The sequence below is a fragment of the Aplidium turbinatum genome, chromosome 2 (genome assembly GCF_918807975.1).
Source record: "Aplidium turbinatum chromosome 2, kaAplTurb1.1, whole genome shotgun sequence".
Taxonomy (NCBI): domain Eukaryota; kingdom Metazoa; phylum Chordata; class Ascidiacea; order Aplousobranchia; family Polyclinidae; genus Aplidium; species Aplidium turbinatum.
In genome coordinates, this window is record NC_137473.1 from 37,545,636 (window position 1) to 37,683,508 (window position 137,873).

The following is a 137,873-nucleotide window of genomic DNA, read 5'->3' on the forward strand; positions in this document are numbered from 1 at the left end:
AATATGATTCGGATATGCATTGTAGTTATCAAAACATGTTTGTTTTTAGAAGGTTGGAACGCAGAATGATACAAAAATAAGAAAAACATCTCATAAAGTTACAGAATTCTCATAAAGTTGCAAAAGTGCTTGTAATTAACTAAGTGTACAGTAGGGAGGGCCGTCGGAAACAGATCGCTTAGCAACTCGAGTTTCTTAGGAGGTTTGTCGAGTAAATGGCGAAATCGAAAACCATTTTTTAATTAAACGCCAGGAAGACGGTGCACAACATGGACCTAATCGGTAAATCACCCCATTCCAGGGATATTGCCAAGGTTGCCATATACCGTCCTTATTTTGAAGAACTCTATCTTAGAAAATATTACTGTCCTTATTGCTAGGAAATGTCCTTTTTTTTGATTTGAGTCCTTATTTTGTCTTATTTTCAACAATTAGTGAATAAACTTAGTAAAATGACAGCCAAATCTATACTACAGTAAAAGTAAACCTAGATCTGAGTTGTCGTGAGATGCACAAAGTATTTTTTTACGAACAATGAGTTGCTGGAACACATTGTTTCTAGCAAACAATACGGCATGTGATATATAATGGCTCTCGTATAAATGCTGAGATTTGTTCAAAAACGTTTGTTTTATTTTGTATGAAAATTTAATTTTTCTGCTGTCCTTATTTTGGGGTCCATGTCGATGGCAACCCTGGATATTGCAGTGGCGTATATTCAGAGTGTGTGCTCCGCACACCCATCAAACATGGTTGATTCATCAATCATCATACAGTTAAACATGCAAGTAGGCTACTTGGTAGCCTATATAAATGGTTAAGGCATGGTATGCAAGTAGCCTATAAGTACTTGGTAGCCTACATAAAAGGTGATGGCAGGGTATGCAAGTTTCTCTACCCAACAAAAGTGCAGAGACAAATTTTTGAAATGGCAGAAAATGTTAAGGAGACTGTTGTGAAGGAAATTAAAGAATCTGGCTTGTTCAGCATTGCAGTGGATGAGTCCACTGGAGTTCGATCTTGTGCACAGATGCTAGTTTACGTCCATTACAAAATAAAAGATGACATTAAAGAAGAGTTTTTATTTAATGTCATCAAAAGGCAAATGCTTTGAATCAAAAGGCAATGCTTTGAATCGATTATTTCAGCTAAGAAGAGAAGTAAAGGCATTTATGCAGAATAAAATTGATAGTGAAATGCAAAAGAAGCAAACTGCCAAACAAATCCAAAAACAAAATGGCATGATTGAAAAAAAATTGATTGATGTGATGAATGCTGATAATTTTAAAGAAAATCTTGCTTATTTAACTGACATGTTTACGGAGTTAAATCATCTCAATTTATTATTACAAGGAAGAGACAGCACAATCATAGACTTCAAGGACATTATTAAAGGATTATAGCTACAAAAACTGCTCTGTCTCCCTCTCTGCCTGTCACCACAAGTCGATACCTTGTCATGCAATGTGTTCGAAAAGCCTGTTTACTTATTTGCTTTTATAGCCACAGCAACGTTAAATCAAGCCTAAAATGTATCAAACTTGGTAATATGCACCTTCTTACCCTCACATCAACACAACACTGCACTCCCATCCCACCCATATCAGCTGTACGCGCGTTACGCAAAGCGTGCTAAAGCTTGAAGCAATCACTGCGAGCGTGTTGCTAGGACCCAGTTGTAGCGCCACCGAGTGGATCGCACAACCCCATTGGGATGGGAAGATGCATGATGAGCACCTTACGTGGTCCCTCCTGTGAGTAGCCGAGTTCAATTACAAATGCAAAGGCGAAACGAAGCTCATTAACCTGTCACAGAAAAAGACTAGGCTACATTCACGACGTTTCACAGCGAAAACAGCGCTTTTCAGAGTATGCGATCGTCCCAGCTGGGACAAAGACCGGAGAGAGGAGGATGCGGCAGGGGTCTTTGCGAATCTTCCAGCTGAACGTCAAAGGGGCTCACGACCAGCAAGCTCGGCATAGTCGAGCGGCTGGCTCACGAGTAGGCTACAATGCAACCACTGTCCTCCTCCAGGAAACCCACTGCACAACAGTGGGAAAGCTAGCGATCAACAACTTTTCACTAGCAGGATACACTCTTAGCAAGAAACATGGCCTCGCACCTTTTGTCAGAAGAAACATGTCTTAGAAAACATCAGATTCCTCTCCCAAGAATTCCGAGATAGAGTGGCACTGCATCAATGTAGAGGGGCACAACATCGTTAACATTTACACTGTATTACACATAGTAGCCTACATGTTTTAAAATATGCAAGTAACAAACACATCACACAATGCAAAAGTTTCACATGTTCCATAAATAACAGGGAGACGAGACGACCATAGACATAGACGATACGGTCTACTCAATTGCCACCCTATAGAATTTGATTTTGCCATTAAAAAAATATGTTACAGAAAGACACAACGTCCCAGCGTTTTAAAATACTTATTAAATAAACATAATAAAATAACATACATAAAATACTTAAAAATACATAGGTATTTAAAAAAACTCTGTAACTTCAAAATGATTGAGGGAGGGCACTGTTACGGACAATTTTTAAATCAATCGTCACATAAAACCGTTCGGGTCTACTGAATCTTGGCGTCTGACGTAATGGACTATTGCTAGAAATTAGCAAAGATTGCATCACTGGTCACACCTGTTGAAACATTACATCATCGTTAAATCTTGAATTACGAGATATGGTGTAAGCCAAAGCCAACAGGTGCTGGAATAGCTTCATAATGCTTATCATTATTACGTCACACAAGATGTTTACGTGCGTTTGGAAGATTGCAATCTATTCTCGTCATTGTATAAATTGTTGCTTGAAAAGTTGGTCGCATATTTAACTGTTTTGCTTAGTGCTTACCAGCTGGACGAAATTTCCGTCTTTATCTTAGTAATTTGTATTGTAGTGACAAGTTTTAGTGGCGTATCGTGTTGCGTCCCAATTTCGACAGCCTTGAGGCTAATTTTACAGAAATACAATTCTTGAATAGACGTTTTCAGAAGAGTGTTTCTTTCGGTCATTAGCCTACATACAGACTAGGGATAGTAGATTACCTGGATTGTTAACTACATCCGCTTTTTCGTTCATCCGCAACATTAGAAGGGTAATTTTTTTTTTATTTACAAAATAATGTATTTTTTATGGGTTATATAAAAAGAGTGAAGTTGGTTAGTTGAAAGCAAGCCAGCAGCAAAGCGTGAAAAAAATGTCAAATTGGCAATTTACCCTTCTAATGTTGGCGGAACAACGGAGTTGCTCGTCCCGCTAATCTACTGTTCCTAATACAGACGTACGAATCCGGGAACTTTATGTTACAATTTTCCCACGAAGAGATTATGGTTTACCGCTGTGACCATAAATAATAAAGACGGTTTGTTGCTGGTTGGTAGTCTACAGAAGCAAAAATAATAAAGACATGGTTTGTTAGTTGGTAGGCCAAGAAGAACTTAAAGCACATTAATAATAAAGACGGTTTGTTGCTGGTTGGTAGTCTACAGAAGCAAAATAATAAAGACGTAGTTTGTCAGTCGGTAGGCCAAGAAGAACTTAAAGCACAAAGAAAAATAAAGGCGTTTCTTCTCAGTTGGTACTGAAGAACTTCAAGCTGAAAATTAAAGACGTTTCTTTGTTGGTTATCAAGAAAAACAACATTGGCAAGAAAAAAGATTAAAGAAAATCGATCTGTGCTTGAAGATTCAAGTGGACGATTCCAAGCAAGTTTTGTGGAACTTTCAATGGCCTAGATTGGAAGTCTCCGGAAGTGGTAGGACTTCATATACCTCTACAACTACGGCATTGTGCATTTAAATTCTTTTTTGTATTTTTACGGTCTTTGCAGGTTTTTTATAATTACTGTCATATTTTGTGTGTTTATGTAACTTAATTTTTTAATTGTTAAATTTAGCCCCAACATTTAATATGTCTACACTCGGTGGCGACAGGGACTCGACCGCCGTCGACTCGACTTAATTTAAGCCTGATGATGTTCTTTGCGGTCGGGCAGGCCATTCTGGGGAGGGACCCAGTAACGATGAGGCTAAGTCAGTAACGATGAGGCTAAGTCAGTCAGTTTGAGGCCCGGCATCTTAGAAGGGATATTTTGACTCAAATTGGGGAACTTTCTGTAGCCCTAGGTTTTTTGAGTGATAAGCAAGAATTGTTAATTTTTCGATTTTTCGACTCTGCAATTTTGGCAGAACTTCGTCATAGGGTAGATCCCGAATTTAACTCGTTAAAAAATAACTTCAAACAAAAAGTAAGTGAGTTCTCAGATAGGTTGGATGCTGACATACATCCTGAGGATAACGTCTCTAATGTAAGCACTAGGATGTCTAGGAGCTTGTCACAGATAGTTGCACAAATTAACCTGCAGCTAAGACGAGAGGAGCTCCAGATACAAGCCGAGGCCGAAGCGAGAGCTACTGAGGCCACACGAGCTGAGGCCGTACAAGTAGAGGCCGTCGCGAGAGCTGAGGCTGAAGCGAGAGCTGCTGAGGCCACCGCGACAGCTGAGGCCATACGAGCAGAGGCCGTCGCGAGAGCTGAGACCGAAGCAAGAGCTACGCCGCGAGAGCTGCTGAGTTCGCACTCAAAGACGCCCAGTTGAGGGCTGAACAACGTAAGGAGGTAGCTTTAGCTGAATATCGATCAGAGGTGGGCTCCCGGCGTGGCTCTAAGAAGGGATCTTCTAGGCATTCCAGAAGTGAACATCAATCGCGGTTAAATTTACATAACCTTTTCCAGACGCTTGTTCAATCTGTAAGTGGACCAGTGCAATCCACATGTTTTTAAGCTGTTTCAGGAGGTCTCTGGGCCGCGACTAAAGGTCTTCGGAAGGATCTAGAGCCAAGGCCTGCGAATTTTAGCCGAACTCCTCCCCCAGAGCGTACAGGTCACGGGTCCGCTATCAGAAGTAATGTTTTGCCCCCTTCACAGTTTTCTGCGCCGCTAGTTTTTGATCGCCCAGCTACACGTAATTTGAGTGGTTGTGAGAGGCGTGTCGCGTCTACTGATTTTAACGTGTGTGAGGATCGTGATGGTGCTGTGCACGTGATTGAGCCCCCTCAGCCCCTTAAGGGATATAGCTTGTCTTCTCCGCTAAATCGAGTTCTCAGCAGCAGGATTGCTTTTTTGAATACCAAAATAGTAGGACGTTTTTCGATAAGGCGGCCTTGATTGGTTACGATGGTAATAATATGCCATTTGTCTTCTTTAAAAATTGTGTTATGGCCTTAATGGCAGCTTCGCCCTTTAAAGGAACTCCTTTGACTTTGTTACAAGCAGCTTGTGTTAGGACAGCTGCGCAAACGATTGCTAATTCGGTTTCTGACACTCCTGGCTTGTCAGAGGAAGACAGGATAGAAATGTCGTTAGCTCGCTTGTCCCAACGTTTTGGAGTTCGTGGAGGTCTTTTCGCCGAACCGAAAATTAGAAAGTATCGCTATGGTAGCAAATTGACTTCGATCTCTTCTAGTGATTTGAAAGAGTTTAAAGATGAATTGTCGCAGTGTCTGCTTTACGCGCAAGCTTATGGTCAGCGTGATAAATTGGAAGGACGTTTTGTTTTGGTTTGGATTTGGCTAAGCGACTCCCGTTTGATGCTAAAGCAGCGTTATCTTGACTTTTTAGGTGATCAGTATGGTAGCACTAATGAGCCTACTTTTCAGAGTTTGTTCGATTTTGTAGCACGGGAGGAAACGCGCAAGTCGACTGATTTTAGCATTATGCTAATGGGCGATTCTGGTGAGTCGCAGCATTTTAAAAAGTTTGGCAAAGGAAAATTGCCTTCATGTCCGGTTAGGCAGACGTCGGTAAAATCCCATGATAATATGATGTCAGGGAGTTCGCAGTACTCAACTGCTGTTGGCGCACCGTGCGGTGGTGAGGCCAGACGAAGAGACTTACCGGCATGTATTTATTGTTCGTCACGTGGTCAAGTTGAATATCATTTTTGTCTAATTGTAAAGATTTTTTGCGCTTGACACCTAAAGATCGGAGAGATGTTATTGTGAAAGCTGGCAAATGCTTGAATTGTTTGCGCCAGCATATGGTTAGGGACTGTAATCATGCAAACAACTGTCGTCAATGTGGGCCTAACAACGATAGGAAACACTTTTTTCTTCTGCATGATTTTTATGTGACGTCACGTGATTCTCTGGATTCGGTCGGCAAAGATGATGCTTGTGCCAGAGTTCCTGTGCGTAATGTTAAGATTGGAAATGTTAAAGCAGCCTTTAACCGCGTTACTGCTGCTCGTGTTTTGAATCCAATAACTGGCAAATCGAAGTTGGTGTATTGTCAGCATGATCCTGGTTCGCAGTTGACCTTTGTTTCGAGTGATTTGGTGTGCAAACTTGGCCTTAAACCGTATGATAAAGCGTCGTTTAAAATGGATAGCCTACTCTGGCTGGTCAGAAACCCACTTGTGCTAACCTTGTTAAACTCAACATTCAGTCGTTAGAGACGGATGAACTGTTTTGTGATGTTGGTCACAGCGGTAAACCATAATTTCTTCGTGGGAAAATTGTAACTTAAAGTTCCCGGATCCTTTCGTCTGCATATAATGACCGAAGAAACACACACTTGAACTTCTTTTCAAACAGTGTATTTCTGTAAAAATTAGCCCACGGCTACCAAAAACGAGGGGGTGCAACGCGTACACCACTTAAACTGTCACTACACAACAGATTACTTGGATAAAAGACGGAACTTTTGTCCAGCTAGCAAGCACTAAGCCAACAGTTAAATGTGCGGCCAACTTTCAAACAATCATTTTACGAATGACCAGAATAGATATCAATATCTCAAATTCACGTAGAAAGTAACTGTGACGCAATAAATGAAAGACAATTATGAAGTCATTCCAACAGGTGTTTAAGCTGATGTAATATTTCCTGTTTAAACAGGCCCAAACAGGTCCAAACAGGTCTTATGAACGATGGTGCAATTTTGGCACATGCTTTAGGAATTTCCATGACGTAATATTCAGTAGACTTGAACGGTTTTTATATGACGTTTGATTTGGTGAAAATTGTCGGGAACATAGCGGCCCCTAGTTATGACAGTCTGACATGGCATAACTAAAAAGAAATGACGACAATTGTGAGCCAATGAATAAAAACACATGATACACAAATTGTTTGAATCACTCACGTTTAAGTTAATACGCAAATACAAAGGGCATGCAAAGAATGAACAGCAATAAGAATAAACACGACGGTACATGAAATTGGTACCATAGGTACACGCTAAATGACGCTATATACAATGGTTGCGCTAATAACCGACTGTTCCGGGCTCAGACAAGGGTCGGCCACCGCAGACAAAACCAGGCTCAAACCCTAACACTTAGGTGTTCTTTACGGGGGCGAGGCACGAAATATCCCTCAACACGTAGTCTACTTTCACTTTCCCCGTACTCTCATCATAGTTGCAGACGGCAACTTTGGCTCTACGAACCACAGGCTTCCCTTTCCTAATTTGTGGAACTACCTCATGCACCCTCCCAAGTTGATACTTCCCACGTTTACCAATGTCTTGGAGAGAACCTACCACTACAAGTTGACCAGGCTCCAAATTCTCGGCCATTTTTAGCCATTTTTTCCGGCCCTGAAGACCTGGCAAGTAAAAATCGATCCATTTATTCCAAAACTGCTGAGAAAGTGACAAATTGAACCGATAATCCCTTCTTAATTGGTCACGATCATGTGGTTGCCCAACAGCACAGTATGGGTCTAAGTATGGGGTCAAAAGTGAGGCAGGGGTGATGACAGTAAAATCCCTAGGGTCGTCACTCAAAGGTACCAAAGGGCGTTCGTTCACGATCCGAACGGCACTACCTGTGTACGTAAGCAGTTCAATAAAACTGGGCTTACGTATTGAAGAGTCCAAAATGTGAAAAAAGTATTTGGTCACATCAGCCATGAAACCAAATCTTTCAAGCCGAAATCTAGCCAAGACATCTGCCAGAGGGTTTAACAAGTCAGACAATTCAGGACAAGAAGACATTACATCATTTACACAAGTTCCTCGGAATTCAGATTGTTTTAAAGCCTTCTTTCTTAAAGCAGCAGCTCTATCTGACGCCAACACAAAATTGTTAGGTAGATCAATATCTTCCTTCAACGGAACAGGTATCTCAAATCGACCATCTTTCAACTCAATATTCGGTTCGACAAGTTCTCTAGCCAAAATATCATTGCGAGACAATTCACAGGTTTCATTTTGCAAAGTCAAATCCTGAATGACTTTATTCAGGTCTGCTATTTCCATATCACGAGACTCAATTATACACTGAAAGCCAGAGATGACATCCGACTCTGAAGACGTCTGCACTCTGCACACTTTAGCAACGCTTTCAACTAAGGGTGACTTACCACCACAAGCCAACCAACCGAGAGGAGTGAGTAAAGCATGCGGTTCACTGCGATTTTCACCAACACGTTCTTCTTTTGCCCACATCAAATAAGCGTTGTCATTGCCAATCAGTACATCTACAGTACTACAATCATTCAAATGAAACATATTCACGTCATGAAAATGACGGAAACCACTTAAATCTTGTTTATGAGGTAAAGTTTTAACATCGTCAGCCCAAGCTGGGTTAACCACCGAGGTTATATCACAAAACAGTTCATCAGTCTCTAACGACTGGATGTTGAGTTTAACAAGGTCAGCACAAGTAGGTTTCTGACCAGCCAGAGTATCTATTTTAAACGACGCTTTATCATACGGTTTAAGACCAAGTTCGCACACCAAGTCACTCGAAACAAAGGTCAACTGCGAACCAGGATCATGCTGACAATACACCAACTTCGATTTGCCAGTCATTGGATTTAAAACACGAGCAGCAGTAACGCGGTTAAAGGCTGCTTTAACATTTCCAATCTTAACATTACGCACAGGAACTCTGGCACCAGCCTCATCTTTACCGACCAAATCCAGAGAATCACGTGACGTCACATAAAAATCATGCAGAAGAAAATAGTGTTTCCTATCGTTGGTAGGTCCACACTTACGACAGTTATTTGCATGATTACAGTCTCTAACCATATGCTGGCGCAAACAATTCAAGCATTTGCCAGCTTTCACAATGACATCTCTCCGATCTTTAGGTGTCAAGCGCAAAAATTCTTTACAATTAGACAAAAAATGATATTCAACTTGACCACGTGACGAACAACAAAAACACGCCGGTATGTCACTATGTCTGGCCACACCGCCGCGCGGTGCGCCAACAGCAGTCGAGTACTGCGAACTCCCTGAAATCACATTATCATGGGGTTTTACCGACGTCTGCCTAACCGGACATGAAGGCAATTTTCCTTTGCCAAACTTTTTAAAATGCTGCGACTCACCAGAATCGCCCATTAGCATAATGCTAAAATCAGTCGACTTGCGCGTTTTCTCCCGTACTACAAATTCAAACAAACTCTGAAAAGTAGGTTCCTCAGTGCTACCATACTGATCACCTAAAAAGTCAAGATAACGCTGCTTAGCGTCAAACGGGAGTCGCTTAGCCAAATCCAAAACAAAACGTCCTTCTAATTTATCACGCTGACCATAAGCTTTCGCGTAAAGCAAACACTGCGACAATTCATCTTTAAACTCTTTCAAATCACTGTAAGAGATAGAAGTCAATTTGCTACCATAGCGATACTTTCTAATTTCTGGTTCTGCGAAAAGACCTCCACGAACTCCAAAACGTTGGGACAAGCGAGATAACGACATTTCTATCCTGTCTTCCTCTGACAAGCCAGGAGTGTCGGAAACCAAATTAGCAATCGTTTGTGCAGCTGTTCTAACACAAGCTGCTTGCAACAAAGTCAAACGAGTTCCCTTAAAGGGCGAAGCTGCCATCAAGGCCATAACACGATTTTTAAAGAAGACAAATGGCATATTATTACCATCGTAACCAATCAAGGCCGCCTTATCGAAGAACGTCCTACTATTTTGGTATTCAAAAAAGCAATCCTGCTGTTGAGAACTCGATTTAGCGGGAGAAGACAAGCTATATCCCTTAATGGGCTGAGTGGGCTCAGTCACATGCACAGCCCGATCACGATCCTCACATACGTTAAAATCAGGAGACACGATACGCCTCTCATAACCACCCAAATTACGTGTAGCTGGGCGATCAAAAACTAGCGGCGCTGAAAACTGTGAAGGGGGCAAAGCATTACTGCTAATGGCGGCCCCGTGACCTGTACGCTCTGGGGGAGGAGTTCGGTTGTAATTTGCAGACCTTGGCTCTACAGCCTTCGGAAGATCCTTAGCCGCGGCCCCGAGACCTCCTGAAACAGCTGGAAAACATGTGGATTGTACAGGTCCACTTACGGATTGAACAGGCGTGTGGAAAAGGTTAGGTAAATTAAACTGTGATTGATGTTCACTTCTGGAATGCCTAGAAGAGCCCTTCCTAGAGCTACGCCGGGAGCCCAACTCAGAACGATATTCAGCTAAAACTACCTCTTTACGTTGTTCGGCCCTCAACTGAGCGTCTTTGAGTGCGAACTCAGCAGCTCTAGCTTCGGCTCTCGCGGCGGCCTCAGCAGCTCTCGCTTCGGCCTCAGCAGCTCTCGCGTCGGCCTCAGCTCTCGCGGCAGCTTCAGCTCGTATGGCCTCAGCTCGTATGGCCTCAGCTCGTATGGCCTCAGCTCTTGCGGCAGCCTCTGCTCGTGCGGCAGCCTCAGCTCGTATGGCTTCAGCTCTTGCGATGGCCTCAGCAGCTCTTGCTTCGGCCTCAGCTTGGATCTGGAGCTCCTCTCGTCTTAACTGTAGGTTAATTTGTGCAACTATCCGTGACGAGCTCTCAGACATCCTAGTGCTTACATTTGAGGCGCTATCCTCAGGATGTATGTCAGCATCCAACCTATCTGACAACTCACTTTCTTTTTGTTCGAAGTTATTTTTTAACGAGTTAAATTCGGGATCTACCCTATCACGAAGTTCTGCCAAGATTGCAGAGTTAACAATTTTACTCAAAAGAGCATGGAAATGCCGTAATTCCTCTTCTAAAGTAGATAACTTAGATCTAAAAATTAACAGTTCCTGCTTATCACTCAAAGAACCTAGGGCTACAGAAAGTTTCCCAATTTGAGTCAAAATATCCCGTCTAATATTAAGATGCCGGGCCTCTCGAACTGACTTAGCCTCATCGTTAATGGGTCCCTCCCCAGAATGGCCTGCCCGACCGCAAAGAACATCATCAGGCTTAAACTCAGTCGAGTCGACGGCGGTCGAGTCCCTGTCGCCACCGAGTGTAGACATATTAAATGTTAGGGCTAAATTTAACAATTAAAAAATTAAGTTACACAAACACACAAATTACAGTAGTTATAAAAAACTTAACTGCAAAGACCGTAAAAAATACAAAAAAGAATTTAAATGCACGATACCGTAGCTGTACGAGTATGTGAAGTCCAAACGTCCACAAAACTTGCTTGGATTCTTCCACTTGAATCTTCAAGCACAGATGGATTGCCTTTAATCTTCTTTCTTGCCAATGAATGTCAAAGTTATTTTTTCTTCTGTACCAAACTGAGAAGAAATGTCTTTACTTTTTAGCTTAAAGTTCTTCAGTTGCCTACCGAGAAGAAATGTCTTTAATTTTCTTTGCTTCTTTAGACTACCAACCAACAAGATCTTCTTTTATTATTTCTTTGCTTTTGTAGCCTACCAACCAACAACTTCGTCTTTTATTTTTTGCTTCTAAGTGCTTCTGTGCCAAACACTAGACAGAGAATCGTCTTTTATTTTTTTATGGTCACAGCGGTAAACCATAATTTCTTCGTGGGAAAATTGTAACTTAAAGTTCCCGGATCCTTTCGTCTGCATATAATGACCGAAGAAACACACACTTGAACTTCTTTTCAAACAGTGTATTTCTGTAAAAATTAGCCCACGGCTACCAAAAACGAGGGGGTGCAACGCGTACACCACTTAAACTGTCACTACACAACAGATTACTTGGATAAAAGACGGAACTTTTGTCCAGCTAGCAAGCACTAAGCCAACAGTTAAATGTGCGGCCAACTTTCAAACAATCATTTTACGAATGACCAGAATAGATATCAATATCTCAAATTCACGTAGAAAGTAACTGTGACGCAATAAATGAAAGACAATTATGAAGTCATTCCAACAGGTGTTTAAGCTGATGTAATATTTCCTGTTTAAACAGGCCCAAACAGGTCTTATGAACGATGGTGCAATTTTGGCACATGCTTTAGGAATTTCCATGACGTAATATTCAGTAGACTTGAACGGTTTTTATATGACGTTTGATTTGGTGAAAATTGTCGGGAACAGATGTATCCTCGGTTGTTCACCCAGCTTGGGCTGAAGATTTTAAAACTTTACCGCATAAGCAGGATTTAAGTGGTTTCCGTCATTTTCATGACGTGAATATGTTTCATTTGAATGATTGTAGTACCGTAGATGTACTGATTGGAAACGACAACGCTTATTTGATGTGGGCTAAAAAAGAGCGTGTTGGTGAAAATCGTAGTGAGCCACATGCTTTACTCACTCCTCTCGGTTGGTTGGTTTGTGGTGGTAAGTCACCCTTATATGAAAGCGTTGCTAACGTGTGCAGAGTGCAGACGTCTTCAGAGTCGGGTGTCATATCTGGCTTTCAGCGTAAAATTGAGTCTCGTGATATGGAAATAGCAGACCTGAACAAAGTCATTCAGGATTTGACATTACAAAATGAAACCTGTGAACAGAATATTGAGTTGAAAGATGGTCGATTTGAGATACCTGTACCGTTGAAGGAAGATATTGATCTATCTAACAATTTTGTGTTGGCGTCAGATACTGTAGAGCTGCTGCTTTAAGAAAGAAGGCTTTAAAACAACCTGAACTTCGTGATTTCTTTACTGACACCATGAAAGATCTTAAATCTAATGGTTATATTGAGCGTGCTGGTGAAGCAGAAAATGTAAAGGGATTTGAGTGGTATTTACCATACTTTGTGACGTCACAATTAAAAAAGCGCATTGTTTACGATGGCAAGTCTGAATTTCGAGGAACTTGTGTTAATGACGTAATGTTTTCGGGTCCTGAGTTGTTAAACCCTCTGGCAGATCTCTTGGCTAGATTTCGGCTTAGTAGATTTGGTTTCGTGGCCGATATGACCAAGTACTTTTTTCACATTTTGGACTCTTCAATTCGTAAGCCCCATTTTATAGAATTGCTTACGTACACAGGCAGTGCCGTTCGGATCGTGAACGAACGCCCTTTGGTACCTTTGAGTGACGACCTTAGGGATTAAGCTGTCATCACCCCTGCCTCACTTTTGACCCCATACTTAGACCCATACTGTGCTGATGGGCAATCACATAATTGTGACCAACTAAGAAAGGATTATCGGTTCAATTTGTCACTTTCTCAGCAGTTTAGGAGTAAATGGATCGATTTTTACTTGCCAGGGCTTCAGGGCCGAAAAAAAAATGGTTAAAAATGGCCGAGAATTTGGAGCCTGGTCAACTTGTAGTGGTGGGTTCTCTCCAAGACATTGGTAAACGTGGAAAGTATCAACTTGGGAGGGTGCATGAGGTAGTCCCACAAATTAGGAAAGGGAAGCCTGTGGTTCGGAGAGCTAAAGTTGCCGTTTGCAACTATGATGAGAGTACGGGGAAAGTAAAAGTAGACTACGTGTTGAGGGATATTTCGTGCCTCGCCCCCGTAAAGAACACTTAAGTGTTAGGGTTTGAGCTTGGTTCTGTCTGCGGTGGTCGACCCTTGTCTGAGCCCAGAACAGTCGGTTAATGTCGCAACCATTTTATATAGCGTCATTTTAGCGTGTACCTATGGTACCAATTTCATGTATCGTCGCGTATTATTCTTATTGTTGTTCATTCTTTGCATGCCCTTTGTATTTGCGTATTAACTTAAACGTGAGTGATTCAAACAATTTGTGTATCGTGTGTTCTTATTTATTGGCTCAAAATTGTCCTTAAATTCTTTTTTAGTTATGCCATGTTAGACTGTCACAACTAGGGGTCGCTATGTTACGGACAATTTTTAAATCAATCGTCACATAAAACGGTTCAGGTCTACTGAATCTTGGCGTCTAACGTAATAGACTATTGCTAGAAATTAGCAAAGATTGCATCACTGGTCACACCTGTTGAAACATTACATCATCGTTAAGTCTAGAATTACGAGATATGGTGTAAGACAAAGTCAACAGGTGCTGGAATAGCTTCATAATGCTTATCATTATTACGTCACACAAGATGTTTACGTGCGTTTGGAAGATTGCAATCTATTCTCGTCATTGTAAAAATTGTTGCTTGAAAAGTTGGTCGCATATTTAACTGTTTTGCTTAGTGCTTACCAGCTGGACGAAATTTCCGTCTTTATCTCAGTAATTTGTATTGTAGTGACAAGTTTTAGTGGCGTATCGTGTTGCGTCCCAATTTCGACAGCCTTGAGACTAATTTTACAGAAATACAATTCTTGAATAGACGTTTTCAAAAGAGTGTTTCTTTCGGTCATTAGCCTACATACAGACGTACGGATCCGGGAACTTTTTGTTACAATTTTCCCACGAAGAGATAATGGTTTACCGCTGTGACCAGGCACGTACTCCCACGTGCTCCTTAGATGCTACGCCAGTGGTTGGTAAGCCTACTATTACTAAAACAGATAGCCTAGTAATGGCAATCGCCTACTTGTCATTGTGAAACAAGTCTATGGATATAGCCTAGGGTCAAGTTAGTCAATCAACTTCCATAGCTGGCTGAGCTATATAGGGTCATGCTGGCTGGGCTTCCGCTGGTGTACACCTGTGGTGCCAAATTAAGCTCTCCATATTTGGCTTGTGAGTCAAAAACAATTGAGGAAACATGCTAAGTTTCGAGAAAAAAAAAAAAAACAGTTTATTTGGTAATGTTGCTTTTTCTTACCTGGAGGCAGTGGCGGATTTAGGGCAAAATTTTAGGAGGCGCCAAAGAAGTATGAAACAACCTCGCTGCAAATGGCTTGGGAAAATTTTTGGCATTTTTATCAATAAAATTGCCTATCTAAGTCAGGTAGGCTACCAATCATTTCCACGTCACAAATCAACACCACAAGTGACAATCAGCTGCAATTGTAAAGTTGAAGCAATGCCTTAATGCCGCTCGTGGCAATTAAAAGCAATAACGAACGTGAAATGATAATTTGGGTATTTTCCACTAAAACTTTAGGCTATACACAGTGCAGTGGCGTAGCTAGGGAATGTGCCGCCCGGGGCGGATTCAGATTTTGCCGCCCCTTCAAGAAAAAGCATGTGAAAATGAAATGCGTTTTTTTATCAGATTATAATCAAAATTAAAAATCGTAATCTGAAAGTGCCGCCCCCCCCCCCGCCCCCTAGCTATGCCACTGCAACAGTGATTGCGCTTGCGCCAAGTGAATGAAAAGGGGTAACTACCAAAATCCATTTCAATAAATCACCAACCTATAGTGCCTGAAGCTCACAGGTGCATAGCTCAAAAAGATGCATTAGGCTATAAAAAACATTCAAACGGTGAGGCCTAGGTGTAGGTTAATACAAGTGAGTGGTACTCAGTTAAGATATTGCAAATAAAAAAATAATTCAAATATGAACAAAGCGCTTGCAGCAATAAGAGTCTACTATTTCTATTTTGTAGAATAAGCGAAATCGGGCCTATGCCCTAGCCTATCAGCAAAGCAAAATATTGTGAACTGACAATGATGCAATTGAGCAAAAAACAATACGATTGAACTACTCATGCTGAAAATGTTGCAAAAACGTCTCAATACGTAATTGCAATTTGCAACAACTTTTAAAAATGACATTAGATTTCCTCAATCAATAATTCGATCACAAACATGTTTTGAATAAAATACGTAATAGATTTAGCAGAGATGTGTTCAAGATAAGATCCAGCTTTACTGTCCAAAAGGTTTCGTATTTGTATGGCATTCCATCCTATCTCTCTGCCTAAACTGCCATAAAATCTGGATTGCTACCATGCATTATATTATTTAAACTTGAGTAAAAAAAGTTTCTTTATTAGTTATTAGTATTTTATATAATGTCCATATTGTCTCTTGTACCGTTATCAGCGGTTGTTAGCGGTCAGTAGGTCTACTTGCCGAGACTAAATATCACGCATTGTTTTACGTTAGTAAAATGGAAATTTACAAGTTAAAGTAGGCTATAGCATAAAAAGGAAATTTGCATGTGAACATAAAAAAATAAATTGGAATTTTAGGGGGCGCCCCGGCGCCATAAGTAAATCCGCCCCTGCCTGGAGTGCAATGCTGTGCATTGTAAAAGAATTTAAGAAAATATCAGCGCAATGTCCTTTTGATAGAGCTTTCTCAGCAACCACTTCGCGTCGACAAACACCCATTACAACAACTTGCTGTTGAGAAGCATCTTGAGCAGCAGTTGTCAGACTGAAGTTTTTGATTGGTTGTAGGCTATTGCAGCAGAAGCATAGGCTACCAAAGGCAGGTCAATCTACGTGATTAAACTGAAATCAGCAGATAAAATAGACAGGTAGATAGAGAGGGGCTGAGCGGAGAATCTCAAAATGAGGTTAATTGAATCGAAAATGCAAAGAGAGTTTCTACAAACAAAAGCCAAAGCCGCTTTATCAACTATTATAATAAAACAAATTAAAATTGACTTAAAAAAAAAAAAGTTTTTGGAGATAGGTTTTGGTCAATTTACGGCGGTTCAACCAGACAGTGGCTCTGGTTCAACCACAACCAGCTTCATACAAGCTGTTCGCATTAATGTGACGCTTCTGCGCATAGTCATGCGCACAAATCGAAGTGACCACTTTCCTGTGTTTTACCTTTACCAACCATAGAGGCTACAATAAGAGAGCGACCTTTGAACCGACCTTTGAACAGAGACCTTTGAACCGACAACAGACAAAACCTTTGATTTTGTCTGTTGCGAGAATAGTATATGGTACAAAACAAATATAAATAATGCAAATAAAACAACACCGTAACAATATGCTATATAATATTTACGGCTATCTTGCAACATATTTAATGTATTGTAATACCAGGCTCTGGTAATACAGTAGCAAATAATATTTGAACTTTAAATGCCATAAACAAAAAGTGACGTCCGTACAACAGGCAATTAATGGCGAAAAGTAATTTTCAGGGTACGCGGGGAAATGTCAAATTTGTTTAAGGGGTCTTAGGTCTTAGCAGATCACATTCTATACCACTGCCCGACGTTTACTCCTCCAAGGGCAGTTGGCCTGTCAACGCTGGAGGACTCTACAATCAAGTGGCTGCTCGAAGAATGCCCGGACATTTGACCCCAGCCCAATGAAATGTAGTCCAAAAACAACCTCTCATACGAAAGAAGAAGAAGAATATCATGTTGCATTCTAAAACCAGGGCTAAAGTTGGATTTGAAAAAAAAAAGGTTAATCCCTTCCCTACTTTAGGCTTGTATCAACTTGTAGTGGTTGGGCTTTTTTCAGAATTTTCAATCGGGCATAAAATCTAAAAATATCAGGCAAGTGGCAACCCACCTCAGAAAGTCAAGTAGATCGGAAAAACCTAGAACATCACACAGCTCAGGCGAAAGAGAAATTGAAAAAAGAAAACTAATCGGGGAAAAATGATGGTTTGCGAAAATGAGAGAATTGAAAGTACTGTAGTCTGTAGTTGCTTTTAGTGCTAAAAAACTCTCTTTCGCAAACCATCATGTTTTCCCGATTAGTTTTCTTTTTTCAATTTTCTCTTTCACCTAAGTTGTGTGATGTTCTAGTTGTTACCAAGTAGATCAGGGGTCACCAAACTACGGCCCGCAGGCCGGAACCCGCCCGAGAACTTATTTCATCCGGCCCGCCACGTGCTGCGGAAATAACAGCTGCACTACAACTCGTTTCTAGCACTAGTTGCTACGTTCATCTGATGAAATTGAAAGTAAAATTAACAACAAACAAGATGGTTTATTGCTTCACTGACATTTCGCGCACCATGACAATGCGCATCCTCAGAGCGAATAACATACAAAATAAAATTTGATATGTTATTCGCTCTGAGGATGCGCATTGTCATGGTGCGCGAAACGTCAGTGAAGCAATAAACCATCTTGTTTGTTGTTAATTTTACTTTCAATTTCATCAAATGAACGTAGCAACTAGTGCTAGAAACGATAATTGTCCTGATGAACAGCCAAACTTTTCAGTATTCTGCACTACAACTGTTGAGGAAAAAAGTTACCAAATTTTTTGTAAAGAACTGACGTTGCTGTTTATCATTAGGCCACCACAAATGGGGATAGCCTAGGCCGAATTTGGAAAGATGTAATGTTTTTTCAAGAGCACGATGCCCTGTAGTGTATCATAGCAGGGGATAACTTTTCCTGCAACCTTTCGATTTTCATCACAACTTTGCTATTCCACCACTGACTTTGTTATTTATTGTGCTCAATTCAAGTCAATGGAGATGCTAAGTAGTTGTATACCTTTTCGCAATTTACATCCGGCCCGCAGCTGTTAATATCGCAGCAATCCGGCCCTCAGAGAAAAAAGTTTGGTGACCCCTAAAGTAGATCATGTGGAGATTTTAAGAACTTGCAGAAGCTTTTTCAAGGTTTGCGGCATTTGAAATTGAAAATGCACGTTCAAATCTTAGAAAGCAAATTTGTAGAGCTGCAATAAGGTTATTATTGAGATTGGTGATCTAGCTAGTTATGTGCAAAGGTTGTATTGGCATTTCACATTTGCTACTACCGGTACCAGTTTTAAACTAAGTTTTTTGTTTCAAATCAGTAATTCTATTGAAGTATGGACACAGAAAACAGCACTAATTTATACTTGCAAGTATGTCAAACATTTCTGATGTGTAATTATGAGGACCCAACAAGTTTTGAAGATTTATACAAGTTACTACCATGGTTACGACAATCCCTGACTTGTTGCATATGTTCTCTTGTTCTTACTGATCCAATGGCCTCTACACAATCCCAATGTCAGCATTTTATTTGTAAGTATATGTTGTATTTCCAGACGTTTAATTTAAAATAAGCAATAATAACAGTAGTAGCCAACCAAGTGAGAAAACCATTTACCTCTTGTTACTTACTGATTCAGTGTATAAAAGCAACACAATATATATTAAGAAACGCAAAACAATCAACTGAGGAACGTGATACAGAACGCTTAATTGATTACGCGCGTTGTGCGGTGGTAATCAATTCCAGCGTCTGTACCAGAAAACGCTGAATGTTATTATGTAGTGAGGCAGGTCACAAGTTACACAAAATCAACGTAAATAAAATGACGACTATAACAGTATATTAAGTTGATTTTAGCACAGTCAGCACTAGATAAAACGTTATGCAGTTCTGAATATAGCCACTACTTCCGCTAACTGTGTTATTGTGATTATTATAATACTTTTTTTTAATGTTTATGTATATTGTTTTTGCATGTTTAATTGTAAATATGGACCTAATAACAGGGTATGAGATGAAATGGAAAACATTTTTTCCATCTTCTATCCTGAAATTTCCTTCCATCATACATATCTTCAATTCCATTTGAAACTTTTGTGATTTTTGCATTGTATGCCTATAGAAATTTGGATTGCTACATGCTTCAAGCCCATCAACTATAGTATGAATTTGAGCTAAAAATTTAATTGCAGTATTTTTATCATACTTAATTAAGACCACTGTCTGATGTTTGAAGTTAGAACTAGAAGAGCTATATATATCTGTGGTTTTGAAAGTGGTCTTGCTTTGGTGCAACTTCAACACTTGGTGTGCAGAGAGCGAAGCGAGATGGAATGCGTAAATATGGCTGTTTTCTGTGTTTTGTCAGTTCATATAAAACATCAGGGCATCTCACTTGTAAGATATATAACTATTTTTTTATGTCTCCAAGTATAGCCTATCATCAATCGTTTTTTGCGGGTTGGTGGAGTGTAGAAGTGGCTGCGTTTATGTGTTCTGTTTTTGCGGTAATTTCTGTCTAATGTGTGTTTGAAATTTCTGGGAGGGCAAGCTTACTCTCTCTTTTCACGCTTCAAAGGCCTAAGTTTTATTTATGTGCTTAAGGGCACCATATTTTGCAAAAAAACTTATGTTTGATTGATTGCTTGTAACGTTTTCACACAAATAGAATGATTCAAGAGCAATGTAGTACATTCAAATGACTAATGTGAAACTATGCTGCTGATGAGAATGATTGTTCACTGTGGATGTTGTCCACTTCTCATTCTTGAGCAACCGTCTGGACGACAATGCTTTGGTTTAATACAAATCGAAAATCCAATTATTTCAGTTTAAGAAACATAATGAAATGGCAACCTTCACTCAAAATTGTTTTCTGCCTTGATACTGTGTTAGAAAGTAAATGATGGAATTATGGAAGACTGTCTTCCATCCCATCATCCAAGTTTTCCATCCCTTTTTATCCTTTTCTATCTTCCATTACTAAATCTGTCTTCCAATCCATCTTCCATCCCAATCCCGGGCCTATTGGTGTGATGCAAATAAAATAATGGCAGGCTACAGCTTCGGTAGAGAGTTTGTCTTGTTGAACCATAGGCATACGAAGCCGAGCAACGTTATCAAGTTTAACATATTAAAGATTATTATATTTACAAAAAACACAAAGCTACGCAACAATTATATAAATATCGAACATTTTCGACATCACACGATGTCCTCTTCAGGAATAACATATATACAATTTTTACTACATTTGAATAAAATACAATGGTTATTATAACTATAAACAGGAAAAAACAAAAACTGCACAGTACTTTTGACTAGCTCAAACTTAACGATATAGGCTCTGCGAGAATCAAAGGTAACTGCATCAAAAAACGTTGAACAGATCACATGATGTGGTAGAAAGGCAAGGTGCGAAAAAACTAATTTTAAAATACAGAGAGCAAGAAAGATGAGCCGCAAGCATACAATTGTCTGTTCAAAGGTGGATTGTTACGTTTTATGTAATGGTATATATATCAATATCATAATGGTATATCATATGGAAAAATTGATTGTTTTATTTGTAACTGGGTCTGTTCTAATTATTTGTTTACAAGTGCTTGGTTTAGCCCATATATATTTCCACACTATTCTGGTTGGACGTTTTCTTGTTAAATTATTAGTAATTTTTATTTGTACTCTTATATTTGGTATATTTAATTACTCTGATAAATCTGGTTACAAAGCAGCATTAATAAAACATTATGGATGCAAAATTCCACAGCATTGAACAGAACAAGAAACCAGCCCTGGCAGACTGCTTTGTCATTACTTTTGTCAAAAAACCCAACAAACAATATTTAGAGATCGCTGAAGATAAATAGGGTCCACGTCTTTTAGGCGCTGACAGTTAGGCGCTGGTCTAATAGGCGCGCACACTGTGGCGTCTGGATATTTAGGTGCGGAGTGCTGTGGCGCCCGGTCATTTAGGTGCTCGAAATATTATATTGAACAGGAAAATATATTGTTTTGTTAATGCGTTTGCGTTGTTGGTCATGGCTTCAGTGAGTGAAGTTGCTTAAACCGGCAATGCTTTTTCACACAAAATGTTATATTACACAGAAAAATATATGGGTGAAGCTGCTTGAACCGGCAATGCTTTTTCACACAAAATGTTATATTCAACAGAAAAAATATATGGGTGAAGCTGCTTAAACCGGGAATGCTTTTTCACACAAAATGTTATATTCAACAGAAAAAATATATGAGTGAAGCTGCTTAAACCGGGAATGCTTTTTCACACAAAATGTTATATTCAACAGAAAAAATATATGAGTGAAGCTGCTTAAACCGGGAATGCTTTTCCCACAAAATGTTATATTGACCAGGAAAATATGTCATGGCTTCCGTGAGTGAAGCTGCTTAAACCGGCAATGATTTTCACATAAAATGTTATATTGAACAGAAAAATATGTTGTTTTTTTAATGCGCGCGTGTTCAGCATTTATTTGTTGTTAGTCCAGGTTTGCGTCAGCGAAAACTTTATCAATAAACTATTCAAGATTCCGAAAATGTATGAGTTCACTTTTAGTTAGGTCAAATAATAACTACACTAAACATCAGTAAAAAATGTACCGTAGTCTGTATTCAAGCGGGCGGTAGGCTTGAGTGAAAAGTAACTTAGTTTTCCGTCAAAACCCCAATTAGGTTTAATAACGAGCGAAGTCTCACCATTATGCTTGCAACTTGTAGCCAAGGTGTAGCTTATATGCCCTGTAGAAATGTATTCATGTGAACAGTAGTACAGCGTCTTACGCGTTCTCGTCACATGGCCAATCCATCCCGAACAGAAGTAATTGCGAAAGATAATAGATTAAGTAAAGTTCCATCTGGCTGCAACTTGTGTTCAGGATGCATTGCAAATGTCCTGTAGAGATGTGCTAATATCAAGAGTAGTAGAGCGTTTTCCCGCACCTCATCTCCACACGATCTTTCCGTCTCAAGTAGAAGTAATTATTAAAGGTAACAGATTGCACAAAGCTGCGCCTTTAAACCGGCAACTTCTACTCCAGAAGTACGTGTCCTGTGGAGATCAGGTGGTCTACTGCTCTAATTGCCCTGCATATAAGCCGATGTTGGATCTGAGCAATAATTTATTGATAAAGCTTTCACCAACGCAAACCTAGACTAACAACAAATAAAACAATAATAAATCAATAAAACAACAATATATTTTTCTGTTCAATATAACATTTTGTGTGAAAAGCATTGCCGGTTTAAGCAGCTTCACTCACGGAAGCCATGATATAATTTTCATTGCCCTACCTGCCAAGCTGATACAATCTACAGACTTTACTAGGAATAGCACCTAAATGACCGGGCGCCACAGTGCTCCGCACCTAAATATCCAGACGCCACAGTGTGCGCGCCTATTAGACCAGCGCCTAACGGTCAGCGCCTAAAAGACTTGCTCCCGATAAATAGCTGCGTAAAATCATGGCCATCATTAACATACAGAAATTGATTCGACTAACCACTTAGTGTGTTTTGTTACTTCCATGTCATCAGTAACCTCCGACCCTTGTATTGTAGATTCTTCAACTGTGCCAATTCACGGGTCCACGTCTATTAGGCGCAGACAGTTAGGCGCTGGTCAAATAGGCGCGCACACTGTGGCGTCAGGATATTTAGGTGCGGAGCACTGTGGCGCCCGTTCACTTTGGTGCTATTCGTAGTAACGTCTGCAGATTGTATCAGCTCAGCTTTGGCAAAACGTATTCAGAGTTTTGATGAAATACTAAGTTACTCTTCACTCAAGCCTACCACCCGTTTGAATATAGGCTACGGTATATTTTTTACTGATGTTTGACTGTTTTGAATCAAGTCAAACAAACAAAGAATTTACTAAAAAATGTCAAAGAAAATCAACTTCAATTTTTAGGAAACGTGCTGCGAAAAGGAAAGTTAGAACATCTCTCTCTTACAGGCAAAATTGAAGGAAAGCCTGCCCAAGGCAGACCAAGATTAATCTACTTAAACCAACAAACCGACAAAACTAACACCAATATATATATATTTTATTTATTTGTATCAGACAAGGTTGTCCATATTAAAACCAAAACACAAAAAGACAAGACGTAAGGAGTCACTTGGATGACATGTGCATATTGAACAGAAAAATATGTTGTTTTATTAATGCGCGTGTATTTATTTGTTGTTAGTCATGGCTTCAGTGAGTGAAGCTGCTTAACCGGCAATGCTTTTCACACAAAATCTTATATTGAACAGAAAAATATATTGTTTTTTTAATTGGCATGTTCGGCATTTATTTGAACTGTTAGTCCAGGTTTGCGTCGGCGAAAGCTTTATTAATAAATTATTCAAGTTTCCGAACATGACTGAGTTCAATTTTAGTTATATTAATATAAGTCAAATAATAACTACACTTCTTCTTTTATTGTCGCACTTGATTTCAAGCATTGACTGCCTCTTGCATGAAAAGTTTCCAAGATTCTCTGTTGTTTGCTTTGTGTATTAAGAGTATAATATAACATTTTGTGTGAAAAGCATTGCCCTACCTGCCAAGCTGATACAATCTGCAGACTACTATGAATAGCACCTAAATGAACGGGCACCACGGTGCTCTGCACCTAACTATCCAGACGCCACAGTGTGCGCGCCTATTTGACCGGCGCCTAACTGTCTGCGCCTAAAAGACTTGCTCCCCAATTCACACTTGATTCCTTTTGACATTGTGTCAATGTAAACTTATTGCAGTGTACTGCAAACTATATTGCTTAAATTTCTTTGTACATACTCGTCTTATTGAGCTGTTGTATTTACTTGATGGATGTTCATGTATTTCTTCAATTTTGTATCAGTACCAGCATTGGCGTAATTTTTTAAAAAAATTTGACGAACTTAGGGGTGCTCTAAGTTATCTTATGAAAATTGTCAATATAGGCTAATCAATTGAAAACCTGACCGATGGAAAATGTTAAAACAAATGAGTGAAATGACTCAATCTAATAGTAAATTCAACCATGTTTGGCCTACGTCATGAAACGTCGAATCAACATAAAAGAAGATAATTTTGTCGTATGTGGAATCGAATAGACTGCAGCGGTATGTCAAATGATCAGATAGAAATGAAAACAAGTATTAGGCTACATGCGAGGCGAAAGTGATCTTACATTGAATATTGAAATATATTCGACTTTAATTGCTTTAATTTGTTCACGTCTGCCTTATAATGCGGCTTGCTATAAATTAATCACATCCAAATTTGTTTCTGCGGGTCGTTGTCTTGGAAACAAACTCCGTGACAAGTTCTTCCATGTTTAATTTCTCTGCCAATTCGCGATGACTACCTATAACGGCCAAATTGTTCAGTCGTTGTTGCGTTTGAGTGCTGTGAAGGTAGGTGTTCAAGCATCGTAATAACGAAAAGGAACGTTCGGCTTCACAGGAAGAAGTCGGCATAACAATGTAAGTTACCAAAGCTCAGGGTTGATCTCTAAGTGGTCTAAACTGGTTTTGACCACTAAGCGGTTTAAACCTGGTTTTAACCGGTGAAAACTAGGTTTAAAGGTGCACTGCAACGAAAATTCATAGCTTTTGTATTTGTAGATCTTCCTGAAATAAAACGTTTTTCAACAATTTTTTTATTTTTTGTGTTACCATTAATTAAAAAACCTAAAAAAACCTTTTTTGAATTGAATGATTCTGATTGGTCAAAAATTTTGATGACGTCATTGGCTGGCAAAGCGGCATCCAAGGTCTATTGTTTTGCGTACAAACACAAGGAACAACTCGCGTAGGCTACCGAAACAGCGAACAATTTTGTGCTAAGGGAGTTTTTACACCCTTAAAATGGTGGCTACTTGTATGGCTCCCGGTTGTACTAACCGGGAAATCGTCAAATCTTTCATCGTTTACCTCTGAATAATGACGACAAGCTGAAGAAATGGATCTCAGCAATGAAACTCAAAAACCCACCTGTAAACAAGCACTGCCGTGTGTGCAGCAATCATTTTCTGGCCAGCGATTATTAACGCGATCTACAGGCAGAGCTACAAGGCACCAAGTCCAAACACCTGCTCATCCCTGAAGCTGTTTCTTCTGTCTTTGATTTTTCAAGATATGTGAAAGCCACTGTCAAAACAGTAGCCTACCCACAAAACTCGATCGACCTAGGTACAGGTCTGTGAGTACGATCGGGCGTTTGGATCGAATAGCAAAGCGAGAAAACAACAAGACTTTGAAACAGGTCAGTAAGACAGTAAAACATTGGCAGGGTAGGCAAAGGCATATTAGTCAACTCTGAATACATAGGCTACTTTTAGTTGATATAAACTTGGTTCAAGCAAATTATTTTCCTGCAATTTTTTCAATGCAAATTTTCCATCCGACTGCTGTCTGAACTGGTGTTGTCAGAGCACGAATCAGAATGATGTTCTTCGCTGTCAAGTCGCCGTCTTTTTGGTTCAAAGAGAAATCCTTGTCTTGTTTCAGACATCTTGTTTATGCTCAATACACAATGACCTATGCGACGTTTCTAAGGCAAATGCATGAAGCTGTTTACTTGGTTGCCAGCCGATGACGTCACAAGACACATAGCGCCATCAGGTGGCCGATTTTCATTTGGTTATATCTCCCAAACAAAAAGGCATATCAAAAAATTTTTTCGAAAAATATAATACTTAAACACTAAAAAATCACCAAAAAAATTTTAATTTTTCATTTCAGGTCCCCTTTAAACCGGTCAAAACCAAGAAAAACATTTTTATTATATGTAGTGAATGGTCGGCTGCCTGGGTTATGGGCTATTTAGGAAATATATATAAAAGCAGTTGTGAGTTGTGACCATTTTGATATGCAGGCCTCGAAATAGCTTGCGGCCATGGCCGCCTGAACTTTCATTAATGGCTGCCAATACCGACCTGTCAGGCAGCCACAGATGGCTGCCTGTAAAGTTCGTACGAAAGATTATATTTATCTTGAATTTTTCTCTTGTTTCAGCGCCACCAAAAACAAGACATCAAACAGCGCTAAGACTACTACCTTAATTACATGTCGTGCTACGTCTTATTATGTGCTACGCAACGGGAGGGCAAATGTTGCGCAAATTTTATGGCAAATGTTTTTCATAAAAAAAAATTTGTTGGAATAAATTCTTGTACTTCAGTTGGCTGTGCAAATGGTTCATCGTTCTACCAAGCATTTTTTGGTTTATCAGAAACCTATCTTTAGAATTTGAATTTTCTCATTAATTAAAATAACCAACTGATTGAAATATCAAAAATAAACTGAGAAATTGAATGTTTTTTGTTTTTGTTCCAAATCCAGCATTTAGGTTATTGTTGATCAAAACAAAATATAGTTGAACATCATTACTATTACCATTCATTAACATGGAGGGTAATATTTTTAATTCAATTGAAAAGCAACTTGATTCATACACTAAAGGGGTTTTGACCAGTAATAGGTGGTCAAAACTGCCCGGTTTAAACCAGGTTTTAACCGGTTTTAACCGGGCGGTTTAAACCGCCCCAATTTAAACCGATCAACCCGGCCAAAGCTGCATATATATTTGGCATTATATCGACCATTGACGGCTGTGCAATGAATTTCTGACGTAGCTTATTCACTGCCACAACATCACCGTCACGTTTGCAACAAGCGAACCACTGTTTGTGTTCACGCAGCAAATCCTTGCGTTCTCAGTCACCATCATAAAATTTGCTTACTTTCGTAACATCGGCTTCTTTCATTGTGGGATTCTCTAGCAGCTCTCGTAGCAAGTCTGCCATTCGGTATGATGAAGAAGGGAAACGGCTAACGATTGCATCTGGCGCCGTTTGCAGAATGTTTTTTTAGACGTTTGAGTAGAAAACAGCAATTTCGTCTTCAAGCCAGACAAATTGTTTTCTCTCGAACGGCACTTCTTGACGCAGTGCGCGTGTTTGTGCTTAATTGTTACGCAATAGTACATTCATGTCTGCCTTTGATATGTGTGGCGCTACGTGCCACACATAAATGTAAAACACTGAAAATATTGCGCTTTGGTGAAACGACTTTCAAGAAAGAAAAAAAAACGTTATTTAGCAATGCAAATTTCCATTTGAATCGGTGTATTTTGTATGCAAACCAGGGCCCAGGGGTGCTCTCTCATTTATGTTGTTACCTCAGATTTTTATTTTGGGGTGCTTAAGCACCCTTCGCACCCCTGAAATGACGCCTATGAGTACCAGGGTTGTCAGGTGCTGATGGAAAAAACATGCCAAACTGACTCTAAACAAATGTCAAACAGTTAAAAAAGTCCAAACTTTAAGTTTCAGCCACATTTAACGTCGCAACTATATTTGCTTGCACGTAAGGTTAATACATGCAGCGTTAACATCAATCGGGGCTATGTTGATCAGTTTTGGGCCATTTGCATGTATATATATTCTGTCCCAGAAAAACCCTAGGAAGTGAAATTCTATCATCCCATCATAGCTGTAAACAAGAAAAAAAGTTATATTATATAAAACTTAAAGCACTGCAAGATACATTACAGAAAAAGAGAAAATACATAAAACCTTTACAAACACATGATAGAAAATGATGAATTTTACAGTAAAGTGCTCACTGCTCGATGGCTGCACCAGAACTTTATCACAAAGTTGAGTTACAAGTTCAGTTTATTAATATTAGTGTAGAAGATAGCCCACAACAGCTGACATAGGCGCCGACTCTAGGGAGGCGAGGGGGCGGCGCCCCCCCGTGAATTTAGCTCGGGGTGGCTGCCCCCCCGCAAATTATTTAAAAGAAATTCTAAATCAAATGTTTCTAAGTTCAGATTTGCGTTAGTTTGACCTTCATTGTGGATCGATCTCAATTAAAAGATCTACTTGTTGCAACAAGAGCGCTACTCCTAAGATAACAAAAGAAACAGAAGTACGGTAGCTGATAAACGCCAGCATGGTGCCGTTGAAGCATTGTAACAATGATTGAAAAACGTTTTTCTTGATTTCTTCCGCTTTGTTTTTTCTTGGGAGTGTCAATAACGAGGTGCAGTTTGCTCAGTTTAGTATCTACGCGTATTAAGAGTTAAAGTTCAAAATGACTAGCATATAATTCGAAGTAGCCTACAGGCCTCGAAATTCGTTTTTGTTGACGGCGGACAAACGTGTCCGGTCTGAGCAGCTATCTCGACGGACAAATCAAATCTCACGGCGGACACAACAGTTTTAGCCGTCGATCGTCATGCTTAATCACTTTATCTTGATAATAATTCTTTGCCATTTCAGAACTATAACTACGGTTTTAGAAGGCTTTTTAAAAAATCAGTAAAGTCACTCTGAAAGGCTTTCATCAGACCAACGACTTGCGCTTGAAGAGTCAAAGTGCCGTGTAGCTGGTCAATACGTCACACAACTGATTAACTTCCACCGAACGAGGTCGTGTGGCTTATTGTGTCACAATGCTCTGGGCAGGAGTCGGAAAATTTCTACACTAACGCTACTAAATTTCCACACTATAGAATTCACCTTTGTTACGCTGATTCAATGTCATCAATCGTTGAAGCAATGTAAAAATCGAAAGTTTTCCTCCTTGAATGGAAGCTAAGGGATACAGTATTCACATTTTCTAGATGCGCACTAGAATGCGCTGGCAATTATATTATCGCAACAATTGTTTGTGCTATGCAATGACGATTTGTATCGCTAGTTCCTGTGTTATTTCTCGGGGGACAAATATGACCGATTGAGATGGTACTTCCCGCGGACATCACATACTGTGACGGCGGGCATGTCCGATGTCCGCCGTGAATTTCGAGGCTCGAGCCTACATTATAAAGCTTGGCGATATACAATGGCATATAGACGCAAAAAAATATCAATGCTGACAAACAAACATCAGCATTTTGAATGTAAGCAATCAGTCGGCTAGAAAGTTTGCCCCCCCGACGATTTTCAAAATCCGGCGCCTATGACAACTAATATAAGTTTTCCAACAAAGTAGGCTACTTTGTTGGAAAACTTGTTGTGGAAATCGTAGAAGAACATCAATTTAAAATTTAGGCTTGCAACTTTTCAACCATCTATTCAGAATAAAATTTTTATGCATGTTGAATTGTTGATCATAGTTTGTGTTATTTGTTCGTTTCACGTATTTTTTAAATTTTAATTTTTAATTTTATGTGTACTAACTGAAGATGCTATTACTACATAGCGTAATTGATTCTAAATAAATTAAACTAAGAGATTAGATTGTTGTGCAAATGCCAGCATTTGATGAATGCAAATGCTAATAGCAGTACCATATTTGTACTTCATTTTGAAATACCTATAAGCTATGTTAGTGATTCAGCCAAACTTTGAGATAATTTAACATAGTCTGTTGCTGGTCTAATTCAGCCAGACGTATGGGTAATTCCACATTATAGGTACAGTCAACCCCGCTTAATCGGACCACATCGGGACCAAGCCAAATTGGTCCGATTAAGCGGGTGGTCCCATTAAACGGGGAGAACAAATTTCGTTATTTTTTACATCGTTTTTGAAAATAGTTTAAGCATTTTACAATTGCGGCTATAAACACAACCAAAACACCATCAACAATCAAAACAAAATACAATCTCGGCTAACTTCCTCTCTGACGTTTCCTAAGGCTGGTTTTTGATTTTGTTAAGAATCTCTATTTTTTCTTTAAGTGTTTGATCTACGCGAGTTATTGCTGCCATTTTTATTCAAGCACTAAAAGCATTCATTCATTCTTCTGTACAGTACAGTATTCGGTGCTGCATCACAATTACTGCAATTCTGATAGATGACAATTGACCTTATGACGTGACAATAAGCGTTTGTTTATCTGTAGCCTACTTCACTTTAAAATGGCTTAGCGAGAACCAGGGTTGAGAAAAACCCGGGTTTTTTTAAAAAAGCCCAACCCGCCCGGGTTTTTTTGGGTTTTATTGGGTTTTTTCAAAAAAGATGCAAAAAAAGGTAGATTCATGCTTATTTCACCTCAAAACTACTTTTTACGAATGAAGTGCCTTTCACTCACAGTACATGCTTGCATAACTCAATAAAATAATGCACTAGGGCTGTTGTTGCTTGAATGTTGCATCCTCCATTAATTTCAAGATCAAGTTGGATGTTGCATCATCCACTGATTTTTATACCAAGTTGATGCTACTGTGGTAGAAATCACATTATTGCATCATTTGCTTTAGATTTGAAGGCAAGGAGCATTTATGCCATCATGTTTAAATATTTTTTATCATTTATATATATACATTATATATAGTAATGGATGAGCCATTGAGCAATTGCGTGGCCAATGGCCATTTAGGCAAATGCTCTGAAACAGCCATGCGTTAGAATCTAGAATCTGTAATTGGTAAATAGCCTCCAAAATTGCAATTCACATCATATATATTATACAGACTACAGTAGCTAAAACCTCAATTGCTAAGGTAACAGGGATCAGTTGTCAGTAGATGTTACAGAAAATATATTTCGCACTTATTCAGTGCATCGTCAGTTCTGATAAAGGGCAGTTAAAACCTACAAGTAATGTTTTAAACAACATTACAGTGACGCAATAATGTCAAAACATGAGCGTAAAAAATTGAAAAAGCATAAGCGTAAATATTGAAAAAATGCTGAATGAAAACTAAACTAAGCCGGCAGTAAAGTAAATTACGTATCAAATATAAATATAAACTAGAATTGATGAAAGAGCGATGAGCAAAGCCTGCAAATGTAGCGTTGTGACAAATTACGGCAAAGAAAATAAAGTATATGCGGAACACGGCAGTCAAAGGCAGTGATAAACAATTTTTTTTTTTTACTTTATTTTCTTTGCCGTAATTTGTCACAACGCTACATTTGCAGGCTTTGCTCATCGCTCTTTCATCAATTCTAGTTTATATTTATATTTGATACGTAATTTACTTTACTGCCGGCTTAGTTTAGTTTTCATTCAGCATTTTTTCAATATTTACGCTTATGCTTTTTCAATTTTTTACGCTCATGTTTTGACATTATTGCGTCACTGTAATGTTGTTTAAAATATTACTTGTAGGTTTTAACTGCCCTTTATCAGAACTGACGATGCACTGAATAAGTGCGAAATATATTTTCTGTAACATCTACTGACAACTGATCCCTGTTACCTTAGCAATTGAGGTTTTAGCTTTCTAGATATGGAACAGGGATCGTTTCAGAATAAGACTAGGTCAGAAAGCGAGGCAGACTCCGACGCAGCTCAGCATCAGCCTAGAGCAGTTAGCTACAGACTACAGTAGAGTAGTACTTTCACCAGTTTAACTATAATGCCTTCTTGCATTAAATGAGTTTTAGTGTAGTATACACAAAGTGACATTACTTGATTTTTGTGCACTGTACAATATCCACTGCGTTTTCAGTTTATTCTTGGAAATTTACTTCACAATCACATCCTTAAGTCCTAATTTAAAGTTTGTTTTAAGTGCCTTGTAACGTTTTTGTTCATTTTTTTAATTTTCCAATAAAAACTGGACAAATATGATGCTCTGGGTTTTTTTATGGGTTTTTTTATGGGTTTTTTTGGTTTTTTTTAAGTGGGTTTTATTAAAAAAACCCACCTGGGTTTTTTTGGGTCGGGTAAAATACCAACAACCCTGGCGAGAACGTAGCACGTTGCCCATCAACAACTCTTGACGCGTCACCTCGCAGAAAAACGTACAAAAAGTAAAAAACGTTAACCATAAAGGCCTATTTTAGGGCGGAGGGTGGTCCGTTTAAGCGGGGTGGTGGTCCGTTTAAGCGGGGAAATTGTACAGAAAAATGGATTTGGATTCGGGACCAGTGCAAAATGGTCCGAATAAGCGGGCGGTCTTATTAAACGTGGGCCGATTAAGCGGGGTTGACTGTATTTTGGCCAGAATTCTGGTAATTTGTTGTCTCATTTATAATTCAACAGGACTAGGAAAACTTTGATGACTTATGAGTAATTGAAAAACCGAGGTAAAATGTGTTAATCCACAGCTACACTAATAGTCTGCCATGCCAAATATGATTTGGTCCACTAGGTGCATTTTGTAAAAATTAACCTATAATCATGTTATAAAATTAATCATGTAATAAACCTATTATCTGGCATCTGGCAATGATGTAGTTCTCAATCATGGCTTGTATAATACACATGGTATGTCAATGAAATGTAAAAAACATTTTGTTTTGAGGCTGCATTTTTTTATAAAATCAATGTCTTTCCAACACTGTTGCAAAGTTGTGAGTTATTTTATGACTTTGCACTAGATGCAGGTTTGTAGGGAGTAGCTGCCCGGGTTCTCAGGTAAGCTGGATTTATTATACAAAATCTGGGTTTTTCTAAAAAGACGTAGCTGTATCTACAAAAATAGTGTTGCCAAATGAGGAACTCTGCTCTATTTTGAGAAAACTTCAAAGCTGTTAAAAAAAAACTTGTGGCAACACCTGTGACGAAATAAAACCTTTTTTCAAAATTTTCAAAAGTATATATTATTTTTAACTACTATATAATTCATTAAATATTGCAAAGTTTCGGGTTCATCGAGATGGTTATCTTTTCTAGCATTAGTTTTATTGCAACTATTGCTAGAAAATTAAAACACTAATCAAATTTTTGTTACATTTAGCAGGCTTAGCAACCAGCAACTCACTGTCTAGGAGCATGATTTTTCACATGAATGCATATTGTGAAAATAATGGTCAACTTATTCTTAAAACAACAAACAAATTTGTAAGAAAAATCGTCAATTTTTACATGATAAAACCCATGTTTTGCACATAAAACTTGGATTTTTTACCAAAAAGCCCATTTTTTTTCCAGAAAAACCTGGGCCGGGCTGGGTTTTATTAAAAAATCAGGTATTTCATAACCCTGAGTAGAAGCCGATTGATGAGGATGTTTATCAATTACTATTTGATACATAGTTGGGATTGTAAATTTAGTTATAAAGAGCTCTACATTTTTTACATTTCAGGTAAAAAATGTCGAGGTGGGAAAATGGTTCTTCGACCGTCTTGCAGCTGGTGCAAAGATCAGGATGCGTTTGATGTCAACCAGCAACTTGTTGTTCTTATTTGTTGTTTTAAGAAAATTTGCGAACTAATTTACCACTCACCTGTTATAACACATATAAAAGCCTATGACAATGCAAAAAGAGGTATGTCTTAACTTAATTCTATCTAAGTGATACTTAACCGTGTTCTTCAACCATTTTTCCTGTGGCCCTCGTCGATGCAGCTAAAATATTGCTTTGAGCTAGAAGAACTGCCCCAAATGGCGAGAATACATGGTTGTTAAATAATTTAAATTGAACTTGCTACTGTAGCAAAGATATTTCCTGATAACGTTTCTCCACACTTACAGACACAGGGCAATCAGCTGTGTTTATCAGGGGAGTTACGCCAGACTTCAACATTGCAAGCCATTTTTGACTTTAGGTTCTACTGGGTGAACAGAAAGTCCTTGTGGGGTCATTCCATGTCAACTCAACAGGGTGTGCAAGCTCGACCCGCTTAAATTTTCTTGAAATTCACTCTAAAGTTTCATATAGATGTACAATGAACACAAAACAAAAATTCAGCTCATTATTTCAAGACGTTTAGAAGTTACAGCTCTTCAAAGTCACCAAAGTCCCTCAAAATGCTTTCGCATGTAAATTTTCCTCCATGTTTGGGTCTTCACAACTTTTAATCTAAAGCATTTAGAAAGCTGAAATTTGGTATTCTGAGTAAGAAGCCGCCCTAGTTTTCATATCTGCCATCAAATTTGCCAATTTCAAATTAGTTTTAGAGATAGATCCTTTCAAAATTTGAAATCTTGAAGCAATGAAACTCTGAAGCAATCACTCCTGCAGGAGTGGGCCAAAATACCCCAGGATGAGTGACGTGGCTCATTCGAAAACTTCTGACAAAAAATTGAGAGAGTTATCCAAGTAAGGGCCGCCACCTTGAAAATAAATAAACAAATTTATTTCTAGTAGTAAGCTGTCATTGTGATACCTTTTTAATGAAACTTTAATTATTTTCTACTAATAAATCTTTTATAAGTTGGTCTAAGGACTTTCTGTTCACCCTGTATTCATGGGTCTGCTACTATTCGGCGAGTCCGATTCGGCAAGTCCAATTCGGCTAGTCCGATTCGGCGATTTTTTGAATTTTTTAAAAAAAATTATCGGGTACCATCACAGCCTAATTATCATTGCCGCTTTTACATCGTTTTAACGTCACTAAACGTTGAAATAAGACTCTAACTCCTAACCCTAAAACGGCAATGATAATTAGGCTACGGTACCCAATAATTTAAAAAAAAAAAATTCAAAAAAATTGCCGAATAGGGAACTCGCCGAAAAGGGCTCTCGCCGAATAGGGCACTAGCCGAATTGGACTCGCCGAAACGGGCCATTCCGGTATTCATGGCACAGAGATAGGTTATATATGTTTCGTGAATGTCGTTTTAGTGTTCTAGAAGCACATTTGGACCTGGCAAAACTATGTTCAGTTGCAACAGATGAGTGCCCTTCCAGTTTCAATGTTAAGGAAGAATCAAGGTCTTCATGGACTCGTTAACAGATGCCGTCAAGAAAATCTTACCCGTTAATCATTACCCCTCCCTGTAATGTGGCACCACTACATTTTACCCCAAGAAAATATCGTTGCTAAGTCACTGAAGATGTGTAATGTGATAGAAGTTGTAACATCAACACTCAACAGTAAATTAGATTCATGCGAATGTGTTTGCTCACCCAAAGTTCAAGCATTTTCTGGCAGATATTGCTGCTATGAAGACGTGCTCAACTGCTCATGTTCACTGCCGTTTGTGGTTAAGCCAGAGCACCAAGTCAACAGATCATTCAAAAGTTTACCAGACTTAATTAGCGACATGATTGATGAATTAGCAAGTATTAATGGTATTAATTCTTTCTTGTCCCTGTGGCAATAGACGCAGCCACCCCTCCCCCTCAATGATTAGCAGTCAGATATGAAGCTGACACAAGTATTCAAAGGTGATCATCTACATCAAGTCCAGAGGAAAAGTATTTTAACTTGATAGCCAATGCACTAAAAAAGGCCTCTGTGTTTGGTTCAACATACATGTGTGAAGCACTTGTATGTTGCAGCAAAATAGTTGAAATTAAATCCAAATACAACAACCGATCGACCGGTCTGCTACTATTTGGAGAATCCATTTCGAAGAAACCGATTTAGGTAGCCTAAATAATTCCTACAAAATTCTCTGAAAAAGGCTGTCTCCGAAATGGGATTTCTCCGAATCGGCTTCTCTGAATTGGATTCGCCGAAACGGGCCATTCCACCATCGACAAACCATCATTTTAACCAGCTTTTGAGTAGGCCTAACTGCATCTTTCAATAGTAGGCTACTCCTCAATTTGGGAAACTTATTACAAGTCTTAGCCAACATCAAGTTTCGCATTAAATTCTTTTGTTGCGGCTCTTTACAAAATTTAGGTTTTGAATTTGGACCACATAGGCCTACGGAAAAAGATTTAGAATCACTGTTCTAAATGTAACTTTTCTGTTTGCTTGGTTTGTAAATTTGTCTTTTTTAATCGCAGTGACTTGAATGTGAAATTAATTTTAGTTTTTAAAAGATATATGTTTTACCGTATACGGTATATGCAGTATACTAGGTGTACTTTTATAGTTTTGTGTTTATTTTTAGATGTAATAAAAACAAAGAAAAACAGTCCAGATAAGAAAGATCATTTGATTGGAAAACATAAGAAAAAAATAAAAACGTGAGTGGATATTTAATAGTTATCTAGTGAAAATTAGTGAAGAGTTGAATCCAAACAATATTATACTTTTGACCATAATATTAGGGTGGTCCTGAAATTTGTTTTAGAAATCCGTTATGACCACGTTAGTTTCTTTTCTATTGTCTAACTCTAAAATATGTTAGTGCGTAAAATTTTGCAAAGATTGAACAGTGTTTAGAGGTGCCACATAACCATTCGAGTTTTCCCTTAAAACCAGACCAGCTCCAATAAATTTCATGAGATGCTGTGGCTATTGGCTGATTTCACATAATTTAACAGCAACCCATTACAAAATTGATACTTGTTGGATGGTATTGTTAATTGTCGTGCGTCTGCTATTTTTTAAGACTTTAAATTTGGGGTGATTAGACTGATTACTGATCGAGGGTGCCTATTACTAAAGTCATATATTATTCGAGAAAATATGGTAATGGAGCTGGAGCAGTGGTATGAAAGAGCTCTGGAGCTGGAGCAGTTTCATTTTTATGCCGGCTCTGCTTAAAACGCAATGTAAACAATGTAGCTTATTAACTGGTAGGGTTGGTCTGAAAAACGCTTTTATTTGAATTTGAAAAAAAGGTTTTCAAAACCTGCCACATGGACCAAGAAATCATTTACCAAAATTTTATGGGGCTGGCCCCTTCCAACGGCCGTGCCACCCAGCTCAAAAGGTAAAAGCCTTCTCAAAAACTACTTAAGCTGGAAGGGTCGAACAAAATTCAAAAGAAGCAGAAACACAAAGTTTCTATCTGTCCTTAGAACTCTTTTTATCTCAGTTGCACTACAAGTTAAGTTACCGGTATAATATAAGGACGCTTTTTTGCCAAATTGAGAGGTCAAAACGACGCAAATGAAAATTAGGCAATAAAGTTGGACTCCACCATTAGTACCAACAACAGACTGAAAACAGCAACTGAATAATATCAAATCCGTAGTATTAATCACAAAAGCAGCCGTGGAGCTACACCATAGCAATATCAATGAAGGAACGTAACCTAAACGTTACTTATATCAGCCACGTGTCAATACCATCCTAGTAGTTGTATCACCACCACAACAGTATCATCGCAATATGAATACCATCTCAGCATCGTTGCCATCACATCACCAATATCAACACATGATTGAAATAATCAGTTCACTTATATCAAAACTGACGGACTAATATCAAAATCGACTGAAGAATATCAAAACCGACTGACTAATAACAAAACCGACTGACTAATATCAAAACCGACTGAATAATATCAAATTCGACTGAAGAATATCAAAACCGACTGACTAATAACAAAATCGACTGACTAATATCAAAATCGACTGAATAATATCAAAATCGACTGCCTAATATCAAAATCGACTGAATAATGTCAAAATCGACTGAATAAAATCAAAACCGACTGAATAATATCAAAACCGACTGCTTAATATCAAAACCGACTGACTAATATCAAAACCGACTGCTTAATATCAAAACCGACTGACTAATATCAAAATCGACTGACCAATATCAAAACCGACTGCCTAATATCAAAATCGACTGACTAATATCAAAACCGACCGACTAATATCAAAACTGACTGCCTAATATCAAAACTGACTGCATAATATCAAAATCAACTGAGTAATATCAAAACCGACTGCCTAATATCAAAACCAACAGAATAATATCAAAATCGACTGACTAATATCAAAACCGACCGACTAATATCAAAACCGACTGCCTAATATCAAAACCGACTGCATAATATCAAAATCAAATTAGCAGATATAAAACAAAAGTAGGCTACATTTAATCTCTTGTTATTCGCAGGGTTTTGTCGCCATATGATAGGCCCTAGCCCTACTAATTAGGCCAGTGGTTCCCAACCGGGGGTGAATTCCCCACTAGGGGGGGGGGAATTTTGCAATTTTTAGGGGGGAATTTGGTTTTAGGAAATGTAAACCTTTTTAAGCCTCGTAAGTTGGCCTACACTAGAGTGTTAAAGAGGAAATTATTATTAGATTAACTTCCGATTATTTAAGCAACTGTGCACTGACATGGATGCAGGCCATCACGTAGGCCTACTTCTTTTTCATTCAAATACTCGATGGCTTTCAAGAGGAAACGTAACCAAACGAGTGTTTGAGCTCATAGACGAGCTTAAATTATTTTTTGACCTTTAAATAAAATTGGAATTTGTTGCATTGCTGAATGATGACAAATGGATTAGGTTACTTGCTTATTTGTTTGGTCCATTGAATTAACTAAATCTGAAAATGCAAGGGAAAAACACCAATATACGGTATATATCCAATCGCCATCTCCGTTCAAAGCAGATTGCGCATCAACAATTCAACATGGGTTATCTGTATCTTTGAGTCATTGAGATATTGGTAGGCTACCATGTGAATTTACAAGCTGTAGGCCTACTGCTTAAATGCTGGCTCAAGGCAGGTTGGAAGTGAGTGATTGATTAATGTCACTGTTATTAGGAGTTGTCTTAAGATACTAGAAGGCTCTGCTGTCCTGGTCGAGGGGGACTACGTTTTGTCTGGCCTCTACCTTTCGACCATCCTGGCTTGGGTGGCCCTTCAAGAAGCAGATGCCAGTACCGCTCAGCACTTAAAGATGCTTTGGTAGTTTTCACCAGCAAGCTTGATAATTGAAAGAGAAAAGTTAGAATGAACAATTCTTTAAAGTCGATGATGATTCTTTAAACATTGTAACATGTTCAAGTTAGAATGAACAATTGAACATGTTACCATGTTTAAAGAATTGTCATCGGTGCTGCTTGTTGACGGCAAAGAACAAGTTCTTCCAGAGTTGGAAAAAGAATTGATTTGCAACATCTCACAGCATTAGAACTGGAATTCATTCGATATTTTCCTGAAGTTTATGACGATGAGCTTGATTTAATAGGAAATTCATTCACATTGTTGATGAAAAACCTTCCAGATAAATTGCAGGATGAAATTTTACAACTCAAAACGATTTCTTGCGCAAAAGACTTATTCAGAGAAAAATTAATCACTAGATTTTGGCCATTAATGTGTAATTTCTATCCCAAAGTGGCAGAGAAAGCTATTCGAAATATCCTCCCGTTTGCTTTCACTTATCTATGCGAATCAGGTTTTTCAACTCTTGGAAATGAAAACAAAAGAGCGAAACAGATTAGACGTGGAGAATGATATTCGTTGTGCTCTTTCCACTATTCTTCCACCACATTCATGAGTTGTCAAAACAACAAATCACAAACTTCACACAGACTGTTAAATGCACTGACTCTTATACTGTATTTTGATGGAGTGTATTCTTTGAATAAAATACTTTTTAGCACCGTTCTTCATTAATTAAATTATTTTAGTATGAAAAGGAATATTAGGCGTACAGGCTAAAAAGCTTATTACTAGCGAAAGTTTAGTTTATTTTCCAAGACTTAGATTAAAATATTAATGTAAACGAGTTTTTAACAAACTAAATTAATAGGGGGGGAATTTAGATTTGAATAACGACTGAAAGGGTCCACCGGTTAAAAAAGGTTGGGAACCACTGAATTAAGCGATTAGTTTTCGTCAATTATTGTAGTAAGAAAACAACAGTGGAGTTGTTACAAACACATCGTCGGTTCGGGAAGGTTGTAATGCTTTCTCTCTGATTTTAATGTTACATAGATATTGCGTGAATATTTGTCTTGGCAACGTCATGTTTAGGTCTCCTACATTTGTCGCCAGAGTGGCGCTGTTTTAAACTTTCGATACGAATCCTGTGGAATCATGGGACAGCGACTTTCTTGCCCTCTCGCTATGATGTCTGTGTTTTGTTGTTCAACGTAACTTTTATGTATTTAGTAAAGATATGGGCCACTGCTTTCTAAGCGCAGTCGAAAGTGAACGGCGCAAACGGCGCTTTCCATCCATCCTTCAATTTATTTGATCAGTTTAGTAGCTTGATGTGAGCATTGCCATAGCATGTATTCGCACTTTTAGTGCAGCTTCATTTATGGCATGAATATAAACAGTAATAGTTTAGTTCTATCTTTCAGATTTAAGCTCGTTGTAGGTGTTTGCCACAACTATTCGAAATCTCTCTTTTTCTTTGTCTTTAAATACCAATCTCAATTTGATATGGTTTATTTCGAATTTGTCTATTGCAAGGGTACTGTCTTTTTGAGTGGAAACGTTGGAAATTAATAGAAATTATTTGAGAGCATTTCGTTTTGGCACCTACAGACTAAACTGCAGTGATTCTTCATGTATTACGAATCAAGGATTTGGTAAGAGCTGCGAATTTCAGACGAATGTCTGGATAAATTCGTTATTCGAACAGCGTTTTTTGCAACTATCCGCCTAACCTAACCCTATATCAGCAGCATGCAGATACGACCGCTCGACCAGTAACCACGAAAAAAAGCAGACTTAGGCTAGATCACTCTAATTTTGGTTGTCGTATTTTAGGTGTGTCGGAAAATATTGTACGAAACGTTCAGCTTCAATCGATTTGCTTGTTTCAACTGTTATTGCTTGTTTCAGATTAGTTTTGAAAGTATTTTTTGCTTGCTATTATAATCGTGTGCTTTACTGATAATGAGTGTTAAAATTGAAGAAGGCCAAAGGCGTGGTTCCAATATTTACGTACACGAAGGCTTTCGATATTTGTTAAATTACAGTCGAAATGGAAAGATGTACGTGCGATGTACTTTGTACAAATCAAATAACTGCAAAGGTGCGGGTACTTTTGATGCATCGTCATTGAGTATATTGGTTACGAAACCTCATAACCATGATGAGACATTGTATCAAGCTGAAGTTGTTGCTTTGAAAAGCGCTCTCAAAAGGAAAGCTGAGAATGAAACAGGAAGTTTGCGTGAACTTTTCGATAACGAAACGAGAAGTAACCCCTTTGGTGCAAGTATTTCATTCAAGGAAATGGAAAGCTCGATGTCAAAAAGAAGAGCTTCTACAGTGCCCAAAGTCTCTAAAACGATAGAAGACTTTATTGATTCCTTGATGCAAAGCGGGTTTAACACCTACTATCAACGGAATGTTGAGTGCGAAGGAAGTGTGTGTGCCATCCTTCTCTCCAGCGATACCATGAAGAGTGAACTTGAGAATTCGCACACCATACAATTTGATGGAGCCTTTTTTACAGTTCCAAAGCTTTTCTTTCAGATGTTTACCATATTTGTCTTCAAAAACAACCATACGCTACCAGCCGTGATATGTTTTATGGTGTCAAAAACGAAGAAACATTATAAGGCAGTATTTTTAGAAATTAAAACAATGGTGCCTTCATTTCAGCCGACAAGGGCCATCTCTGATTTTGAGGCAGCATCACGAGGCGCTATTAAGGAAGTATTTCCCAACATCAACCTTGTAGGTTGTATGTTTCATTACAAACAAGCACTTTGGCGCCAATTGCAACACCATGGTCTAGTCAGTAGTTACTTTTCAAACAGCTCCTTGAAAAATTGGATAAAATGTGCAATGGCACTTCCGTTCGCACCCGCCTCAGATATAAATGCTGCATATGATGCATTGAATGAGCACATCGACATCACTTTACAACCATCAGTATTGCTGAAATTAGAAAAGTTCAAAAAGTATGTTAAATCATACTGGTTAGATAGGGTGCAAGCGATGGAACTCTCTGTATTTGATGTTGACATCGCCACAAACAACGGTGCAGAGTCCTTTCACGCCAAACTAAAGCAGCGTGTGAAAGTAAACAAGCCCAATGTATGGGTCTTTATGAAGAACATTAACAATGTTATAGCTGATTTCGACAACGAATATCAGCGGTTAGCAAATGGGCTGGAAATTTCGCGGCCACGCAGACAAGCTACTCAAGATCTGTTCGATTTGAGAACTGATCTGAAGGAGAAGTTTAGAAGTAATCAGATTACCCTTCTGGAATATATCCAGTCCATATCAGCCAATGAAGCAGATCTAGAAGCAGTTCATCTTGCTTCGAATATTGGAACGGATGTTGTGACAAGTCAGCCATCACAAGAAAAGTGTGTCGTTTGCCTTCAGCCTCGTTCAGCCACATTTTGCTTCGATCCCTGTGGCCACGCTAATGCATGTGAAAGTTGCGCGTCACAGATCGTAGACTTGGGATATCATTGTCCGACATGTCGTGTAACTGTGGCCAAAATAATTAAAATATTTTCATAGTTTTAACGTTGTTTGTGTTTTGTTTTGCATGTTAGATTAGTTTAATGAATGTACCGGGTCAGTAGACCAGCGTCACTTACGATCTATCAATTTTGAAATTGGTTTCGCCCAATTCTAGGCTTCAGCAAAAGGCCGAATTCGTGAAGTCGGATCGAATCTTGGATCGAACCCACAATTTCCTGTTCACAAACTCGGATTTAATCTTTGATTATTGATTCTACTTGTCTTTCATCTCAGATTTAAACAATCTTTCATTAATGAAAGAAGTGGCGAATCAGTGATTAACTTCTAATTTCTGAATAAGCCTACAAAATTGTGGGCTCAATCCGAGGTCGACTTTGTGAATTCGACTTTAAAACAATGATGATGTTCAGGTTGGTCTTATTCGCTATCTCTCGTCGCTGTTTTTTGTGTTGCTCCAATGTTTCTACTTTGTTGTATAGGCTACTTGTGTCTTACCTTATTGTTTTGTGTTTCGTTAAGAACTAATTTTTCATGTTGCTACTAGCAGACACGTACTATCCGAAAAAGAAACGTAATTTTTTCATTATTTACTTTATTTCATTTTTATTAAACCTGCAACTGTATCCGATCATTTTGTACACCCTGTAAATGTTTGGTTTTGCACGTGAAATTCCTTTAATCGTGGCTTGACACTTTGAAGGTTGGGACATAGGCGTAACCGGGGGGGGGGGAGGCAAAGGGGCCATGCCCTCCCAAATTTCTAAGATTTGCCTATCAATGGTTACATTATAATAAGAAAGTAATGGCTGATGTACCCCGACTTTTGTTCCAGCTTCTCGGTGTTATGGAGAGTTACACATTATACAAGGATCGATAGACTAGGAAGCGACCCGAACGATAGAATGTACAAAGTAAACAAAATCATCCAGTTTCGGTAACTTTTTCAGTATCTGGAAAGCACACGTAAATAAATAACGCGAAATTGTAAGAATATTATACAGAAAAATTGACGAGTAATTCAAGCTAAAAACACTTTTTAGACAATTTAAAAAGTACAATTTGTAAACATTGAAAATCTGCGAAATATTTGTTGCAAAAGTTATTGTAAAACTGTTCAGAAATTAGACGTAATTAAATATTGAGAAACAATGTAGGCTACTCAGATCAATCAGGAAATTAGAGTCAGCATAAGTTTGCCTCCATTGTTTCTCAGTATTTAATTACGTCTGATTTATAAACAGTTTTACAATAACTTTTGCAACAAATGTTTGGCAGTTTTTAATGTTTCACAAATTTTACGTTTTATAATGTCTAAACAGCGTTTTTAGTCTTATTTACCAGTCACTTTTTCCCTATAATTATATTCAAGGCCGTATTAAGGGTTTATGGGGCCCTGGGCTGAGCTGAAAGTGGGGGCCCTTATCAAGTGACATTTTTTGCTAAAAAAGGTTATCGATCAATGACACTAAAAGCATTTCTCAGCAGCTGGGGGCTCTGCCTTCAAACCCAGAGTTGTGTGTATCGTGTAGTTGGTACTGTGCTTTTGCTGCGATTGGGATCGAAAAAAGCGATTAAACAAGAACATTATTTTTAGAACAACAAAATGACATAATTTGTTCAATGCTGACTTCATTAGAGGGGTGCAAACTCTCAAACTTACCCGAGCGACCCGAGCGCAATACTCTCAAACTTACCCGAACTTACCCGATTCTCTAGGTAGGCTACGCCACTGTTCTCTAGTTGTCTTTTTGAAAGCAAAACCAATCATTTTAGAGCAGATCAACAAATGTTTCCATTTGTGAGATAGGTTATTACTGTTCAAAGTGAACTTGATTCTTTCTCCACAATTTTTAGTGGCAACATTTTCAATACAAATTGCTAATAGGCGATTGTTGATAGATAGCCTACTGTACGATAACATGTTCATTTTGTGCAATATACTGTTCAAAACAAACAATATTGTCCCAAGAAAATTGTGAGGAAAAACCTAGTTAATTTTCAACAGTACAGTATTTCTTCGGAAAAGATTCATTTTCTGGTTGAAAAGCAAATTTTGGAATGACAATAAACTTTTAGTGCCTGGTGTGAATGGTGTCGAATACTTAAACACAAAACTGTTGAGATACAGAGCGATCAAAGTAAGCTTAATCGTTTCACAAAAACACTAAACGTTTTGTTTTTGGCGCAACTTTACGTATGAACTGTGAATTGTTTGTCAGCTTCACACGATAAAAACAAAATCATATTCATAGGAGTAGGCTATAGGCAGGGCCGGATTAACCATTAGGCTAATAAGGCTATAGCCTTAGGCCCTGGAAAAATTCGGCCCTCAATTATTTTTTTAAGGTTAAATTTTTGTAAAGCTGGTAGTGATACAGATCCAGTACAGTAGGCCTACAGTTTTTGCTTAAAAACGAATGACTGAGTTGAGTCAATACATATGAAGAGCCCATTTCCAATACCACGTAGGCGCCACTTTTATCGAAATTGAGTTTAGAGCAGGGCTTTTCAACCGGGAGCCGTTTGTCGGAGGGTTGCGAGGCGCTTGAAATTCCAGTGTATTGTTTTCAATTCTTTTTTGCCAGAAAAGATTAAAAACTGCGTTTTTTCGCAATTGAGCGTTCCTCTACTTGAGGTTATTATATCGTTTAACAACGCTATGGTAAAAAAGCAAAATTATGTAGAATCCTATGCAAAATATAGATTTCTCAGTATCGTTTTCAACGGCATTAAAAAAATTAGTGTCGGCTATTTTGGAAGTTCTTTTAGCAACATGTGCACGCATTGACAAACTTGATAGCCTAGTTATACAGTATGTCTCACTGAAATTGATTTAAATAAATCCATAAAAGATTGCAATAAACTCAACCGGTGAAAGTGCGAAAACGTAGATTATTCTCATTATTTTTTCCCTATAATCTATCTATCCAAGCTTGATAGAAAATGGAAATAACAATCGGAGGAAATATAATAAAAGCCGTAGGCCTAACAACATCGCAAAAAAACGTTTTTCGTTTCGGAAGTATACGTTGGAACAGCAAAACTAAACATAACGGGATGTCGGCATGAATCGAATTTGGTAAATTTTGCATTAAATATGCTTTTGTTGAATACTTTTAAGGGGGGTCGCAAGACTCCATTGATTGCACTGAGGGGGTCGCGGTGGAAAAAAGGTTGCAAACTCCTGGTTCAAAGTGTCATTAGGTAGAGTATTGCCATAGGTAGCCTACCTACTATCGAGTTGTCACGAGCTTAGTTGGCGGAAAGCGACGAATGGAGGTTTGATCATAGTGCTGTTTGCTTATGGCGTCATAAACATTTGTCATGTTTTAGATCAAAAAAAATTGTTTGGAAAAGTGGATTTTATGTTGCTGAAATTTATAGCGACTTAGCTTAATTATTACGGTAACTTGGTTTGCCAACTAAGCATTTTTTGTCGTGATGTGCTTGGATGGGCGATGCCTTAAACAAAGTATTGTTAATCGCTTAAAGTCAAAACATTTGGCCCCCCAAAAATTTTGGGCTGGCTACGCTATGGGGTTGGGGGGATGTCAATTCAACTTTTTTTGTATCAACAGTTGTATCTTTGAAATCACTGAAGCTACGACTACGAGATTTCTTGACTTTTCCTAAATATTATTCAGCTACAGCATATTAAAATAATTTCAATAATTTTGATCAAATACATTATCTTTTAATATAATACGGTATTTTCAGCACCTACCTCAACCTCAACATTAAATAATAATCACAGCTGGACTAGTTTTCCAAAGTTGGAACGAAAACAAACAATAGCGAGAAAGTAGATTAAGTCTATTGTTATCAGACAGTTTTCTAGGAAAACTGTAGGCCTACTAATCCGCTATACAAGTGCAATTCTTCCATTGTCTGCAGGGAGGAGCAAGGGATAATTGCTTTATCGCATTAGCCTAACGCGAGCAAAAGCTTGGGCTGGACTTTCTATTGTACACCAATTGGGACTTTGATCTTTTAAGCAACTAGTCGATTTTGATATTGTTCAGTCGATTTTTGATATTAATCCGTCGGTTTTGATATTAAGCGATCGATTTTGATATTAGGCAGTCGATTTTGATATTATTCAGTCGGTTTTGATATGAAGCAGTCGGTTTTGATATTATTCAGTCGATTTTGATATTAGGCAGTCGATTTTGATATTATTCAGTCGATTTTGATATTAGTCAGTCGATTTTGATATTAATCAGTCGGTTTTGATATTAGGCAGTCGATTTTGATATTAGGCAGTTGGTTTTGATATTATTCAGTCGGTTTTGATATTATTCAGTCGATTTTGACATTATTCAGTCGATTTTGATATTATTCAGTCGGTTTTGATATTAGGCAGTCGATTTTGATATTAGTCAGTCGATTTTGATATTAGTCAGTCGGTTTTGATATTAGGCAGTCGATTTTGATATTAGGCAGTTGGTTTTGATATTATTCAGTCGGTTTTGATATTATTCAGTCGATTTTGATATTAGGCAGTCGATTTTGATATGATTCAGTCGATTTTGATATTAGTCAGTCGGTTTTGATATTAGTCAGTCGGTTTTGATATTAGTCAGTCGATTTTGATATTAAGCAATCGATTTTGATATTAAGCAGTCGATTTTGATATTAAGCAGTCGATTTTGATATTAGGCGGTCGGTTTTGATATTAGTCAGTCGATTTTGATACTGTTCAGTTAATGATGTAGTTGTATTAGATAAGGTCTTGTGCAGTCAATGTGTAGTTTCTGTTGCTGTGATAATAAGTTGTATGTTCTTAAAGTATTTGATGATATATGTCATTGTGCGATGTAGATGCGTTGTTGGTACTATTGCGGGTGATGATCTTATGATACTGATTTTGTTCTTAAGCCGAGGTTGAGTTCCTTCCAGTGGCGATATTGCTACGATTGTGTGATCGTTCCAACAATGAAGTAAATCAAAGCAAATGATATAAATGCGACACTGATCTATTTCTCTTGTTGATTTTCTGGCGCGTTCCCATAAAGTTCTACAGAACAGTGTGTTGTATTATTTTATGCTTCTCAGCCGTCTGTGACTGACCCATTTCGGGTCTGCTACTATTCGGCGAGTCCGATTCGACTAGTCCGATTCGGCGAGTTCCCTATTCGGCGAGTTCCCTATTCGGCGAGAGCCCTTTTCGGCGAGTGCCCTATTCGGCGAGTTTTTGAAATTTTTGAAAGAAATTATCGGGTACCGTAGCCTAATTATAATTGCCGTTTTTACATCGTTTTAACGTCGCTAAACGTTGAAATCGTGCAGAAAGGAATAAAAATAAAATGTTTGAACTATTAAATTAAAATTTGTCATGTCAGTTCAGTTGTTTTTCTTTCTGATCATGATATCAAAAACAATACACGTCAACATAGCAAAGGTGTAGAAAAAGGTAGAAGCGACAAAACGCGAACGTTAAAACGTGCTTGTGACCGAAGTAAGTTATTGAGTTGAAAGAAATTTGGCACGGTCGCAACACTTTCAGAAAAATTTAAGATATGAAGGAAAATAAAACAAAGAAAATGTTACAAAAAAAAATTCATGTTTATGTCTATAAGTTAGTACTTTTGAATAGTTAAAATGATTAGTCTGGATCAACAAATGTGTGGCCTACAGCTTGGATTGAAAGGAAATTATCGGGTACCGTAGCCTAGTTATTCCGACCTGCAAAAATTTGTTCCAAAAACACAGTTCATTTTTACATTGTAGTAACAGAATGAAAAGGCTAAACAAATGTGTGGCTTATCGTTTTAACGTCGCTAAACGTTGAAATCGTGTAGAAAAGGGAGCTTTTGCTGACTAGGATACTTTGAAACTGAGAAACATTCACAGAAGCCCTACGATTTGTTCCAAGAACCCATTTAACATAACATTTCATTTGTACATTGATTCAACGTCTGAATACATTATCTTAAAAATGCAACGTATCGTAGGGCTTGTGTGAATGTTTCTCAGTTTCAACGTATCCTAGTCAGCAAAAGCACCCTTTTCTACACGATTTCAACGTTTAGCGACGTTAAAACGATAGGCCACACATTTGGTTAGACTTTTCATTCTGTTACTACAATGTAAAAATGAACTGTTAGGCTAACTGGGTTCTTGGAACAAATTTTTACTGGTCGGGATAACTAGGCTACGGTACCCGATAATTTCCTTTCAATCTAAGCTGTAGGTCACACATTTGTTGATCCAAACTAATCATTTTAATCATAGGCGCCTAAGCCGTGGGGGCCAGGCCCCCACGCATATTTCCGCGTGGGAGCAACTTTTTATGCTGCATTGATACATAAAACAATAGATGAACTAGCGATCGGCAGCAGGAAAACATTTTTAAATGCAAACCGCAACAGCTTCGCGATAAATAATCACTTGAACGAGTAGCGATGCTACAATCCCACCCCAGACAAAAAAATCTGTCATTTTTACGTTGATTTAACGTCTGCAGACGTTGAATCAATGTAAACATGACTGATTTTGCTGCCTGTGACATAGCAAAAATCTACCATTTTGCTTCGATTCAATGTCATCAGATGTTGAATGCACCCAAAAATAACATAATTTGCTACGTTAACGCAGCGTGCGTTTAGCTTAATGCGCTTACAAACAGACTCGCTGTCGCTTTCGAAAGTCGAAACCTCTGCAGAGAATTGTCGCGGCAGTGAATCGCTTGCTGTGAAAATGAACTTGAAGTCTCGGCCCGAGGTTACCATTAACCAACGTAACAAGGGCTGGTACAAACCGCATTGCGCACAGTCTCACAAGCGGCATAATCAACACAACAACGGACTCGCGCAAACTGCATGGCGCACACACGTCCGTTGCCAATTGCCATAGAAACCCGATCAAAGGCGGGGAATATGCGCATCTTTTGTTTCATCTGCCACACGAAAACGGGCGTATTACAGCGAATTGAAACTTGAAAGCTGGTCAGTGGTCAGCCATAAGTTGCGATATTGTAGTGAAAAGGGAGCAATGTCAAGTCGAAAACTTAATCAAACGTCTCTCTGTAACTATTTTTCAAGGGCTGTTTAGGGATGTCAGCAACTTTTAAATTTATTTACACTAATACACGTCAACATAGCAAAGGTAGAAGCGACAAAACGCGAACGTTAAAACGTTCGCGTTTTGTCGCTTCTACCTTTGCTATGTTGACGTGTATTGTTTTTGATATGATGGTCAAAAATAAAAATAACTGAACTGACATGACGAATTTTAATTTAATAGTTCAAACATTTTATTTTTACTCCTTTCTGCACGATTTCAACGTTTAGCGACGTTAAAACGATGTAAAAAGGGCAATTGTAATTAGGCTACGGTACCCGATAATTTCTTTCAAAAATTTCAAAAACTCGTCGAATAGGGCACTCGCCGAAAAAGGCTCTCGCCGAATAGGGAACTCGCCGAATCGGACTAGTCGAATCGGACTCGCTGAAACGGGCCATTCTGCTCATTTCAAAGGTTAAAGATTTTATATGTAAAATGGCAAAACAATTGATCCAGCATGTGACGAGGCCAGGCAACCTGACAGAGGTATTTCACTTTTTCTCCAACTCTCAACCAAAACTTTTCGTTTTCGTGTTTTTATTGACGATCTCAATGCAAATCAAAAAGTTCTGCGCTCACAAAATTTGTTTGGCAGTCCCAACCTGTTGACAGACTTAAAGCTTATGGAGATTCGTTCAATTGTGCACTAACGGTGGATAAACCCTGGCTGCATTCTTAAATACTACACCAATCACTAGGTCAAATCTATGGTGCCGTCCCGTCAAGTAAAAGTTCCTTTTTAACTGTACCTCCTGCAGGTGACATCTTCCCTTCCTTTGTTCTGCGTTGACTGTTGGAGAAATTTGAGACCGTTTCAGTCCCTACCGTTTCATACCTTTAAAAAACACTGGACATACCAGCTAATTATAACGTTTTTTTCCCGATTTGCAGCTCAGTTTGGCACCTTTAATTATTTTAACCTACTTTTTATTGTTACCTTTTAGCCAATGTAAAAAAGTGGTAGGGTGGTCAGAATTTTTTTGGTAAAAATTCAATGTCGAGTGTCTAAGTTGCATAATTTCAGTTATTTTTTTGAGGTGTCTTTGAAGCGCTTACTGGGGGCACCAACATTGCGGTGGTCTGTGGAAAGCTCTCCGATTAAGCTGGCAATTACAGACGCTCCAAGATCATCGTATTCGGAGAGCTTTCCACAGACCACCGCAATGTTGGTGCCCTCAGGAAGAGCTTCAAAGACACCCTAAAAAAATCGCTGAAATTTTGCAACATAGACACTCGACATTGGATTAACTTTGCAGAAGATAGAGATGCGTGGAGGCTCACTGTGCATGAGACCTTCTCCAAGTAGGCTATGAAGAAACGCGTATCACCAACCAAGAGGAAAACCGTCGCAATAGACAAAACTGACCGGATTTTCCATCATCACCGGTGGTAGGCTTTCACGTTATCGTTGCGGTCGCGCCTGCCAGTCACGCATTGGACTTTTTAGCCATGGGAGGGCTTGCAAATGACGTGATTTTTAAACTGCTATTTTCATTCCGAAGTACTGCCATATTATCAAAATTACATATTTTCAAAATTGTGGATTTACATTAATTGTCAGTGGATGGGCATATTAAGCTACTTTGAAAGTAACGCGTTACCGCTACCCTACACTTTGCCAAAAGAGCGGCGCTACTCGTTGCCAGTCGATGAAAAGTAATGTGCTACTGCTAACGTCCATAACGAAATTTACCAAACAAAACCAGTCGCAAAGTCGATTTGCAAGCATTTAATGTGCGCTTTAATGTGCTTAACCAATAATCATATGGATATTCCAATTACATGATTTTACGGTTTGGGTATCACATGCAATAAAACGGTTTCTTTGATTAACCGATTTCCTCTACACATCAGGTCGTAAATGCTTGTATTTTCTAGCAATTCCGCATTCACCTAAAAAGCATTTAGAGATGACCAGTGCTCCTGCTACAAGATGATATTTTTTTATAAACAATAAACATAGTCAAATTGCATGCGCGCATCAACTTGATGGTTGTCTCTTTCAACCCTATCCATACATAAGCATGCATGGTCAATCAGAGAGGTTGCCAATTTTAATTGGAAGCACGCACAAAGTTGGTAACTGTAGTTGTGCAGGGTTTTCGAAGTCTGAGAAAGACAATGATTATGTAATGTTCTTTCACAGCTGCGCAACAAGGCACTAGAACATCACAGCGTTACATTTACGGTAGAAACATCTGGTCTTCTGTTTTTACAAGTTGTTATTTACAATTACATGTGGTTTAGGGTGTCCCATTTTTAGGCGACTTTTCAGGAAAATTAGGTTCGGGTCAAATTCTGAATGGATTTTCGTCACTGATTTCAAAAATGACGTTATTTTTTCATTATGTCGTCATCTTGATGTGCCAGCTAGCGGATTTTTGTTATTTTGGCCTTATCACGAATATGGCAAGAGCTAGAGACTTGGAACTTGCGCCAAAATGACCGGAAGGGACGATTTCCTATTTGCTGTCAATACAATATGAAACGCTAACTGCCACAGAAAAGGAGTTATTTTGAAAAAACATGTTTTGCTCATTTTTGGACAAAAAAATGAGAAACACGGCAATTTTGCTACTGTGACGCTTTTATTTTGGTTAAGTTGCTGTGCTGCGCCACATTGTTTAACACTTAAGTACAGTGGTAGTTAGTCTAGCATATTGTATTTACAATTGATTATATACCTCAGCATTGATTTTTACATGCATATTGCAATTACTAATACTGTACTAGCTAACTTTAAACCCTTAATCATTTCGTTCAAAGATCTATCAAACAAAACCACTATTCAACAACACAACACAGTTCAATGGGATTATTTATCACACCATACTGTGCAAAGCAGCACAAATGCGCAAGTCTGTTTTGGCCAAATCATCTTGGTCATCTCGAATCAAGCCGTTCACAACGAACGCGTTTCAGTCTGCCAATAAAGCGCTCTGTTCCTCCATTGTTGTTGTTGATCATACGCAAAAACACTGATGGAGATGAAAAACATGCAATGCGTGGAGCCATCTTACTTTCTTCGGAGAAAAAAATCACTTAAGTTGTCACGCTTCAAAAGCGTCTGCTCGATATCAACGTTTCTTGGACAACTTTTCTATCTTGCCGCATCAGCAGCAAAAGGCGGAGCTTCAGCGTGGAGAACTTAAAGCAACGTTTTCAGGGCTCAACCATTGGGATGAATGCTTAACGAAATGTTTCAGAACAGCGTTGAATACTGGTTCATCCACAGATTTATATGCAAGTAATAAATCTCTTGTAAGCAGTACCAATTGAGGGACCTTCAGCAGCGGAAGGTTTAAGATGGATGACTAAAAATGCTGGCAAAGAAACACAAACAATAAAAGAAACCATACGTTGAAGTTTTGGGATATTCTGAGGCCAAACACAATGCCCAAAAATCAGCAATCTTAAGTAACCACTCGCTGTTGTTATTCAACGCGCATGGGACAACCTTTCTTGACGATAAAAAAGTAGGGGTTTCAAATTTCCTGGAACATTTATCACTAAATGAACTGCCATAGCAAGAAGACACATATGGTCGCTCCGAAAAGATGAATCTTAGCTTCTTTCTTGTGCTCAGAAAACCATGAGATCTTGGCTTTTAAATGATTTGCGGCTATAGCTGTGATGAAACTTTACAATATTGTCGGATTTTCAGATGTTGGGGCTTAAGTTTTAATATTTTCTTAATTATGTTCATCAAACCACCATCTTTGTATGCATTAGGGCCTTTCACTTTGCCTTCCAAAAAGCTTTTTGCGTGTGTAAAATAAATCTTATTTACATGGAAGAGACATTCAAGAGTGTGTACCGCTACTACTACCAGTCTACTACTGTACTTAATTGCTAAACAAGGTGGAGCAACTTAACTATCGAAATAAAAGCATCACTGTAGCAAAATTGCCGTGTTTCTCATTTTTTTGTCCAAAAATGAGCAAAACATGTTTTTTCAAAATAACTCCTTTTCTGTGGCAGTTAGCGTTTCATATTGTATTGACAACAAATAGGAAATCGTCCCTTCCGATCATTTTGGCACAAGTTCCAAGTCTCTAGCTTTTACCATATTCGTGATAAGGCCAAAATAGCAAAAATCCGCTAGCTGGCACATCAAGATGACGTCATAATAAAAAATAACGTTATTTTTTAAATCAGTGACGAAAATCCATTCAGAATTTGACCCGAACCTAATTTTCCTGAAAAGTCGCCTAAAAGTGGGACACCCTAATTGTGGTTGCTGCATAGTATTAAATTCCACTTTGGTTTTGTAATGTTTCACGAAATCTTTGACGTCTAACTATCTCTGACTAACTGTCATACCCAAACAGATAGCTTTATTTGAATCTCAACAGGTACTCAGATTGCAGCATTTTTTTTTGTAAACGTTTAAACATTTTCTGAAAATAATACTGGGTTTCTGACCATCGAAAGAATTTTTTTGCGAGGTCGCATAATCGCCAATAATTGTGTCGCTTGCAAATAGAGACATTTCGCCGAAATTAAGATTGTAAATTAATTTTCAACGTATCGAGTCTATGCGATAAAATGGCATATTATGTTATAGTAGTTTTCGTAAAAAATGATTGCCTACTTTCGAGTTTTATTTGATTAAATTTTTCTTTTGTTCTAGGCATTCGAGAAGCAAAATTTCAAACAATGTGTTAAGTATTTCGGTGGGCCAAGTTCTGGAAGATGGAATGAAAGTTGACCAAGTTGTTGACCCGTGACATGTTCGGCGTCTTGAATTTGCCACAAAGGGACGAGAGTGGAGTACGAACAAACAAATGTGCTGAGAAAGGAAACATTTTTCTCCAGAACCGAAATCTTGCTGAGACTAACCGAACTTCTGTTAAAGAGCCGAATTTTGAAAAATCCACGTTCAGCAAGCTTCGACGAATGTTTTCCTCGGGTGTTAATTTGGAGAATTTTCTTTTTTTGTTTCATCACTGGAGTAAATTATTTGTGTTTAAAATCCAACGATGGCATACAGTGGGTTGTTTTCTATGCGTTAACGTTTTTATCGTACCTACAGTTGTGACAATGCTGATATAAGTGTCCTGGTAAGTGCAGGAAACTAAGTCCACATGAAATGGCATTGTTTGGTGGTATGCTGAAACAATTTTATATTTCAAATAAACTACCATTCTTTGTTGGATGAAGCTTTATTTTATGCAAGGCGGTTTAAAACTGGGCAAAGTCACCTTGGAAACATTTTTGCTTTGCGAATCGTAACGCTGCATGATTGATGAATCTTCTAAACTCTGGCCCATTTTTGTTTCAAATATGTTGATCAAGTGTTATTCTGTGTCTGCTGATAAGCAGATTCTATGACATGTCGCCCACTACTTTCCAGCGCCAATCCTTGATCAAGTTAGCAATCCAGGGTGCTCATGCCTAATGAAAAATGATTTTCTCGTGTAATCTACTTCACATATTGAATGATATATTTGCGAACTGTGATTGTTTTCTTTATTATTGCTATATCCGTTAGTGATGTCATGGGTTGAAAAAATCTGCCTGTGCTGCACTACAAATGTATGCTCTCACACCGTAAAGTTTGAAAAAGTGTCAGACTGCGGCCGCACCACAAAGAAATCTGAAAGCATCACAATGTACTTGCACAAGTGCAAATAAGTGACATGTTTATTCTTGCAACTAACCTATCATACCCTAAATTGTTTAAGCAACGTTAATGCCTGCGTAAAATAATGATAGTTTATGATGACATAGGCCTAATGTTGAATAGGAGCTAAATACCTTGCACTCACACCACTTTACATCAGGCATGTGCAACTTTTTTTGCTAGCGGTCAAATACGAAACTTTGAATGGTAACTCTGGCCGCGTCATGTCCGACGAGATTCTGATGCTTTTCCTGAACATAGTTTTTGTGAAAGTTCACTAGATCGTTTGCATCAAAGGCTCTTCTTGTGTCTTGAGTGAAGTTTACAATTGTTGAAGTGTTATTGCGGGGTATTATTTCATCCATTAGGTGCCGCTAAATGGAGAACAGTCCTTAGAATTCGTTGCTCAAGCGCATAGCCCCAGATTCGAACCAGCGCCGCTTAATCTTGAAGCTTCTTCGTTTACGAAGTCACGCGCTAACCAACTGAGCTATCGGGGCGGACTACTCATGGTGTAGCATATACAATCAGCCGATAAACGTAGTTCAGCAATAAACAAACCCTCAGAACTCAGCAGACAATCAAGACTCAAGGCAGCCGGGCAATAGGTCAGCACAGATTACGGACAAGCATACAGATTAGGATTACGGACAAACAGTTTTATAAATGCAGCACAACAATAAATATACTTCATTACAACAAAGTAGCACATACTTTCAAAATTACACCAAATCTCTGATGGTGTACAAGAAAATTTTTCTACACCAAGTCCTTTTAAATTACACAATTTTTTCAAAATTGGTGTCGTCTGGAACACCATCTGGCAATGCTGACTGTGATTATAACGAATTAATATTGATTACAAATGAAAAAAGGGAAGAATTCTTTCTAACGCCGCAAAAATTCTATTCATTTTCGATGAAATTTATAGAAAAACATTAAATCAGCATGACTCAGATCTTGGTGGGGGGAGGGGGCAATTTCAGTGGTGCCCTTTTAAGGTCATGTAAGCTACTGCATATTTTGCAATAAGCTTATAACAATTTCTGCTACCGGTATTCGCTTTTAGCCTAATTATAATCTTTCATTTTTGCCTTGAAAGAATATTTAGAACACAAAATTCTGTATCACAGTAGGTTACATCATTATAACATTGTTTGATGCCCTTCTGTGCCATTGTTGTTTGTATAACGGACACTTGTATCATCACTCTATAATGAGCTGATAGATGAGCATTATAGCTATATCTTATTTAAAAAAAGCCTTTCAGCAATAAAAGTGCTCTTTTTTCATAAACCTGCCCCCCCCCCCCCAGTCAAAATTCGTTCCGGCGCCCCTGGTCATCAGATCCGTAGCCTACCCGATCTGGTAAAGATTTGCTGGTCTACTGGTTCAGCAAATTCAAATAAAAGTCTCGCTTCGAAGCTTTTGAAACATTTGATTCCATTAGGAGACGCAATATTATAGGCTACCAAAATTTCAGATAAATTTTTCAAGGGGTCCACAACTGCTTCAAAGGGGTCCGCCAAGACAAAAACTTGAGAACCACTGATCTAGCCTACTATTTTGAGCAGGGTTGTCAGATTAGTTGTAGCCTTCCCTTCCAGATTGCATGCCAGTTTCATTCTAAATTATTCCAAATATATTCTAGACATTTCATTTTAAGTCTAAAACAAAATACCATTAAATATGCAGTGTATGTTGTAGATATACAATAAGTAGTGGTAAGAATCTTTATGTTGAAATGGGCCTCCAAGAATTTACTACTACGAATTAGAGTTCACTACAACGAATAGCATTGACTGTGCTGCTGTGCAATGAAATACCAACTAATATGATTAAAATTACATAATCCGTATAAAAGTCTTCGATATCAAAACACAGTATGTTCATCCACAGCTACACAATATTAATATGGACATTAAATCTCAAGTCCCTCTGCCACTCAGGTCTATATTTTTGAGAGTACACTTTCTTTGGACAGTAGCGTAGAGCCATATTCTTCCTACAATAAACTTCACGTACGGTAGGCTACCCTTGGATTTTTGAACTAATTTTTATCTAACTTCTTCAATGCAACAAAATATGAAAATCAATAAATACTCAACAATAGCTACTGTAACAACCTAAAAACATAACAGACTAAAAGTAAACTTAACATACTGTAGGCTACATGGAAATATAGCCCAGTGCTAGTGTGCTGAAAGTCCTGTCAGCCAACCGACTTACGTGACAGGCAGGCTTTCGCGCCAGAGAGCGTGCAATTTAGCAACAAAGTTTCAAACAAAGAGACGGAACTAGGGCAGAAAGTTACGCGCACGCGCTACAGCTACTAAATGCAATGAAAAATATACAATTATCAAAACAATCTAGACTTGTCTAGACCATCCCAATTTGCTTCTAAAAATTATTCCAGATTCCAGACATTTTTTTTCCCTACTAGACAGTTCGTTTTGATTCCAGATCTGGAATCAATTATTCCAATCTGACATCCCTGATTTTGAGTTGCGCACCGTGCAAGCTTGATTCAAACTGGTTTACAACAATTGGATCTTCAAGTCATTTATTGTGACGGAATAACAGGACAACTTACTTGTTACGTCATAATCAAGTTTGTGTTTTGTCTCTACTAAGTACTAAGCTGCATGTAAGCAGTTTATGTTGACTTTGATTTACAAATAGCGTAGAGTTGCCAGGTTAGACGCTTTGGCTTGGCTTTCAATCTTCATCCTCGGACGGACAAAGCCTTTGGTAGCCTACGTTATTCCTGGCAGTTTTGCATACTATTTGTAGAGGTTTTAAACCACTGATGCAGCGCCGCTTTTTCGCCCACTTGGGTTACTTTTGATTGTTCTATGGTGCCAAAAATTCGTATTGGCGCTGTTTTTTTGGCTGTTGCCCAATTGAACTCCTTGTCTGCAAATGCAGCTGTTAGCGATAGGTAGCCTATTAAAATGAAGCACTGAGAAATTATGATTTGAAGTTATTTTGTTGCAAGTGCAGCCTTTTAGTTTGGTAGCCTACCCCTCAGGTTTCCATACTGTCAAGCAGCAAAGTAAACAAATGTAAATCCAAAAGAAGATGTAAGGTAACAAAATTTTAATAGTGCCAGTTAGACATATCTGGTTTTCCTCAGGTAGCCAAAGCATTCACTACAGTAGGCTAATTTTTGGAATTATTTTGAGCACCGAAAATATTTGGACTAGGCTACAGTACTGTTTGCATGAACTTAGGATCTTTTTAAATGAACCTGTGGCAACCCCACCTACAAAGACTGCTTCAGTATAACGAAAACTAAATAGAGTGTTAGCTGGGCAATTTATTGCATTTTAGGTTAGTTTAAGTTGATTTCAGGCAGAGCTGGCATAGATATTGGATTGCTTGCATCGGTAACCTTGAGCAAGTACAATGGGGAGTTTTTACATTTTTCTACTATTCTGTATTTTTGAAGGTTGGTGAGTGTTTTGCACGTAGCCATAGCATGATAGCAATCTATATGGATAGGTCCAATAGCGTTGAAAAGGGGTCTAGACTCTAGTCTAGGGAATACTTTTAGACCTGGAATAAATTTCGAAGCCCGGTGTAGCAGTCCAAGAGTTACTGCATGCCAAGAGTTGCCAAATATTTCATTTAAATTTTATTTAATTTTGTTTTGAAAAATAATTAAATTTTTAACCTCTCAAAAGATCAGATTAATAATTATAAGTATTTTGTAATGTTAACTGAAAAGCTTGCATTAGTTTGAGAGCAATGAATTCATTACACTTAGTTGAAACAATTTTCGCTTTTCTATCGATTGTGAAAACGCCGGGCACCGCTGGTAACTTTTGGACTGACAGTAACTTCCAGACTGCAACGCCGCAGAAGCAGTCCAAAAGTTACTGCTATTGTAAGTGGGTGTGCTTTTTCAAAATTCTTTTGGGAAAACTTGTAAATGGACTGAAACTTCACTTGGTTAGTAGATTAAACCCTCTGCAAGTATGCGAAAGATGAATCCCAAGGATAAATATTCTCACCACGAAACCATAATTCTAGACTTTAAGTTTCGTGCCACGTGTTTTCGATGGGAGTCCAACGGAAATTCATTGGAATCTCAAAGTGTTCAACACTTTCGTAAAAGCTAAAGCCTTCCCCTCGTGTGAGACTGTGATAGCCCACTCACTGAAGGTTGATGGCGTTTTGACTACCGGTTGGCCTACATGTAGCCAAAGTTACTTTATATTTCTTCAAAACGGTAGTTATGAGAAACCAGACCAAAAATGGGCTCAGTGCTTCATTCACTGGAAAACTTTGGTTTTAACTTTCATGAAATAGGTCTACATAAAATATAGTCAAAGACTATGTTTGTCAACTACAACTCAAGACCAGCGGCTAACAAGTCAGCCTTCAAATGCAAACTTTGCACGATATATTAAGGCCTGTAGGCTATAGCTTATTAAATACCACCGATTCACGTTCAGTTTAGTTCAGTTGTTTTTTTATTTCTGACCATCATATCAAAACAATACACATCAACATAGCAAAGGTCAAGAAAAAGGTAGAAGCGACAAAACGCGAACGTTAAAACGTGCTTGTGATCGAAGTAAGTTATTGAGTTGAAAAAAATTTGGCACGGTCGCAACACCTTCAGAAACATTTAAGATATAAAGGGAAAATAAAAAATGTTACAAAACAAATAAAAATTTATAGGCTATAACTTTATTAGCCTAGGGGAAGGTGGGGCAAGATGGGACGTGGGGCAGGACGGGACACCGTGGATATTTTTAAAAGTATTAGCTTTAGCGTCCTCTACCCATTTAGATGTTAAAGGACACCATGATTCTCGATGACTTGCAAAAAAAAGAGTGTGGGGCAAGGTGTGGGGTGGGGTTGTGGGGCAGCCCCAGGTCAAGGTGTGGGGTGTGGGGCAGCCCCAGGTGTGGGGCAAGATGGGACAGATTAATTTTTTTTGTTTTTGTTAATTATAAGGTCATGCGATACTAACTGAGTCTTTGTATCTTGCTGGTTGGTAGTAGTGTGCAATAGAAATAACATGATACCAAAGTTACCGATATTGATAAAAAGGAATTCTGCAAAACATCGATTAAAGTTAAGTGTCCCGTCCTGCCCCACCTTCCCCTACATAACTTTAGCTGATATATTGAAGATTTGTATGGACAGTTGCTATGAAGATCGGCCATGGCCAACGTATAGCCACGATTTAAACTTTGAAATGTTTGGAGCGATAATCAATTAAAACTATTTGTTTCAACAGAGCCATATAGCCTGCAACCAGTCAATAAAACACTCATAACACTTGTGAATGGTAGGTTGCATCATAGCACAATCAGGATGACAGCAAAAGACTATATAGGCTAAGTGGTCATTTAGTCAATCACTTCCCCATGCAAATTTATTTGCCAACGCACGTAAGGCACGGATACAACTTCAAATGGTATAATACAAACAAATCAGGTTAAAATGATAGCCTACGTAAATTGTTAGGTTACAAATTCAAATTTCATTCCAAAACAGCAACAACTTCTGGTACAAAACTCATCTTTTAACTTTCATCTTATTTTCGCTTCATTCCCAGTTACGTTTTTGCTGTAAATCATGTTGTTAAGATGCAATGGTGGATAAGTCTTAATTCAAGTTCAACATGTTTCCAATGTTGAAATCATTTATACAAATCTGCTGCAAGCGTCAAATCTGAAAACCCTGTTTAAGTAACTTCTGGACTGGCAGTAACTTTCAGACTGCGTATACGCGGTCCAGAAGTTACGGTAACTTTCAGACCGCAGTAACTCCTGGACCGTTACACCTGAACTTTTCCAAGAGGCCCGTAAACTTGAAGAAACTACCGCGTATTATTTTGATATATTGCGTTTTTCTGAGAAATGTCTTGATTTGCAACTCGAGGGTCTCACTGGTACATGGCCCGAATTACCCTCTCAACGGCCCTGCATAGGCCTTGCCAACGTGCGAACCTATAATAATGACTGGAGGCCGATGCTGTTTTGATTTTGAACTCGACTGACTACATTTTCTTCATATTTTTTTGAAAAGATAGTTTTGAGAATCCAAATTGCCAAAATCTGATCATTGAATCTCAAATCAATCACTGCAATGCGTTTACATTACGGTTTGCGAATTTGTAAATTGTTGGTGGCTAGACACAAAATCGAGAGAATTTGATACAACAGAAAAATAGCCTTTTAAAGAGCAAGTTTTCTTCTCCCGCTTTCTCTTGTATATTACGTTCGTTCACCTTTAAACTATCTTTTGCAAATATTATTTGATATCGTTGCAACGTCTTGCGTTGTTTAAACGATGTTAAAATGGAGTTTAGCAACTTAATCAGTGCTTTAAACAGGGCAACACTAAAATATCATGGAAAGATATTGTTTAGAAGCAATTGTGAGGTCATTAAATACTTTGACTGTTTTAACTCCACAGTTATTGGAGTAAATTTCGAAAATTGAAAGAAATTTATTTAAACAGGAAAAATGAGGAAATGCGATTTTTAACAACAACTCACCACCGAACCTACTTTTATGTTGAAATATCATTGAAAGATATTGTTTAAAAGCAGTTGTGAGGTCATTAAATACTTTGACTGTTTTAATTCCACAGTTATTGGAGTAAATTTTGAAATTTAATGGAATTTATTGAAATAAGAAAAAGGCGGAAATGCGATTTTTAGCCACAACTCAATACCGAACATTTTCTTATGTTGAAATATCATTGAAAGATATTATTTAGGCTATTATTTAGAAGCAATTGTGAGATCACTAAATACTATGACTGTTTTACTTCTAAAGTTATTTCCGCGTTTCCGCATTTCCACATTTTAGTGTTGCCCCTTTAAAGTGCCCCTGATAGGTTGGATCCAAGTATAGTAACTTTTCTAAGCCATTCCTAGCGCAGAATTATGCTTAGCGAACTTTTTAATCTTAACCTCAAAACTCGACTGGTTAGGGCGAAATTTATACAAAACGACAGCTCCGCAGAGCCACCACAGGCGAAACTCCATATTTTACTGCTCTGGGACGACTTTGGTGGTGTTACGTCATCCTGGGTGGGCGTCGTTAGCGACGGATGAAACAAATGCTTCCTAGATATAATTGGTGGATCACAGTTTGGTCAGAGTTGGTACAAGCGGTTGCTTTTTTCAAAGATTTATTGTTTTTCGCAGTTTAATAAAACTGTACTGGATACGTTCCTACAAAACCTAAAATGTACTTGAAGTGAAAAATGAAGAAATCGTACGAATCATCATTCATATTCACTATTCATAAATAAATAAAAGTTCTCTCTCTCTCTCATAATGTGCCTTCAGTTGGCCATTGAAATCCGGTGTAACGGCCATTTGGACTTGGTAAGTTGTTTCGGATTCACCAAACAATGCATGACGGCAGCACAATCCGATTATTGCTCCGAGAGCATCACCTTGTAGTATCCACTCCAACAGCCTACATGCCTGTAGGGGACTAATTACCGATACTGCCTGCAAGGAAATAAAATCACTTCTTGTAAGGTGCATTCTTTAGCGTTTAGGGTATTTTTAGCCTAGTGTAGCATCCTTACTCTTTTGAAAGGTCTCCGTTTTCTCCTTTCGGTTTATTGCTTTTTCTCCAGTTCTTCCTGCTCCTCATAAAAAAGTCCTCAGAACTGCAGGATGTAAGTGTGCCTCAAAGTCAGACAAATTTGTAACACAACTATATGCGTATTTCTTCAAAAGTTCTTTCGTCTGTGGCACTTCATGGCAACATACACATTCATTGGGCGGGGTCATAGACTCGCACTTGTGGCAAACGCACAACCTAGAGTTCCCAGCACGCAGGCGCGGATTTATGGGGGGGGGGGGCAGGGGGCCCGGGCCCCCCCGAAATTTTGTGAAAAATTGTAGAAATTGTATGTTTCCGCATCAAATGGTTTGATAAGCTTCTAAACAGCTGATATTAGTCCCTCGGCATCACAATTGATGAAAATGGTTCTTTTAATGTCTATTTTATAGCATATCGTATATATCGTAGTATCATTGTTCATATCTGTTTAGCCTTTTCTTTCTTTTTAATTGATTTTCAAATTTTCTGGCCCCCCCCGAAAAAACTCTTAGATTCGCGCCTGCCAGCACGCCACTCATTGCTGGGAAGATCCAAATTGGGTTGGTGGTGTTAGCATCATCTCCAGTGAAGTGAACATATACGACTAGTTTTGTATGGCCCATCCCACTTTCGAACACTTGAAGAAAACTTTGACCATTTTCTTCTCAGCACCTTGTTTTGTAGGAAAGCGTGAAAAGATATAGCACACGGTCTTTGTCACTGACACATGAACAGCAATTTGCAGGCATTACCTCAACCATAAATTAAGGATACTGTTTGTGAGATACTGTTGTTACAGTGCAAATGGCTGTAGCCAGATTGGGACAAATAAAAAATTATCAAAATTGTAGCCCTACAGGAGTTTAGAAAAACTGCAATTTCAATTGAATTGAGATGCTGTTTGATAAAAATAAACTCAACCTATTTGATCTAAACCTGATAGTAATAATAAGTTGACTTTTTTATTTCGGTAATTCTCATTTTGCACATGCTGTAGACCAACAGAGCCCCACACATTCACGTTTTGCAGTAGTTGTACCATACCTTACCAAGTCACCACAGAGAAAGAATGTATCCTTCCCACCCATGGTGACGTCATTGACTGATTGCCAGATTCGCCAAAAGTCAACTAAAGTTTGCAAGCGTCTTAGTAGCCTGTTGATATTTTTTACGATTTGCTGGTCAGGGAAGTTTGTTAGTGTCATCTCTTTGGTATCTGAGGTGAATTTAGCGAATTTATTTTCCTGTCAGAGGCACTTTAAACATCTCTATTGCTTTCATCATAAATTAGGTAACAAAGCAATATTTTTTGTTTGTTTGTTTATCTTTATCCTGCATTGCGGGAAAGCGGACTTGAGCGCTATGCATCGGTGTACGCCTTCCGACATAACTTACACCTGACCCACGCTGCAGCCGACGGCAATGTCTGTTTCCGGTTGTCTACTTTACTTATGACTTAAATTTGGTAAGTTACTACCCATTACTCGAAATCGATCACTAGGTAGAGGCAATTATCGTTAAGTTTCTTGCCCAGAGAAACAACAGCAAGTGCGGGTGGCTGGAGTCGAACATGCAGGCTCTCGACTGCGAGCCCAATATCAATTAAGTTTAGTGGCTGTGCAAATTTAAAATAGGCTATTAATTTTCCAAAACTGTTTTATCAATGCATATTTTAAACCTTTTGGTTCAGCCATCTTTTCCTTTTGTTGGTGCCAAAGTCGTGTACGTTTGCTTATCGTATCAGGTCATGTTAGGCTACACAGCTACACTATGTCACGTTCAGTTGTTTACTTAACATTGTTTTTCAAACGTCTCTTCTAAATTCTGTTTATAAACTTTTAAGTGAGAAGCAACATGGCCAACAAATTAATTTTGAACGAATTGATTTTCTGACCCATAAACATTAAATTTTGGTGATTTTTGATTAGTGTTGCCAGACGCTATGCAATTTCCATGCTATTTCTACGCTATGCTATTACATTTCTATTTTTTAATCTTGCTTATTTGAAACCAGTTGAACCAACGTCTGTTAATTTATGTTACTTTTATTTATTATTTGCTCAAAATTAAAGTAGTTTCAAAATTTTCAAATAAAATTACCTTAAAACTGGCAACTTTAATATCAACCCTTCTTTATGACTGCTCAGTGCTCATCCACATCAATATTGGAACTGGCAAATTCAATCCACAACACTTTTCATTAGGCTGTCATTCAATACTACATGTGTGCTTCTCTGTTTTTGTTTTATTTTTTGCTATTTGTTTTTTGGGGTTTTGTGGCCGTGCTAACTAATATATAGCCTACTACATAATTTTTCATTCAGGCACGTTTTAAACCTTTCAAGGTTTTGCCATCTTTTCCCGTTCGTTATCGTGCTGGTAGGTTTATATCGATTTTTGTAGTTAGTATCTTTTTCGTCCCGGACGAAATTTAATGACGAAAAATAAAATGATTGATTGAGCGAAGCTATAAAGAACTGATTTAGTTTTGATCTGTGGTTTTGCCACTGAAAACGAGAGCGTGAGAAGAAGATTCTCAAAGAAAAATAGAGAATTGTTGCTCAAAATTTCTCTCGCCGTTTCAATTCACCTGTAATTTACAAATTTACTTACGGTTTACGTTAAAAAAAGACAAATCCTTCCAATGTTGCCAGATGCTCTTTGAATTTCTAGCACAGATGTTAAAATTTAGTCTATTATTTGTATGGTAAAAATAGCAGAAAAAGTAGATCAAACTCACACAAAATATACACAAAAACTATATTTATCAACTCCTATTTAAACTACCGACTTGAAGCCTACTAGCGATTTTGACTGAGCTATCAAGCATGGCAGATCGGCCTCTACAAACGTTTCTGCAAAATACGACCAACTTCTTGCTATATTTCAATGAAATTGATTTTATAGGCTACCAATCAAACCAGCTACAAAATGGTCAAAATTCTAGGACTTGACAGGAAAAACGACAACCTAAGTTGTGTTAAATTATATTTGGCGCTACGACGAGCAACACCACAGCACTTTTAAAAATGGTAAAAGTCTTCAACTTGTTTTGAATATGTTTTTGCCAGTCTATGCAATTTTAGAAAAAGAAAGCCCTCGCCCTTTTCAAGCCGAAATTTTCTGGTTTCCAGTCCAGACCGTTCTCTCTTTTCGTAATTCCTAAACTCACAAAATATTTAATTAGCCTACAATCGTTGAACTCAACGACTTTAAAGTTTCCCAAAATTTGAGACAAACTTCCTCATCTGGCAGCAGTGAATTAAAGTTTCTGCCTTTTTTTCTACTTTTACTTATTCTCTAATCTCTATGTTTCTGTTGTTCCAGGATATCGATTGTGTGCTTCTGAAGTGATGGTGGTATCACAACCACGAGTATCAACTGTCAATCCATTGGCATTTATATGGAACAACAGCGGTTTTGCTCCTACCACAGATCGCGTTCCTACTACCTCTGCGTTTTCACCAGGCTAGTGATTAAAGTCGCTTTAACTTTGAATGCCCAGTGTTTTTTCATTGATATAACTTATTAATTATTGAGTACTAATGAGTAAACCTAATTATTTTGTTGAGTGATCTTTGACAGAGAGTCTACCTACATTGTTGTAGGCCTACCAGAAGAAGGATATATCAGTGCTCTCAGGGGCGTATCCTCAATGGAAGCAAGGGAAGCATTGCTTCCCCTGTCAAAATTGAAAAAAGAGAAGCTGATATTTTTCCGTAAAACAATTTCGTAATTTCTTTACCTAAATGCGATTTAGAACGGTTTTTAACTCATGCCCCCCGTATGATTTTGAACTCGGTTTTAATTTTAAAAAAGTTGGAAGCCAACGGAAGCGAAGATTCGTATTGCATCCGTTGCTCTCGTTTTTGCAATAAGAAGAAACAAGTTTGAAAGAAAGGAAAAAAGCAGCGCAAAGTTTTCGCAATTTACGTTTCTTTTAACTAATCGCTGGAAGCGATTTAAAAATTGCTTCCAGTCGCGGGTTTGCCAGATTAGCCAAATTCCGCGAATTAGTTTTTTTTTAAATAACTTTTCAAAATGCATGATAATCAATATTTTTCTAATATTGTAACCTTACCAGATGAAACCATATTCAACATTGTTCAATACATGTTCTATACTTGTTTAATACTCGTAATGTGGCGGATCAAAACTCATCCGCTACTTTTATAGGCTAACTTGCTATTTTTTGGGCTACTTTCAGAATTATTTTTGCTACAATTTATTAAAATCCACTATAAGTTATAAAATATATATGTAAATTTTATTATTTTTGATAGAAACAGGTAAATATATCCATTTGGCCTTTTTTGTCTAATATTTTTCTTGTTTTGGCCTTTTCTTTGTATTATTTTGGCTTTAAGACTTTTTCATAGTCTGGCAACTCTGCTCTGTTGGATGTTGTGCCAGTGAGCTGTGTAATGAGAAAATCTAGGGCACTGTTATGGTTATAATATCGGCCTTGTAAGCAAAAGTTTGAGCCAAATGTTGGCTTTACACTGTTATCCTGGCTGGATAGACTTTGGAATAAGACAGGATATGTGAGGTCTAAGCTAGACTTGACTTTGTAGCTGAGTTTTTGGTGTTCTCTAATTATAGTCGCATTTTTGCCCTTTGCCCGTTCGTGTGTAAGAGCTACCTTTAATAAGTTAATAGCTGTTTATCTGCTAATAAATTTCATACAAAAATTACCCTAAAAGTGTTTCCAGAAAGCAGTATAATTCATTATTTGAGTGTAATTTTGCAAAAATTTTCCGGGGGAGCATGCCCCCGGACCCCCTAGAAAACACGTGCCTTCGGCACGCTCTATTCCCTCACGAGTTTTATTGCTTCCCTTGCTCAACCAACCAGGATACGCCACTGAGTGCTCTTCAAAAGGGGCTCTGCTGAACTTTTAGCGCGGTTCCGTGAGTTTAAGGAGTTCTGTGAAAGTTTCTCGTTTTTTATGGAAATTGAACTCTTGCTTCAGTATTGATGCGTCATTCTAAATTTTAGATCACCGTGCCGCACTCACACTCCACGTAGGCCAGTTAGACAAGAGGCTAAGTCTAGTCAATAGCCGAAAAAGAAACAGTGATAGTTGTTGCGTTAGAACGTTATTGTTTTAATCAACATTTTTTTAATGGAGGTTCCGCGACAAGCGCGAAAGCTAATCAGGGGTTCCAGCGGTAACAAAAAGGTTGAAGAATGCTAGTAGATGCTACTTTAAAACGCCTGATTTTGTTTGTGCTTAATCGATTGTAGAACACAGTTGGCATCCATTCCTTGCATTTTATCTTAACTTTCAAAGAAAACTTTAATTTTCAGTGAAAAAGGAAAAATATGTTTTCAGGTTTCTCGTTTTCCTTGAACGAGAGTTTGAACGAATTCCGCGAGTCAAGTCATATTATTCGCGGTTTAATTGCGGATTGGTATTCGTACTCATACGACGCTGATGCAGATGCAGTGCCGAGCCAAATCAAAGACGGAGGGCGAGATATGTATGATAAAGGAAACATAGTGAGAAACATGTTATTTTATGGTCTTTGTATGTTAAATCAACCTCTAAGTTACGACCAATCAAAGCTGGAGCTAAACGAAAAATTATAATCTCTAAACTGGAACCCAGACTAGAGAACGTCGATTGACTTCGAATGAAAAAATAACTCCTAAGAGTGATTCTCAACTGATTGCACTTGATCGTTACCTTTTACGATGTATATCAAAAATTCCATCTCTTTTTTATACAATAGCCTATGTTACCGATGGAAAGGCTGCGAAGAACTTCCATTTGCAAGAAATTAAAATTAAGGAAATCTGGCTTGAAGAATTGGAAACTGATAGCTTGATCTTGCAAATATTTTATGAACTCAAATATGAATTCGAATATACATCCACCGAGTTTGCATCCTTGATTGCAATAGTCGCTTAATTGCGTGGGGTCAATCGCTAATTGAATTGTCAAAATCACAACAAAATCATATTTTCTGGTCATTCAGTATGGAGTTAGTAATAATTCTTTTAGCAACGAATGCATTTTTGAACTGCTTGGTGCTGAATTAAAAATACTTGCCGCCATTTTGCTTTAGTAGTCCTAAGGGGCTTATACTGTTTGTTAATGCGGTGACTATAACTCATGCAGCCTAGCGACTATTGTAGGCTGCTATCGTTTGCGTCGACGAATAAAAAAGACTTTCAGCGAGAACTGTAATAAAACTCTTTTTTCTTTGTGACATGTTTTTGAAAGAACGACATAACTTGGCTTAATTTTTAATTTAATTTTTGTGTTTTGTTTGTTAAAGCTTCACATTAGTGATAACCACAAGCAAAACATCGATGTTTTCTACAATAAATACTACAAGTGAGTTTCTTTTCAAGATATATTGAACTATTTTTAATACTACTGTTTTATTTTACTTTAATCACAATTTTAGTAAATAAGTGTCAAAGTTTTCTTAAAATTTGTGAATATCTTTTTTTGATAAAATGACTGGTAAGCAAGGGTCTTGGAAGCCATGTTGTTGTCTGACCCGGCCAAGATTGCATGTTTTTCGTGAGGAAATTGAAACGACGTGTTTTCGAGGATTTGTTGAACGATTAGCCACTCGCGGTGACGTATCGGCATAAGTTGTATCAAGAAACATTAATTACTGCAATACATAAGTTCCCAACGAGATTCGCGGACCCCTTGGGGGTCCGTGAGATAGTGAAAAGGGGTCTGTGAGTGTCTTGGTATTGGCTACATATAAACTACTTTAAATCTCAGTTGTTTGAGCAACGAAAAAAGAGAATCATAAAAACTCAAAATTGAATCACAACAAACTAGCATCATAGTTAGCAGACTATCATCATTGTTTTCAATCGTTTTTGTTGTTTTCGTATTTCGTTCATTTTTATATGCTACAACCGTTTTCTTGGACGTTGAATTCTGACATGTTTCGTTTGAGACTCTATTTCATTAAAATTTCCGTCAGCTGTGATGCATATCCAGTAGCGGATGCAGGGGAATGCACTTGGTCACGTGCCCCTCTCCACCCCCCAAAAAACGTGTAGTTATCCCCATTATTGCCCAAAATTTTCGCTCGTTTAGCTGATGATATTCTATACTAGTAAGTATAGCCTCCAGTAGGTTATGCATTAAATTGGGTTCGTGACTACAAAAAAGGTTGGGAACCACTGGTGTAATGTAAGACCAACTTTTTTCGATTTGATATTTTGATCTATAATTTGATTATGATAATTAGATTTTATAATTTGATTTGATCTGTAATATATGTCGGCCAAGTAAGATCTATGATCCCGATTAATATTGCTTATTTTAAAAAGTTAAAACATTCTTCCAGCTCCAAAAATCGCATTTTTTATATCGATTCAACGTTTGCAGAGGTAAAAAAGAAGGAACTTTAAGTAAATTTTTATAAACATTTACAACCTAATTTTATTTTCCTAAATTTTATTTACCAACACAATATTAATTTTTGTATGAAATGCTCCGTAGATTGGAAGGCTTTGAGTTTGTTTCACTTGCCGGCCATCCATTTGTTGCTCTTCTCAAAATTAACAACTTTCAAGCCAAAAAGCACGAATACACTATTTGGGTAAGATATCGTATTTTGATGTATGGTTCTAAAAACATCATTGTCAACAATTAATCCATCTTGATAAGCTACACACGCATTTAGACAGGGTGCTAGGTCAAATTGGACTTATCTAGCTTAATTTGTAAAACATTTTGACATGTCAAAATGTATGTATGTATACATTATTACGTTACAGTTGAATATGAAGTTGCCCCTTTTAGTTCTATCCAATTGACGGTCCTTAAATGAATCGAACTGACCTTATAAAGAATAATAGACCATCTGCCTTTTTTTGATCAACTTTTGTAGATTCTATAATATTTCTATAAAATTCGTTTTACTTGCTTTAATTGTAGTGACAATGATGTTTGAATTTTTTTAAAGTCATTATCACGAAGTTATTGAGGTGCATATATTTTTCATCAGCATGAATACATAATCAGAAAAACGCATAGACTTTTCTCAGTGGCGCAGCTTAATGTTTGTAGCTGATTAGCAAGGGAAGCTGACTGAGGTCAAGTTAGAATACCTCTAATAAAACAATGCATTTTTGATATAAAATATGTTTTTTGTTTATTTTTTGAGGGGAGTACGACCCCCTGTGACATCTCTGGCCTTATCTAGGTGGAGAGCAATGCAGGAGCTGACGGAGATGGAGGAATGACGTCATTCAGTGGGACAGCAACGGAGGAAAACTTCACAATTGATTATCGCGTCTTTCAAGTCAGCAACGCTTCAGATCCAACAATCTGTGAAGTCTACTTTGTCTTCCACAGTGTGCAGGTGCGCTTTGTTTATTTCTTTCCGCTGGCTAATTCATCCTGGTTTGTTTTTTTTAATATAACTTTCTTGTAAACAAATTTTTCAAATAAAATCAATATCTAGTCAGTGTTCATGAAGGTATGAGGTGAAATGGGCTTAACAAAATAGGGGAAAGTGGAGACATCTCGGACGGATTTTCGCAGTTCCACTCAGAGACTAGCCTACAACACTATATGAGAACATAGAAAACTTCGTCAAAAAAAAAAAATAAATTATTGAAATCCTATTTTTGGTTATGAAAACTTTACAGAAATCTAATTTTAATATGATTCATTTTGTCAAACACACAAAGTGAGCGTTTTAAAAAACATTATTTCCCACAAAATACGCAAAAAACACCAAAATTAGGTAAAGTTAAAAAAAGTCTGGTATCAAGCTCTCTACGAACTTTAACTTCTATGAACCTCAGTAGTTGCAGGGTCCATTTTTTCTCGGAATGGTTTGCTTTGTTGAAGCTCTGGTGCCCTCCCAAAAATGTTATTTTTAGATTCATCACTGATCATGTTATACCAGTTTTGACCCAAGCCTGGAGCAAAATGGTCACCCAGAATAAAATAGTTTATTTTTGTAAATAAAAAAAAAACAAAGTCATTAGATTTTATGCTATGGGCAGGTGTTGTCTGGCAATATATTAATTCAACCAATGTATTAAATCGATAATATCATATTTGTCTGTTCAAATGGACCCTTTTAAAGTTGGTAGGCTATGTTTTTCGTTTTGCTCCGTTTTTTTTTACATGCGAAGAGTACTTGAAGATACCATTTAGAGGTAATCTAATTGTGCGCACCTTTGCGGCATGATAACAAACAGCTTTGATAACACAGAAATGGCTGTCAGTCCCACCAGTCAACTTCACACTTACATCGACTGGGCGAACCACAAATGACTTGAACACCATTGTCAAGATATCCGGCAATCCGAGTCATTTGATATTTGGCTATACTCTTCTTTCACGGTAAATGAAATGCTTTGCAAATTTTGTCGCAAAAAACGCGACGATTGATTGGCATAGTTTTCAATTGTTAGTCGCAGGTTTTTTTAATTTTGTAAGATATTTTTGTGAATTCATAGGCTCCAAACCAAGCTATGAGTTTTTGAAGAGATACTACGCTAAAAAAAATGATTAGCATGTTAGTACAGAATACTAGCACCATAAGAAAACAACCGTTGAAATTTTGCTTTGAAAGGTATCCTTCCTCCACATTCACGAGGAGCGAGGTGATGGGAGTGATGATTGTATACATGAATATACTGGGAAAAAGTGAGTTTGAGAACCACATGAGTTACTTGAGTTTTTTTTACACTGTTTTGAACATTTTATTTGCTTTACCTTACGTTTTTTTAGTGCAAACAAATTGCATTATACAAATCTGAATGGAAATAACTTGCAAAAGTTCGGTTGGATCAAGCGATAAAGATTTCTATGTCTCATTACATTTAGATTAACGTGAAATCAAAATTTCTACAGCAAACAAGTAACCACAAGCATTGAAGTGTTTTTTTTATTAAACATGACTTGCCTAGTTTATGACAGTTGTATGTTTTAGTGCAAGGGGCGTGCCAGATACACAATTGTCACAAGAATGCCGTTTGTCGCAATGTTTTCATCGATTTCACTTGTGCTTGCGCCAAAGGATTTGTTGGGGACGGAGTCCACAACTGCACTGGTGAGTTTTAACCATTCAACTTTTACTGTTTGAACTATTTTAGTTGGGGATTTATAAAATTGTTCTTTGGTTTTTACAAATTTGTTATGAACCAGTAGATTACAGTTGTTTAGTTTTGGCAAAAAAACAAAACAATTATTTAATGGTCAAATTGATATCCTAATTGTTATCTTCACGTTATTCTCAAGTTACCTACAAGTTTTCAATGTGCCACAAGTTTGCACATTCTCCAGGGAAAAAAAGTTGTATAGGCCTACAATGAAATGGCCCACTTGCTTTAATGGGTGGTAATTTGAGATCACACAACAAGAAAATGCCCATTGTTTAAGGCCTATTGCCCCAGATGAATGTATTTGGGCCCGTTTTGTATCCGCGCTTCACTATTGTAGGATTGGTATTACTTTCATTCTTAAACACATCACCCCTATAGCAATCAAAATTGCAATGCAATAAACTAAACGAGCTATCTTTGATCCTTGTAGCCTTTATCATACCTGCTTGGTTGGCGCCAGGAAGGGCTGTAAAATACTTCCGCATAAAACTTGAATAGGGCAGTGTTCTTTGAAGTGAAGTGGAAAGAGAGAGGGAGGGCTATTTTCATAGTATTGTCTGTCAGAATTAATAGTTATCCAAAAGTTGTACGTTTGAAATTAAGTACTAGGTATGAAAAGTATTTGCATTCTTGCAGACATCAACGAGTGTACAAGTACAACCGTTTCTCACAACTGTCCCAAACACAGTTTTTGTATCAACACTGTCGGAAGTTACGAATGCTCTTGCGATCAAGGATACAAGAAAGAGGCCACCAGCTGTGTTGATATTAACGAATGTTCCTTGACTGGTTACTGCGATGTTCATGCCCAATGCACCAATACAGACGGAAGTCATTCTTGTGCATGCAGAGCTGGCTACCACGGAAATGGAACTTACTGTAGAGGCGAGCATTTTCATACACCTTGAAGTATTGACGTAGAAAATTAAGTTGCCGTCTTGATAAATGGTTTAAGTTAACCAGGACTTCAACGCCTTAAATAGCTTTTAAGTAGGCTATTATGCCTTTTCTTGGCGCGAAGCAGTCTTGTCGTATTTGCAAGCCACCCTACGCGTAAGAAATTTTATGATTTATAAATTTTATTTTTTTCCTTATGTTTATATGTAGGAATTTCTCAAACTTAATATTCGGGTAGCTATAAATAACGGCAGCAATGGCCAAGTGGTTAGCGCGTTGGGCTCGCAGTCGAGAGCCTGCATGTTCGACTCCAGCCACCCGCACTTGCTGTTGTTTCTCTGGGCAAGAAACTTTACGATAATTGCCTCTACCCAGTGATCGATTTCGAGTAATGGATAGTACCAAATTTAAGTCATAAATAGAGTAGACAACCGGAAACAGACATTGCCGTCGGCTGCAGCGTGGGTCAGGTGTATGTCGGAAGGCGTACACCGATGCATAGCGCTCAAGTCCACTTTCCCGCAATGCAGGATAAAGATAATAAAACAAAACAAACCACTGGATGGAGTAGCCTACTAGCAGTTTTTATTTGTGCCATTCATTTTTATCTGTCTCACTCGAGGAATGCTCCCCCTGTATTTTCCCGAGCAACTGTTTCAGAGAATTTTAATGGGTTTCATGGAATCATCACATTAGCTTCGTATGAAGCAAACCTTGATTGGACTCATGAAAACTTTAAAGAATGTCTAAAAGTAATCTCGCTGTAAATTAATATTTGATTCTTTAAAACAAATCAATCTAGCTAGTTACACTAAAAACAGTTTCTTATGGCTTACGTCTATTTCTAAAAGCTTTAGGCTATACACTTAACGACTCTGGTAATTTGTTGCTGGGATGCAAATGGAAATTATTTCGTTGTTTTGCAGAATCGATTAGCTTCTTTGATGTGCTGTGTTATCCTTCATCTATGGCCATCCGAGCACTATCCAGCTACTACTTAGATCGGAATATTCACTTGGATGAGCTACATTTCAGTAACACGTCATGCAAAGGAGAGGAAGACCCCTCTGACCCAGGGTTTTGGATATTTGTTGTCCCTTCATTTTCTGAGTGCGCAACTCTTTTCACAGTAAGCTTACAATGGTACACGTTGATGTTGTATGACAGGCTTGCGTGTGGTTTATTTAATTTTTCCTCCATAAAAGTTGTGTTTATAATTTACATAATTTGTATTTGAGGTTTTAAAAGTTAGAATTATTTTAGTACTGCTTGAACTAGTACCGCTAGGGTATGACGCTAAAAACTTGCTTGCTTTTTAGAGTAACATCTCGCATATAATGTACAGCAACAACCTATCCAACACATTTCCCGGCGACCAAGTTTACACTGGTCCTGGAACATTTACGGAGTTCTCCTGCGTTTACCAAAAGTACCTCAACGGGCTATCACTATACACAACTCAGTACAGCGTCGTCCGAAAGTATGTATTGTATAGCCTGCATTGAGAAGTGTGTTGACTACTAAATCTTAATATCTAAATAAAAAGCGGCCCTTCTTACTTAACGTTAAAAAACAATAAATCAAAATAAACGGTACTAAGAAACTGGTTATAATCTGGATACTCGTATGTTATTTCTGAGCAGATCTCATATACATATAGCATTCAGTCACTAAATTAATAACTTTTACTTTTCGATAATAAGAAGAAAAACAAAGCTCATTATCTTTAGTTTTTATTCATAATTATATTTCATAAACTTTTATTCTTTAGTGACTGGGCAAGGCTGCCAGAAAGAGTTTTGTGTTTATTTTATACATGGAAATGACCACTCTAACTGAAAAAACAAAAAAATGAAATCACCATCGTATGGTAGCCTAACTTAGGCTCTTCAGTAGCCAGAAGAACCCTAGCAGTTTGAAATGAAGTGCCTCCTAAAAAAAGTTGTTTTTGATTAAAGCTTGCTGCTGTCTTTAGTATCGCAAATATATCTGTCCCTTCAAAGTCGGGACAGTTTCTTGCTGAACTCAATCATTACACGGACAGAACTCATGCATCCCGACAAACCAGGTCTGAGTTTGAAACTACGGACACTCTTTTCTTTATGGTAAGCTAAGTATAACAATAGAAATAAATAAGAAGTGACAGAATTGTTTTGCCATTTTAGTTTATAATATTTTCTGTGCAACATCAAAAGAAAAAGTAATCGTTTATTAATTGGCATCTGATGTATCTTCACTACGATATGTTTGAATTGTAAAACATATTTTAGTGTTGGTACAACATACAATTTTGTTTACGTAAGGTGGCGCTGCATACAGAAGACTCAAATGTCAGGCTTGTGCTGGAAAGGTGTTGGGTGACTTCAACCCCTCAGCTGTCTGACACCAATCAATACGTTATCATTGAAGACGGGTGAGAAATAAAATTTTGCCAGACACTATATTACCGATATACAAACGTAATTTGTCGCATGCTTTACACTACGATATATGCAGAAAATATTTTATAGGGTTTAGGCTAGGTAATTAGGTATAGAATGTTCTAGTGTTCCTTAAGAACATCAAAAAAATGAAATATCTTCTGACAGGTGTCAAACCCACAACAATGATTTTTAAATTAATTTCTATTTGAATAAGCTTAACTGAAGATCATCTAACTGCTAGCTGATCGAAATCGATTTTTAGCTGTTTATTGTTGGACTGATTCGTGAGAAAATAAATTCGTTTGTCCTTTTAACTAAAGAACATGTTTCCATTTAACTAAAGTTATCTAAAGCTATTCGCTTTCTTTATCCCAATACATTGGAACAAATGATTTGAACATGCGCGTTTACAGTAAGAAATGAAAGAAGAAAAAAAAGATACAAACGAAACATAGTCAGTTCCTTTAATCGGTTTCGCATTAATTCAGACACTTCATTTGAAAACAATCCTTCATAAGTTATTAGTGAACGATTAGAAAAATAAATTTATGGGTTATGGTGTCTATTGGAGTTGCTTGGTCAATCTCATTTAAGACCACTTTTTATTTTTGCAACTTTAACTTTGAAGACTTTTCTTGGTTTTCTACTTTCGCTTGAAAAACACGGAGAGTTATGTGTAAACGTTTATGATTACTTTATTAAGCAAATTTCCTAGCTGATCATAATTCTCAGCAGTTGCAGTAAACCATTTTTTCTTTCCAAAATCTTAGAATTCGATCAATGTTTTTGAGTTTAGGACTTTCCTTTTTTTTAAATACCTTGTAATAAGATCTTCCACTTCAGTTCAAGTGTTATTGTAAACATATTATGAACATTGTTGTTGTTTCCTTTGTATAAGTTAGTTTCCTATATTCAATTGCAGGTGTCCAACGGGGGAGAACGACGATAGGGTTAAGGTTGGTATGTGCAACAAGTTAAAACTCAGCTACTGTAGCTTGTGTAGCCTACTGGGTTAAATGTTAAAATTAAAATTTTAACAAGCTTGCTCATTTGAGGGAAGGTTTAAATGAGTTACCATTACCACTGCCTGTTTTCGTTTAGACATCTTTAATTTGAAGCAAAGCGCATGATCTATCCCGTTCTTCTGGTTTATTGTGGGTTTTTAAATGCTTTTTACTACATTGTTTGTGGCGTGCAGATCACGAACAGCGGGGAAGGGGCGACTGCTGCGTTTGAGACCCAAGTATTTGGGTTCGTTGACTATGACACAACTTACATCCATTGTGGCGTGAGGCTATGTCTATCTAATAACGCGTCAAGCTGTATTCCTGTGAGTACCAAAATAACTGACTTGGTGCATTTGTGTCTTACAATTTTATTCTCGTAAATAACTAATTATATACCATAAAACAGAGGTAGGCATCAGCTTAGGGATGTTAAAAAAACGTTTGTTTTTTTAGTTTTCGTACATTTTTTATTATTTTTAATCGTTTCATACATTATTTCAAGTAACAACTGTTTTCATTATTTGCAATAAAAAATTGCAAAAGACTGTGATAGTCGTCCTTTACTGGTAAACATGTTTCGTTTGAAGCGAATAAATATTGCTTTTATTTTATCGCTATTTTGTGCTTTATTGTCAACAGTCTTGCTTGAAGAGCAGTTTGATCAAGCAAAGATTTTACGACGTAGTGAAAAAGCTGTCCAAGAGAAGAGCTCCTGTAAACAACCAAAACAATGACGAAATTTTATCGATCGGACCACTTCATGTTCAACGAGGTATCAACTGCAACTATCCAAATAGCAAATAAGGTTTGCTGGTTAGTGATTGGCAAGTGGCCGTTACCTGCAAATTTGGTCTCACAAGGATGAAAAAAGTGATCACGTACTTAATGTTCTTGTATTATAAATAGTCTTCGAAAGAAAAAGTTTAATGCACAAATTTTAAAATGAACGATTTTCGTAAGCTATAAAATTATCTCCGTTGTGCTATATCTGTGTCTTGTAAGGTAAAATACATAGGTTTGAAAAATGCAAACATATACTGTATGGTGTATGTATAGGCTAGAAGTGAAGTATTGCTGTCATATCTACTGTCGGTTATCTTCGACGTCATTTTTTCGTTACTAATGTTCTATTTTTTCAGATCACAATGAAGCCGCCGAACAACTCATTTCTCTCTCGTTTCTTGTCTCAATATTTCTACTTGCATTGCTTTGCGTCTTCTTTTGTGCCATGGCCTACTTGGCTGTGCAAAGACACGATTTTTAGTACAAACAATTTATTGGAATTATGTGGCATGAATTAGTGGTGCGATACTGACGAGCCCAGCCTCATGGGCGAAACACGGTGTCTATCGCTGTCAATTCTTGCTATATTTGACTGCCGAGAAACACAGTTTATTGGAATATTCTTGCTAGATTTTTCGTTGATTTACCATTAACTAGCGTCTTATTAATGAAACGAACACAGGTTTTTATTACTTCCATTATTTGGACGACCATACTTAATACTTATGTAATATTCCATGGTCGTTTCCGCTTACATTTCTGGCGTGATATTTAATCAAGTATTTCAAGCGTCAACTGAACGTTTAAAGCTTTTGTAATTTTGCCCTTCACAACTGATATTTCACTTGCAATTAAGTTGTTACCTTGGAAAGTTATAGCCAACTGGCCTACATCACGGTTATTAATTTGTTTGTTGTTGATTGTTTAAATGTTTGATACAAGGTTTTAAACGTTATCGTGTTAAAATAATTTTTGCCACTTTCAAATAAAGTAAAGGCATTGTGTGCAGGCAGTCTACGTTTATCGAACGTCTCGTATCAATTTTGTTATTTTTAAACAAATCATTTTTATTGGAATCAGGACGCACTATTTTGAATCATCTGCAGACGTAGAATCAACATCAAAATGACAAGTCTCGCTACCTGGAGAAGGAAGCTTCTATTTTTAATTCTCAAATCCTTCTAGTATGACTCCACTTTTCTGCTCTTCCTAATCCCCCTTGTGATGCTAAATAATAGTCCTTCAGTAACCCCCTCCAATTAACCGGCGGTTCTCAAAGTAAGGCCCGCGAGAACATTATTTGCAGCCCCGTCTGGGCTCTAGAATATATAATCTTAAAGCTTAGGCCAAGTTTTTAAAAAAAAAGTAAGAACAAATTTTAATGCGGTCGCCAAGACTCGCCAAATGCGGCATGTGGCTAAAAAAAACTTTAGGCACCCTTGATCTAAAGTGTTATTGATCAACATGGAATTCTGTTAATTAGACCTTGGAGTGGTGGACCACGGCCAAATATGTTGCTATTTGAGGAAATTTCTAAGAGTCTGAATTGTTACAATCATAGCTATGACAAACCTGTCATCTTCCCATTTCCAAAAGTAAGTAAAATGAGCAATATTTGCATCTAGACATATTTTTGGCTTGTTTTACTGGAGATTAGATATGTATGTTAAGCACAACTTATGCAATAATAATGTAAAATATGTAAGATTTTCCAACTGCATCCTGGAGGTAGTCTCATCATATAGTCGTTAGGTTTTTTGTATAGGATCTTTTGTCAATAGCCACATTTTACTTGCAAAATTAAACTTGGTGAAAAACAAAACGAACTAAAATTTAAATTGGCACATCAAATGAACCGCTTACAACATAGAATTCACAAAAAATCCTTGATATCTTAAATGGAACATGCAATTGCACCAATAGCGATACAACAAACGATACTACCTCCAGGATGCAGTTGGAAAATCTTACATATTTTACATTGTTATTGCATAAGTTGTGCTTAACATAAAAACCTAATCTCCGGTTAAACAAGCCAAACATATGTCCAGGTACAAATATTGCTCATTCTACTTACTTCTGGAAATGGGAAGATGACAGGTTTATCATAGCTATGATTGTAACAATTCAGACTCTTAGAAATTTTCTCAAATAGCAACATATTTGGCCGTGGGTGGACACTAGGCACCTGGATTAAATTATGTCAGCGATGTCCTAATGAGGTAACTTGGTGGCTTAAAAGGTTTGTGGGAGATAAAGGTGCCAACATAACATAAACACCATTTCATTGCTGATGCATTCTTGCAATCAAGCGAATGACAACAAATCGAGACAGCAATTCTCATAAGCAAGAAGAAGATTGCTGATGCAAACACCACTATTTTGAGATAAAATATTGACAAAAAGATTTGCAATAAATGTTGAATTTCATTATTCACAGCTGGAAAGGTTTTTAGTCACAAAGTCATAATATTCGTTTCGTGATCCATTTCATTTCTGCTGAAAATATGCTTCGCTTAAAACCATTAGAAAACATGGACTAGTAGAAGTTTTTGTTACAAGTGTTCCTGACGCCATGAAGTCAATAACTAGTTTTGCATACTTTGATTTGCACCTGCTGCTGCAATGAGTTTTGCTATCCAATTGCTCTTGTATTACTTTGAAAAATTCACTTTTTATTAAGTTATTGGTGACAAAGGACGTTTTGAACAAGTCATTGAAACTTTCGTTTGGTTTGGAAATTGCAATATTTCCTTATTCAACTTCCCTTTCAGTGTTTGTTCTCATTTTTGAAAGAAGTCAGAGGAAGTTGTAGCCTACTTCCAAGGCATTTCAGTCAATAGCTTAGTAGTCAATACAAGCAGGCTGCATTCAAGTTTCTATATTAGAATTTGCATGTTAATGCTGCTAGTTTTTTATTTCTGATTGAACTTAACAGACTTAGTTTTTTCTGACAGACTTAAAAAATTGAAATCATGACTTTACGACTTATGTTCTTTGGTGGTTATTTGGTCACAACAATCGGTTTAGCTGCATCAGGCAAAGCCCAACAAGTAAATGAGGTGTGTTTTCCTGTCCAAAGAGGTCCTGCTGGACCGCAGGGAATCCAAGGACTTGCCGGGGAATGCAATTGCAACGAAAGTGACGTGGAATCACTGAAAAAAGAAATCAATGCTCAGTCCGGTTTGTGAACAGATGTGTTACAACTGAATCATTAACCCTAGTCAATGGTGTTTCAGCATAAACGAGTGGCATATTTCACAACACATGCACGCCAGAGGTGGGGGGTGGCGCGCTACTTTTGCGATAGCGGAGCTAATTTTTATGTAGTCACAGTTTAATATAGCCACATTTCTTTTAGTTGCACTCCTGCAACTTCCCAATTTAGTGAAAAAATGACTCGTTTTTGGAGATTTTTTATGGAAACAATGCGTAAAAGACCAAAGCAGAAATTATTTGACCATTGCGGGAAACATCAAGTCACGTTGATATCGGCAAGAGTGACACCAACACGACTCCGAGGATTAATTTCTTGGTGTGATAGTGCCATCGCATAAGCGTCGGTACAGAAAGAAAAGTCAATTACGAAGACATTTTTTTCAGACAGAAACAAGTTTTCAAGCTTTCTTAGTGCATTTGTCTATTCTGCATTTGTCTATTCAGATTTATAATGTCTATTCGAATACAACATTTCCATTCCTTCCAGTGTTGCAATGGAGAACATTTTTTCGTTGAAAAAGACGTGCTGAAGCCAAAGCGCACCGGACTCAGCGACTTGCATTTTGAAATGCTCGTGTTTTTGAAAGATGCGTAACAATAAATTTCACCCGGAACGTGTTTTTCTAGCCTGACGACGTTGAAATGGCAGTGTAAACGAATGAGAGCGTTCGTTGTCAAGGTCATTTTGATGTCACAACAAACTGCTTCCTGCGTCAGTTTAAGTTAAGACAATAGTAGCGGTAGCGCGCTACTTAACCAGAGTAGCAAATAGCGCGTTACTTTTGAAGTAGTGGGTAGCGCTACTTTGAAAGGAGCGGATGCCCACCTCTGATAAACGCTTAGCCTATTATAAAGTAATTTAGTAGATTTGTAAGTCTAACACCATGCTGAAGTGTAGCCTAAAACATGGTTTTCCAAACTGTGTACCGCAGGAGAGTTGCAAGTGTACGGCGAAACTCTGGTAATTTGAATGTTGCAATCCTAGACCAAAATTAACTGCGTCAATCTGCTATTGTTTGAAGAAAAATAAATTGTCCACCGAGGACACCCAAAAATGCTCAAACGTCCTCTTTTTTACATTTTTAGTTTTCTTGCTCATATTTTCAACAGGATTTCATTGTTATATGACTTTTTTGCAATTTCCAACCATTTCTGTACCAATGCAACATGGTTGGTTGGTTTTGAATCTTTATCTTCGGACTAACAAAGCCTTGATAGGTTACTCCTGGTAGTTTTGCATATTTGTAGAGACCCTTGACGCAGGGCCGGTTACTGATATTGGCAGAGTGAAGTTTTCCGATTGTTGAAGTGTTGTTGCTGGGAATTATTCCATTCACTAGGTGCCGCTGAATGGAGAGCAGTCCTGAAGTGCGTTGCTCAAGCGCACACCCCGAGAGTCGAACCAGCGCCGCCTGATCTTATCTGGGCACGTAACCACTGAGCTAACGGGGCAGATGATTTATACGATGTTATGTAGTTGATGTTGATTTATAGATTGTCGGAAAAACATTGGCGTATACTAAGTTATTTGATCTGTTGTTCTAAACAACCTTAGACGTTCATTGAAACAAACTACATTGCTTTGGGATTGTCGTAGGTAGCCAAATGGCGGTCAGTGATGAGTGCGAGCGAACTGCAAATCCACTTGTGAGGGAATTGCTTCATTTGAGGAGATCTGATCAACAAATTTATGGAAAAGAAAAATTGGGGACTAACTAAAAAAAAATTGAGAAAATCAAAAAAGAATGATTAAATTACAAAGAAATAAAAAACGCAAAAACTTGCAAAAGAGTTTGACAAAGTCATGTTTACATTTTAAGGTTTTCACGCTCACACTTTTACAATAAATTATTGTTTTACCCAGATCTATTTTATATTGATTCAGCGCTTGTAGACGTTGCTGATTAGCCTACCAACTTAATAGCCTAGTTTGACTATTTGTCAAGTGAAGCAAATCGAAAAAATAATTCAATGTGTACTATGCATAACATATAACCTATTTCAAACTAAATCATAGCATGGATAGTTGGATACTTACAACTTATGTGGGTGCAAATCTAGAATAAATTTTATCTGTGATGCAGCTACTATAATGCAAGGAATTAATCAGCCTTTTAGCTGAGTCTGTTCTTAGCATCCTATCAACAGCTGTATACAACTTCAATTATATTTATTGCAAGTAATTTTATGATTTCGTTAACCCATATCTTCCTCTGACGCTAGGAAGATATGGGTTAAAGCTGGTCCTTTTTTTCCTAAAAAAGTTAAGGCATGACTACCTACAGATACTGCCTGCCTCACATTTTTATTACATTATCACATCACATTTTTATGTTTTGTCACACAAATCTAACAAATCGGCTTGCGAAAACAAATTTGTCAGCTTTTTTGCAGTAACTTTTGCTCCATACGTCTATAATTATCCAAAAAGATGTACAAAATTCTTCATACGTAACATTCTACTCGTATTTTACTCGCACGACGCAACTTGTCCTCTTTTTAGGCGATGAAAATATGGTAGGCCTGTTTTAATTGCAAATTACAAGTTAGATGTTGCATGGTAGATGTTTTAGTAGATCTACAACCCCATCTATTCTACAAGAAAGCGAAATCTTTATCATATTATTTAACAACATTTTTTTCTTGCAAACAAAAACATACTATGAAAGTGCCTTAGTTTTAAAATTTCATATTTTGTTGATTAATCAAAAAAAAAATACTTTACTTTTCTGATTTTTTTTTAAGACTTGGTATGGTAACTTATTATAAGGTAGATCGTTGATCACCAACATATACAGTTGATAACATTTAGAGTGTCACCTCTTATTTTCTTCGTCATTGAATAAGCCTAGCGGTGCATGCCGATGAACGAGCTGCAAGTTAAAGCATAGGCCTACTAACTTTTTCTAGTTTTACCAACGGTTTTACGTAGCTTATTGCTTTGCAGAAAAACTTCAAACATTATCGCGGAGAATTCAAGAACTTGAGAAAAATCCAGGTAGAAGTCCGCAGTGCTTCAAATAATTTAAAGTTTAAATTGAAAGGTTCTAAAGTTTGTTCCTACTGTAGTGTATATCTTTATGTGCTATAAGTTCTCTTTTCTGTGAAACTGTAGACTTACAGTAGCCTATGATGTCACGTAAATTTATCGTCATAATATTAAAACGTTAGATGTTGTTCGTCATGATTATTATGTTTTCTAATAATAGTGGCAAATTGCAACGGTCATCTGATGAATGCAAAAGTGAAAACAGAAACATAAGAATTGTTTTCTTTCTTCACTGACGTTTTGCCTACATGACAACGCCCATCCTCAGAGTGAATAACGTACAAAATAAAGTTTTCGAATCTATAGTGTTCTACAGTTCTACCGCATTGGGATTATGGCAAGAGAAATAAAGGAAAATACTTGTTTTTTTCCAAGTAGTGACTAAGAGCTTCAACTTTCGCTTTCATCAGATGAACTTTGAAACTATTGCTAGGAAATACTGAATATTTTTGTAAGTCGTCACCTACTAATTCGGTCGAAATCTAAACTGAGAAAAAAGTGCGAAAGGTTTGAATTGAATATTAAGAATCTTGTTGGTGAAATAATTGTCTAAAAAAATCCTTTAAGAGAGAATTTCAAATCATAGACAGACAATCGATAACAACTTAATAACATTGAATTGCATAATTCAAAATTAATACAGAAATGAAATAGATACATAATTTCGAACGTTTTCGGCAAAACTTTCTGCCCTCTTCAGGAAAATATCTTAATTTAAAAATTAATCTTAATCTTAATCTTAATCTTAATCTTAATCTTAAAAATTAATCTATTAAATTAATCTTAATTTAAAATATCTAATTTCAAATCGTTTGCTATTTCAAATTGGCTATGTTGGCAGTTACTTTCAATTAACAGCTATAAGCGACACAATAGTAGTATTGTAGGTTGATAAAAGTCGATAAGTCAATTGGTCAAACACCAATGCAGTCTAAGCCTATTCGTTTTGTAACACCTTTTCTTAATTAAATAATAACTCAATCATAATTTGTTCTTATAAAAGGTGCAGTGAAAATTCCCGAAGGAGAAAAGAATTCAAGCTCGATGGTCTTGAATTACCACAGAGTTGAGGAAATCGTCAAACAGGAATTGCGAAAACGTATGAAAGCAAATCCTCAATTGCATTTTGTCTCCGAGTTCCTTTTGCGTATAGTTTTATGCCTGGTGCCGATAGTTTTAAGTTTTCAAACGTATCATAAGTGGGTGGTAAGCCAATTAAGCAAATATTCATGCCCACTTTCAAGCGTGTTATTTAATGTCTGACATGCCAGGACACAGTCACGTACCGCAAAGCGTTCAGCCTTTTGAAGGGTATGTGAAACCTTCTCACCACTTTGTGGATGATGCTAACCTAGAAAGTTTTAAAATCAACTTAAAAAACTTTAACTTAGCCTACATCATTTTGTCTTTTTAAGTTGATATTTTGCTAGTATTTTTAACAAATTCACATTGGGATATTGATAGACACCATACCTTATGTGTTTCAACGTAAAAACATTGGTAAATAGGCTACACTACTCTGTTTCATAAGTCTTGTGAGATACAGTAAACTTAAACATCAAGGAAATTAGCCTATATGAGTGAGGCCTATACGAAAAATAAATAAACGTTACAATAATAAACTTCGACTAACTTAAAATTCCAGTATGTATCCCATACTATAGAACAAAATGAACATGGTATGAGCAGTGCCGGTCTTTGGGGTGTGCAAACCGTGCGATCGCACAGGGCGTGCAAATTAGGGGCTCGCAATTTACTCAGGAAATGCAGTAATTTTTGTCATTTCCAATGGAAAAATTTAGTTCGATTCACAAGCAAGTAGCCTACCGTTATCCTTGAAGTCGGTTGCGGCTTTAGGAATTAGCAACAAGAAAACATGGAGACTCAGCTTCATTTCCAAAAAATGCCAGAGAAAACATGATCTAATCCTTTTGCTGTTCCACCGGACAGCACCATTTTACAGTTAATATTCATACCCAAATTTTTGTTGAACATGCGCTCAGAATGCACCAAACTTAAAGGAAATTTTCAAATATTTTCTGAGGGAGGCCCTCCAGACCCCACACTGCTGAGTGTCGCCTTTGGCGAACACGCCATCAGGGTTTGCCAGCCGGCTGTCAAACCCTTCCTCCCCTTTTAAAATACTTAGCTACGCTACTGAATTGGATCATTGTCATTGGGGCCCGCAAAGCACATTCCGCACAGGGCCCGAAATATCCTAAGACCGGCACTGGTATGAGATTCTCACCAGCACAAATATCAACAATAAAACTTGTAAAACATTTCCAGGCAACAACTGTCCGATAGGATTGCGCGATGGGCGGATTGTGGATGCTGATATCACCGCGTCAAGCACATACAGTGCAACAGGGATTGGGGAATATCAGGCTCCGTTTCTCGCAAGATTGGATAACCAACCTACTGGTCAAACGATTGGGGCCTGGCGCTCAAATGACAGTAAATAACGTCGAAAAATCGAGATTATATTTGTTACAATACCACAATGTTAGGTTATTATACGAGAAAGTTGCAAGTCAAGTTGCATTGCTAGGCCTACATTTAATAGACTTTCTTTATTGACATGTGAAACTCTATGTAGGCCTTCGTAGCTGCAACTGATTGCTTGAAAGTCGGTTCACAGAGGAGAAGCCGAAAACATTGATCAATTTGAAGTTTATTGAAAATCGTGATTCTTTGAAGATGAAATTAATGTTTATGTATTGAGCCATGCCCTACTTTAGTATTGGCATGTTTTCGCAATTCCGCACACGACTTCCATCTGCGTTCGCAATGCAGATCATTCCCATCAGCATTAATTTCAATAGGAACACACTCCAACCACTAGGTAGAGATGTAGGCCTAACCGAAAAAGACGACATCAACGCTTATATAGAAAAGCTGTATTAAAGTTTGTAAAAAAAAAATAGTTTTATATATTTCTGGAATGCTGAGGGTGCAAACTTAGCATAATTGCTAAAAGAACAAAAAAAGTAGTGCAATAATAAAAAAACTTAAAAACTTCAATTTTTTTCTCTTATCGACCATCATTAACATATTTGGTAACGCACCACAGCTTGTTTGTCGTATCCAGGCTTACGCCCGGTGATTGAAGATTTAGATTAAGCGGACGGGAAAGCAAAAAAGCCAATCTTCGTGACCACCTTCAGGCATACCTTTAGGTGTCTTGCTAAAGACACAGCCACATGCTCTTGAGCGGTGTCAAACCGGCGCCCTTTCGAACGTCGTTCCAGGGTTCTCACCACTCGGCAATACAGCTGGCACCACAGCTAAATAGACTACACGTAGGCTACCGCTATTTTGTTTTTCTTGAACACAAACTATTTTCCTATGTTTTTAATTAAAAGTTTTGCAACGGTACCAATATTGTCTTTACTCAGCCTATTATAAATTGGTATCGTTTCAGTCTTACATGCCTTGAAGTTCTTGCTTTGTCACTTTCATATTTTCTTAGACTTCTGCTATGTTTGGCTTGTAGGCTAGGCTTTATCTTTTCGTTGTGATGGTAAGAAGTAAAAGTAAACTAAGTTCACATTCATTTAGGTTATATTTTCAGTAGTCTGTCTCCTTCAAGCAGCGATGTAGCTAGAAAGAAAATTTTAGGAGGGCAAAAACTATTCTTTAACAAACAAATGTTTTAATATTTGAAATAAAGAGTTTGTTAAACATACAGTTAGGCTACTGAATGCAGCCAAAAAAATTTAAAACGTTCCTCAATTTGTAATACAACGTCATTAAAACGTTGTAATAGTATTAACCCTATTTCCTGTGACGTATTTTGGCCAGCTGACTTGCGGAGGGGGGGTCTGTTCGACACTATCACTTTCAGCTCGTGTAACTCAAAAACTACGCAAAATAGATCAATCAAATTTTCACATGATGCAGATAATTTATCTGACAACATAGTATCGAAAATCTTTTGCAATTTGTTCAACAGCGTAACTTGAAAAATCAAATAATTTGATGGTTGGTCATATTTTTTTATTTGACTTGAGAAATCGTTTCTTAATTACTTTATAATTGAGTGTGACGGGATAATTCCATTGTGTTGGATTTTAATCTCTTACGCGTGGACGTCGTCCACGCTTCAATGAAATCGTAATTGGCGTCTGACTTGCGTTTGCTTGTTGTTTTGCCCGAGGCATTGCAAAAATCTTTCGCTTTGTCTCAACGTTTGCAGAGAATGAGACAAAATCACGGCAAAATAAACTGTTTCAAGTCATTTTTGAGCCATATGTTATAGTCTACACATTTTCAAATGTACTGTCATCGCTTGATATTAAAACTAAATCAAGCAATGAGCTTTAGTAAACATTTTATTTGTAACAATTGTGTTCAGTTCAGTTTTCTTTTCACACTCATACTGTCCAATTTGGTTATACATGATCAAGAAACACTTTGCAGTTTACAGCACATCCCAGGAAGCTATTTATTTGTTTTTAACATTGTTTTAACGTCTAGAGACGTTGAATCGATGTAAAAAGTATCTGATTTGCTTTCTAGCTAGCGGTTGATACAGAAAAGTAAGGTAGCCTATTGGTGTCACATGGTGTTTGAACCACAACCTATCCAAAGGTAGTTACTTGCTTCGATAGGAGCTCGTTCCAACTTGGACCTCCATGCACTTCAAAAACAAAAAGTGTCTAGAACTCCTGACTGATAAACTATGTCACGATGCATTACAAAACTGATTTGTTTCCATACCTACCAACAATGATCACTTTGAATGAAATAATTTTGCAACAATTTTGATAAAGTGAAGTGACAATAATCGTTTAATCACATCGTATTGGTAGGCTATAGAAAAGGTCGTTTGTACATTGCCAAAGGGAACTCCCGTTCTGCATGACAAACTCAAAGTCGTGGCATAACGATAGGAAAAATAAATACATTTAGCAAGATATCAAATCTTGCAAAAAAAATCTTTTTTAGGCTGATTGTTATTATCATACAAAAAAATCACTAAAATTTTGACTTTTTTCTTCGGCAAAATTGAAGGTTTTTGATATTTTGATAATGCACGTTTGTGTCTAAGCGATTGAAACGGCTTTTTTATGTTGTCAACTAGATTTGCAAGATAAGGTTTTCTACATGTTTTACTAATTTGTTGGACATGCATTTTGTGTCAAGCTATTTCTTACGCATTAGAAGATTTTTTTCTCTTCACATTTTGAAATAACATTTTAGATGCAGTTTGCGGTTGACGGCATTACTGCAAAAGCCATCTTTTGTAATTGATACATAACCAAAAACAAAAGGCGCATAAACTACTGCTGGCTGATAGACCACGTAACAATACATCATAATGATGTTTTTCCGAACCAAAGACCCAGAAAACCAATTTTGTTGTATATTAGTTCAGACGTTGAACCAATGACAAAAAGTGATTTGCTGATTTGAAACAAAGTGATTGCTGTTCCCAATGTGCAAACCTTTTGATAAAAGTAATCAAGTTTTGGCCACAGCTTTCTGGTCCACTGAGGCTACTCTGGTCAATCGACTCACGTTGCAAATAACTTATCGACATTATTGGGTAGGCTCACACTGAAGTTGTTTTGTGTAAAGTCTTGCTTGTGAAAAAGTCGAAGTAAAAACACAAAAATGAAGTAAGTTATATTTACAAAGTATTATATTCTTGAATCAACCACAGTTTTAAAAAAAAAATAATTTGAACAGGTTTCATGTAATAGAAACTACAATTGATATCATCGCGAAGGATCAAATAGCTGTGAAAATCATTTCGAGCAATTGTTTTTTATGATTTTCATTTTTCATCATGCAAACCAAGGTGAACCTCAATATCATATTTTTATGCCAAACGATAAAAATCGTTTTTATTTTTTTTAGTTACTTTTAGGAGACAAGGAAAACAATCCGTATAAAAAATAATTCAATTCAACATATTTCCCTTATTTTGTCAGATAGGTATTTCGTGCAACAATTTTTTAGAAAAATTGCTGAGTATGGTATCGCGTTTTAGATGCAGTCAGAGAATGCAACTTCGCGGTTGATGGCGTTATTACAAAAGCCAATCTTTTGTCACGGAAATGTATTCGAAAACAAAAAGGCTCAAAAGCGGCTGACTGATAGGTTACGTTGCGATACGTTACAAAAACAAGGCATTGATTTCAGATTCTTTCAACCAAGCAAACAACTTTGCTCCACATGACATAAACATCTAAATTTATTGAGAAAATGATATATGCCTACACCTTTTTGAGGTAAGCTTTTGTGAAAATAAGCTTTTGAAGATCAACATTTGAAAACAAAGTTTGAAATTATTGAGTTGGACCTAATAGTGTTTTTGCTGAGATATATCAAAACTTTTCAATCCTCGTAGAGAAAAAATAATTTTGTAATCTCTCAAGCAACTGCAAAATTACCATTTAGGTAAAGATTCATTGCTGACAATACAGTATGTGCAATGTTTGTCAAAGCACAACAATTTCGCTGCGCGTGTTTTTCCACAAAAGCAGAGCAGTTTAGATAGACGATGTCAAGTTCTTTTCAGAATCCTTCAATCTCTCGTTTTTATAAAAACGTTTTAACAACATCCATAAATATTTATGTGAATATAAGTGTACCGGTACATGCAGAAGTTTATTGGCGGGTCAAAAACTCACTCCTTGTTGCTTTCCGACAAGAAATCAACAAAAAACTTCCCACATCAGTTTGTTTGTTTTGTGAGATAGACTGAGTTTTGTCAAGAAATTTTCGTACGGCTTCTTGTTATAAGTTAGAAACAAAATGTATTGGCCATAGAAAACTATGTAAAATTACATCTTTTTCAGCATGGCTTATCGTATACTTACTCTCTGATATAATTTCAAAGAAACCCAGATGTAATTAAAAGATTAATCAAAGCAACTCAAAACTCGAGTTTGCAAACAAAAGGCGGAATCATTACGGTCGAATGCTTTACAACAAAGCCAACTCACGAGATATCTGCGTCGCAGTTCCACGCACGACGGCGCTCAGTATCCTATTAATTCGTATAATTAGAAAACAAAAGGACTAGCTAGTAGCAGGCTAAAATATCCGAGTATGTTATGAAAATCATGTTATATCTCTAAAACTATAGACAATAGCAATGCCATTTAAAGCGGAATAAATACTTGAATAATTTTTAGGAAAAGTCAAAAAATTTCAAAGGTGTGGATTGCGTAGTTCTTTTGTGATATTGCTTTGAAAAGCGCCAAATCCCACCCGACCCCCCCCCACAGGACAAAGGGTTAAAACCCCATTTTTTGGGAGGCAAGGTAAACTTTTGGGAAGCAATAGCTTTCTCAAGCCTTCCCACCTGTGGCGTCCCCGCATTCAACAACTGGTATTTCGGTTACTGTAGCCTACCCTATACTCAAATTATTATATGATTCGTGGACATGTGTGTATGTATTAAATTGTTCGAGTTTTAGAGCCTTGGACTAGCCTAACCTAGGTGCTTTAACTAAACTTGAGTTTCAGGGTGCTTGTTTTTTATTACCTCTTTCAACTTTTGCAGTGAATCCCATTCAACAGATCAGCTGCAATAACGTCGCTTCAAGCTATTCACAGATGAAATTCATAGTTAACTGTCCTGAAAACTGCCAACGAGGCAATGGATATAGACAATATATCTACGGATCAGGAACTTACACAAGCAATTCCCATATATGTCGGGCCGCAATTCATGATGGAAAGATAACAAGTATACATATATTAACATAGAAGTTAAAGAAAACGTGGCGATTTTCTTTCAGTTGTGTCGAGTGCAATGATAAACCGAATTAGTTCAAGCCCATTGGCTGGTTTAGTGCATGGCGGCATTTCATCACACGCAACTAGTCTACCCATTACCCAATAATCATAGCCTAATCTACATTAGATTAAAATCGCCTACTTCAGTAATACAAAGATAAAATGTGTGTGATTGGATTATAATTAGTTTGAAATCACGTTTATTTTCTTTGTTCTTTTTTTTTAAATAAATCAGTCAACAAACCGTTTGGTTAATAAAATTTAATCACAAAAGCTTTTTTTTTTTTTTTTTATTATTTTTATCCTGCATTGCGGGAAAGCGGACTTGAGCGCTATACGCCTTCCCACGTGCACCTGACCCACGCTGCAGCCGACGGCAATGTCTGTTTCCGGTTGTCTACTATACTTATGACTTAAATTTGGTACTACCCATTACTCGAATTGGATCACTGAGTAGAGGCAATTATCGTAAAGTTTCTTGCCCAGAGAAACAACAGCAAGTGCGGGTGGCTGGAGTCGAACATGCAGGCTCTCGACTGCGAGCCCAACGCGCTAACCACTCGGCCACTGCTGCCGGCAGTTGTTATTGTTTTAATATACTGCCTGCTATTGTTTTAATAACGTAAACTTTAAGCACAACTTTCAAATTCACAGACTCAAGTCTACTAAGGCTACTATTGTTCTCATTTAAAAGAGTTAGGACAAATAAACGAAACAAAGTAAGAATATTCTAGGTCGTAACTAATGATGCAAATAATCTGATGATTGTCTTTCCCCAAATCGCTACCAGATAGAAGATACAATTCTATAACCACCACTTTTTCTTACAGTAATGTTCCAATGATACCCAACAATTGAGTAGGCAACCAGATTGAGATATTTTGATGACTTTTAGCTACGGTCATCAATTCCTTTTTCTGCATGCAGATGATGGTGGAATCGTTACAGTCCAAAAATAGCCAAAGAGAGTCTTTCACTCGTCCTCACGACACAACATCCTAAGCCAGTCATACACTGCCCAACGAGGATCATTTAACTTTGTACCAAGTATGCCTACGATCAAATATGATAAGTTTAAACAACAAGTTGGTTTCATTAGTTTTTAAAAAATTTGTGACAGAAAGTCAATTTGTAGCCTGCAAAAGCAAATGTTTTCTTTTAGAAAGTCTGTCCTGCACTGACTAAGGCTACGTCTGCTTTTTGTTTTAGAATACCGTACTAGTTTTATTCTAGCTAGAATGAAGTCATCAAACATCAAAATGTTAAACAAAGTAACGTCGATCTAATCAGCTTAACCAGGATTACGCTCATATAGGTCTATTTTTTCCCCTGAACCAGTTACAATCTTTTAGATGATGGGCTTCAATGGATTGAAGTGGACTTTCACACTCCAACTTTGCTCACTGGCGTGATCACTCAAGGTCGGCCTACAGCAAGAGAGGAATGGATCACATCTTTCATGATATCTTATGGGAACTCAAAGGATAACATGACCATTATGACTTCTGATGATGGACCTAACATTGTTAGTAACGAGTTAAGCATACCGCTGTTATTAAATTCCTTTGTTAGAATGGCTAAACCGTATGAAACAGTAACGTGTTGTTAATAATCAATAAGCTGAGCAAGTATTAAATTAAGTAAAAAAACTTCACACTGTAGGCTACCATCAATTTAAGTTACAAAAGCAGTTTAGACAATACTTTGGGTCTGCATTAATCATGTCTTGGGCCCTTAAAACACGCTAAAGCCATATCCTAGGCTATATCTCTAAAAATATAACAAATATTTTAATGAAACAATGAGTAATAAAGTAGGCGCAGATGTTGATTTACAGTAATTTTCACCTCTAATCTGTTTTTTGGATGTTATTGAGAATTAAAGGTTACACAAGAATTCTGCATTAGGCAGAAAACAATGTGTTTGAAAAAGCTGCGAGTTCAGCATTATCTTTCCAAAAAAGGCAGGTGTTGTCTCTGAAAAAAAAAATGGTTTGGTTGCAAGCGTATTATAAACTAGTAAAAGTACACGAAGAACTATCTTTAAGTTTCCGCTCAACTCCAAAGATCCCGACGCTGGTCCAAAAGTGCCTCTTGGACTTCCTTGTCAAACGTTTCTGTCAGTTACCAAAGCTGCATCAGTCATCACATGAAATTCATTAAATGATCGAATAGTTTATAGTTCACAGGCAATATTGTTTCAAACACTTTATTTTATTTTTAGGTGTTTCAAGCCAACACCGACATGACAAGTCATGTGAACAACATGTTCTTGAATCCGATAACAGCGAGATATGTTCGTCTCATTGTCTTGACATGGCATAACCACATATCATTGCGGCTGGAATATCTTACTTGTTAGATCACAGCCTACCAGCCAAAATACTGGAAAGTAAACTTTAACAATATAATGGTATTTTACAAGTGGAAGTTATTGTGCTTTTCTTGTTTCCTTATTAACCTCATATTAATCATCTCGGAGTCTTAAAGGTTAGAGTATATGCTTCTGAAAGCATGTATTTGACACTCTGTCGGGTCGTAATAAAGACTATGTAAAAATATGTCAAATCTTATTCTTGTTTCAACCTCAGGAAAAGATTAGATTCTGGATGATAATGTAGGCCTATCTCAGCTGTACTTCCATACGGCTGCGACTCGATCCGGCTGCCCTAACGCTGTTTGCTTTATAAAGCGCAGAGACCAACGCATATCTGCAGTGCATAGGCTACCGCACAGGCTACCGCACAGGCTACCGCTATATAAAAACATGCATTATCATTATTTGTGTTATTGCGTGTGAAAGATAAGGAAATTGACTTAAAGAGATAGTAGCCTAGTTTAATTAGAAAGCTCAAATCAAAACAAACTACAGCATATGTGTTTTTCTATTTTCTTTATGGGACATTATTTAGTGCAGGGGTGTGCAACCTTTTTTACAGGAGGGCCAAGTATAAATAACTGGGTGAAACTGCGGGCCGCATGTTTATTTAACATATTATGATTCTAGTAGTTGCAGGCACAAAAAAGTATTTTTTTGTTATTCAATATTCATATGGTATTATTAGGGGATCTCCTTGCAGAAATAATAAGTTAAGACGTAGCCTATAAATTTCTGAAGAAAACTGCTGTTTAAATCTATTGTCACACAGTCTTTAAACGAGTTCAGTGAGATTCGATAGGGAGATTTTATGACGCCCATTTTAGAAAAAAATTGTTCGCACAAATATGTTGAGCCAAAAAGAGCCATTTTTGAAGCCATAAATTTTTTCAAATGTGGAAAGTCATCTTGGTTGAGATGTTTTCGGTAAAAAACGCCAAGATTCATTTCTAAGTAGCCTACTTTGCTTTCAAATCTGTTTTCTCTTGAAGATCATTCAGTTCAAGTTGGATATCACCTGGTGCTTTGTCAATGTCTGTGTTGAATGGCGAAGAAAATATATCAAACAAATGTTCATGAGATTTAAAGTCCTTGAAATGAGCTAAAAATTCATACAACAATTTTTCAAGTTGGTCTGCAAATTCAGTTTTCTTTTGAGGATGCATTCCATGGTCTCTCAAAGTTGGAAAGTGGAAAAGATTTCCTGTCTGTATGTGGCTTTCCAAAGTCGTAATTTGTTCATAAAGCCTTTTATATGACCATACATCTCATTCGCATACTGTTTTTTGCTGCAGTCTTGTATTGAGTTCATTCAATTGTTTTTTTTGCCCTTTTCAATTGCCATTTTTTCAATTTTTTTTCTTCCAATACCTCTACTTCTTTACTTCTAATTTTAACAAATTTGCTATTTTGACTGGTTCAACAAATTTGGCAAGGAATGGGCCGCTAGGGTGAAGTTGTTCTGATCCAACTGCTTGTATAGGCTAGGCCTACATTAGGCAACTGCTAAATTTGACGCAAACCGGCTCGACAAAAGGTCTAAAGCAAGAGATCAAATAAAAAAATGAATAAAGCCAGAGACAAGAGCAGGGTTACGCCTCTGATCTTCTGACGTTCCAAATAATTAAACACAACGGATTAGCGGTGGCCGGTGGAAAATTTCTAAAATGGTTAACAGAAGGTGCGAAATTACAATAATCCACTCCACAATGAATTGTTCACATGTACCAGACTAAACTAAATTATAAACACGTTTCGCGGGCCGCACACAATTCAAAATTGCCACATCTTCGCGGGCCGTTAGTGTATCCGGACAACTGCCTTCTGGACAATCACCCCCAGGCCAATTTCCCCCGGACAATTGCCCCCCGGACAGTTACCCCCCGAAAAATTGCCCCGTAGGAAAACTTCCTCCCGGACAACTGCACCCAGATAATGAATACCAAGAGAATAATAAAATGTAAGCATGACTTAGCGAAGTTTATTCATAGCGCGAAGACGTTTGGTGGCAACATCGTTACTCGCTACACAGAACAAAGGAAAGGCAGGCGGAAGGATTGCAAGGCCAATATCAGGCAGATGCTGACTTTGCTCTGAAAATTCGTATGCTTCCAGCTATGGCTTTCATTCGACCAAATGACGTAGATAGTGCGTTTGAAACACTTCAGTTAGCCTACCATGCCAACAGAAGCTGACTCGATTGTAGATAACTTTGGAGATGTCTTCATCGGAAGAAGGCTACGCGTCAACAGACGATCATCCCGTTTTCCGATCAGCACATGGAGCATGCATGATCGTGTAGTGGAAGATCTTCCCCACACAAACAATTCGTTGGAAAGATGGCATATCCACCTTCAAGCTAACATTAGGCTACTGCATGTCATCCAAACGTTTGGAAGTTTATGGACGCATTAGAGCGAGCAGGCTTTAGAAACGGTAACAATCAACCAAATGGTTGCAGGATTTCCTACACCACCGCCCAAAAAACGCTATTCAGACTGTTCAGTTCGCATTACAACCATTGTAGAAGACAATGAAAATCGCAATGTAGCCTACTTGAGTTTTTAAGAGGAATCGCTCATAATTTACATTTCTAGTGGCGATGTTTATATAAGTTTATCTTTCTGTTGCAAATAAGAATCAGACCATTAGCGCTAATTAAGAAAAAACTTTACTGAAATTTTTGATGGAATTGTCCGGGGCAATTGTCAGAGGAGCAATTGTCCAGGGGGGGGGGGCAATTGTCCGAAGGGCAATTGTCCTAGAACCATTATTTAGGCATTTAGACGTTTTCGACATTTGATGTTTTAAATGTTCAGGTGTTTGGTTGTTCTACCACAGATACAAATTTTTGATCTACAGACATTAGCGCCGACAGGGGGTTCGGAGGATACTTTGGACTTGGAGTGATTTTAGGAGTGAACCTTTCCAAGAGGCCTTGGAACGAAAAAGAAACAAGGCGTATTCTTTGGATATTGTGTGATTTTATTACAATTATCTTGAATTGTGACCCAAGAATCCAGGGATTCATAGAAATACAAGATGACCAACTAGGCTGCAATATTTGACAAGTGGAGGTAAAAGTGCTGCCAGATCTTTTTAAATTTTCTAAAACAATGTATTTTGGCACTTTTTAATGTAGTGGTCGCCCAAAAATTTTCCGTTTAAAACTAACTTGATTGTTTAAAGTTGCACGAGATTGAGTGAAAGCAATTTGTAATTGTGTTATTTTGCAATAAACATGTAAATTTATGTACACAACTAATACAAGTTGCACAAAATTGAGTTAAAGCAATTTGTAATTGTCTTATTTTGCAATGAGAATGTGAATTTATGTACACAACTTAAATTCAATATTCATTCCATGTCAATTCAACCAGGCCAGTTAACCCAAAGTCTCAGATTAGACTAAAATTAAGCTTAAAAGAAAAACTATGTAATTCTGAGCAAAATAAAGTTTGTTTTAGCAAAATCGGAATAGAGGTCGCGGAGTTATAGCATTTAAAAAAGCAACACTTTTTGTGCTCATTCAACCATGACATGTATTGATTTTGACACCAGTGACATTGAAACAGTCATAACTTTGCTTAGGTGGGAAAATAAGACTTGAAACCAAGTTCTATAGACAGATTATTGATTGATCTTCGTGTTAAGCTAAACTTTTATTTATTTATTTTGGAGGTCAAAGGTCAAATATGGCAACATAAATCATCAAGTTTTTGAAATCAGTCAAGCGTAACAGAAGTTTGAAGTCGAATAACTCAAATCTAGTTGAACGAATTTTTTTAAGTAAGGTATCATATGAAAGCTCTGTTCATGTAGAATCTATTTAAACTATTGTCATAAGTGATATTAACTGATATCATATTCATAAGAGGGTAACAACAGAAACAAACAAAATTGTTGAAATAATCATGGTTTTGCATTTGTTCAGTGTGCTACTATTTTTAAGCAACACAAGTAAGTGTTTGTAATGTGTTAATGTTTGTGTGTTTTAGTATCACAGCTTGTTAAAATACCACTATTTTCAGGAGTAGGTATGTTGTTAAGTATTTTGACATTATGAGTATGATTGAAGAAATCCAGTTTTGTAGCATTGGAATCCTTAAGAATAAAGAAACACAGTGTCACAAACTTACAGTAGTTAGGTCCAAAGCACTAATATCATTTGCATCACTTACAGAAGAAGATAAAAAGAAACTTTTATACAGAACTGATTTAGTTGAAGAAAAAGATGAAGTTCTAACTGTCTGTGCACACCACAAAGCCCTGATAATTGACAGATATGAAGTCCTGCAAAAGAATTGTTGTAACCCTTTTAAAATTCACAAAAAAGACATCAAAAAAAATTTACAAGTAATTAGTTTAAAATTTGCTTTAGAATTGCAAGAAAAACAATTTGTAGTAATTCCTGGAAAAAAAGTTTGTGGAAACTGTAAAACAAGATTGAACAAACTTTGTGAGGGAACATTAAGTTCAACTTCAGATACTGACGTAACAGGACAGAGTACTGACAGTGAAGAAAGTACTACTGCTGCTGATTTATTGAATAGTCAGCTAAATACAAGTTTATCTGAAATTGGGCAGTCTCCAATGAAGTTGCACAGTGTCCCTTCGAGGAGCCGATCTCGTTATGGAAAGCGTAAACTTGTTTCAATTAACAACGAAATGACAAAAAGAGTAGCAATTGCCCTGAAAGTGCCCCTGCATGAAGTTACAAGAGAGAAGAAATCGGTAGACTATGAAAGCAAACGTAAGGCTAGAGACCTTGACATTTTAATGGAAAAGATAAAAGAAAAAATAAGCAAAAAAGAAACAACACGTTCAGAAAAGATACAGTTATTAACACTTGTTCCAGACTCATGGTCACGGAATACTGTTGTGGAATACTTCCATGTAACTCATTATATGGTCAGGGCTGCTAGATCATTAGCAACAACACATGGAATTTGCAGCAAGCCAACAGCAAGAAAAGGGAAAACTTTGAGTACTGAAATAAAAAAGATTACGATTGATTTTTATTGTGATAATGAAAATACAAGAATCATGCCTGGTGCTCGTGACAAAGTCAGCATTGCTCCTAATGTTTATGAACAAAAAAGGCTGATCTTGTGTACATTGAAGGAACTTTACCTATCGTTTAAAGAGAAATATCCAGATATTAAGGTTGGATTTTCTACATTTGCAACATTAAGGCCAAAATGGTGTGTCCTTGCTGGATCTAATGGTACTCATTCTGTGTGTGTCTGCACAATTCACCAGAATGTAAATTTGCTCTTGCATGCAGCACAGCTAGAGGAGACTTACAAGGATATAATAGAGATGATGGTATGTTCTTCTGAGAATCAAGACTGTATGCTTCAGAGATGCAGCAACTGTCCTAATATTGCCACAGTGGAAAACCTCTTGCAAGCAAAATTTGAAGATTTGGATGAAACCATTGAAATTAAGCAGTGGGTATCTGTAGACAGGACTGATTTGATAACACAACAGATGCCTATCCGAGAGTATATTTCCTTCCTGATTGAAAAGATGCAAAAGCTTGTGCCTCATCACTTCATTTCGAAATTACAATCCCAATACCTGAAGAAGAGGAAAGAGGAAATAAATGGAAAATCTGCAATAATTCTTATGGATTTCAGTGAAAACTACTCCTTTCACATACAGGATGAAGCACAGGGTTATCACTGGACACACAGAGGTTGCACTGTACATCCTGTGGTCTGTTATTTTAACCGTGCTGGTGATGCATTGTCCCATCAAAGCATTTGCTTTCTTTCAGAAGATCTTGAACATGATGTATCAATGGTTTATAGTATTCAGCAAGAAACTATAAAGTTTTTGAAAAATTATGTTCCTGACTTAGAGGAAGTAGAGTATTTCACTGATGGATGCGCAGCCCAATACAAAAACTGCAAGAGCTTCTACAATCTTTGCCATCATGAAGTGGACTTTGGCATCAAGGCATCTTGGTCATTTTTTGCCACCAGCCATGGCAAGTCACCTTGTGATGGGATTGGTGGCACTGTCAAGCGTTCAACTGCCCTGGAAAGTTTACGCCGCCCCTATGCAAACCAGATTTTAACAGTAAAAGATATGATGACTCACTGCATAACCAAGATTCCAGCCATCCATTTTGTTGAACTTTCATGTCAAACTCTCTCAAAACTTAGGACGGAATTGCAGACACGATTTAATCATGCCTCTACCATCAAAGGCACAAGAAGTTTCCACTATTTCAAGCCTATTTCTCCAAATAAAATTGGAATGAAACGATTTAGTCTTGCTTCGGCTTATTCTTTAATTTCAACAACAACTTTGGCACCAACTTCTTCACCAGCAATTTCCAGCGGCTCTTTCATTGCAGCTATTTATGATAGGAAGTGGTACATTGGTATAGTGCAGAGCATTGATCAAGAGCAAGAAGATTGTTTTATAAAGTTTATGCATCCAAATGGCCCATCTTCGTCATTTTTCTGGCCTGAAAAAGATGATTTCTGTTGGATACCATTCCAGCATATTATCTGCATCACCGAGGTGCCTTCATTAGCAACAACAAGAGGATTTTATCGCATCGATGCAGCATCCATGAAGAAAATACAGAATGGTTTGGAAAAAGCTTCATCCTGGAATGTTTTAGCAGAGAATGTACACCAATAATCTTTTTGACTTTTGTATGGATCCAGTTTCATTTCCCTTTTCACACAACACTGACACATTTGATGTGAAAGGGCTTCCTTTCTGGGATATGAAATAAGTAAACCTGGATAATGGGTACACCTTGACGTTGGACGTTGGTGTCCAAGCTTTTCACTAAGTTACCCAGAATGTGAACCTCAACTATTTGTGTTTTCTTAAAAGCTCTTAATGTGATTAACCTTAACATTTTGTAAAACCAAATAGTTTTAAAGTTTCATGTTTTATTTAAGAGACTAACATAAAGACCAAGATAGATTCCCTCAGCAAGACATGTGAATTTTCATATTTTCACCAAAATTTTGAATCTTGTTATTTTTGCATCTCTAAAAACCAATACCATTGATAGGTGTATGTAATCAGTAATCTCCTCATCAAGAAATTTCGATCAAAAAAAAAAATTTTGAAATCCAAGTTATCCATTTTGAGTTATAGACATTTGAAATGTTGTCACGCATGACTGCACATAAAAAAGTGAGATAACTTTGGCCGCAATTTTCAAGGTTTAAAGGTCAAACTTCATGATTACTACTTATAAATCTCATTCAGCACATTTACTTATAAATGTGACCTTGCAAAATATTAGAAAAAAATGTTGACAGGTTTGCAAGTTACAAGAGTTTGAGTAATTAAGAAATGTTATATGCAAAAAATACTATGCAAAATTCAATGAAAACACTAGAAATTTCAAATTGCGATAACTTTGCCAATACTGGTCCGAACCCAAATATCTAAGATCCCACTCTGTAGTGATCTATGTATATATTATAGCGTACATCAAACTGAGTATTGATAAGTTCAGTTATGGTATCAAGCTGTACTGCTATGGGTGCTTCTTCCAGTTTAACTCACTTGTTATTAGATTCCCATGTTTATGCTTTGTGATTCATTTGCTTTGTGTCATTTTGTTATTGTTCAGTGGTTCATTTCTTTTGCCTTGGTACTATGCATGTCCTATGCCATGCTCAGTACTGTATTATTCTAATGCCAATGATAAACTTGCAGCAAGTATGGATATGATGCTTATAACTTTGAAGCCGGCAGTCATAACAAGCTAAAAGGGAGGCTAAAAGTATAACTGACCCGGCCCTCCCCCGTCAATGTTTTGCATGAAACTAGTGTTTTCATCTCTAAAATGGCCCAAACCTGCTTTAGCCCACCCCTACTAAAATGAATGGCCTACGCTTGTTAGCATGACCGATGTGGACCAGGGCAGTTACAGTCTAGAGGGGGTAGGCCTACCTAACTGTGCAAAGTATAAAATCACGGGAGTAGTGGTACATCATATTGCAATCTAAGTATCTTCCAAACGCAGCTGGTCCTATCGGTGCCTTGACTTCATTCACAGGAGTGATTCTTTTATAGAGTTTTGCATGGAGCGAGTGATTGTACGAGCAGACGAGCTGGGAGTATAATGGCTTCCTTTCGGTGAAGCTGTATATAGATGTGTCAACTGTCCACGGTCAGAGGGTTAGTGAACTGTCCCCAACTGTCTACTGTCATGACCACGGTCTGTACTAGGATTTTCGTCGTCAACTGTCAGCCACCTGTCATTTGCAAGGATGCCAGCGCTAGGTTTTTTCACCTAGGTCTTGGTTTTTTTGACCACTTCTGGGTTTTGAATTTTTTTTCAAATTTGGATAAATCTAGGTTTTTCGGTTTGTAACTTTGTACAGAGCTTGCTCGGTATTAGGGCAGAGCATGATCAAATGTGAAATGCACGATTTGACCCACTGGAGTGGTGGCTCTCTTATCGTAACAGATATCCAAATGTGGCTCGTGCAGCGCGGAAATGGCTATCGGTTTCTTGGACATCTACTCCAGTGAGCAAGTATATTTGTGAAAAACTAAATACTGGTCACAGCGGTAAACCATAATCTCTTCGTGGGAAAATTGTAACATAAAGTTCCCGGATCCGTTTGTCTGCATATAGTGACCGAAAAAGAAACACTTCTTGAAACGTCTATTCAATAAGTGTATTCCTGTAAAATTAGCCCGCGGCTATCGAAATGGAGATGCAATGCCTACACCTCTAAAACTGTCACTACGATACAGATTACTTGGATAAAAGACGGAGAATTTGTCCAGCTAGCAAGCACCAAATAAACCAGTTAAATGTGCGACCGACTTCCAACAAACAACTTCGAGAATGAATCAGAAAAATTTGTGATAACTCAAAGGCACGCCAGCAGTAGCGCGACGCAACATTTCATGTCCAAACAGGTTTCAAACTGAAACAGGTTTAAACCGGTTTGACACGGGTCTTACGGACGATGGTGCAATTTTGGCTCATGTTTTAGGAATTTCCATGACGTAATATTCAGTAGACCCGAACGGTTTCTACATGACGTTTGACCAGGCGAACAACCGTCTGGAACATAGCGGCCCCTAGTTATGACAGTCTGACATGGCATAACTAAAAAAGAATTGACGACAAATGTGAGCCAATGAATAAAAACACATGATACGGTACACAAATTGTTTGAATCACTCACGTTTAAGTTAATACGCAAATACAAAGGGCATGCAAAGAATGAACAGCAATAAGAATAAACACGACGATACATGAAATTGGTACCATAGGTAGTAGGTACACGCAAAAAATGACGCTATCTACAATGGTTGCGATAATAACCGACTGTTCTGGGCTCAGACAAGTGTCGGCCACCGCAGACAAAACCAGGCTCAAACCCTAACACTTAGGTGTTCTTTACGGGGGCGAGGCACGAAATATCCCTCAACACATAGTCTACTTTCACTTTCCCCGTACTCTCATCATAGTTGCAGACGGCAACTTTAGCTCTACGAACCACAGGCTTCCCTTTCCTAATTTGTGGAACTACCTCATGCACCCTCCCAAGTTGATACTTCCCACGTTTACCAGTGTCCTGGAGAGAACCTACAACTACAAGTTGACCAGGCTCCAAATTCTCGGCCATTTTTAGCCATTTTTTCCGGCCCTGAAGACCTGGCAAGTAAAAATCGATCCATTTACTCCAAAACTGCTGAGAAAGTGACAAATTGAACCGATAATCCCTTCTTAATTGGTCACGATCATGTGGTTGCCCAACAGCACAGTATGGGTCTAAGTATGGGGTCAAAAGTGAGGCAGGGGTGATGACAGTAAAATCCCTAGGGTCGTCACTCAAAGGTACCAAAGGGCGTTCGTTCACGATCCGAACGGCACTGCCTGTGTACGTAAGCAGTTCAATAAAATTGGGCTTACGACTTGAAGAGTCCAAAATGTGAAAAAATGCAATTTTAAATTGTTTAACCATTGCCTCCCAGGCGCCACCTTGCGCCGGAGCATACGGAGGTATAAATTCCCAGTTTATCTCTCTCTGTCTCAGGGCGTTGTGAAATTCAGCTGATTCTATCAACTCGGGTAACTTCTTAGATGCTGCCTGAAAGGTACTTCCATTGTCGGAATAGATAGCATTAACCTGCCCACGTAAATCTGTAAACCTTGTAAAGGCAAGTAAGAAATCACTCAGCGACAATGACGTAACCAGCTCAACATGAATAGCGTGAGATGCCATACATGTGAACAAGAGTCCCCAAGCTTTTTTGTGACTTCTACCTTCAACAAAGGTTAAAGGTCCAAGATAGTCTAAGCCGCAATCAAAAAAGGGTTTCCTATGCGCAGTTGTGCGAGACAAAGGTAAATCAGACATGAGCTGCCTTATAGGCCGTGCTTTCTCAATCGCACATACACCACAATCATTAAGATACCTCTTCACGGAGGCATTACCATTAGCGATCCAAAACTTCTGTCGCGTAGACAACAACGTGTGCTGTACTCCACAGTGCGCATTTCCATTATGATGCGACAGTACAACAAGCCTAGTGAAGGGGTGTTTCGAAGGCAAAACAATCGGATGCTTTGCTTCAAGAGAGATCTCGGGAGAATTACTTAAGCGCCCTTCAATGCGGATTACACCAGCGTCATCTACACAAGGTCTGTACTTTTTAAGTGAACGTAATTCTTTCAAGCGTTCCTTCTCACGTTGCGAAGCGCCAACACTACCTCGCTTTATCACTTCCTCAAGGGCATCCGGCGATCGTTTGGTCATTAAATGTACCACATCGCCATACACGCTCTTCTGAACAAACTTCACAGCCAACTCTGAAGCACTGTTAAGATAAGATGCATCCAGTTTTGGCTTCACAAAGCTACGCTTTCTCGTTTTACAGCACAAAAATTCAACAAAAGCAACCAAATAAGCGATTCTCTTTTTCATAACATACAAAGAAGGTGCGGCCTCGATCAATCTGTGAAGACCACCCTGTCCAACGTCAAGCGACCCCTCTTCGTCACGAAGGTATAGGCTATGGACAGGTACTGGAGTGGCGTTTTCTACAGATGGAATTTCTTCACACTGATAGAGAAGACTAGAACCATTCAACCACAACTCTCGAAATTCCTTCTTTGTAATAAGATTTGGCCGTGTGCCAACATCAGCTGGGTTCATATCGGTAGGGCAAAAACGCCAATCCTGGGCTCCAGACAACAATAAAATATGCTCAACTCGACGCGTAATAAACTTAATCAAACGTAAATCAGGGTTTTTAACCCACTGCAACACAGTACGAGAATCACACCAAAAATACTTAAGGCAGTCGGGCATCTTCAATGCCTCGTAGGCCTGCTTCACGAGCCTTGCTGTATTCAAAGCGGCAACAAGCTCTTTCCTAGCTATCGGCCAAGAAAACTGATTTTTTACAACAATGGTAGATTTACCCAGAACGAAAGACACACTCGGAACTCCGTTAACCAGTCTACGTAAGTAAACAACAGAAGAGAAAGCTTGATTCGAAGCATCACTAAACCCATGCAATTGATATGAAACAATATCATCCGGACTGCACACACCAGAGCTTGCAAAATACCATCTCGGTAACGAAAAATCCTTAAGCAGGTCCAAAGAGCGAAGCCACGACTCCCACTCTTTAACAAAGCTATCAGGGACCTCGGTGTCCCAATCAAACTTGTCTATCGCCAATTGCTGAAGTATAAGGCGTGCTTTTAGAAAAAATGGCGCTCCAAAGCCTAGCGGATCAAATTTTTGTCCAAGCTGACTGAGCATACTTCGGCGCGTGTGTTTAGCTAAGGGCTTTAAGGAACATGCGATACGCATCTCGTCAGACTCGGTTTGCCACACACAACCCAATGTCTTCGCTGATGGCAAAGTCATATTTTCAGTCTGAAAGTCAATGTCACGAATCAAAGGTGAAAGCATCTCATTATCCAAATTTGACAAGACAATCATAGCCTCCTTGTTAGCACTCCACTTACCAAGTTTAAACCCACGGCTATCAAACAAAGCAATTGATTCATGAGTGATTTGCTGAGCTTCCTCTAAGCTATCAGCCGAAAATATAAAATCATCCATGTACATATTATTTGCAATATTGTAGAGAGTCAATTCAGAGGTTTTATTTTGCAACGTCAAATCCTGAATGACTTTATTCAGGTCTGCTATTTCCATATCACGAGACTCAATTTTACGCTGAAAGCCAGAGATGACATCCGACTCTGAAGACGTCTGCACTCTGCACACTTTAGCAACGCTTTCATCTAAGGGTGACTTACCACCACAAGCCAACCAACCGAGAGGAGTGAGCAAAGCATGTGGTTCACTACGATTTTCACCAACACGCTCTTCTTTTGCACACATCAAATAAGCGTTGTCGTTGCCAATCAGTACATCTACAGTACTACAATCATTCAAATGAAACATATTCACGTCATGAAAATGACGAAAACCGTTTAAATCTTGTTTATGCGGTAAAGTTTTAACATCATCAGCCCAAGCTGGGTTAACCACCGAGGTTATATCACAAAACAGTTCATCTGTCTCTAACGACTGGATGTTGAGTTTGACAAGGTCAGCACAAGTAGCTTTCTGACCAGCCAGGGTATCCATTTTAACCGACGCTTTATCGTACGGTTTAAGATCAAGTTCACACACCAAATCACTCGAAACAAACGTCAACTGCGAACCAGGATCATGCTGACAATACACCAACTTCGATTTGCCAGTCATTGGATTCAAAACACGAGCAGCAGTAACGCGGTTAAAGGCTGCTTAACCATTTCCAATCTTAACATTACGCACAGGAACTCTGGCACGAGCATCATCTTTCCCAACCGAATCCAGAGAATCATGTGACGTCACATAAAAATCATGCAGAAGAAAATAGTGTTTCCTATCGTTGTTAGGCCCACACTTACGACAGTTATTTGCATGAACGCAATCCCTAACCATATGCTGGCGCAAACAACTCAAGCATTTGCCAGCTTTCACAATGACATCTCTCCGATCTTTAGGTGTCAAGCGCAAAAATTCTTTACAATTAGACAAAAAATGATATTCAACTTGACCACGTGACAAACAACAAATGCATGCCGGTAGGTTTTTACGTCTAGCTTCACCACCGCGCGGTGCGCCAACAACAGTCGAGTACTGCGAACTCCCTGACATCACATCATCATGGGGTTTTACGGACGTCTGCCTAACCGGACATGAAGGCAATTTTCCTTTGCCAAACTTTTTAAATTGCTGCGACTCACCAGAATCGCCCATTAGCATAATGCTAAAATCAGTCGACTTACGCGTTTCCTCCCGTACTACAAATTCAAACAAACTCTGAAAAGTAGGCTCATCAGTGCCACCATACTGATCACCTAAAAAGTCAAGATAACGCTGCTTAGCGTCAAACGGGAGTCGCTTAGCCAAATCCAAAACAAAACGTCCTTCCAATTTGTCACGCTGACCATAAGCTTGCGCGTAAAGCAAACAGTGCGATAATTCATCTTTAAACTCTTTCAGATCACTGGAAGAGGTCGAAGTCAATTTGCTACCATAGCGATACTTTCTAATTTCCGGTTCTGCAAAAAGACCTCCACGAACCCCAAAACGCTGGGACAAGCGAGCTAACGACATTTCTATCCTGTCTTCCTCTGACAAGCCAGGGGTGTCAGAAACCAAATTAGCAATCGTTTGCGCAGCTGTTCTAACACAAGCTGCTTGTAACAAAGTCAAACGAGTCCCCTTAAAGGGCGAAGCTGCCATTAAGGCCGTAACACGATTTTTAAAGAAGATAAATGGCATATTATTACCATCGTAACCAATCAAGGCCGCCTTATCGAAAAACGTTCTACTATTTTGGTATTCAAAAAAGCAATCCTGCTGTTGAGAACTCGATTTAGCGGGAGAAGACAAGCTATATCCCTTGAGGGGCTGAGTGGGCTCAGTCACATGCACAGCCCGACCACGATCCTCACACACGTTAAAATCAGGAGACGCAATACGCCTCTCACAACCACCCAAATTACGTGTAGCTGGGCGATCAAAACCTAGCGGCGCAGAAAACTGTGAATGGGGCAAAGCATTACTACTAATGGCGGCCCCGTGACCTGTACGCTCTGGGGGAGGAGTTCGGTTGTAATTCGCAGACCTTGGCTCTACAGCATTCGGAAGACCCTTAGCCGCGGCCCCGAGACCTCCTGAAACAGCTGGAAAACGTGTGGATTGCCCTGGTCCACTCACAGGTTGAACGGGCGTTTGGAAAAGGTTATGTAAATTAAACTGCGATTGATGTTCATTTCTGGAATGCCTAGAAGAGTCCTTCTTAGAGCTACGCCGAGAGCCCACCTCTGATCGATATTCAGCTAAAACTACCTCTTTACGTTGTTCAGCCCTCAACTGAGCGTCTTTGAGTGCGAACTCAGCAGCTCTCGCTTCGGCTCTCGCGGCGGCCTCAGCTGCTCTCGTTTCGGCCTCAGCTCTCGCGGCAGCCTCAGCTCGAATGGCCTCAGCAGCTCTCGCTTCGGCCCCAGCTCTCGCGGCAGCCTCAGCTCGAATGGCCTCAGCAGCTCTCGCGGCAGCCTCAGCTCGAATGGCCTCAGCTCTCGCGGCAGCCTCAGCAGCTCTCGCTTCGGCCTCAGCTTGTATCTGGAGCTCCTCTCGTCTTAGCTGCAGGTTAATTTGTGCCACTATCCGAGACGAAGTCATAAACATCCTAGTGCTTACATTTGAGGCGCTATCCTCAGGATGTATGTCAGCATCCAACATATCTGAGAACTCACTTTCTTTTTGTTCAAAGTTATTTTTTAACGAGTTAAATTCGGGGTCTACCCTATCACGAAGTTCTGCCAAGATCGCAGAGTTAAAGATTTTAGTCAAAAGAGCATGGAAATGCCGTAATTCCTCTTCTAAAGTAGATAACTTAGATCTAAAAATTAACAGTTCCTGCTTATCACTCAAAGAACCTAGGGCTACAGAAAGTTTCCCAATTTGAGTCAAAATATCCCGTCTAAGATGCCGGGCCTCTCGAACTGACTTAGCCTCATCGTTAATGGGTCCCTCCCCAGAATGGCCTGCCCGACCGCAAAGAACATCATCAGGCTTAAACTCAGTCGAGTCTACGGCGGTCGAGTCCTTGTCGCCACCGAGTGTAGACATATTAAATGTTGGGGCTAAATTTAACAATTAAAAAAATTAAGTTACACAAACACACAAAATTATTAGGCTACAGTAGTTATAAAAAACTTAACTGCAAAGACAGTAAAAATACAAAAAAGAATTTAAATCAAATGTAGTTATTACTATCTGAAGCCTTTACAAATTGTTTCACCTAACGGATCATCAGAAGGTCTGTAAAAACATGTAAACAGTAAAGAATCGATAATTCTGAAAAGATATTAAATATTACAACTGTAATTTAATCTGCCAAAAAAATCTCTAAACCTGTACTTCCTGAGGAGATATTAAATATTACAACTGTAATTTAATCTGCAAAAAAAACCTCTAAACCTGAATTCCTGAAAAGATATTAAATATTATAACCGTAATCCAATCTGCAGAAAAAAACTCCAGAATCACTAAGGACAGCCTCCATCCGCCACGATAAAGTTTCAATCAATTTGTCCCTATGGAAACCAAGCAACATGATGGCAACATCTATGACATCACAAAGAAGCAAAATGCTTGTTATGATCGGCGCATCCTGTAGTAATCTGAACAGAATGAACAAAAATTGTTTTTAAACCTGTAAAAATTAAATAAGATTTACAACCTGTAAAAATGAAATGAAATTCAATTTTTTCAAAATTATAACCTGTAAAAATTCCAAGGAATTGTGATGATGTAACCTGTAGTGTCTTGAACAAATGAAATAAAATCTGTTTATAAACCTGTAAAAATTAAATGAGATTTATAGCCTGTAAAAATCAAATGAAATTTTAAAAACCTGTGAAAATCAAAAGGAATTTATTTTATTTTGAAGTACTTGAGTTTAAATTTGTTTCTATGACGACATTTGCCGACCAGTTCCGAACGCTTGTTCAAAAGGTGGCCACTATCAGCCTTCAGAATGGCCAGCTTTTCAGCCAAACATAGGCCACAATTGTTACGACCACCACCACTATAAGGCCGAGCACAGCTGTGGATGGACCAAGTTATTTGAGGATCAACACCCTTGTCCTTAAGGTCCCAAACTGCCTTAGATAGTTCGGTACTGTTTCGTTTAGACCTATCCATGAAGGTACATTTATGGTTGGAAAAACGTTTTTTAAAAGTAGTTTCGCAACAACCAATGTAATTAAAAACCTTTGGGCTGTTATCAATGGTAGCTTTGTAAACAATGGCCTTCTGCAAGCATTGCCCATTCAAAGGACATTCTGGCCTCACCCTACAATTGCAACCAGGCTGCGATGGTATATTATCAGCCTGCAATATTGCTTTATTGTGGGAGGATATGACGCTTGCAACATTCGGAGTACAACTGTAGCTCAGCTTAATAGTATTACGGTTGAATATTTTGTGCAATCTATGATGGGGTGGAAAGTGTATGGAAACAAGTTTGAAAAATTCCTTACCAATATTGCTATCAACCTGCAAGCTGAAAGGAGGGTTAAACCATAAAATTTTCCGGCTCCTTTTCCTAGATGTTCGTAAGTTATTAGCAGGGTTGTAGCAAACTCTCTCCGCAAAACCACTTTTCAAAAGGGCATCGTTATAAACAGATGCGGTCTTATCAAATTCATTTTGGCCAAATGATGTGGCGGACAATCGCTTTGAAATCATAGTCGGGATTTGTCTCTTAATGTTGGGTGGGTGATTGGACTGGGCATGGATGTAAATTGGATCATTATTGGGTTTTCTATAAGGCCAGAATTTACCAGATAGCAAATTCAAAGTGACGTCAAGAAAATCAGTTTCAATTAGACCAGTATCCACAGTAATATTTAAGCCATGTTGTTTAAATAATTGAATGACATTCTTTCTCAAACGATCAATCTTAGGGCCGGATAAATTACGCAAAATAGCCAGACCATCATCACGATATAAGCCAAGCATGTCTCTGTCAACAATAGCAGAAAGTTCGTTCAAAAGAAACAAGCCGATCAACTCACAAATCTCAGCACCATCAAATGAGCCCATTGTAACGTCAAACAAACCATCTTTCTTAGCCCAAGTTTCACCACCATCAAAAAGCATTTAAAAAAAAATTTAAATTCAAAAAAGAATTTAAATGCACGATACCGTAGCTGTACGAGTATGAAGTCCTAAAGTCCACAAAACTTGCTTGGATTCTTCCACTTGAATCTACAAGAACAGATGGATTGTCTTTTAATCTTCTTTCTTGCCAATGATTGTCAAAGTTATTTTTCTTCAGTACCAAACTGAGAAGAAATGTCTTTACTTTTCTTTGCTTCTGTAAGAGTGTAGACTACCAACCAACAAATCTTCTTTTATTATTTTTTGTACTTCTAAGTAGTTCTTCTGCACTAGCTGACAACAAACACGTCGTTTATTTTTATGCCTTCAAGTGCTTCTTGGCCTACCCGCTAACAAAAATCGGCTTTTATTTATTTTTTGCTTTAATTTCTTCTTGACCTACCAACTGACAAAAACTCGTCTTTTATTTTTTATGGTCACAGCGGTAAACCATAATCTCTTCGTGGGAAAATTGTAACATAAAGTTCCCGAATCCGTTTGTCTGCATATAGTGACCGAAAAAGAAACACTTCTTGAAACGTCTATTCAATAAGTGTATTCCTGTAAAATTAGCCCGCGGCTATCGAAATGGAGATGCAATGCCTACACCTCTAAAACTGTCACTACGATACAGATTACTTGGATAAAAGACGGAGAATTTGTCCAGCTAGCAAGCACCAAATAAACCAGTTAAATGTGCGACCGACTTCCAACAAACAACTTCGAGAATGAATCAGAAAAATTTGTGATAACTCAAAGGCACGCCAGCAGTAGCGCGACGCAACATTTCATGTCCAAACAGGTTTCAAACTGAAACAGGTTTAAACCGGTTTGACACAGGTCTTACGGACGATGGTGCAATTTTGGCTCATGTTTTAGGAATTTCCATGACGTAATATTCAGTAGACCCGAACGGTTTCTACATGACGTTTGACCAGGCGAACAACCGTCTGGAACAAATACTGCTAAACGTTCCGGCATGCTTGGAGAATCAATTGAAAGCCAAGTATTCGTGCATAACAGCTACTCGCAATGCTTAAATCTAAAGATAATTAATGACAATTGAACGACAGTTGAGGACAGTTGGACCGTTACTACCATTGACGTTTCAACTGTCTGACCGACCGTCGAGGCTTCTGCCTGTTGACCGTTGACACCTCTAGCTGTAGGACTATATAGATTTTAGAGCATGTTGTGCTGCTGTCCCTACTCCATATATTAAACACTTGATGAATTAACTGATGCTAAAAGAGCATTTTGACTCGTGCGATGCTTCTGCTGAAATTAAACCACGTTTTTTCAGAACAATTAAAATCAATTTAACGGGAGCAAGTCAATGCAAAGGTCGAACCTTAATTAATGTTCCTTATGGCGTCCCGTGCCGGAAATATTTACATGTTTGTGTGAGATTGATGAATATTTTTGATTTTTGTTCTGTTTTCCATGTTCTAAAATGTCGCTTGTCTCCGCAATCAATTGTCTTATTCAAGATATGTTGAGAGTGATGGAGTATGCGACAGCCTATCTGTTGAGTCTATGATTCAGAAAATGCTAATATGGACCATTGGCAGAACATAACATAACGCATCAAACCCTTGGTCCATTATTATGGGTCGGATGAACATCGATATGATACCTGCAAATTGAAATTAAATTCATACAAATTAATTATAAATTATACAGAAATCATACAAATTGAACTTGCATTTTTGTAAAAGTTAATAAAGACAGTATTTTATATTTTCTCAGACAGAAGCCAGGCAAAAAAAGTTAGAATTATTGTTGGGTCATAGTTGTAAAATCAACTATTGGCTGAAGTGTAAAGTAATGAGCGATATAGTCGAGCAGTTATTCATTTTCTTGCTGGCAAATTCAACAACCGCTTTCGAGAATTGCGCAAGTGTAAAGGACTTATTGCTTAACACTTGTTTCTGCTTGAACCCTGATGAATGATGAGGCTCCAGCTCACCTGCAGCTAATTAAGCTTCTCTGCGAAGCCGATGGCAACATCTTTTTATCGTACCTTTTTACCAGCAGCTGCATAAAAACAAATTTCCAGAAATGTAAAAGTTGGCAAAAAAATGTTGAGCTTCTTCGGTTCAACATATTTGTGGGAGCAAACGTTTTCGGTTATGAACTTGAACAAGAACCGCTTGAGATCAAAGCTGAACGACTATCTACGTGATATCTTACGCAGCTTACGCTTGTCTTCCACTAACCTCGAAACAGACTTGACCTGAGTACAGAAATGAAGACGTCAGTCATCTTTCACATAAACATAGCAGTGCTTCTTCAAAGCTTCTGGATGTGTTAATTTCTGATGGAAAAGCAGATGACTTATACAGCCTAACTTATCATATCCCGCGATATGCATATACAACAAAATACTTATACACCTGCATATTGCTTTGTTCTATGAAAATGACATGATATAATACAATATTGCCATAGCTTATGCATCTTTCTTTAAGCAAAACAAGATCACCAGAGGCTGTTGGCTCGCGAGCACTTCCGCATTATCAAACCTGGCCTGCCTGGGAAAAAAATTGGACACCCCTGACTTAGGAAATCCGTAATCTCAGTTGTCAGAAAATATTCTAAACAATTTAGAGGTGCACACTCTGGAAGTTTTCTTTTAATTTAAAACCAAAACGTTGGCTTTTTTGTGTTAGGGTTGTAGCTTGCGATCGAATGTGAGTTTTCTGCCTTAGTGAAACAAATTTTATGGACTTTGGCAGAACAAAGGTTACAATTGGTTTTTTGAAAAGGCTTTCAAGTCACGTTTAGAAAGAAGATTGGTGTAGCAATTTTGGCTTTTTTAAAATCAGTTTTCACTGATGGATGGTTTTTGATTAGGCCATTGCTCCATGTCCTTGGCTGATAGCTCGTGTTTCCGTTGAACGTTTCTGTTTTTCATCTTTCTTGTCATTGCAAATCAACAAGCTGAGTCCAATACAAAGGTTAAAAGAAATAGCTGTCGCATTTAGCTTTCAAGAAATTGCCGTTAACATTGTTAACTGGTATGGACTGATGCTATAAAAAAATAAACTTTTTCTGTTAAAGTTGAATTGTTTAGGTAATTTTAGGTACCGTAACGTAAGCAATAAAAACTTTAACTCGGGCACGTGGATTTTATGTTTAACCTATTGGTTTAATTTTAAGAAATAGTTGCATTTTATATTGAGCATACAAATGACGACAAATTAATTTACGTACCTACAGTATAATTGATCGTGTAACTTATGGCAACTTCATGCCACAACTAAAAGTTCTAGCAACAGCAAGTTTAAATGCATAGATGGTAATGCATATATACATAAATGCATCAAATATAGTTATTACTATCTAAACCTTTGACAACCTGTTTTACCTAAAAGGAGGATCATCAGAAGGTTCTTATTCAAATAGAATCTATTTGAATAAGGACCTCCTTTTAGGTGAAACAGGCTGTCAAGGGTTTAGATAGTAATAACTATATTTGATTTGATTCGCTCTGCTTGGCTTTTTGCTTGGCATTGAGCACTTTTTGTAGTATTAATAGTTTTCATTGTTTAAATGCATTAATAAATGCATAGATGGTGTGCTAGAAAACGCTACAAGAACAAAAACTTAAATTAAAAAATACACCAAACACTATTTTGAATAAATTTTTTGAAAGATGTCAAAACCACATGAAACCAACTGCATAACTTAATTTTAGTTATTCAGTTTAACTGTAGCTTACTTGCATAAGAACGTTGTCACGATATTTTTTGCGATGTTTTACTTAGACCTGTCCATTAAAAACAAACATGCGTTGCTCTCTGCGCTTTAGATAAACAGCTTCAACTCAGTCTAATAATGTATTATTAAATTTGCAATTGTTATATACTGTATTACGAAGTGTATTTTTGTACAAAATTTGCGAAAACAAGTAAATCCAGACCAAAAATATGTGCATCGCTTTTGTGTTTTTGTTTGGTTTGGTTTTTGTTTGAATAAATGAAACAATGATGCATCAATCACTAATTTTTTTGGTTTTTCTACAGATTTAAAAAAATTAAAATCATGACTTTACGACTTATGTTATTTGGTTGTTATTTGATTACAACAATCGGTTTAGCTGCATTAGGCAAAGCCCAACAAGCAAATGAGGTGTGTTTTCCCATCCAAAGAGGTCCTCCTGGACTGCAGGGAATCCAAGGAATTGTCGGGGAATGCAACTGCAACGAAAGTGACGTGGAATCACTGAAAAAAGAAATCAATGCTCAATCCGGTTTGTAAACAAACAAATAATAGAATTATTTGACTTGTTTAGTTCAACATCAATAAAAATTATATACAGTTCTGCTGTCTGTGCATTGTAAACTAATGCTTCAAAAGACTGAGTGGTTTTAAGTCGAAGTGCACGCTTTTTAACTTATGCTTGTCATAATTTGAGTAGATCTGTAATCCTACCACCATCTGAATAACTTAGTAAACAAGCCTTGGTAAGGTACTAACCCTATTGTAAGTATTTATCATACATGTTTAAAGGTAACCTTGCAAGCCGAGAAACGTTGCCATGCTATACCCAGAAAAATAAAGCTCCTTATTTTGGTCATGGTTCATTTTGTATTTGAAAAAAATATTTTTTTTGAGAAAAATATTCGTAAGGCAGTGATCCTTCCATCTCTACTATTCGGCGAGGAAGCATGGGTCTCAATGAGGCGGGTAGTACCTTTACAGATTGGAAGTTTATAAATTGAAGACGTTTCGATGGACGTGTGGAGTGATAAAATTTGATGAAATCATAAAAATTACACTCGAAGATCCCTACTAAGACTAATAGAACTGAATAAGTAAACGTATTGTCCAGAGTAAGTTTGGACATGGTTTGAGAATAAGAAGTAGGCCACCTGATAAAACGAACATACAATCTAGAAATCTGACGTAGACGACGTGAACAATTTCATGGAAGATGGCGATACTGTGTCAGCTATGGCATGACGATTCTCGGCATGACAAATAAACTAGTCTGAGACTGGAAGTTGGAAGTAAACAGTTTCCACAGTAATTTAAAACTAACAAACGTTTAAGTCTGCAATGCTGCCGGCAACGGCGACACCCTTGAAATATTTTGCAATCCAATTTGCTATGATTGTTTTATAGAAGATGAAAACACTTTTTGGATATGACATGGTTTTCCTGAACACATTTTGTTGTGAAAACTTGAGCTGCATACAACTGGGCCTAATTTGTCACATCTCGCAGAGTTTTGCTTGTTTTCGAGACTGAAAGTCAATTTGTTGGTTTACATTACATCTACGTGAAACAACGAGTTATAAACCTATAAGTTGGTCAAATGCAGATAATGTGATTTTAAGAAGATTTTAGTCAAACTATTAGCAAGAGTATACAAAATGTGCACACTGTTACAAAAGCAGGCCGCGTCTCTAAGTAGGTGTTAGTATTGTATCTATGATTGTATCTAATTCTTTTCTTTACTACCGTATAGAAATGTAGGACCATTGTGGTATCATCGACACACTGTTACTTTAGGTAGAGTATGGCTCGGTTTATCTGATCAAACATTATTCTCTTGAATAAGCATTTAAGCAATTAAGCCTACCACTATACCAGTATGCTGCCTTTTCAAGTTTTACATTTTGCTTTGCAGAAAGACTTGAACTGTTATCGCGAAAAATTGAAGAGTTTGAAAAAGAGCGAGGTAGGCCACCAAGACAACCACTTTATCTGGTAGGTTACATATCTTCATCAGATCGAGTAAACTTAAGGATCTGACCAGACCTGGTAAAATGTGTACCAGATAAAGTGGTTGTCCGGGTACAGTAAGCATATGCTTTAAGTTCAACTGTTTTGAAATTTCTAGCATACCAAACAATGTATGCCTTACCAATCGGCAGCCGTGGCCGAGATCGGCAGCCGTGGCCGAGTGGTTAGCGCGTTGGGCTCGCAGTCGAGAGCCTGCATGTTCGACTCCAGCCACCCGCACTTGCTGTTGTTTCTCTGGGCAAGAAACTTTACGATAATTGCCTCTACCTAGTGATCGATTTCGAGTAATGGGTAGTACCAAATTTAAGTCATAAGTACAGTAGACAATCGGAAACAGACATTGCCGTCGGCTGCAGCGTGGGTCAGATGTATGTCGGAAGGCGTACACCGATGCATAGCGCTCAAGTCCGCTTTCCCGCAATGCAGGATAAAGATAAACAAACAAACAATGAGCAAACGTCAACTATAATGCAGGCTGATAAATTTTGATTGCACTATTATAAAATTATGATCTACGATCGCGATAGAGAGCGAACATTTTCGATAGAAAGCTTGGTATGTTGTAGGCCTACCACCAACATATGAAACTGAGAAGCAAAAATAAACGGATTTATTCTACTTTATGAGACATATAAAAAAGTTAAAGGTGGTCCCATACTTGATTCAAGTGTCGGTTATGCGAAGATAAGGTTCTCATTGTACTAAACTTCGGCACTAAAGAGAGTAGGGTGGCCAGTTCCTTTCTCTCGGCCGCCTTTCTTGCAGCAATTATGCCCACCCAATTTATTACACCCTAGGTAGAGGTGAGCGGTGTTTTCAAAAACCGCCTGAAGCCGGGAGCCGAACCAAGTTTGCATAATTTGCAGGCTTGTCCATGGAAATGGGATTCCCACGGGAATCCCATGGGAAATGTCCCATGGGATGGGATGGGATGGGACAGCACGAATTGCATTTCCCATGGGACAGTAGCTAGGCATTTTTATTTAAAAAATGATATGAATTCTCATAGATAGACAACTTTTCTGAACTTTAAAGTTAACAAAGTCAATAAATTTTGTCGTTTTGTATCTCTTTTTGTACATTTAGTCCTATCTAGTACACATTAAGACTTAAATTTCCATAAATTTAATAACATTTATTGAATTGTATTTTGATGGGAATCCCATGGGATGGGATGGGATGGGATGGGACGGGACAGGCATGAATTGCTATGGGATGGGATGGGACAGAAAAAAATGTCCCATGGACAAGCCTAATAATTTGAAAGCCAACGCCTTATTCGTTGCGCCATCCCACCGCGGGGCCAACATAACCTACTGAAAAATAGATTAATGCAAATAAGAAAAGTTGAACGTTTTTGACGCAACACTGTACATATTGTGCAACACATCAAGAAAAAAATAATTTAACTACATCTCAAATCAAAAACAACTGAGGTTCAAAAGTTAAATTTTACTCCACTAAAATTACCAGGTTTATTTCTAAAGTAAACAGGACAACTCAAAACCGAATAAAAATAATCTGTTTTAGCTACACAGCTTGAGGAGACACAGATAAGTGATACTTCCTATTTGCAAACAAACGACAAAAATTATAATGATTAGAAAATCCACCAGAAACAAAACAAATAGCAAAGATTAATTTCCTGTGCAAAGGAAATAAATCGATGTGTAAAACTTCACTGATCTAAAACTAGTTTTTTTAGTATGATGTTTATTTTATAAGGTTTGTCAAGGTTTCTCAAACTAGGGTAAAATCTACTCTTATGGAGTAAATCGGACTTAGCTTGGGCATAAACTTTGCAAATTTCTGCTTTATAAAAAGTGCAATGTTTTTAATGGGCATTAGCAATTCTTAGTTTCAAATCATTTTAAATTATATTATTTCTCGCACACCAATGACTACCACGGACATTTACTTTCTGAGTTCGACTTTTGTATGTTTATAGAAGACTGGAATAAAGTGTGCAACGGGGTAAGATGAGCAAGTCCTATTTTTGAAAAAAATGGTGGGCAGAATTTTCTTCTGAATAAATTAGCCTACCCATAATGCTACTTCAGTCAATATATATGTTATGTCCAGTATGAATCGCTTTTTACAATAACATGTAATTACATTGTTTTTGTCGGAAAATCCAACTTTTTTTTGGTTGCTAAAACTGAATATTTTTATTGCTGCACTACGTAGGCTAAATCAATTTTTATTTTTTTGACAGGCATAATAGGTAAGAATATTCAATAAAGATTTTACATGAATTAATTTTTCAGTTTTTAAAATATGGGGTAAAGTTTGCAATTGAAGTATAAGTACGTTGGAGCAGTTTCTCAATTTACCCCCCAAAAAATAGCCTGGTAGGCTACTTACTTTTTGAACAGTTGAATTTGTGTTTTAAGTTTCATTGGATACAATAAAAAATGTAGTAGGCTATTATGTTTTGAGTAATGCATTGTTATGCATAGTTATGAAAATGACTGGGAGGGGGAATGGTTCAACTTAATAAAGTTGCTCAGCTTACCCCAGGTCATTGCTCAACTTACCCATAAAATTTTTGTAGGTGTAAGTTGAGCAATACCGTACACATATAAACATTAAAGGATAACTCATCACAGAATTGTCATTAAAGATTCTTTAATGAGTTAATTGTCCTATTAAACCTATTAAAATTCTTTAATGAGCTTATTGACTAATTGCCATTAACCCATTAAAGAAACATTGAAGAATAACACATATAAACATTAAACTCCCTGAAGAAGGTAGTCGTGTCTGATTGACGAAACGTCGGAATAAAAGCAGATTGTCACTTTAAGGGTGTGATAGTTTAGCTACATCGTGTGATAATTAGGTTAATTTTCACCAGTAGAACGCATTATGTTATTTAACTAAATGCCTGGTGAACACTGAACAGCCTCATTCAATTTTCAACACATACTGTATAAATATTATTATGTAAAAAATGATACAGCCTATTACACGAAGTATTGCACGGTCAAACTCCATCTAAAATGTAGCTAATTTACTGATGCTTCAAAACTCTTTTAAAGTTTTCAAAAACGAACCGTTTTTTTTGCAAAAGCAACATTATGCAAAATGGTGCTCACCACCTTACCCTACTAATAAAATACCACCAAGTTGTAGACGACTCACAACCAAAAAAAGTTAGCTTTGAAAACATCGTGACACAAAATGGTAGGGAAAATAAAATGGTAAATTGGTATTTGTCCATAAAATAGCTTTATAAAATATGCGAAAAACCACTACAAGAAGGTAAAATTCGTCAACAATATTATGGGAAACAACCCCCCCCCCGGACCCTCTATCAGATATTTTGCTTTTTGGGGTATTCACTCTTTTGTACGTTGTACTGTATATTTTTTCTTAGAATTTTGGTTTTCTTGAAACCCTGGTGATGATGCCTCCAACTTTTGTCTAGATCCACTACAAGACCAACACATTTTCGTTCAAACACCAATGTCAGCCATATTTTGTAAAACGCTTTTTTTATGTTAAAACAACTCAATCTCATTTTGTTATTGCAGAACATGCAGCTGAAGATGCCGAAGTACAAAATAACTCAAGTTCTGTTGTCTTCGTCTACGACAGAGTTGAGGAATTTGTCAAACAGGAATTGAGAAAACGTATGAAAACTAATCATGAAACAGCGCTTTTGCGTAGTTATGGCTTGTCTTTAGCTTAATTTTTATGCCTGGTGAAATAAAGTTCAGGCCAACCTTAATTTCTAGCACTTTCAAATGTGACAAAAACCAAGACACGGCCATGTGCCCTTGATTGACGTCAGACCACCAGTTTAAGTGTGGGGCACTCTCATCACTCTGCAAACTAGTGGCGCACGCAGAAATTTCAATAGAGTTTTTGCAATTTTTTGCATTAGTCTTCGTTAAACTATAACTATGGTAGCATATTTTTACTCAATGGCTGAAAAACTGTCGAACTACAACATTTTTTGGTCTGTGAAGGTTACAAGATGTAAGCCTATAATTGTAAAAGTGGTCTAAGCCGGGCATCGAACCAGGTTCGTATTATTAAAAAGCCAACTCCTTATCCGCTGCGCCAACCTGTAGGCTGGCTGTTGTGCGACGAGCAGATTTTTGGCTACTAATTTTAAGGAGAAGAGTATTTTTATGTGTTTCTTTTTATCAGGAATTTTTTTCTCGTTGATTTAGGGTTCAGCCAAACCCATTGAGCGTGATATCTGCTTTTTTCAATTATTTTTCAAGTTTGAATAAAACGCTTGATTTGTTTTATAGGCTATATTGGTGAATTTTCATATGTAGCTTAACAATAGGCCTTTAATAGCATAAGAATCTTTTCTCATAAGCCTGAAAGATGCTTTGAGAAAACTTGTAAAATATTTCTAGGCGATAACTGTCCGATAGGATTACGAGATGGGCGGATAGCGGATGCTGATATCACCGCGTCAAGCACATACAATGCAACAGGGATTGGGGAATATCAGGCTCCGTTTCTCGCAAGATTGGATAACCAACCTACTGGTCAAACGGTTGGGGCCTGGCGCTCAAAAGACAGTAAATGACTGCAAATAGCTTACATCAAATTTCTTTATTATAGTGTTACTTCGTTATTATCCAAGTCCTAAGCCAAATTCCAGTGTTTCGTAGTATGGTATGAAACATTATTTTTATCTTTTTGATTAGTTTAAACATAATTTGCAAATACTTAATTACTCCAAAACATGGAAAGTAGTTAACTTGATTAGACTTAGGCCTCCTGTTCCAATATTTCGCTGCTTTTTGTTTGTTGTAAACGTGAATTTCATTCTAGTGTAATAGTCTACATGGTGGTTCTTTAAACTAGTGGCCATGCCCATAACTGCATGTAACTTATCCTAAAGTATTAGGCCTTTCGAATTTTATTAAGCCTACCATATCCTTTCCATATTTTTTAAATCGTTGTGATTTTGCAGATAGCCCATTGTTATTAAACATGATGATCAAACAATTTTAAATTATAATGAAAAACTTGGTTGAAGAACACTAAGAAACAAGGCAAGACTTATTGAAAATAATGGTTGTATTCTCATTTGTGTATTTTTCAACTTTTGCAGTGATTCCCATTCAACAGATAAGCTGCAGCAGCGTCGCTTCAAGCTATTCGCAAATGCAATTTATTGTAAAATGTCCTAAAAACTGCCAACAAAGCCAAAGTCGATATAATCGAATTGTACTATACGGGACAGGAACTTATACTAGCAATTCGCAAATTTGTCGGGCAGCTATTCATGATGGAAAGTTAACAGGTAAGCTAATCGAACATCAAAGGTATATTATTTATTTATAGGCCTGTAGAGCCTATAAACAAAACCATACCGTTTAAACGCAGCGTGTAGCGAGTGGACTTCTACAATAACTAAAGTAATCAGGTCGACTCTGGCCCAATAGGTGCGTCTGAAAGACAAGATAAAAATAAAGAAACTCGTTGTTTTACAGTAAGCATGCTCTCAGACTATAAGATCTTTAAAACTTTTCGCGATGATTATCGAATCGTTTTGTTGTATGCAGATGAAGGTGGAATTGTCATGGTTCAAAGACAACCAAAGAGAACCTTTCCTGCATCACGAAGCCACAACCTTTTAAGCCAGTCATACACTGCGCAACGAGGGACATTTACTTTTGCATCGAGTAAGCCACCATCTGCAACAGATCATCATTCACTAGCCTACATTGTCGTGAGACATAATAAGCTAAGTTTAAACAACCAGATGACTTAATTGCAGTAACAGTTGTAAATTTTCCTCCGCGGCCTTCAGCTTTAATTGTGTTAAAAATATAATCATTCAGATAATGGACTTCAATGGATTGAAGTGGACTTTCATACTCCAACTTTGCTCACTGGCGTGATCACTCAAGGTCGGCCTACAGCGAGAGAGGAATGGATCACATCTTTCATGATATCTTATGGAAACTCAAGGGACAACATGACAATGATGACTTCTGATGATGGAAATAACCTTGTTAGTAGCCTAGCTGGCATAAAGCAACACTACTGTCATTAATTTCATTTGTTATAAAAGCTAAATAGTATAATTTAGACCTAAACGTAAGCTAGTGTTTGTAGATTTCAATGAATAGAGTCAATAGGCTATGGTACTTCACGCCTTTGCGGTAGAATATCTTGCGAGTGTGCGAAGATTATGCGCTTTGTTATCTTGCGTGTTGCCTTCAATAACGCATTTAGAATAATTCATAATTTGCCCAAACAATATAGTGTCCGTGATCATCAGGTCTTGCACTCTTGTGTAACATTGTTACATATAATGCATTAATACAGAAATATGTTTTTTTCTGTTGTTGGAAGATACAAATCGTCGTTTAATTCTATTGCTGCCTTCCTAATGAGGTCTGAATGCTATCGTCAATCGAACTACCGTCTTTATTACAATAAGATTATGCATGCTGATGCTGTTAATTAGCCTTGATGGCTGCCATGGCACAAAAATATCAACAGTCAAACGTTAACGTTAAATCTTACTGGTTGGTTATTTGAACAAAATGGGCTTGTAATTTCTTTTCAGTTACTTTTACGACGCAGCTGTGTGTTTAGGCTGCTGCTGCCGCCTATGTCTTTTATGTTTGTATTTTTTTGTGTGATTTGATTATGGACATTCTTGTCTGATACAAGTAAATAAATAAAAAATAAATACTCTGCAAATTTTTTTAAAAATTGAGTGGAAAGTTTATACCGTCAATTTCAGTCATAAGCTATCAGAACTGCATTAATCATTGTATGAATTCAGTGGATGATCTGAATAGTTTATAGTTTAAAGGCAATATTGTTTAAAACACTTTATGTTATTTTTAGGTGTTTCAAGCCAACACCGATATGACAAGTCATGTGACCAACATGTTCTTGAATCCGATAACAGCGAGATATGTTCGTCTCATTGTCCTGACATGGCATAACCACATATCCTTGCGGCTGGAATATGTTACTTGTTAGATCACAGCCTATCAGCCAAAATACTGGAAAGTAAACTTTAACAATATAATGGTATTTTACAACTAGAATTTATTGTGTTTTTCTTGTTTTCTTATTAACCTCATATGAATCGCCTCGGAGTCTTAAAGGTTAGAGTATTCGCTTCTGAAAGCATGGGTTCGACACTCTGTCGGGTCATAATAAAAACTCTGTAAAAAATATGTCAAATCTTATTCTTGCTACAAAGTCAGGAACAGATTAGATTCTGGATGGTAATGTAGGCCTAGGCTACTCAGCTGCACTTCCACGACTGCGACTCCACGATACGACTGCGCCTCGATCCGTCTGCCCTGACGCTGTTTGCTTTATAAAGCGCAGAGACCAACGCATGTCTGCAACGCATAGGCTGTAGGCTACCTCTGTATAAAAATACAGAGTATCATTATTTCTGATATTGCGTGTAAAAGATGAAGAAATTGACTTAGAGATATAGTAGGCTAGTTAAATTAGAATGCACAAATTGAAACAAACTACAGTATGGCCTACGTGTTTTTCTATTTTCTTTATGGGACATTATGTAGGCATTTTCGGCTTTTGATGTTTTAAAAATTCAGGTATTTGGTTGTTCTACCACAGATACAGATACAAATCTTTGATCTACAGACATTAGCGTTGACAAAGGGTTCGGAGGATACTTTTGAGTTTGGACTCGGAGTGATTTTAGGAGCCCATAACCTTTCCAAGAGGCCTTGAAACGAAAAAACCACGGCGTATTCTTTAGGATCCAGGGATTCATAAGAATACAAGATGACCAACCAGGCTGCAATATCTGACAAGTGGTCGGAAATGGAGGTAAAAAGGCTGCCAGATATTTTTTATTTTTTTAGAACAATTTTTTTGGCACTTTTTGAAGTAGTGGTAGTGGTCGTCCAAAACTTGTCCGTTTAAAACTGACCTGAAGTTTAAAGTTGCACGAGATTGAGTTAAAACAATTTTTAGTTGTGTTAGTTTGGAATGAGAATGTGATTTTATGTACACAACTTAAATTCAATAAAACTTACCCAGTTAAAGAATAGATTACTAAGCATTTAGGAACAACAAAAAGCTTGAGAAACTTAAAATACACCTCAGGAATAAAAAGCTTCATGTTTAAAGTGTTGAAGCCGAGGTAGTTACTTTTTCAGGTAATGTCGTTTATGTGCAGAAGAGGTTAAATTTGTAAAATTAATAATGATTTGATAAGTGAATAATTATATTGCCTTGGATTAGTTTTAGAATAGTTGTTTACGAACAAGTTTTGAGCTACCACTACTTCAAAAATGCCAAAATAATATTGTTTTTAAAAATTAAAAATCATCTGGCAACACTTTTACCTCCACTTGTGAGATATCGCAGCCGAGTTGGCGAACCCTTACTTTGAAAAATCCCTGCAAGAATTTCATAGAAGGTACCAGGCCCTAATTATTCACTTAACTGCCCTGCCTACAAACCAACAAATCGGTCATCAGCATGCTTCCTGTTAGCGAGAGCCCCAAGACCAATCAGTGCGCTTTCCACCAGGGCTGTGGAGTCGGAGTCGTGGAGTCGGATTTAGTGGGATTTTGGCGTGTGCGGAGTCGGAGTCGCTAAAAAAACGGCCGACTCCGACTTGATAAAAACGATGAACAATAAAAATTTTGTGAAGAAAGGGGCGTTCTTCCCGGCTATCAGCACAAGGCTGAGCACTCACTAGTACAGCGAGCAGCTGCGATTCGCCAACCATAACGGTGTAGCTTCCACGCTAAGCCATTCAGACCATCCAATCAACAATATGTTTCTCGGCAGCCGATTTGTAGCAAGAATTGACAGCGATAAACACGTGTTTCGCCCATGAGGCTGGGCTCATCAGTATCGCACCGTATTCTGCCACAAATTTATTCGACCACCGCTTTACCAGTCGCAAGGCTTGCGTGGGTCAGGCTTAACCGCCTGCGAACTGGCGTCGGCCGCTTTCGTTAGGACATGCACAAGTGGGGCCTGGCTCCTCCATCAGAATGCGAGTGTGGCGCCACAGAACAGACTGCGGACTATGTCATTAACCACTGCCCAACCCACCGGCCTCCACACGGTGCACATGGACTGAGGACCCTGGACGACGAGATTGTCGAGTGGCTGATGATTTCCTGCTCTCTAATCTAGCCTGGAAAAAGACCTGCTCATACGCCGATGATGATCAAACCTTTAACAAAAAGTAGAAGTGTTGGTTTTTATCAGATTTGTGAAAGTCGCTGTTTCAACTTTAATTAAAAATTTAATGAAATTAATTTGAAAAAAAAAACGAACAAAATTTCAACCCTCTGAAATCTGGCAACACTGATACCCGTTATAAACCGAGTAGTAGGAGTCGTATAAAGTTCGCCCGATTCTACAATCTACAGCCTTGCTTTTCACAAGCGAGGTCTTAGTATAGTAATAATACTATGGTTTTATTTATTGTCGCTCTACAACTGCTAAGGTCTTTTACAAAAAGAAACCATTTTTCATTTTATATTAGGTTTGCGATGTTATCACATTACTACCCGACTTATTCTCACTGCGCTATGCAAGAAAGAATAGCCTACAACAGGTAGCCTATCGTTTTTAAAGTTTTCGGTTTGACCCGTCCTGGAATCGATCTATCAGTTCCACATGCTGAAGGCGATAACCACAAAGTCAAAGACGTAAAAGCGTAATATTTCTATTACAAAGATTTAAACATATTGCACTTTTAAAATTTGACTGTTTTTTCTAAAACAAGGGTCGAAAATTATTCCCAAAGCAGTTTTTTAAACCATAGAGAAATAAAACAGAGTAACCTTAGCGGGTTTAACATACTTTTTTACACACAAAAAATACAGCATAATTAAAATAAACTCAAACGTTTTCGACACGTAGGCTACTCTACGTGTGTCCTCATCAGGAACAAGAATGAAATCATGCAGATGTAATTTAATCTCACCTTGATGGGTGTTGCTCAGTAGGCCTACCATAATAAAGAGTTGCGTTTGTTCATCGGTAGCTTTGTTTTGCTTATTTGTCTAGTTTGTTAAGCAAAACAATGTAGCCTATGCATTGTGTTTGTAGCCTATTTAGTAGCTTAGTTAGTAAGTCTGATACTGTTGAAGTCAACAAATATCAGTGTTGTACGTTGACGCCGTCAATTTGACGGCGTCATTTGACGGCGTCAACTTTTTGTTGACGCTGAGGCTAGCGCCGTCAATTTATTTTTCAGTTGACGGAAGTGATAGCGCCGTCAACTATTTTGCCGATTTTAAGCGTCAAGCGCTAAGCGTCATTTTTTGTTTTCATGGAAAATCTCCTTTCACAATGTACTCTGGCCAGCGCGACTCATCCGAATTACCGGCTTTTGCGTTGGTTGGAATGGCTCCCTGGAATACATGCGGAAGAAGTTCTCCAAATGGTGATCACCCATGTGTTGAGAACGAGGGATCAGAGACAGAAAGCGAAAAATCCATGAATGGCATCGCGGACGTTAAATATACTTTATTTCAAGAGCTCTATGCCCCTGAAAAGAGCGATGTTGGTGCAGTGGACCTCGTTAAAAGATTTATACGTGCTAAACTATCACAGCACGCTTGGAACAGTGATACCTTTCCGACTAAACGTTTTCAACTTGTTTTTGAAATACAACACACCAATACCAACCAGCGCTGCTGTGGAACGCATGTTTTCACTTGGAAAGGACAATATGCGCAGGGGCGCCGGAAGCGGGGGGGGGGGGAGCAGGGGGAGCGGATGCCCCCTTGCCCTCAAATTTCTGTGGATGGGGAAGGAAGAGGGGGCAATGGTGCCCTTTTAAGGTCATGTAAGCTACTGCACACTTTGCAATATAAAAATTTATGCTATTCGCTTTTAGCCTAATTATAAGGTTCTATTTTTGCCTCAAAATAATATTCACGACACAAAATTCTCCATCACAGTAAGTTATATTACATCATTATAAAATAGCATGATGCCCTTCCGTGCCATTGTTTTTTGTATAGCGGACACTTGTATCATTACTCGATAATGAGCTGATAGATGAGCATTATCGCTATATCTTATCTTAAAACTTACAAAAAAAATTGGCCTTTCAGCAACAAAAGTGCCCTTTTTTCATACTCCTGCCCATCCAGTCAAAAATCGCTCCGGCGCCCCTGAATATGCGTCCCAAACGCAGCAGATTGTCAGACAAACGTTTTGAAATGCTTGTTTTTCTGCAAGGAAATAACCAAAGGTGGGCAGTAACTAGTTAAAAAAGTAACTAGTTACATAACTAGTTACTTTTTGAGTAACTGTAACTGTAACTTCGTTACTTTTTTGAAAAAGTAACGATAAGCAGTAACTAGCTACTATTTTAGCGTTTTTCAACAGTTACTAGTTACAGTTACTCAGTGACGATCGGTGAGGGAAAGCAAGGAAAGCAGTGCTTACCTGAGCGAAAACTATGCAAAATATAATGACTGAATTCTAGGTTTAATTTCTTATTATTTTTATCAAGTCTATTTTAACTTGAAAATTACTGTGTTCGTGACTAGAATTACTCGTAACTCTTGTGAGTATCTAAGTCCTCACCAAACCGCATTTCTTGCCTATAAATGCCAATTAACGCAAACGCTTTTGTCAGAAACCATCACTGAAGCTCCAGGGAAATCAACTTTCAAAAGTGCTTACCTTACATTGAAAAACGCCTTCGTTTTATCCAATCCTCAATCGTTTTGCAAAACGACACCAGCTGCTTAGCCAATCAGATGTGTTATCTGGTGTTATGGTTAAACTTGCTTTCCCAGTGACGTCAATGCGTATCTCATAGCGGCTGTTTTTGGTTTCAGGCGAAAGGAATACAGCCTCTACGCATGAGTGATTTTCGGGCTTGTAACTATAGGCTACTGAGTACGCTGAAAATAAAGCTGGTTCTCTTACCAAAAAAAACATAGATTCTACAATAAGACATGCAATTCCAAAGGGTACATTAACCAACCAGTACTGAAACAGCACAAGTGTTTTTTAAATTCTTTGGGTCAATAGACTGACATCACAAGTTCAGAGCAAACATACTTGTGTTCTTCAAGAATGGACTAGCTTAATTTATAGGCTAATTATTTGCTCTTTACTAGTGCACCAGTCCAATGCATGTTGTAAATGCTTACAGATGACATTGACAATAAGTTTTTGTGCTCAGTCTAAAAAAGCAGCCAACATTCTAGACTAGTCCCAGTTTGATTGATTGATTGAATCTTTATCCTCGGGCTGGGAAAGTCCGAAGATTTTGTTTTGGAAATGCTCTCAGAGCGCACCAAATTGGAAGTGTTTTTCAAAATTTTCTGGGGGAGGCCCCCCAGACCCCCCGCTGGAAGTGTTGCCTTCGGCAACACGCCTTCGGGCTTCGCCCGACGGTTACGCCCCTCGTGCCTACTACCTTGCTGCAACATATTTTCAAGTTGCTTTCCCAATGGTTTAAGCCACCGAACGTCACTGCAGTTACTTGATTTCCCAAACAAAAATTGGTCGTTTGTTTTTCAGTTTATGGCAGTTTTTTTGTAGTGGTCAAATTATTTGTTTGGAAGAGATTATAGGCATTCGAGACAAGCAGCGAGGTTGTGTACAGAAAGGAGCTGTGTAAACTGCAACATAGAATTTTGCGGTGTACGATCGACAAAAAGAAGGTCGCGTAAACTGCGAGGTAAGATTTCGCAATGTTCTATAAGGATTGATGTCTGTGACGCCACAATCCTTTGTTTGTTCCCCCACTAAGCTGTCTGTTTTTAGAAATTTCAGGTTCTCCTTTTTTGTAAAGCGATTCTTTTTTTGTAGATTGTGGTTATATAGCTTTGAGCACAGGTAGACGAAATAGTCAGTACTCAGTAGACGAAAGTCGAAATGGATAAGTTTCTGTCTAAAGTATCCGAGACTGAAACAAACCCCACTGGTTATGCGACTAATATGCCAATCTCTGGATATTCTGCAATCAGAAGAGAAGGCATATATGGGTATACTGCTACCAACCTTGGGCATGACGCGGAAAAGACTACAAGAAATTCGAAACTGTAACAAGGTGGCTGTTTGGCTGCCATTACTTACCCGATTGTTGGAATCTTTGCAAAACAGATTTGGCCATGTCTTTGATGATAGCGACTGCCAGTTAGCTGCTGCGTTTCACCCACAATTCCGACTGTCTTGGCTTTACAAGGGTGAAGAAATTAAGACGGCTCTACATCTCAAAATTGAACCACAGCAATTTCAACATCGACGATGCAACAAGTAACCGTGACACTGATGTTGACAGGAATGAAGCAGATGACTTTTTTGCTTCGTTATTTGAAAACACAAAAAAGAAAGCGAGTGCGGCAAAAATTTTAAATGAATTTCTCGAACGTAACCCAACAAAGGCGGTTACGTCTGATGCATTTCCCAATGACGCCATGAGGCGTTTGTTATTGCGATACAATACCCCGATCCCCTCCAGTGCTGCTGTTGAAAGACTGCTCTCCCTTGGAAAGGACATTTTAAAGCCAAAGCAAGCTGGACTTAGCAATCAACATTTTGAAATACTGATGTTTGTAAAAAGAAATTGATGTTGTGCCTCTTCGTTCATTTTAGATACGTTATACGTACCCGTATAAAAATATTGACACCCCCTACTGCTTATCACGGAATGTCCAGTGCAGTGCCGGTCTTTGGAGTGTGCAAACTGTGCGATAGCACAGGGTGGCCCGCAATTTAGGTGGCCCGGCCCAATTTAGGTGGATAGCCAGCAAATTAGGTGGCCCGCAATTTAGAAAATGCAGAAAACATAGAGACTCAGCTTTATTTCCGAAAAATGCCAAAGAAAACATGATCTTATCCTTTTGCTATGCCACCGGACAGCATCATTTTACAGTAATATTCATACCCAAATTTTTGTTGAACATGCTCTCCAATTGCACCAAATTCAAAGTAACTTTTCAAAATTTTCTGCGGGAGCCCCCCAGACCCTCTGCCGCTGGGGGTCACCTTCGGCAAACACGCCGTCAGCCTTCGCACGCCGGCCGTCCAGGCGCGGATCTAGGAGTTTTTTTCGGGGGGGGCCAGAAAATTTGAAAAGCAATTAAACAGAAAGAAAAAGATAAAGCAGATATAAACAATGATACTACGACAGTAGCGTAGCCAGGAATTTTGAAAGGGGGGGTTTTGACGGCCGGTGGGGGGTCTGGGGGGCAGCCCCCAGAAAATTTTGAAAATTTACTTTGAATTTGGTGCATTCTGAGAGCATTTTCAACAAAAATGTGGGTATAAATATTCTTATAAAATGGTGCTGTCTGGTGGCATAGCAAAAGGATAAGATCATGTTTTCTTCGGATTTTTCGGTAATAAACCTAAGTCTCTATGTTTTCTTGTTGCTAATTCCTGGCTGAGATATTTGAATGTTTAGTATTGGCAAAACTCGCTCTTTTAATGCAGTTTCGTTTAAAATTAGGAAAACTTTGTTTAAGAGACATAGATACTGAAAGCTTCATTCTCAATATCGTGATGTCACACGCGTGCCAAGGGGGGGGGGGGGGTTGTAACCCCCCCCCTTCCCCTTGGCTAAGCCACTATACCACTATACTACGACATATACGATATGCCATAAAATAAAATAGACATTAAAAGAAACAGCCATTTCATCAATTGTGAATGTTTGAAAAATACATTTTGCTTGAATAAAAACTGCTAAGCATGCAAAGTAAACTTGAAATCTGGTTTAAAACCCTGTATGCAGTGTCCATGACCAATTGGATGTTTGTATGTTTGCAAGCATAGACGGCAATTGATTGAAATTATAATGAAGGCTAAAAACTATAAAACAGCCATTCAAGGTTTCAGATTGTTTCAACTGACGTCATTTGGTTCAGCATTAGTTTCAGCTGAGTCAGCACCAACAAATGTTGCTATTAAAATGCATTTACAGTTGTATAACGGAATAAAGGAGTCTGATCGATGCATGATTTTAACCATAATAATAACAAAAAATTACCCCCCCCCCAGATAAGTTAAGTCCGCCTTGGGACAAATATCAGCTGTTTAGACGTACATCAAACGATTTGATGCGGATACATAGAATTTCAACAATAATTCCTCACAATATTTCGGGGGGGGCCCGGGCCCCCTGGGCCCCCCCCATAAATCCGCGCCTGCGGCCGTCAACCCCCTCTCTCCTTTCAAAATACCTAGCTACGCTACAGAATTGGATGATTTGGATAAGTGTCATTGGGGCCCGCAAAGCATATTCCGCACAGGGCTCGAAATACCCTAAGACCGGCACTGGTCCTGTGCATGTTATTTTTTCAATTATTTATTGTTTCAAATTTGGTAGGCGGGCGTTTTGGAGTTAGATTATGGAATCTTAGAAGCATTACCGTATAGTAGCCTATGTGGACAGCTAGAAGAGTGGTCGCTGTTTTTTAGTTAGGCAACAGCTACGAACAAAGTATCATTTTGCCCTTTATCATGTATTTTTCAACTTGTATTATACTTCATGCAAAGAAGAGTAGTTGTAGATCAGTACTCATATGCAACCATTTTCTTTGAAAAGTAACTGTAACTAGTAACTGTAACTGTAACTAGTTACTTTTTAAAAAACGGTAACTGTAACTGAAACTAGTTACTTTTTGAGCGAAGTAACTGTAACTGTAACTCAGTTACTTTGAAAGTAACTAGTGCCCACCACTGGAAATAACTAATAGGCTGAGCAGCTAATTACAATACAGTCCCAAAACATAATACCTGCTCTTTATTTATACTATAGCTATTGTTAGCCTGAACTTGGTTGAAATATTTCCGTTTTATGAGACGCTGGCAAAAAATAGCGCTAGAAATTAGCGCTGACGCTGACGCCGTCAATTTCTTTAAGAGCTTACGCAGTCCTTTACGCCGTAAAGTTTTTAGGCAATTCGCGCTGACGCTGACGCCGTCAAATTATTTCAATGACGCGTACAACACTGACAAATATATTAACGCAAAACACAAGTTATAGCCTACATTCTATATCTTGTATCCTCAGGCTTGCTTCACGTCGTATTTTGATTTTTACTAGGCCAGTTAACGTTAAATAGCTTTTTGGTTTGGGTTGTAATCAACGTGATTGGTTCCAAATAGCGTTTGTATAACTCAGAAATGTGCCTGGGATTGCTTTCAGTTTTGTTTCTATAGTAAACAACACGACGTTAAATCTATAGGGGCTCAAAATTGCAAAAAAAATGTTTTTTGCTGTATCCCAAAAACTAGAGTGAATTCGAAAAAAACAAGTCCATTTTCGAAATCAGGGCCTCGAAATACCCTAAAATGACTTTCACATGTCGTGCCTTTTTTTTAATGTTTTTTTGTTGGCCTGCTGTGTTATCAATTATCATTGACTGAAGATTAATTGTTGAAGCAGTGTAATGTTGCAATACTGCTGATATGTTGTATCAGAATAATTACATTTTTATGTCCATAAACGAAAAAAATCTTGCTCGCTGTCACCGCACTGGTGGCTGTCTCTTGTTTCTTTAAATTTTATTTTCCCCAGAGTAAGCCTACATTAGAACAGGTAAGACTCTAAGTAAAAATACAGCTTTAATACAGTTTGGTATAGGCTATCTGCAACAACTAGATTGAAAATTGTATGAATTTACAGCCACATACACAACTATAAGGACTACTGGTTTTGACGCGTTCTTCTAAGACTCTGACTATAGTGATCAGTAAAGTAACCTGATAAAAAAACGGATTGTTCAAATTTCAGGGCACGTGGGGAAAGCCAGGTCAGTGTAGCTTCGTCCAGTGCTGCTATAGGCTACCATGCATTGCGTTTAGAGATTTGTATATGAAATATTCAACAACGACGTTTTCAGTAGTTTGTTTCTCCATGCCAGCTTCGTAAGACGCTGAAAGAGCTAAACCCTATAGTATTTGTGCACACTAAAATGGATCATCTCTAAAATGGCCCAAACACGCTTCAGCCAAACCCCTACTAAAATGCATGGCTTACGCTTGTTAGCATGACCGATGTGGATCAGGGCAGCTACAGCCCGAAGGGGGTATCTAACTGTGTAAAGTATAAAATCATGGGGGTAGTGGTACTGTAGGCTACATCATATTGCAATCCAAGTATCTTCCAAATGAAGCTGGTCCTATTGGTGCCTTGACTTCATTCACATAAGGGATGATTCTTTAGTTGGCATTGTAGAGTTTTGCATGGAGCAAGTGGATATGCGAGCAGATGAACTGAGTGTATCATATAGCCTCCTTTCGGTGAAGCTGTATATAGATTTTAAAGCATGTTGTGCTGCGGTTCACGCTTGATGAATTATCTGATGCTAAAAGAGCATCTTTACTCGTGCGATGTTTCTGCTGAAATTAAACCACGTTTTTTTTTCAGACCGATTAAGATTAATTTAGCTAGAGCAAGTCAATGCAAAGGTCGAACCTTAATTAATGTTCCTTATGCCGTCCCGTGCCGGAAATATTTACATTTTTGTGTGAGATTGATGAATATTCTTGATTTCTGTTCTGTTTCCCATGTTCTGAAATGTCGCTTGTCTCTGCAATCAATTGTCTTAGTCAAGAGACGTTGAGAGCGATGGAGTATGCAACAACCTATCTGTTGAGTTTATGTTTTAGAAAATACTAATATAGACTATTGGAAGAACATAAAATAACGCACTTCCATCAAACAAATGAAACCAATAACCAACTGAAACTCATAACGTGTTTTTTTTATAAAAAATACAAACTGGAATATACAAAGTTTTGTTTTGCAAAATCAGAAACAAAACTCATAAAGCAAGCTTTGTTCAACAAAACTACAAAAGTAAAGAAAAGATACAAGTTTTACAAACTGAAAATCAGAAAATTAAAATTTGTTTGTCTTGAAAGTTAAAACTAATGAAGTAAAACTTTTAATCTACAAAGTCACAAAATTAAAACTTACAAACTTTTTCATTTACGAAATAGCAAACTAATATTTTAAATAAAAGTTTTAGAAACAGAAACTCATAAAAAACTCGTAAACTAAAAACATCCTTGTTACAAATATTAAGACAAATTAAAAGTAGTTTCAACAAATTGCAATCTTTCCGTTTCTTTTTGTTTCATAACTGTACAAACTAAAAAAATAGTTTTAACAAATTACAACTTTGTGCTTTTAAAACTATAAACTCATGAAGTAAAACTTTGTGTTCTGCAAATTTAAAAAACTAATATTGATTAAAAAATAAGCGAACAATTTTGCTTAGAGTTTTGTTGGCTTGTTCTTATTTGTGAAGACAAGGTCTTGCAAAGTTTATGTTATGTCTTTTTGAGTGTTGTTTTATGATCGTTTTGCAGGAATACTATACGTTGTTGTAAATTTGTCCTCGGTGTTGCAAACATTTCTTGCAGGAGTCATTTATTCGTTTACCAGGTTGTGTTGTTATCATGTGATTGTTTAGTAATTAAAAAAACATGAAAGTCAGTTTTACAAATAAAAAATGTCAAAATTAAATTTATGTCATTTTTGCAAAGTTATTAACAAGGTTTGAGTGGCCTCATATCAAAAACAATTTTAAGGTTTACTACATTTACAAATAAATTACTATCAAGCTTTGAGCTGAAACCATTTGACAATCACGAAAGCGAGATTTACCGCAACCAAGAGGAAAAAATACAGGATTTTTTACGTCTTTGGAGTGATCTGGATGTGAACCGACAACCACCGAATATATATAGAGATCAAAACTAAACAGAATGAATTAAAATCAGTGTTTCTATATAGTTGGAGGCAATTGCGAAAGGTTACAGAATATAATGAACCTCAGAACTAGCTGATAAGGGCTTAAGGATTCCTTTAAAACATTGAATTGCAACAAACTTTAGACAACTCATGGACAAAAACCTCCAATTTACTCACTTATAGGCTATTATTCAAACAAAATTGAATCTCCGTTGATTTATTAAAAACGCAACCAGAAAAAGCTACCAAACATAATCACTTCCCAATAAAATAATAAACATCCATAACCTCAACAAAAACAATCAAAGCATTTGAAACGACCTACAATCGAACCTATAGGACCATAAGCTACTTGTCGCAACCAACAGTAAAAGCTCTACTCTTATTCGATCTTACAAGAAAACAGTTTGGTGCATAGCCGTACGAGACCAAACCATTTTGGGGGGGCAGAACGTAAATTTGCCCAAATGTGCACGCTTTTATAGAAATTGCCCAAGTATAATGTATGCGGTGCATGATAACAGTGAAAAACTAACATAACAAGATCACTAGCAGTGGCGTAGCCAGTAATTTTGAAAGGGGGGGTTTTGACAGCGTGTTTCGGTTATGGCGACATCCAGCAGCGGGGGGTCTGGGGGGCCTCCCCCAGAAAATTTTGAAAAATTACTTTGAATTTGGTGCATTCTGAGAGTATTTTCAACAAAATGTGGTTATGAATATTCCTGTATAATGATACTGTGCGGTGGCATAGCAAAAGGATAAGATCATGTTTTCTTCGGCATTTTTCGGAAATAAAGCTACAATTTTCTATGTTTTCTTGTTGTTAATTCCTGGCTGAGATATTTGAATGTTTGGTAATGGCAAAACTCGCTCTTTGCAATACCCACCCACCCCCCTGGCTACGCCACTGATCACCAGCTAGCTAGAATTTCTTACCAAAGTAATCAAGATAGAACAACTGAATTCATCTTTGAAGATACCTTGCTTGTGCATTGCTCGATGCTTCTGCACTTTGGCATGGTAAGTAGGAGTAACAAATATTGTTTTACACACCACAAATAATAAACAACGCCACTTAAATATTCAGTGGTGATGTCATAAAAGACTCAAAAAATAAACATTGCAGGAAACCGGCTCAGGGGGACCATGCAGATGCCGAAAAAAGTACATAACAATAGAGAAATTATAATTAAATGTAATAAAACACAGACATACTACTTCTGTTCAAATAAACTTTGTTCAATCAATTAAAGTAGTTTTGATGATACGAATTTTAGTACAAACATAAAAAGGTCTGGCAGCACTACTTCTAAAAATATAGTTAGTATAGGTAATTTGATGACAAAAATAACTAAGCTTGATATATTTTAAGTTTGCATACAGACGGTGACGTAGGATTCAAAGAACCCAATTAGCCTAGCAGTACGTATTTACATTGATTCAATGTATGAATATTGAATAATATTCAATCATCGGATTTGCAGAAGGCGTCGTTGGATTTTCAAAAAATCGCCGAATAGGGAACTCGCCTAAAAAGGCTCTCGCCGAATAGGGAACTCGCCGAATAGTAGCGGAACCTTTTATAAAAGTAACCAAACAAAGCTAAGCTACACCTTAACACTACTTTTAACAGGTATAACATGTTTTTGTTAAATGTTGTGGTGTTGCTTAGCTATGTTCGTTTATGGTTGAAAAAGTACTGTGACCTCCCCACCCGAATTGTTTTATAAAAGTATTTACCAGATTTATATACAGTAAATTCATATTTTGTAGTTGCCCAAATCAAGATGATGCATTTATGAATATTATGAAAAAAACTAAAGAATTTGTAAATGTTGATGCCGAGGCAAGTGCATCATGCCAATTTGGGCAGTTTTATAAATAGACTATGATCAGATACTGCAATTTCATATTTTTGTTGTTGCCCAAATCTAAACGATATAGTTATGTAAATGGGAAAA

The 137,873-nt window shown here is 37.8% G+C and overlaps 5 protein-coding genes across 5 annotated transcripts; all 5 read left to right on the forward strand.

The window, feature by feature from the left end:
- Positions 1-18,794: 18,794 nt before the first annotated feature.
- Positions 18,795-54,993, forward strand: LOC145765112 (E3 ubiquitin-protein ligase MSL2-like). The gene is made up of 4 exons (XM_082576865.1): positions 18,795-19,004; positions 33,461-33,643; positions 36,166-36,241; positions 54,078-54,993. The coding sequence occupies exons 1-4, from the start codon at positions 18,806-18,808 to the stop codon at positions 54,172-54,174; spliced, it is 555 nt and encodes a 184-aa protein (XP_082432991.1). The 5' UTR covers positions 18,795-18,805; the 3' UTR covers positions 54,175-54,993.
- A 3,410-nt stretch (positions 54,994-58,403) lies between these two features.
- On the forward strand, positions 58,404-73,671 carry LOC145764267 (uncharacterized). Its single transcript, XM_082575890.1, has 10 exons — positions 58,404-58,521; positions 65,987-66,127; positions 67,995-68,161; positions 68,944-69,002; positions 70,140-70,239; positions 70,846-71,004; positions 71,869-71,999; positions 72,232-72,305; positions 72,592-72,711; positions 73,400-73,671. Exons 1-10 carry the CDS (start codon positions 58,479-58,481, stop codon positions 73,669-73,671), a joined length of 1,266 nt encoding a protein of 421 aa, XP_082432016.1. The 5' UTR covers positions 58,404-58,478.
- A 926-nt stretch (positions 73,672-74,597) lies between these two features.
- LOC145765567 (uromodulin-like 1) lies at positions 74,598-78,878 on the forward strand. The gene is made up of 8 exons (XM_082577401.1): positions 74,598-74,789; positions 74,980-75,140; positions 75,636-75,765; positions 75,964-76,073; positions 77,006-77,039; positions 77,282-77,413; positions 77,730-77,862; positions 78,230-78,878. Exons 1-8 carry the CDS (start codon positions 74,628-74,630, stop codon positions 78,352-78,354), a joined length of 987 nt encoding a protein of 328 aa, XP_082433527.1. The 5' UTR covers positions 74,598-74,627; the 3' UTR covers positions 78,355-78,878.
- Positions 78,879-80,848: 1,970 nt separating this feature from the next.
- On the forward strand, positions 80,849-94,257 carry LOC145764268 (uncharacterized). Its single transcript, XM_082575891.1, has 8 exons — positions 80,849-81,056; positions 84,040-84,090; positions 85,145-85,240; positions 86,431-86,598; positions 91,661-91,846; positions 92,824-92,943; positions 93,249-93,421; positions 94,120-94,257. The coding sequence occupies exons 1-6, from the start codon at positions 80,849-80,851 to the stop codon at positions 92,853-92,855; spliced, it is 741 nt and encodes a 246-aa protein (XP_082432017.1). The 3' UTR covers positions 92,856-92,943; positions 93,249-93,421; positions 94,120-94,257.
- A 21,263-nt stretch (positions 94,258-115,520) lies between these two features.
- LOC145764269 (uncharacterized) lies at positions 115,521-124,379 on the forward strand. The gene is made up of 9 exons (XM_082575892.1): positions 115,521-115,728; positions 117,112-117,162; positions 118,094-118,192; positions 120,764-120,862; positions 121,604-121,771; positions 122,311-122,502; positions 122,765-122,884; positions 123,044-123,216; positions 124,065-124,379. Exons 1-9 carry the CDS (start codon positions 115,521-115,523, stop codon positions 124,200-124,202), a joined length of 1,248 nt encoding a protein of 415 aa, XP_082432018.1. The 3' UTR covers positions 124,203-124,379.
- The last annotated feature ends 13,494 nt before the right edge of the window (positions 124,380-137,873 follow it).

Coding starts and splice junctions, on each gene's coding strand:
- LOC145764267 (XM_082575890.1), top strand. CDS start 58,479: ATGGGGAGTTTTTACATTTTTCTACTATTCTGTATTTTTGAAG. Junction 69,003..70,139: donor TTCTACAATAAATACTACAA/GTGAGTTTCTTT, acceptor AATGCTCCGTAG/ATTGGAAGGCTTTGAGTTTG. Junction 72,306..72,591: donor CATGAATATACTGGGAAAAA/GTGAGTTTGAGA, acceptor TGTATGTTTTAG/TGCAAGGGGCGTGCCAGATA.
- LOC145764269 (XM_082575892.1), top strand. CDS start 115,521: ATGACTTTACGACTTATGTTATTTGGTTGTTATTTGATTACAACAATC. Junction 118,193..120,763: donor ATTGCATTTCCCATGGGACA/GTAGCTAGGCAT, acceptor TTGTTATTGCAG/AACATGCAGCTGAAGATGCC. Junction 121,772..122,310: donor GGCCTGGCGCTCAAAAGACA/GTAAATGACTGC, acceptor CAACTTTTGCAG/TGATTCCCATTCAACAGATA.
- LOC145765567 (XM_082577401.1), top strand. CDS start 74,628: ATGGCCATCCGAGCACTATCCAGCTACTACTTAGATCGGAATATTCAC. Junction 75,766..75,963: donor CGGACACTCTTTTCTTTATG/GTAAGCTAAGTA, acceptor TGTTTACGTAAG/GTGGCGCTGCATACAGAAGA. Junction 77,040..77,281: donor AGAACGACGATAGGGTTAAG/GTTGGTATGTGC, acceptor TGTGGCGTGCAG/ATCACGAACAGCGGGGAAGG.
- LOC145764268 (XM_082575891.1), top strand. CDS start 80,849: ATGACTTTACGACTTATGTTCTTTGGTGGTTATTTGGTCACAACAATC. Junction 81,057..84,039: donor AGAAATCAATGCTCAGTCCG/GTTTGTGAACAG, acceptor ATTGCTTTGCAG/AAAAACTTCAAACATTATCG. Junction 86,599..91,660: donor GGCCTGGCGCTCAAATGACA/GTAAATAACGTC, acceptor CAACTTTTGCAG/TGAATCCCATTCAACAGATC.
- LOC145765112 (XM_082576865.1), top strand. CDS start 18,806: ATGGACACAGAAAACAGCACTAATTTATACTTGCAAGTATGTCAAACA. Junction 33,644..36,165: donor CTATGACAATGCAAAAAGAG/GTATGTCTTAAC, acceptor GTTTATTTTTAG/ATGTAATAAAAACAAAGAAA. Junction 36,242..54,077: donor CATAAGAAAAAAATAAAAAC/GTGAGTGGATAT, acceptor CTTTTGTTCTAG/GCATTCGAGAAGCAAAATTT.